The sequence below is a fragment of the Anabas testudineus genome, chromosome 6, assembly GCF_900324465.2.
Source record: "Anabas testudineus chromosome 6, fAnaTes1.2, whole genome shotgun sequence".
NCBI lineage: Eukaryota > Metazoa > Chordata > Actinopteri > Anabantiformes > Anabantidae > Anabas > Anabas testudineus.
In genome coordinates this window covers 21,898,471-22,042,649 of record NC_046615.1, presented here as the reverse complement: position 1 = coordinate 22,042,649, position 144,179 = coordinate 21,898,471, and the positions used below count along the sequence as shown (strand labels likewise).

The following is a 144,179-nucleotide window of genomic DNA, read 5'->3' as shown; positions in this document are numbered from 1 at the left end:
TTGCAGCTCATGTCTTCTCTCCTTAAAACTGGCCAATGGCTGCACTGATCACACGTATTGATGCTGACGTGTTGGTGGGATGAATCCCAAACCTGCAGCCATTGAGGTTCTGTTTGTGCGTCTGTCAAAAACCAGTTGGCCAGGACCAGCTGGGGAATGTGCAGTGTTGTAATATGTGATCACAGAGTTATTTATAGAGGGGGGATATCCAAAAGGCATGCTCACTCTCACACACACACACACAGACACACACACACCGAGGGTTTATTCAATGGGGTTAACAGGTTTTTAGAGGTCTTGTTAGACAGGATCCGTGTTCCTCTCGTTGCAGTAATTCTGATTTACATCTTCATTTAGTCACGTGGCACAGAAAACTTACAAGGTACAAGGCAAAGGCAGTAAGCGTAAGGAGGTCTGGGCGAAGGACCCCTACAGGAGATAGGTAGGTCACAGCTGGGAGCTGGGGTTCGAACCGCCGTCTCCCACTCAGAGGGCAGCGATCTGACCCGACACTATCCAGCCTTTCTGGAACAGGTGCTGTTCTTAGTCTGAACGTTAAGGTGCATGTGTGTTCATCATAGGTTCTGTGTCAGGATGTATCGGCACGGGTCAGAAACACATGAAGAGCAAAGAGGAGCTGAATATTATTGATGGTCGATTAGATTTTACGATGGTCGGTACGTTGTGATGAATGCATGTTGTTCTCCTCCTGTCCAGCTGTGTGGAGGTGCTGCTCACTGCAGGAGCTGCTGTGGACGTGGCAGCGTCCGGCGGACAGACCTCCCTCTTCCTGGCATGTGAGGCAGGAAGGTCGGATTGCGTCCGAGTCCTGCTGAGTGCCGGAGCCGATCGCTCGTGCACCGCCACGGTAAGTCTGGCTGACGTCTGCATGTGTTAAGAAGCTCTTCTGACTTCTTGAAGTTGAGGATCTGCTCATTCTGTTGTTTGTAAAATTCAGTTGTTCACACTTCATCAAGCTTCACCAAATTTTATTTATTACTTTTAATCTCACTTTATTTCTAGAGTCTGAGCAGGATGTAAAAACAAACGGCTCCGACCCAGGAGTTCCCCACAGCGGTGGCATTTTCACACGTTGTGACTCGTCAACACTCGTCAGCGTTTCACACTTTTCCTGCTTCACATAAAAAAAAGTCTCGTGGGTTTAGTTGTGTGATTTGTACGAGCTCGTTGATGTATGGGCTTCCTGGGTCTCCATGGTAACCATAGGAGCCTGTTAGTTGCCACGGCAACATGTGACGAGCCCCTATATTTAGTTACCTGCTTTGTTCCACATTTAGCCCGGCGTTCCTGCTGAGCCAGAGCTGCACAAGTCTCTATAGCACAGAGGTATTTTTAGACGCCTGAAAATGTTGCCCAGTGTGTTGGGTCAAACGTAACCAGCGTGGTTCAAAAGTAGGTTACCGACCGACGGGCTGAACGTGCAGTGGAGTCAGATGACTTTTATCCTGGAGCTTATTTGTATTTAATTTGAATATTAACATAAAGTGTTGAGCAGCTGAATTCATTTTCAATAAGAACCAACAGAAAACACAATGACTGTGGTGACGGAGACATAGAATTAGTAAGTGAAATGTGTTGAAATGTAAATGAATGTTTTCTTTGTGAAAGTCAGTAAATGAAAACACTGAAACTTACAGCAGATATATCAGGTTTGCTTAAGTGAATGTAGCAGAAAACTGAGAGGATGCTTAATAAGTTGATCGATCCACGACTTATTTTAGTATTTTTTAAACAAAAAGTCCAAAAACTTTAGTTTCAGCTTCTTAAGTTTGAGAAACATCTTTGTTTTGTAAAACGACCTGTGACTGTTTCACTGTGACTCTGGGATATTTTTACTATTTTCACATTTTCAGAAATAATAAGGTTAAATATAATAATATAATGAATTCCCCCTTTATGTCTGTGCAGGACGGCTGTACAGCTCTCCACGCTGCGGTGCGTTCAGGACACGTCGACACCCTGCGTCTCCTCCTCTGCCACCAGTCTCAGGCTGACCCCACTGTGACCTCTGCCCTCCCCGGGACCCTGGCACTGCCTGCTGCTCTGCTGAACCAGGCCAACAGTGATGGCTGGACAGCAGCGCACGTAGCTGCTGCTCTGGGCCTCAAGGTGAGAATGACGTGTCCAAAGTTTATTTTAAATTATCCATAGCCACTTATGAGGCTGTAGCCATTCTTCACTGGCAGTGGTTTTACACACCGTGTAGCTCTGCAGAGAGTTTCAGCCTCATTTAGCATATCATTCAGCATCATGGCGTATGTAGAATAGGTAGGCTGAATATTGGACCTGCCTTCACCGCGATGGTTCTACGTTAAGTTGACCTTCTGCTGTCACTGCTGATCTATAGCTGTCCAGCTCTGCCCTCAGTCTCCACACTGCAGGCTAATGGGACCTCGCTGGCTGGAAACGTCCCACACAGCTTAAATAAATGCAGGAGACGCACGTTCCTCTAGACTGAGCGCCTGACTTGAATATGAATGAAGATCACTAATTGAAACATGCTTTGATGACACATAAGAAAAAAATACTCATGGACGTTTTGTGTCATGAACATAATGTGGATTATTATTATTATTCAGAAAGGAAAGCAACCTGTGTTGTCTTATCGACATGGTTTGTAATCGTGATCTTTATCTGTGTGTGTGTGTGTGTGTGTGTGTGTGTGTGTAGGAGTGTCTGGAGGTGCTGTGCAGCCACAGTGAACAGGACATAGAGAGGAGGGATAAGTGTAATCGCACTATTCATGACGTGGCAACAGACGACTGCAAAGATCTACTTGAAAACCTCAGTAAGTGTGTGTGTGTGTGTGTGTGTGTGGTGTGTGTGTGTGGGTGTGTGGGTGTGTGTGTGGGTGTTTATGCCTTATTCATGTTACTATTTAATAACTATATATACTTATACCCCTGATCTATACTAATATAAATCGGAGAACACTGTTTGACGGGGGGGGGGGGTTTGGAATATGTGTCACTCACCTGTTTTATTTAAATTCTTATTATTTTCTTTATAGAATTCATATTTTTAATTATTTATCTGCTTTATTTTTTTTTTAAATATATATTTATATATATATTTATATATACATATTATATTTAAATATATTTTGATTAAATATTTAGTAGAAACATGTAAAACTTGAAATGTTGAATGTAAAATGAAGATTCTGGCATCAGAAGAAGTTTTTCTGGATCTTTTCATATTAAATTATTTCCCTCCGTTTCATCATGCTGACCTTTTCCTTCTCTCTCTTCGTCAGACTCGTACCGGGTCCTGGTCCGTCTCCACTGTTCAGGTGGGGGAGGACTGGGGGCCATGTGTCCTGTGGAGGCACTGGAGGACGAGACGAAGGCGGGCGGCACCGGCGGCCAGTTAGTGCTGGGCAGAGTCTCAGTCGACCGCTCGATGCGCTGGGCTCAGCTGGGCTCCACGCTCACCCACGCCTTCACCTCCCACCTCCAGACCCTCTGTGGAGATTTTCAGACAGCCAGGGAGGAGGTGCAGCGCCCCCCCCCTAGGCCTGGGTCCCGACAGCATCGCCTCCTTTCTTATCGGTGAGTATTTATTTATTTATAGTACAAACACAACGTATCCGAGGTTAAAACTAAAGTATTCTGTGATTGGTCACAGTGGGTGGTGGGGGGGTCAGGGTGCTAACGAACCCCCACAACATCACAGAGACCGACTTTTGGACTGTGACAGATGGTCCCTCTCCTCTCGGTGTTGTCCAACATCTTCAGTAAGGATTTCTAATTTCCGTTTCTGGACCTGGGTCGTGTTCACTGACCGTGGGATTTCTGAAGCTTCCTCCAAACTCTTTTCAGTTTTACAGTTTCACTGGAACTAATTTCTGATACTACTGTAACGTAACGCTGCTTCCTGCTTCCTGTATGTTCGGCTCAGCTGAGCTTCACGCACATTATTTAACTGATAAATAATTAATCTGGTGGAACATGTGTTTCTGGTGATCACGTATCCTCAGTGTGTGTTTGCTCCTCTTCAGCCAGAGGCCGGTTTAGGTTTCGAATTACATGTGAAAGACACATTTGTATTTGTGTCCGAGTCCCAGACTGAATCAATGTCGTCACCCTCACGTGCCAAGGACTGCTCGTCCCTCCCTGTGTCTCTTTGTCCCCCTGCGTCTGTCCTGTTTGTTGTGATGTCTCCCTCGTATCGTCACGGTCTTCTTCATGTAACAGAGAAGGAACTGGTGTGTTCGTGCGTTTTGGGGGATCGTGATGAAAGAAAGCAGAAGCCGTGGAGGGGATGCATAATGGATGAGATGAAGGGGGAGAGAGGGGGTTGGGGGGGGTACCAATATAGAAGAAATGTTTTCTTTGTCAAACGGAGTCAAACTGCAGACAGACTTTGTGTCTGCTTCTGATTTTTGTTGTTGTTGGGAATGAACATGTGATCACTAACTATAACTTAACCCATAATTAATTAATTAATTAAATAAATGAATAATTATAAATAATAATAAATAATTAAATATAGCAACAAAGAAAAGAAAAGATTAGTCGATAACATGTCATCAGAAAATGAATCGGCATCTATCCTGATAATCAGTTAAGTAAATTTTAAAAGCAGAAATCTAATCCATAAATAATAATTGTCAGATGAATCAATAATCCGAAGAATAAATTAGAGAATTTGTTTTTGCTCAAACAAAACCAGTCGTTAGAAGCTGCCATGTTAGAAATGTAGAAATGTTTGATTAATGAATGAAGTGGACAAATCGTCACCATAATGATAATGAATTATTTGCTGCCCTCGTTTCTCAGGTACACAGTTTGTTTACTACATTACTGCAGCGTCACCGTCAGATGATCTACGTTTACTTTTTACCAAAGAGCAAAATTAGGTTGTAAAAAGAAAAGTTCAGTGTAAAGTAAACATTTGTTAAAGTTAGATTAGTGAGAACAACCTCAACTTTTTTCTTTTATTCTCTTGGTGATTAAACAAAGAGTTTCCAGTACTTTAGTGTTGAATAAAGAGCTGCCGCCCTTCAATCTGCAGGTTTCAGTTAATTCTCACGGAGCCTCCAGCTCAACCATCAGCTCCTCTGCACAAAGTCTTCTCCAGTACATCCCAAAGAGTCTCAGTGGGGTTCAGGTCTGGACTCTGTGGGGTCCAAACCATGCGTTAGAATATGTCTGTGACATCAGGGAAGAAAAGGTCCATTGATTCATGTCAATAATTTGACTCTTCTGAGTGGCCGTGTATGTGTTCTGTGTATTTCTATATATTCTCATTACGCCTTAATTCGATCCTGTAAGAGAAGTAGCCACACTACAGATTTGGAAACATAAACACATTCATGTAATAGATGGACAAACATAACGTCACTTCTCTTCTGTTCTTTATGCAACACTGTGCAGGATACGGTGCATAAATTAAACTTGTGGTTCATATAGTTTATGCACACCTTATGTTTTATGCATAAACTGTATGTATTCTATTTTGCTTTAATAAACAAAGAGCATCCGTTGGTATTTCATAGTATTTTCTACTGTATCTGCCTCTTTGTCACATTTGAACTCAGCTACACTTAGTGCTAGTATGTGAACAATTTGTGTGATGGAGTTTTACAATTCCAATTCATGTCAGTCTCTGCTTTTCTCTTCCAGGAGATACAGAGTGGTTGCCAGGTCAGGAGCTGCCTTTATCCCCCTGGGACCTGGTCAGGAAGCCTCTCAGTCAGTGCATCACAATCCGCCTGAAAGGTACAGAACTGGCAGTCAGAGAGTGTGTGTGTGTGTGTGTGTGTGTTCACTCAGCAGCACTGAGCCAACACCAGAATCAGAGCCACCATCACTGATAACAAATGCCATTCAGAGCATAAAAGGGTCGCACAAATCTGTTTGGATGCATTTGCAGTGTGGGCAGTGATGTGGCAGGATCCGCCTACTGAGCCACACGGCAGGGAAAACTGTATAATAAATAATCAGCAGCTGATCAGTCAGTGGTCAAATGACGCTGAGTCTCCAGTTTGTTAGTGTAAAAACAAAATAAAGTTTTATTCACAAAGAATAATGATCAATAAAATAATCAATCAACGTTTTTGATGATAATAAACCACTGGAGGTTTGTGGTGCTGTAACGTTGAATAGATATAAAATATAGCAGCAGCATCTCAATGAAGTTCATCTTTGTTTTACTCTGTTGGACGTAGAAACAGTGTCAGCGATTATAGACGAGACGCAGCGGTAGACGGTCGTGTCTACGGTTGGTGGAATGATCTTTCTCTGCCTCTGTTCAATAAACTGCTTCATCTACTGTATTTCTCAGGAAGTCGGGGTAAAAATAAATAAATAAAAACAAGTGCCTGATAGTCTGGTAAAATGAAAATCAGGGTGAGCAGCAGCCAAGCTGCCTCCTCTTCACCCGATCAATCCATTTTCTCTCCTGCGTCTTTCTCCGTCTCCGCCTTCGTCTCGGTCTTACTCATTTTCTTACTCATGGTCTCTGTGACCTTTTTCCTTCAGGGGACGTCTCTCACTCACAGTATTCACAGACTTTAGAAAGAAATGGAAATCATCACTGTTCTAAAAGCTGTCAGACATTAATCAATCATTTATGTCTTAGAGAAATATGATTGAGACTCAGTTGTAACATTACATCTGTAATTCTGAATCCATCCAGTTTAACTGGAGTAGAATAAGCTGTTGTTGTTGTTGTGAGGCATTCAAGGACAGTCCAGAGTGAAGGTCATGTTGCAAAAGGCCCAGTCCCAAAAAAAAACTAACAAAAAAAGAACAAGGTGTGAACCTGAATGTGGCTGAAAGATCGAGGTTCGACTTGTTAGAAACTCAATATAATAATTAGTGAAAACAGGTTTACGCAGTTGTTGCTGCTAGAAATTTATAGACCTGTAAAATTAAACAATGCCATTAAGTCTAATTACAAATGTCCACGTGAGGGCAGAGAGTGGCTCTAGTGAGGGTGGAGTAGGTGGAAAATGGCTGCTAGTCTGGAGAGTTGATGTGCATGAAGGCTGTGAAACAGAACACTGGCTCATCATGGACGACGATGATCATTATCGTTAATGTTGGTGTGTGATGTTACATAGAAAACAATGAATGTCTTGATGCGTGTGAGACGGTGTCTGTGTGTTGATCATTAAACTGTGACAGTTAGAAAACAAGGAATTATATTTCCAGAAACCACTTTCAGTATCAAGAGCGAAGCTTTAAGATCGTTAATTAACCACAGTAACGATGAATTGTGTCTTATTAAACTAAAATATCCAGTTCTCACTTATCCTCTATACCGTATGAAGCACCTGAGGGCAAACAGCTGTTTAAAGATGACGTCGCTGAAGTTCAATTTCTGCTCCGTCTAATTCTAAGGGCACCTTGAGGTTCTTCTGTGTGGCTGCATGCGCCTTATGGTTGCTGACACCCAGCGTGTAAATCGGAGCGGATTTCAGGATTAATTTGTGTGAACTGTGTGTGTGTGTGGTGTTTTTTGACAGGCCTGTCTGAGTCATGTCTCGATGAGTTGGCTCTGGAATCCCTCTTCTCCCTGCCGCTGCTGCACAACTATGTCCGCCTTGTAAGTGCACGTTCACATATACACACAAAGGAGAGTGAGGGATCGTAAGACGTTGAAAAACACAGATAGAAGCTGGAAGACTGCAGATAAAGACTTGTGGAGGAGGAGGAGAGAGTGATGTAGTGATGGACACAGGATCAGAGTGCTCTGTTTTTAACAGCTACACTGCCCCCTGCTGGCTGTGCTAAAGGGCAACATGATGAGTGTTGTATATGCTCAGTAGATAAAAGCAGCGTCACGGACAGATAGAATTAGATATTTGCTATGATCCTCACTTTGAATATAAGCATCTTCCAAATAACTAAATGTAAATGTCAATGTTTTTAATCTACACTGACTTGTAATAACAGATCCATCCAGAGTCTGATCCATTGCAGAAAGCTGGAGTATTTTATTCTAGATGATAAGACCCAGAGTCAAAATGGCAAAATACAGTTTTCTTTTGATCATTATAATAAATAATATTTGTAGTTTTAAAGATGCATCAAGCACAAAAAACGAAATCACCACTGAAGTGTTGGTAGATGTAAGGTTCTTTTTATTGAAGCCTCCAAATTATCCCTCCCTTATGCATCTGCTCATGTTTTTTCCTCAGATTAGATTTACACTCATGTCCACAATGGTTTCCACAGAGTGCAGCTTTAGAGAAGCCAGCGTTACATGCAGCTAAAAGAAATGTCAAAGGTTAAAGTCAGGACGGCTCCAGAATGGCTCTATGTTAGTGGAGCTTCACAGCATCACATTTTATTTATCCACTTTTGTCTTTCTGTGTCCAGGTGGAACAGTATGGCAACCTCATCTTTCACGGGCTGGAGGGCAGCTGTCAGGAGTACATCGCCAATCTGGTTGCCTGCTGCATCAAGGTGAGTCACTGATCTAGAACGAGACAAACAGTAGAACCGTCACAGAGCAAGAAAAAGACATTTTGGGAAACCTGGGCTAGTTCCTTTTTTGAAACGAAGCTAGATTTGGCTCTGTTGCTCCACATGATGCAAAGAAACTGCAAATTGATGCAAACTGCAACACGCTGCTGTGCATCATATCAGAGCAACATGATGAAACTGGTCAGCAGTAAATAGAAATGTCAGGGGCTTGACTGGAACAGGGATAACTCATCCAGTACTGATGAACCTGTAACGACCTGCACGTTAAAATCAGAATCACCGTTAAAAGAAATGAAGGAAAATGTCTTCAGCTGCTGCATCTCAGCTGTTCTCTTTGATAGCAGAGCTGAGCCTGGAAAAGCCCTTTGTGCTCATTCAAATTCTCGTCTTGCTCCATTTCTCTCAGCACATAGTAGTAGTAGATTTCCTTTGTTTCCATGACAACCTGCTTCCTTCTTACCTCTCTCCTGTCTCTTCCCTCATCTCCCTCCCCTTCTCCCTCGTCTCTGCCAGTCCAAGCAAGAGGCGGGGGGGCTTTGCTGTGACGTCGTGAGGGTGGAGGTGGAGGAGAGTCTGACCAAAGAGCAGCTGCTGGAGACTTTCATCACCTGTGGTGAGAACATGCACAGAGACACATACTCTCACATACAGAGATTAAAAACGGTATAAATGACTCACTCAGGTTACAGCAAAACAGCAAAATGATCAATAGTTCAATGAGCAAGAATTGATCATTAAAGCAAAATAACCACTAATTCACTGGTTCTTGGATCTGCTCTGGAGCCAGATGTTGCTTCTCTTGTTCTGTGTAAAACTGCAGAACTCTTTTCCTCCTCCTGTCTTTGCGGCTGCATGTCTTGGCCCAATACTGCCTCCTGTTGAAACCAGCTATCTCACATCAACAGCAGACCTGGTTTTCTAGATTTACTGTGTGATGCCTGTTCTCATGTGTACATGAGTTAAACTAAATGGAGATTCGCTTATTGAGAAACGGCTGCACGGTGCTGTGACAGGCTCCAAATGCCATCGGACACTTTTAAACTCCAAGGACTTGCACAAAAGGGTCGGTGAGATTTATGGGACATGGAGCACATAGTTGTCTGAACCGACACGAATATTAAATCAAGGTTTAAATTGTGAGACTTAAATCCAGATTCCTCAGCATTCTTGGGTCCATCCATGTTTCTCATCTGTTGTTTGGAGTCTGTCCATTCAGGCCAACTTGTTAAACCACTTTCTTGTTGCCTTGGTGATTTTTAGGGGGAGACAAAAACCGTTATTAAGAGAGTTCTCATGTAACTGAATCACTTTTACTTTTAGTGGGGTTATAATTAAAAATTCTTTCCCTCCTCTTCCGCTTTTAGGTTTCCTGGTTCCAGCTGTGGGTTTAAGGGTCGGGGTATCACCTGGTCCCACTGGTCACTGTGTGGTGGTGCTGCTGGAAGGACTGGAGAAGGCGTCATCCCTGACAGGCCTGCTGGGAGACCTCTGCCACAGTCTGGACAACAGGGCTGCTTCACCGCTGCTCTTGAACACCGGTGCGACTACAGCCAGGGTCCAAAGAAACTGGAGCTGTAATGAAATATAGAGATTAAGGCCACTGGGTGTTTAAATGTTATGTGATTGTTGTTTTATTCTGTAGAACTATTAGTAAAACTGCGGCAGTTTCTTTGTAGTTTCAGTCATTAATTTTCAGCCTTTAACAATTTCAGGCACCGTATGTAGAAACTTTCCCACTGTACCTGAAAATAGTCGCTACAGTATTAAAATGGTTAAGGATTTTTTTTTTTAACTTTAGAGCAGTGTTAATATATTTCAGTATTTATTTGTGTCTGTGGTTTGGCATGTGGACGTGTTTAATTTATACCTGGTTTAAGTGTTGACAGTAAACCAAGCAGTAAATATGCTTTGCACTGTCTGCCTGTCCTCCCATACCAGATTACCACCAAATGTTAATAATCATGGAAATGTAATCAGCGTCCTTTCCTTTCATTTAGGTCCCCACCATTTCTGCGACGGCAGCTTCTTGATTGCTACATTGTCGAAGCCACGGCTTCAGGGATCGGAGCTTCGCCTCCAGCAGCATTTCCGCTGGGTGACTCTTCGATGGGACCAGGAGCCGTTGCACGGCCTTCTGGGAAGGCACCTTCGCAGGAAACTGCTTCACAAGGTCAGTGGGGAAGTTTAGATGCAGCTGCCAAATGGAAAGAATTCAGAGTCAGTGTTGGTGGATGCTGTGGTCAGTGCTGCTGCAGTAAATTAACTTTCTTTGTGGCTACTTACTTAACATGGAGTGATGACCTTGCTAGAAGCTTCATCTTATCTCAGTAGTTATTGTTTTAATAACCGGAATAGTAATTAAATAAATAAATTCTCAGAATGCATAATTTATAATATGCATAATTTCTCCTCCTTCTTCTTGTTGTCTCCTCTTCAGATGGGAACTGGAGTCTGGACACCTGATGGCGTCATGGAGCAGTCGGTGCTGTGGGTGACGCAGGTTTGGCAGCAGCTCAATGCTTGTCTGTCCCGTCTCGGGACCCATGAAGCTTTGTTGGGCCCGCAGCTCTTCCTGTCGTGCCCAGTGGTCCACAACAACACACAGGCAGTCGTCAGGTGAGAGTGTGTGTGGGTTCCCATAATCCTAAAGTGTCAAAAACATCTGTAAGCTAATATCTCTCCTTTACTGGCAGCGCTGTTGTGTGAGTCTGACTTCATAAGAGGTGCACCTACCACAATATTTTTACTGAAGTAATATTGGAAAAAAAACATACAAACTTACTGAATATTGCCATTCAGATAAAAAAACTTACTACTTTGTCAAACCAACCCACAGTAACAAAAGCCACATTCATATTGTTGTGTATGTTGTGTAGTGTAATCACCATTTACTGAGTCTGAAAATCCAATTCCAAGTTGGAGATTTGGAATCACAAATTCAAATTAGAAACATTGCAACTTGCTGCATGTGGGGCTGTGTGCTGATTGGCCACACTGACCCCTGTTCACCAAAACATTAAAATCACCAGGTGTTATTAATGCAATCAATCAATCATTTTAGACTGCGTTTGTACCTATTACAAATGCTACTGCTACTGCTATTATAAAGAGCATCTTGGTGCAAATATCCTGAATCCTGTGTTGCTGCTGCCTACAACAGCAGAAACACACATTGGTGTGTCTTGAATTTCTGTAAAAGGATCAATACAAAATAGAAAGTCCAACCAGGGCCAACTACATTCAAACACTCACAGGTCAGAGTCAGGAGTGTTTTTCCTGACATTATATGAATGCAGTAAAACACCACCTCAGTGAACACGATGATTTAAGAGATATTTACTCCGAGTCTAACTGCGATGCTGGTGTGTCTGTTTTCAGGTGGCTGGCTCGGCTCTGGAACGCTGTAGTCGTCCCCCGTGTGGAAGAAGCCATCATCTCCCGGGTAACAGCCAAGCGCTCGTCAGCTTCCACCACTGCCTCCTCTTCGCCATCATTGCAGCGACAGTCTCCTAGCAACTGTGGGCTGAGTCCCGGGCAGCAGGCTGTGGTGAAAGCCGCACTCAGCATCCTGGTCAACAAGGCTGTTCTCGTAGGCTGCCCTCTGAGTAGACACGGTGTGTGGGCGTCACAGATGACGATGATAATCTAGAGATATAGACATTTGTACACATTTTCTTCATCTTCTTTCTCAGAAATGGAAAGGTACCTACTGGAGTTTCGTGGTGGGACCTTCCCTCTGTCGGCCATCGGCTCCTATAAAGGAAGTGGTGGTGGAGGAGGCAGGAAGGGGCGGGACAGCAGCAAGTTGAGACGATCCAACACCAGCCCCCGGAAGAAGGGAAGCCCTGCTTGGAGCTGTGGCGGTTCCTTCAGAGAGGGTACGATAGATGCTGACAGCAGGGATACAAGCTGCATGATCCTCATCAAACTGGAGAGGCAGAAATCTCTCTGCATTAAAAACATGATTTTCACAGTTAGATTTCATCAAAATTGAGTGTGAATTTTTTAGTTTAGGGAACCTCTTCTAAGTTATAAATGTGTTCACGTGTGTTTGTAATCGCAGGTTCACTGTCAAGCACTGATGTCAGCTTCCTCTCCAATGGCAAAGTCCAGAGGTTTGTGCTCTGTCTAGTGATTATGACTATTATTATTATCATTATCAGCAGTAGCAGTGATCCTGCTTTGAAGATTTTAAGCAGCCAGCAGAGAGCAGAATTGTCTCAGTTATAAAATTTGTGCCCGTTTCAGTCAAATAAACAAAACCCAGGCGGCAACAGTGAGCATACTGTAATGATAAACACTACTGTAAATGTAATTTCACCGTGTGTGTCTCTTCAGGGAACCTGTAGGTCTGTCCATCTTCTCTGATGACGAGACAGATTTGATCAGGGAGCTGCAGACCATGTGTTCCAGCAGATCAGAACCAGACATCAGCAAGGTACTGACACTCCAACAACACCATTAGATCTAGACTCTAATAGTGTTATAAAGCAATCTTTAATATGCAATAAACATGACAAAAACAAAACAATTTTGTCATATTTACAGATATTAATTTGCCTTATAGTGAGATCTCTCCCTTAGAAATTGGTAGAGACCAAAAATAAAGCTGAAATATGGATTTTTTTTGGACTTTAAAGCTGCAGTTATCATCCAATAAAGTCATCATGGACTAACCCAGCACTTTTCTATTTATTCTACGTGATAATATCAGTGCAAACAAATAGATTTATTTTAAATCTGGTCAAACTAACATAAGCAGTACAGCAGAGGTGACGTGTACACACTGTAACTAATGCTAAGATGGACCCACTGTGTGCGTCTGTCATCCTGCAAAATACAAAATAAACATCCTCAGAAGCCACTCAGATCTTAATTACACTGCTGTTCCCAAACACTCCACTTTTAGATCATATGTTTTGACTCATTCCTGGCTGTTTAATTTGTCACTGTCATCCTCCAAATATAGAGACCTTATGTGTGTCTGGGGCTTTTCACTAGCTTGGGAATGGTATTTAGCTTCAACTAGCTCCTGTTTTGTGACGTGAGGTCTACACCTGAATATGACCTTTGACTCCGGAGTCTTTAGAGTCTAATCTAAACCAAGAAACTAGTGCAGTTTAGTTAAACAGCTTCCCGAGTGTGAATCTTAAAGATAAGCTATCATTGGTCAGTATGATTATTTAATTACTGCGACATTTGGTTGAGATTTTGTTTGATGAAAGATATTTTTGATGAAGCTTCAAAGAAATATTTCAGTAAGTGAGCCAGATTGGTTTTTAAATTATTGGTATGACAATGGCCCCTTAAATAGTAATTCCCTAATCTTAGACCTTCACATGCATGGCTCTCATGCTGATAACACCTCATCCCACCCTACAATTTAGCTGGTAGTAATGACAGTCCTCGCCTGTTCTCCTGTACACTAACAGAATACTCAGAATGCAGCCAAACGTTGATTAAGGTGTATGTTGTTACTCACCTTCAGTCCAGGTTTTATCTGCTTCTTAACATTTGCTCTTGTTTATCTCCCACAGATCTCTCAGGCCAAGGACGACTTGATCCCGTTCTCCAGCTGTCCTGGTGAGGCATCTCCTCGTCATGAGGCCCAGCAGGAAACCACCGTCCAGCAGCAACCGCAGACGGTGAGGTGGACCAAAAAAAAACAGAACGATAGCTTAGTGTCAAAATTAATTAAAATGAAGGAACAAATGACAGAACACAGCTGACACAATACAGAACACCTGGGCATACTGAAGGAATGTGCCACTCAAAATACACATTGCTGGCAGTATATATATATACACGATGCTATGTGATCTGTTAACTACAGAATCAGTTACCTGTAACCTGTAGGTTACGTGTTTGTGGCGGAAAAAGTCAAACAGCAGCTCAGATCAGCCGTCGCTAACTAACTTAATATTCACTAGTTAAACTGATGATGGAATAAATGTGTTGTTGTCGGTTTGTGTGTTGGTGGGGAAACAATCATCAGTACAACACCTGTATGTAGCCAAAGATTGTCTACATGAGGTAAGAGGTGTCACTCTTTAACACCTCTGAACAATCAGAGGAGCGGGCCCCGCATTTCAAATTCTGGAATCCTAAATTTGACAAGTGTAATAAATGCTCAAACTGTGACAGACACACAACACTGCATCTACCTTTTTCTTTTACTTTCTTGTTCTCTCCAAGGGGTGACCTGACCAAACCACAACCTGGTGACTCAAACTGTAAAATGTGTTGTTTTGTACATCTTTTAATCATGTGTCTCCTGCGTGTTTGTTACCTCACATATAATTAAAGCAGTGAATTTGTCCAGTATTAGCAGTTTGAGGACTGTAGTGTTGTACACTGTGTCATTAGTGCAGGTTAACTCCGACTCTACGCCTTACTTGACATATAATAGTTCTCATTGTTTTCATGTCAGTGACAGAACTGTTCAGTCTAACAAATGAGTCATTTGCATTTTGATTAGTTAGCATTTCTTAATCTAAGGACTGAAGTAAACTTGTCACTTAATGCTTGTAAAGTAACTTTTAAAGTCAGAAATAGTGATTTGATATCTATTGATAGGATTTCTATTTCCCCATATCGTCTGGCCCTACACACATTTCTCATTCACATTTATTTTGTGTTGATGACTTAACTAAATATGACTTTCACTGTAGATTTAAGATACTTTTTTATAGTCTAGGCGGACGTAATAATTATAATAATAACTACAAAGTCAAACAAAAACTAAAAGGCCCGTAGAAGTCAAAATAAGTCAGTCTAAGGAATATTTCTCTGTCCTGTCCGTCGGCTCGTACGTCTTGAGTCCAAGTCCATGTTTTTGAAATAATATTTACTTGGAGTGAAGGATGAGCTGATTAGGTTTTGGCAGCAGGTTGGTGTAGTTGACTTTCTTTTAAGGCCTCCCTGTGATATCATGTAACTGTCATGAATGGACGGACATGAGGTGACAATGTTCTTAATCTCTGAAAATCGGCTGGTTAGTGTAGTGGTAACATCACCGCCTCCCATGTGGGAGACTGGGGTTTGAATCCCAGCTGTGGCCTAACACCAGTAGGGGTCCTTAGGCAAGACCTCCTCACGCTCACCCTGCCTACCTTTGTACCTTGTAATGACTTGTAAGTCGCTTTGGATAAAAGCGTCTGCTAAATGACTAAATGTAAATGTAAATGTAAAATCTAATCAGTACATGCTTGAGTCCAGCTGGACATCTGTGCCAAATTGGAAGAGAATCCCTCAAAATATGATGTTCAACTGTGTATTATGACAGAAAAAAAAAAGAACTCACCAAACTCTCCATTTCTTGCTGCAGATTGTCGTCCATCAGTCCAGCCGCAGCTCCAGCCAAGCAGCCTTCCAGATAAGCGATCGGCGTTCGGGCCCTCGCGCTAAATCACAGCTCCCCATCCCGAGCAGCAGGGGGCAGCAGACACGCGCCTCTCTCGTTGCCACCAGCAGCAACCATAACAACAACAACAACAACATCTGCAGCAGCAGCAGCAGCCCAATCCAACCCCAGACGCCCCCCAGCCGCAGCAGAACCGCCAGCAGCAGAAAAAAGCAGCCTCCAACCAACAGCAGCAACAACAACTACTACCGCAACATTGACAACCAATCACACGGGGACATCTGGATCCTCCACAGAGACCTGCATGAAAGTAACAAGTAGACATCTTCCTCCCCTCTCCTCCCCATAATTCCGCTGTGAACCTCCCTCCATGATGTAAAGACTAGGTACCTGACGACCTTTGACTTTTAGTATTTGTACTTGTTATCTGTACTTGTTACACTGTACTACAGTTGTGTACTTGGGGACCATAGTTTTATTCTATTACAGTATTTGACGTATTTTGGGGGGTTAAAAAAAATAAAAAGAGGGTTTGGTATGACATGAGAAAAACAACAGAAGGTAATGCAGCAGGTTACTTCACTGTTGCCTTATTCCAGTGTCTCTTCCTGCATATTATGGGACAGTCTTCGGTACGCAACTGAAACTAGAGCGGACAAAGTATTTGACTGGTGGAAACTGCCTCAACACAGTCCTGGCTCAGTATTTTTTGTGTACTTGAAGTGAAATACTGTACTTCTCCTACTGGTATAAGGCCACTAAAGAGTAACCGAAGGTACTTAAACAGGTTTTATCTTTTAGTGAAAAGTGTTTTGGATCAAAGAACGAGACGAACAGGTTTTTATTTTTCTTTTGTCGTTTTTTGCTATTAAGTATTTTGAGATATTCAAGTGTTATCTTTGAATAGTTGCAAGGTAGGTTTAAATACTGTTAAAATTAATCAGGGTTTTACCAAATATATTTGTAAATAAGAATTAGGATGTTTAAATGCTTTATAGATTGGTGTATGTGGTATGATGCTTGTACAGTGATGAAACCTTGAGGCAAAACTGCTGAAAAAAACAACAAAAAAGAAACTTGTACATAGTGTTTGTAAAATGAGTTTGGTTCTGAACCCTTCACTTGTTTAAAAGTGAATGGGATGTGGCAATAAGTAATAGAACTGTATAAACACAGGATGTCCTCTGTCAACTGTAAGCCATAATAAATATTTTAAATGCCAATCATTGAGTCATGTTCAGTTTACCCCCGACTGAGCCCTACGGTGTTCCCCACTTTCTTTTTGCTTTCTATCACTGTGTTCTTTGTACGTTTTTATTTTAAGCAGACATTGTTTATATATTATATATAAATATATATAAATAAATATATCTATACATATGTACAGGAGAGATTTTAGTTGACCTATGATTTGGATCTGTACAATAGCTGTTTGAGGTTTAAAGAATTGTCTTTGAAGCACAAACATTAAAAATCACACTGCTAAAAAAACTCCATTGGCCTTTTGTTTTTGTTTTTTTCTATTGTAAAACACTAAATTACGACGTAAAATGCTTTTAATTTCTAAAACTATTTCTGGTTAGTAAAAATGTATATGTTAATTTCTACTACATTGACATCAAACACTAAACTTTGAGGTACTTCAAGTACTTCAGAGTATAGTACCATTTACAGCCATGAATTTACCACCTCTACACATACTGGTTATAACGAGCGCCACCTTTACCAGCGACAACATTAGTGACGTTTCACATTCATAAATCAATTTTAATCCAATATCATATTCATTCATGTGAAAGACATTCTGAATAAAGAGTTTTATACTTTTGTATAATTTCAAATGTTTACATAAATGATTTGACGTCACCAAGCTTTGCTTCTAAAACTGATAGCGTCTCGAGTTTTATTTGTGGTTTTAGACAATAAATGGCCCAAAGTATGTAAACACCCCTGTTTACACTGGTTTAGGTCTGTTCCTTTTTTCTTTTTAGTTTGGGTTAAGCTACAATTAAAGGAAATGAAACACACACCGCAGTTCGAGAAAACTTTACAATGAGATGGTGTTTGTGAAAGTTGACTGGCCTGCACTGAGCCCTGACCTCAATCCATGCGATGATCTTGAATGACAGCTCTGAGCCAGACCTCATTTGTGGCTCGAGGCTGAATGGGAGAAATCCCTGCAGGCCGAATCCAAAACCTGATGGAAAGCCTGAAACCAGAAGAGTGAAGAATGTTTTAACAGCAGATGACTACCTCAAATGTCTGTAACGTCCATGTGTCTACATACTTTTGGACAGTGCCAGACGACATGAACATAAAAATAAACACAAAACGAAACAGAATTTTCTCAAAATCTTTAGTTGGACTGTAAATAAAGCAAAGTTAACAAATACAATTATACACTTTTTGGACATCTGTGTCCTTTTCCTATGAGTAATAAACAACTGATTTCATTTACACTGTAAAAAACTGTTACCACAGTTAACATATCAAGGCATTTCTCCATGGTACCTTAATTTTTACTGCTTTACAAAACTATTATTCAGTACAAAAGGAGTAACACATTTTAGGAGCGAAAATAGTTTCCAGTTTCAGAGGCAAATGCAATTCAACTTACTGAAAATTATTTAAAAAGGTTTTGCCTTGCGTTTGTACAGCAGTGGCTTGAAAAATAAAAAAATCATCCAAACACATTTTTCTATTTGAAATTAATTAATGTTCCTATAATTCATCAGGTAATAGATGCTGAACTATCACAGTAAAAAGCAGATTTGTTGTCAAAATAATTCTAAATCTACACTTAATTTCATGGAAGAACTGAATAATTTAGTTTGAATTATTCAGCATTGAATCATTTGACTATTTCCTTGCTGTAAAAGCTGAAGTGTACCTTAGGGAGTTCTCTAAAGTGCATACAGATTGAAAAATACAGGTATCCGAGTCATCACGCGGCAGTTTCAGCCAGCAGCTTCACTCTTCCTATTGGGTGGGAGGGTGTTGACAGTGATAACGTTTCTGCAAGGCCAGACTGATTAACCAAAGATAAAAACTGTGTTGTATAAAATTCTGAAAATGTGTGTGCCTGCGTTAGGACAGAGTTTTAGTGTCTTATGACTAAAAATCACAGGTCATTTGAGGAATAAATAAATACTCGTTCCCAATTGGACCATCTGTAGAAAAACACTGCCTCAAACATCATCAGTGTCCATGCTTGTGTGTGTTTGAGTGTTTGGCCGATTAAAGGCGAGTGTCGTGGACTTCATCCTCGGCTTCCTCCGGCAGGGATGAGATCTTGGCGGTCTGCGTCGTCGTCCTCTTGCTGGAGTTGAGGCGGTGAAGTGATGGGAAGAGACGGAGCCTGTCTGCAGGGCTCATGGCCTGTTTCAGGTGACTCGTCTCATTCAACAGTTTCTGGATGGAGTCGTAGCTTTTCATGGAGCTGCCTTCAATCATCTGGAAAAGGCCACAGACAGAACAAGTTGGTTTCACATTTATATGCATTTATATCAATATATGTTTCTAATGTAAAAAAGTAGGTGAGGAAATTTGACAAATGGATAAAGGCAATTTATTTTGAAAATATACTGCTGTGCAGATCTGTATCAACTTTGAGGCATGCACATACAGCCCTGAAGTATCGGAGAAAAAAATTGTTAATTCTTCCATTTTCAAGCTGTCAATTTCCTGTAAATATGATTATTTATTATTGTTGTTTATGGATAATGCTTCTGTAACTATGCCCACCTTAGACTCAGGATACAGCTGCTGCAGCATCCTACAGGTTTCCAAATATATTACAAATACTAAAAGCTGCCATTATTTGTACCTGCTACTGTACATTTGGAATTAGCACAAGTTGAAATTGTCCAATTTACAGGAAATAGACTAAAATAAACCTTTAAATAATCACTTCGATGGACAATTTGGGAATATAATCCATGTGAGGGCTGTGATGTGATTGGTAACTTTCACTACAGCACAAGCCTTTAGTCGCCCTATGTCCTCTACCCCAATATTTGGACTTTTATGTCAAATATTGGCTGCAGTCGTTCAGCAAAATCCCATATGAACCCAAAACTCACCAGGAACGACTGACACTCCAGCAGTGACTCCACTCTGTGTTCTGACAGGATGACGGTGCAGCCAGAGAATGCTTGCTTCAACGTCTTCCTCAGGACCTGCAATGTTCTGCTCACACATGCACACAACACAATCATCGTCATCAAAGCGAAATCTTTGTGAAATGCTAACACATTAGCTTAGTGTTCTCCCATGAAGGACATGAAAACAAAAAAATATAAAAGAGCAGAGAGTAATGCCCTCTGGTTAAACTAGATTGCTTATTATATGCTTAATTTAGCACCACGATTCCCTTGCACATATGGTAACACGCACACACATAAATACAGTAGGTCAAAGTTACTGTAAGCACTCTAGATTGTCACCATATGCAGTGACAGGAACATTACACGTTAGATTTGGGTGGTCAATGCTGCGCTGTGACCTCACTTTACCAGCATAAACACACAAATCCTTAATTACTTTCAGGTATCAAGGGTTTAACGCAGTTTCTACTGTGCCTACACGCCCACAAGAGCACTCAAAAGAATGCAGACAGATGCACTGATTGTTGCAAAGCTTTTAAAGCAGTGAGTCTTCAACCATAAAACTAAAACTATGAGCTGAACTACTGCTCTAAGAAGCAGCTGAGGAGACCTGCAGAGTCTGGTACACTGTTCATGTAATCAGTTAATAAAAAAACACCAATTACAACAACTTTAAACATAAACACCCAAACTAAAGAGCATTTTGGTGTCAATACTGACATGGGGTCGAGGTATGCGGAAGGCTCGTCCAGTAGCAGGATTCGGGCCTTGCTGAGTATGGAGCGGGCGAGACACAGCAGCTGTTTGTGTCCATTGCTCAACACGTTGCCTCCATCCTCCAGCTGGAAGTCCAGCTTGTCTGGAAACTGCTCAATGACAGATTTTAGACCCACCTGAGGAATAAACCAGATATTTTACTTCACCAAAATGCCACTGTGACGAATTTCAAAAGTAATTTACCATCTCTAATAAAATATAACTATAGGCCAAGTCAGAAATTACAGTCTCACCTCCTCAGCTACCCTCCACAGCTCTTCATCGCTGTAACGTCCATGTGGGTCCAGATTCATCCGGAAAGTTCCAGTTAAAATAAAGACTCTCTGTTCAAAACAGAAGACATTACAATAAGTCCCTATAGTTTAATTAGAATAGAGGTTTGAAAATAGAATCTAGATTGTTAATCCTAAAAGAAACAGAATTGCTTTTTGTCTAAGAATGTGCATTTTAAAATTGTTGTTGAGATTCAACCTTATTGCAGGGACAGAGACTCTGTAGTGTGTTGCTGAAAAGCAGCTCAGTACCTGTGGCACCACTCCAAAAGCCTTTCTCCAGGTGTGCAGAGAGACAGAGCTCCAGGAGACGCCATCAATGGAAATTTCTCCATCGGTGGAGGCGAGACGCAGCAGAGCTGAGAGCAGGGTGCTCTTCCCTGAACCAGTTCGACCCAGCAGACCCACCTACACACACACACACACACACACACAGCAAATCAAGACAGAAATGTTTTACTTTGTGTTGTCAACCTGTTCTACTGAGCTCATTTTGAATATCATCACCCAATTCATCATTTTTAGTCCTAGTAAGTATCTAGTGTTCTTGTACTGTATGTACATGTTTATCTATATTGTGTGAAGTACATATGAATACAAGCTGAGGACACTCTTGACACTGTGAAATAAACTGCTGCCTCGAGGTGTTCAGGAATCTAAAAAGCTCTCTGTCCTTTCTTCTTCACCCGCTGTGGAACAATTAGCCCATTTACCCAGAGGCCACAGAGCAGCTAATGTGACAAGGCTAAAGTGCTGACACTTACTCGGCTCTGTTGTCCTCCACGATTCATTATGATGAGCTCATACCGAATACAATTACTGCCAGGAGCACAGAGAGTCAGCAGAAAGAAAAACTGAGCAATATTCGACTACTGAGAGATATTTGGTCATTATGGACCAAGTTGTTCTACCCTAATTACTGTAATAGCTATAAGGAATCCAAAAGCCAGACAGAAGGAGAACACTGGAGACAGGAGTGTATGTATGTATGAGTCTGAAATATTTATATAACAAGTATTAAAAAGAAGAAATTGTCATTTAGCTATTTTACCAATGTCATTTGTAATTTTCTGGTTGTTTAATCTGTCCTGTTGAGCTGCCTCATTTCTTTGAAACACTCACACAAAGCTCCAAATAACTACAGAGATGATGTCAGTTTGTCACCATAACTCTTTTCACATAGTTATTTTAACCATTGTTAATATACAATATGAAATATAGCCGCTTTAAACAAATGACTGATGTGACGCAGCCTTATTGTTACTGGGATGCGACCTAGCTATAAACTTTCTATGACGCTTTAATGGCTGTGTGCTAATCGGTGTATTGAGATTTTAAAATCTAGTAAAACAAAGTTAATAAAGCAGACATGCATCACAGTCAGTCAGTAAATTCCAGTCACACACCCAAACTTTCCCCATCACTCAGGACTTACACTCTGCCCACCCTCCACGGAGAAGGAGATGTCACTGAGGACAGCACGTCCAGCCTCTGTGTATTTAACAGTGAGGCCCTGCACGTCCATCTGGCCGTGATTGGGCCAACAGTCGTGTGCATGAGGGTTGTCGATAACAAGGTCAGGGCCTCTCTTTCCACAAGATTTCCCAGGCAACGGCTCTTCTGATGGCAGGTCAATGAATTTAAACACTCGATCCACCGAACGCATCTAAGAGAGATGGAGGAAGACAGAGACATGTGGTAGCTCGTGAAACATTAACATACTTACAGTTGATGATTCAAATGACATTTAGATCCCATAAATAACTGTTTAGACTGAACAAACACAGTTCTTTTAAAAATATGTAAGTTTGTTCTTTTACATTTAACGTCTGTTATTGAAATTCCAGCAACACCTGCAGTTTGAAGAACAATACATTTAGGTTTGGGGTCTTTATCAGGGACCATGATGAGACCCTGATAAATGTCCAACAGAGATTAAAAAAAAAAAAAAAGAGAGTTTCAAAACAAACTGAACACATTTTCTTACTCAAAAGCAAGATCAAACAAAACGTACTTGAGACTGAGATGGCTATTTTAGTAGCGATGTTAAAAGCTTTACAGAGGGAGTCACTGCAATGACTTTTTCCACTCTCATCAGAATCAGTCACAACGCTGTGAAGAACAGCTCCTAGACACACACCATCACTGCTGTGTGAATGAGTACTGAACAAAACGTCCTGCACTGAGATAAGCTCTGGCAGCTCCACTAAGCAAAACTGGGTACAAACCGGTGCCTCACACAGTCTTCACACACAACGACTGCTGAGGCATCCGCAGTTCACCTTGTGCTTCCCTCTAAAATACCCGATGACTGTTCGCGAGGAGTGGTAAAGCAACATCCACTGCTCTTACACAGAACAACAAGAATCGCCCACACCCTCGTAATCTGTGTTTTCCTACTCTGCTGTTCTGGTACAAAGTAATGAAACACAGTGGTCAGCAGTGCCATTACTCAAAACCATCATAGTGCTGCTCCATCACCTCACCCTATAATAAACCCACAATTAGGGTGGCAGGAGTAGGGGGGGGGGGGGACTCTCTCATGGAAAACGACTTTATAAAATGTTAAATTCAATAAAACTAATCAGGTAAACAGCATTCAGTGGAATTAAACACAGCAACAAGAGCAAGATGCTGTCACTAGTTGGGGCATCGAACAAAATACAAAGTTCAGACTTTTAAATAGTTCTTTTAGAAAATGACACAAAACCAAGAGGTAGCTGGGGTCGATGAGGTGAGGTGTAAAAAGGTGGGCTTTTAAAGCCTCGATGTGCAAGATTTGGTACTTCTGTTATTTGGCTCCCCCTGCAGTTGTTGAGTATAATTCACTTTTACATTACTACTACCACGTAAATACCTGTATTGCTTTGACTCCTTCTCACGGACATGTGCATTCGTTTACAAGTTTGAACTGTTACTCCCAGAACAACAACATTCATACAGTATTTACTGTTTTTGTATAAAATTCTGTACTTTTATCTTAGACTTAACTAAAGTTGTTTGAGCTGCTCATGCTAGCTAACATTACTGCCTTAGATCTAAATGTTTTGTAGCACATGGATCGTGTACAGAACATAATGCTGAACGTAGAACTAAGTGATTGTTTAGTGATTTAACTCAACAATCCAAGATACTCAAGAGGACAATACAGGAATAAGAATAAGAAAGAGAGTCTGATGGGTAAGACTGTAGTGAAGCGTGTAAGTGAAGTGATGTGGGAAAATTGAGAATGTTAGACTCTGCATAAACAGAGACATTTTATCTGGAGGCAGACGCAGGTGTTAGACAAAACCATGCATGTTCACCAAAGCCTCCTCTAAGGCGTGTGTTTGTAACGCTTGACGCACTTTTGACTGGCCATTGGTCGTGTGGTATTTTAATGAAAGTTGGCTCTTATGACCGTAATCCAAACGATGACAGCGCTGTGGTGTGTCTGTGTGGCCCACGTACCAGTCCATCTACTGTGATGCTGGTGATGACAGCCCACTGGAAAGTCCCCAGGATGAGCATGGCCAGAGCGACGATGATGCCGACCTCCCCTGGTTTGTCCTCTGTAGAGCACACACAAACGCACACGGGCATCAGATCTGTCCAATCCAAACTGCTCTCTCTTTTGTCAGAGCAGCACTGCTACTGCCTCTACTGGAACCGAATGAGCTGTGAAATGACCTTTAATCTGCTTTCAACATAAACACACTATGACGTATCAGCATCTGTTTGTGTGTGTGTGCGTGCCCCCCATTCATATTTTTAAATAAACACATGCTTCCTTTTGTAAATGACATTTTATATGGTGGCATTCCAACAGTTCTGATCTGTTTTCACAGACAAACTGTTCTGTTATGATTCTGATATCTGACTCTACACACTGTAACACACAGATAAGACTAAGGCTCCTTCACTTGATAGGCTCAGAGGAAATAATGAGGTGTTTATTAACGAACTTAATGGAATTTGAAGATGTTCCTTCGTCACACTTTCAACTGTGCAATCCTCCTTCATAACCAACAAGACACATGATAAAGCACTACCATTATTCTCATTATTCTCATATTCTGCAGTATATCTTTATTATGTGTTTTAATAGAAGTGCCTTAATAGGCAAAAACGTTTTTTATAGGTGCAATGGGAGAGGGGTTAACAATGGGAGTTTGTTAAGCTCTACACAAAAATCATTAGTTTCCTCTTTTAATTCTACTTGACAAAATTTTTTTAACTAATTTTAACAAAATTAGTATCAAAGTTACACGGTTTAACGTACAAAGCTGTGAAGTACTGTAGATGTAAGCTAACGTGCTTTGAGGACAAAACAAAATTCATTCAAACCACTGTGTGTGCTTTAGATTCAGATCCAAACATCTTAAACCTAGGAAAAAAAAATCAAAGTATCTGATTGACAAGAAACAGACACTGATCCACTAAAGGTTAAGAAAGAACCTCCTTCAAAGCATATTATATTAACTAAAAACAGACTGCTGTTTTCTACCTGAGAATTCTGAAATCTATCCTACATCCATGCACATAACCTTCTAGTGATCTATCCATAATCATCCCATCACTCACGGTTGGTTCCCACAGCAATGAAGGCAGCGGCAGTGAAGAACAGAACAAAGATCATGTCGCAGCGGAAGAGGAACCAACGCAGTGTCGCCAGGTAGTGGAACCAAGTGGCCGTGTGAGTGTTGAGCGCCTTGTGGAAGAGCATCTCAAAGTAAGTCTGACGCCCAAAAGCCCGAATTGTCCATAAGCCCTTCAGCGAGATGATGAGATGGGAGAAAATGGGGCTACGAGCTGCAAAACAGAAGAGGGGACACATTAAAAATAATACATGGACTTTAAAAGGCTGTTGCTACACAAATAGTGGTTTGGTTGGTTTGAATAGAAGCATAAAAGAGCAAGTGTGCAAAGGTTGTTATGAATTTAGACAAAATAAACTTTTTTGGTTTAAAGGGGGAGAAAAGACCTGAGGCTCCATAAACTGCCAGGGGGGGAAACTATTATAAAAATCACATAATGCAAACAGTAAGTGAAGGAGATGATGGGATGAGTCATCTGAAGTGATCTAAAACCCTGTGTAAACCAAATGTTGGTACATTCGCTGCTGTTCTTGAACAAACAAACTATAGTTTACAGACACTTCTACAGAGATGAGTCAATAAATAAACAAATTTCAATAAAAATAAAAAAAAAAAAAGAAAGAGGAAGAAAACCTAAATTTGTTGCTTTGTATTGTAAAATTGCATTCAGACTAGTCAACCGCAGAGTGCTCATAGTGAAACTACCCAAAGGATATAATGTAAATCCATTCAGGACAACAAAACTGAAATTGCTATATTTAATTTCTTACCTCTTTTGAATTAAGCACAGTTTTCATGTTTAAATGACATGCTCTCTGTTCAACCACACTTACAGATACTTTATTTTCAAAGTATGTCTTTATACAGTAATCCTGACAGTGACTAACACACATAATTTCCACTGTATTTTGTCTGACATGCTGCTTGTTAGACCAGAGGGAGTGACAGCAGGATGGGGTGAGCGGGAAATCCCAGCTCGGCTCGTCTCTCTGAACCCGGCCTGCTCTTAGCGGCTCCGGAAAGACCTTGCTGTCATCACCGAAACACACATTCAGTAACAGAGAGCAGGGCGGGGGGAAGTCAAAAAAACAAAACAAAACAAAACACAGAGTGGCATCTTCGTCAGCAGCACAGTGACCTGGTTTCACTCTACAAACCTACTCTGAACTCTGGGCAGAGAAATTTTCTAGAGGGTAACAAGTGTGACTTGAAATATTCTAATTTCATGTGGTGTGTACTGTAACTATTATATTATACCCCATGTCTGCAATCTATTAGGTAGAACAAGCTAAAACTAATGCTGGGTAATACTATTGTCTTTCATTAAAGGTATTAATTCAACTCACTGCCCATTTTGGAGGACAGAGCTTGTGCTGCAGTTGGCCTGTACTGTATCACGTATACAGAAAGGTGTTCAGTATTTAGCTAAGTCTAACAAAGTCTAATGTGTAAATGTTCTAACACATATCTTATTATTATTTAATTATGTGTAAAGAAATAAAAAAAACTATCTGCTAATTGAAGGTAACTGTTTAAATCACCCTGCCCCCACTTCCTGTAAATGCTCCTGCCCATCTGAGGCAGCCCATCCATCCTCTCCTTCAACCTTTCCTCTGTCATGTTTTTGTTCTTCAGCCTGACCTGTGCCCTCAGGCCATCCACCAGCTCTGCCTGACGACAGGCCGTTGTAAAGTTATGATGACTGTGGCGTCTGCCAGCCCTCCAAGTCTTGCTTCCTCTGTTTGGTTTATTGGTTTTCCTGAAATGTTTTCACTTTTATTCTTCCTGAATGTTTGACATTTCATCATTGACCTTTTACACATCCATTCCCTTCTTACTGTTCTCAACCCCGGATTCTCATTGAGTCAGAGTCAAGAGTAAATCATAAACACAGACTGACTTTTTATTAATTAAGTAATATTTTAACTGCTACATTCAATTAAATCTAATTAATGCTACTACATTTCATTTGTTTTTGTATGTTGCAAATATATTTTCATTTTGTGTGAGAAGGTCAGTTTTTCCACTCAACATTACACTTCCCTCGTTGTCATATTTTCTTGATTCTAGTCTAACCAAAAAAAACAAAAATCTGTGTCACGGTTGCTTTAATAAACACTCACACAGTGTCTTGATTTCCTAGAATCACAGAGCAAGTAACTGCAACCTCTAAGCACTCAGTTTAATGCCATACAAATTGAAACCATACGCTTGCATGTCACCATTCTTACCTTCAGCCTCTAGTAGTTTGAGTTGCTGCCCAGTTCGCAGAAAATACTTCCTGAGGATAACAAAGATGACACCCAACGGGATAGCAGCAATGAAGATGTATGGTCGCATGATTGACACAGTAAAGATGGCACCCGTGACAATTAATGTAAGCTGGTGTAAAAAAGAAAGACGTGTCAGACATCAGTTAAACAGCAGATATAAGAGTATGCAGCCTTATAATCTTTTTTGCATCCTCGTATTCATTGTGTTGGCTAAATACCTGAATGAGATCAAACAGCACCAGAGGAAGCATGTCATCTATGGTTGCCATGTCCTTAGTGAATCTGTTCATGATCCTGCCTGGAAGAGGACAAGTAAAAGTGTAGTGAACTACATTAGTGTGGCCTTTAATAATAATTCTCTAGGTGAACAGAAGCAAACCAAACAGAAAACCTTTAAAAACATTGGAAAAGAATCCTGAGAAAATGACCTGTCTTCATGGTGTTGAGCACAGCCATGGGGGCTCGCAGCACGGCACTAAGCATCTGTTCATGCAGCCTTTTGGACACAGTGAGTAATGTGTGCACTAATGGGAGACCCCTTAGGAATCCTAAGGCCAGCACGCTCTCCGATGTGGCCACGTAGATGTAAATGATGTAGTAAGCACTGGTCGGCGAGACAATGATTGACAGGTGGATGGGGGAAGATACATTGGGTTGCGGCTCACTGATGTTGGGTGATGAACGATTGGCGCCGTCACTCAAGATTTTACTAGTAGAAAAAGCAGAGAACACAGTGAAGAATAGGTACACAACACACTGTGGACAGGTGAGCTGTAATTCTGTTCATTAAAGCTCATTTATGTTTAAAACCAATTGTATGTGTATTTTTGTAAATGTACTGCCAGACAGGCAGGGTTTCAACACAGCCTGGGATACTGACCACAAACATGACACTTACTAAGTAATAAGAAAAACTCCAATGACTGAACCAGCAACCTGTTGATGCAGGGAACACCACATTAATTAAAACCACAACAACAATAACAAAAGAAAACAAAAACGCCTTATATGTGGTAATAATTTTACCTCAATGACAAAAACAAAAACAATGAAAACCAGGACATAGACTAGGCTCCTATTGGTAGTGATGTAGCGTAGGTAGGTGCTCCATGAGGTAGTTTCAAAGACGTTCTCACGTTCATCAGCGAAGCATTGCTGCAAATACACAAAATTGCTCTTTTACCATACAGACAAACATCAATTACTTGTCTATAAATAAATATCACTAAGTCAGTACAAATTCTACTTAGAGTTAGTAGATATTTACAGAATCTTGAAAATGAAGCTAAACATACAGTACTGTAAACCATGTATATAAATTTGTATTAAATAATACAATATACTAATATACACAAGTCCTACCGCCATGTCTTCTTCTTCCACATCTTCACTAATGTCATAAATGCTGTCTTTGGACAAGCGGCGGGCATAAATGTCTAGCTCAGACGCCAGGTCACACTGTGGCGTGATGGACAGCTTTCGTCTGAAGGATGACTGCATCTGCTCTCTGCGCTCTTGACCCTGAGAATTGGTGATAAACGCCAGAACAGACTGGCGTCGCTGCCCATTGAGATGCTGCAACCCATGGTGGTACAGGTTAGTCCTGGGGAGCACCTCCTCTACTTGATCATCCTCAGGTACTACAGAGAATTTCCTCTCAGAAAGTTCAAGAACCCCATTCTCTGTTGTCAGTGCCTGGGGAGTATTTGAAGTCTGTTGGGAGTTCCCAATGAAGGAAAACTTGCGGGCAGCTGCAAGGGGACTGAGGATGAGCGATTGTTTGCGTTTTTCTGGATAACCATCACCTAGAGGTTGACCTTGAGATCCAGGAAGTATTAGTGGAGGCGGGGGCTGCCGGAACGACTGGCGAATTTGCTCCGAGCCTCGGAAACTGGTGGTTTCATCGATGGAGACCCTGCGAAGAGTTTCTGTGAGAATGGAGCTGCGTCGCTCTGCATTAATATTATCATAAGCTTCAAGGCCGAGGAGGAGAGAGCTGAAGTCTGGACGCTGGGCCTGCAGCTCTGAAAAGGTGCCATAGAAGTAGCAGTCTCCATTATGCAGCAGAAGGATTTTGTCAGCTCGTTTGAGATGCTCCAACTTGCTGGTCACCACAATACGCGTCTTGGAGGCCATAAGCTTACAGACACATCTGCACATAATAAGATTGTACAAAAAAACAAGATGTCAACTTACAATGGCTTGAGAACATATTAAGACCTTCACCTTGTGAACACATAAACTTAAGCTTTAACTCTCAGACCGCAGCCTCATTTTGCACTCACTGTTCTAGGCATCACCCGACCTTGGCTCAATTTTTCATTGTGGTCATTATGGTTTGTTGAGGTAGTGAGCTTTTTAAAAATTGTATCCACACTACCATCTTAATACTTTCTGAAACCACTGAGTCAGTTTTTAATAAACAATATTTCTTACACTGTCAGACAAAACAATGGTCGTTTATATAAACATAAGAATAAAAGGGCATACTGGGGTGTTAGATTAACCAGTATTTGAAATTAACAAGCTGCTGTTTACTATTTTTACACATCACATTACAAAACTATGTTCAAGCTTTGCCTCCATAATGAAAATGTTCATTCAGCAATGAGTGTGCCAGATTCTCCCCTTTGAAACATTAGTAAGGTCAAAATATCAAAGGATAATTCCCCCTTTCCTAAAAACAATCTGAGGTTTCTCTTTCATGAAACAACCATGATTTACAAAACTACTAGAGTAGATCTCAGACAAGAAATAACCTTGAACTAATGCTCTTTACTTTAAACTTCACAACCCCCATCTCATCTACGTAAAAGACTCTTTGTTGGGATACACACTTTTCAAAGATCTCTTTCTCTGTCACAATGTCCAGGTGGGTGAAAGGTGCATCAAGGAGGTACAGGTCAGCATCTTTATACACAGCCCTGAGGGGGAAAAAGACACACAGTGATTAAAAAAAAAAAAAAACAACACAGAGAAACATGACATGTACTCATAAAACTATAAAAACTCTGGAGGTGGTGGGAAATGCAACTCCAGCAATTCAAGGCTATATTTACAGTAATGGCAGGAGCCAAAAGTGGTTGCAAATTGATGTCAGGACACTAAACCAATAAATAATGCATGAGAATACGGGAGTGTCTGTCTGCTGTAATCGAGACAGAGATTGAATGGAGTAATAAATTAGACTTTGAGTAGTCATCATTAAATAGTGCGGCCATAGAACACAGGCAGACAAGCGCAGATAAGAATAAAGGCTAACTTATCAGCTTCTGGAGGAGGTTATGATTATGTACAATTCTTTACAACACTGGGAACGAATATTGTCTTTCAAAACATCATCAACATTATCAAATCTTTGATTCCAGTGAATGTTCGATGCTTTTATTGGCCATCATCACTACTATCACACATTCAAAGTGATATAGATAGAATTGATAATGTTCAATAGTTTATGGCCCTGAAAATTATGTTGTTTGTACAAGCGAACACACAGTTGTTATTATTTATCACAACATTATACTGTATGGTTATGTGTATGTATGACACTGTGGAGCAACTGATGTTTTGGTGCAAAGTACCATTTCTCACTAAGACAGATTCTGACCTAGGTATGACAGGAAGTACAGTACCTGGCCAGGCCGAGGCGAGCCCTTTGGCCGCCGCTGAGCGTCACCCCTCCCTCAATGAGGAGCGTTTTGTCTTTCTCAGGCAGCAGGGCAAAGTCCTGGCGAGGGAAACAACACACATACAACAGGTGACCATACATATAACAGCAAGAAGAACTGTGTGATAGCAGAGAGCGTGTTTTACTAATGTGTTATAGTGTAACTGGTGGGAGGTACAGACTATATCATACCAGGAAACAACCAAAAGTCACAGGAAAGACAAGGAAGGAATTTTACAACCAATAAATAACACACATGAATATGGGAGGTCCTGTCTGAGATTTAATAGAGTAATACATTGAAATATGACTTGGCCGTAGGAGGCACTTGTCATTAATGAGCAAGACCAACAAACACAATACACAGATAAGAATGCTGCCAATAGTTATCAGATTTTGGAATAAATGACAGTGGCTGCCTATCTAGGTGGGGTCCCTCAAACAATGTGATCTACACAGATTAAACCTGTGCTGATTAGAAGAGGTCCTGAGGCTCTAAAGCTCTAAAGATTTGATTAGGCCATATTTATTATCCTTAACCATGACAATGCAGAGTCGAGCCCAGGATGCATTTAAACGATTATCTGGAGTTTTTTTTACAGCTGTTTCTCTTACTGAAATCTGGCTGCAGCATATTTAATTATTAAATCATTACTATTACAGAAAAAAAATTCTGGCACAGATGGAGAACTAGATTAGTCTGTAAGACCTCAGTCTTACTTAGACGACTTCTTCCATTTACATCATGCCGAGTAACTTTCAATACCTAACATGTAACTTAGACCTTTATCTCTTGATAGAGGAGAACCATGTGACCACCTGTCAGGAATTAAAGTACATCATTGTACTGAAACAGCACTGGTGGTGGTCACCAACAATCTTCTCTATACTCTGTTATACCCGTTATATCTTAGTGATGCATTCAACACTATAGGTCACATCATCTTTGACAGAATCCAATTTGTCCATGTGAATGGGTTTTCCACACATACAAAAGTTAGATACAGTGTTTGTTTCTGTGCTTGTCTTCGATGGCTAAAGAGTGAAGTGTGTTCATTTGTGGTCTACTACAAAATGTTGGTGCCATGCTGTCAGCAGAATGTCATTGTATCCAGAAAGTTAAAGAATAAATACATAAAAACATAGAATTTCTGTAAGAGCAGTTGCAAAATGACAAAATGACAGCTACAAAAACAATAAGACAAACGCTAAAAAGATGTGTTGATGTTGAGCATCTCTAATGTGTATGCAACATAATGTTTAAATTAAAATAAAACAATATATAGAGTAGAAACAAACCAAACACACACACAGTGAATCACAGTTGAGAAAAGCACATGAAGGATGCCACAAACAGAGGCACAGTGCATCCACAACAATAAGGATGAAAGGACAAGGATTGGTAAAGCCTCCTACCTTTTTAATGGTAGCCTCCACTGTCCCGACAGGGGTGCATAGGAAATCAACAGGTTAACAGCTTGTTAAATAAGGCAGCACAGTAAAAAGACATGTTGTGCTCCTCACTGTGAACAAAAAGCACCTGCTGAGCCGGTGGCTACAGGCAACAGCAGAAAGACCACCCAGAGCAGTCTGGGGCTTCAATAGTGAGGAATTACAGCCACAAACTCACTAGAAACCTCGTTTCTCACTGGGGAAATCTGCTCTAGTTTTTGTCCTGGTTGTCCCTAAAGAGCTTGTGCCTCCTATTACTCTTACAGCTAATATTGTAGAATGCGTCTTTCAATAAGAAAGATTTACAGTACTTTTAAAAAATTGTGCCAATTAAAGAGAGAAAAATAAAAGCAGAAAAAAACTTTAAGCAAAACGTTGCTTAAAGGCGAATTGCTTTTTACATTATGTTATTTTTTGCAGATGGTTACAGAAACCAGAGGAATTGTCTTTTTAGTTTGCTTGTTTCTATGCTCACAATAGAAGCACACACCACACTGGAACACTGCTTGTCATTTCCATACAGTAGTGTATACAGTAGAAATGACGGCGTGACTCCTTCGCTTTTGTTTTGTCACTTTCTCTGACACCTCAAGTCAGCGTTTGATGATTCTCCTTACAACACAAAATAGAGGCTGGTTCTTACATGCAAACGTCAACACTGTGTGGCAGCTCTGTTTGCTGTGGCAACACTTTTTTCTTGACAAAAACTTCTGGGGTACTGTCAGGGAAGGCGGTGGCATGTCATAAATAAATATGGTGTCACCCTCTGCATGAGCTGCTGCATTGATTTCATTGTAAACAACAGAATAGGGCATATTTTAAAAAAGGGCATTACTTTTGTCAGCATAAATCTCATCTCTCATCTTAGACACAGCTGATAATATACAATAAGTTAATATAGAGCACCAGGCCTAACAAAACTAATGTGTCACTGGGAACCAACAAGCTCATATTCCCTCCCAGTGACAACATTTCCATGGCAACAGAGGAGACAATATTGAGCTGAGGGGCTGTCACTCAACACTGGGGCTTATGAGAGTGCAAGCGTGTGTGGAGGTATCTGTGCAAGACAGAGAAAATGTGCGAGCATGTGTGTCTTTGTGTGTGCGAGGGACCTAATGGAGAATAAATGTGGACTGACGAAACCTGAACCTTTTTGATGTTTTGCAGAGGCCCAGAAACTGAGCCGAGAGCATCAGTCCAATGGAAGTTAAAAGGCATGACTCCGAATATGGCAAAATGCACTTTTTATAAGTTGTGCTTACGTACTGCAACACCCATTAAATATTAAAAAAAAGGAGGAAAAAAACTAAAATGATAAAAGTGATGTACCTCTTCCAGCTGGCAGGCCTTGATGACAGAGGTGTAGCGATACTCGTCGTAGGTCAGACCAAACAGGATGTTGTCGCGGATTGTTCCCGGCATTATCCAGGCAGTTTGTGGCGAGAAGGAAATGCGGCCGCTGTGTCTGATTTTACCCTCTGATGGCACCAACTCACCCATGATCATCATGAGCAGGGAACTCTGAAGGAAACAGGGAATATTGTCGTCACACTTAAATACTATTTCACTGTTAATAGGTGTTACCCTCATACAGAACAACCTGCTGCAGTGGATGAAATCACTAACACTTGTGATTGTTTTGAAATAATATCTATAACCTACCTTCCCTGAGCCAGTGGATCCAGCCACTGCCAGCATCTTGCCCTTCTCCAGGTACAAGCTGATATTTTTCAGGACAGGTGTGACGTAGAGGTTGGTGAAGAAGAGGCCAGAGTCACCATTCAGGTGTCCATTTGCTTTGTTCTCTTGCTTAATCTTCTCAAAGAGCTCACCAATTCCCTTCAGAAAAGTTAAAGCATAAATGTCAATCTATCATAAATAAATTTTTGTTTTAATTGGAAACTGACTGATTGCCCCTATCTAAATACAAATGGTCCCATACCATGTGAAATATACCCTGTGGCTATGTGTGCATGGCATGTACTTGATTTGTGTTTAGTTTACACAACTGATGTTTCAGGGCTGAATAGGTCCATCAGTCATGCTGTGTTTTCAGACAGTGACACCAGATCATTCTGCGGTGGGAAACAAGACTACCAGAACCTTCAGAATGGCTTTATTTCACCTCATGTGTGTGTCTCTGTAAAGATCAATGGGTGACATCTCTCAGTTAGAAAAGGGGAACTCTGCTTGACTCACAGGCTTAATCATTGACCTTAGTGGTGTTTTATGGGTCACCGTTCCTCTAATACTGTGGCTTGCTGTGGTTAGTCTGTGCGATTCTCATTCTAATGAGCTGACGTACATGCTGTCAGCAGTAAAGAATGGCAACACCCCTCCTATTCATCTGCGAATGGGAAGAGGAGAATCTGGGAATTAGGTGATGAACACTTCAAAGAGAGAGTCAATGTTCCCAGCAAAGTTTGGTGACGACAACTGGATAATTAATTATGCAAAGTGACAAAAACACACAGTTGGGTGTTCATTTTCTCACGGTATTTGGTGGTCACTGAATCACACCTGTTAGGGTAAGTTTACAGCCACAGCCTATAGATAAGATTATTCTCTTCACTCCCAGTGGTGGTGAGGAATTAACTATTAGACCTATAATGATTTTAGGGGTTGTTGGAGTTTTTCCTTCAACATACCATTGCCCTCATACAGCACAACACACACACGCAGTAAATTGATCATAAGGTGAATACAGCAGAAGGTCTGTTCTGAGTATGTTTACTTTTAGCTGCACAGTGCTACATAAGATAGTTTAGCCTTTCTGTTGTTGTTCTTTCCCTCAGGAAACCTGAGTTGTATACATGTCATTTCTAATCATGTGACTTGTTCTACTGATGTGCAACTGATTTCCGTGGTGTACTTTGTGTCACGCTGTGCCTTCTGCACGCTCTATACAGGGCCTATACAATGTCAGACCTGATACTCCCGACACAGTCCGGATGCATATGTTAAAACGGTTTAGGAAACTAGAATAAACCAGTATAAAAAAACAACAGCAGGGAACTGGAGACAAACTATGACCTCTTTTGCTTTTGGTACCTCAGAGCTGCAGACACAGGAACATTACACTCATACAGTTGCTACAATGCTGCTACTTGTACTGCACTGTATAATTTTAAACATAACTAATGCTCAATCCCTACACCCACACAAAAGGAACTGTACATGCACACTGCACCTCAGGTGAACAAGAAAATCTGTAGCACACACACATTTGCACCATTTTCTCCCCCTCTTCTTTCTCTCCCTGAATATTGCCAGTAGCTGTTATTGTTACTTTGTCTGTATCTTGTTTACGGTTGAAAAATTTCTGTTCTGTCCTTGAGAGTTGCCAACGACCGGAAGCTAATTCCTTGCATGTTGGACACTTGACCTACAAAGATGATTTTTCTTTTCTGTCCATAAACCCATAACCCTTATCATTGGTATCATTACTTGGAACACTCTCCTGCAAGACTAAAGGCATTAATGAGGGTTAATCAATGTTGATAATCAGTTTCAGTGATTGTGTTTACATTAAATTAAGTAAAGATAATCAGAGAAACCAGTTTTTTTGGGTAATTAAAGAACAAGTTTACATGAAATAAATAATGTGGTGACTGTAAAATGCTTTTAAATAATCTATAAAAGCCTGAAGGTTGAGCAGGAAGACTTAAAAAGCAACTTTGACTTTTTCAATGATTATATTATTTAATTTAATGACTAAAGCACAGACATAAATTGTATCATCCTGTGTTAATGTACCACTTAAATACCGAATTCACTCCAATTGAAGTAAAAAAATCCCACAACAAAAGTTTAAACATTAAATGTAGGAAAATATGCATTTTAATTTTTAGTTTAAGTAATATTAATTTGAGCATACTAAAAATACATGTATCCCTATATATAAAACCAAAATACTCTGAAGTTTGACTACAATCTGATAAATATACATAATATAAATGTAATGGGACACCAATTTAACAAAATATACAAATACAAACAAGCACAAACCTCATCCCATGATGCAGACACATTTACAAGTTCCACTTCAGTGGTGGTCTGGTTGTACTCTAGCACCGTGTACTCCTCCTTCATCAAGAATTCCTAAAGAAAGCAAAATAAATACATTTAGATTTAAAATCTAATACATAATATTTGTGTTGTCCAGTAGTTAATTCATATGCCCACAACTCTTTCTGGACTCACCTCAATCTTTTTGACCAGTGCCAGCGTGTCATACCACATCTGTATGGATCCTGGAAGCTGGCGAGTTACAGTCATTCGCAGCACCATACAGTAGGAGGCTGTGGTGAAGATAGGACGCAGGTTGATTGGCTTAACGAGCGCGTACGGTACAATAGCAGAGGCGATAACCAGGATGGCGGAGAAGAAGTATGTTGCACTGTAGAAGTAACGCAGAGAACCAATCTTTCTTGTCAGCGTCATCTCATCCCTAAGGAGGGAGAAGAATAGAGTAAAATTTTTCCAATTATTTTTACATTAAATTGGCAAATACACCAACCAAAATAATTTATAATCAACAGCATGTCAGTTTTTCATGCAGGTAATATCAGGTATATGTTAAGTCTTGGTGCCTCCATCTTAGATTTATCAGTTTACATATTTCTGCACTGAGACATCAAAAATCTTTGATTTGATTGATTAGAATAATCCTAACCCTAACCAAGTTTTAACATCCCTCTCAGTTTTGGCAACAGGCTGGTTCCAGTTTGCATTAGTCTTCTGAGTGCCCACCTAGTGGTTAGTGTAGCATGTAAAAAGATATTGGAAATATATGTGATTTAAAAGAAGTCTATAGTCCAATCTATAGTTTAGAGTTTACAGTTTGTGAAGTGCAAAGTGGTGTCTTACTGCCTGATGTTCTTGATAATGGTCTCCATCACCTCCTCCCAGCCGTACGCCTTCACAGAGTGAATGTTCTCCACAATTTCAGAGGTAAGAGCCAGACGGCGGCTGATCAGCCCTGCTCGTTTCACCCTGTTTAGAGAAGATGATTTTACCAGCTTATCACAGACTAACTGCATCATCATACATTCAAAGATTTCTGCATGTGCACACAGAAAGATGAATAGGCAGATGCACAGGTATGCATGTTATATTTGTGTATATTGCATGTATATGAACAACATACTCATCAAATAAACATGTGGATCATGTGACTATTATAGTATTGGTACAAAGTGTATTTATATTAGCACTGTTACTTATTGTCAATCAGACAAAACACATTAATACATATACTAAATTGTTTATTGTATCTTTGCAAAGCAGACAAGACACAGAGAGCAAGATACTGGGGCCTATAAGATTATGTGTGGTTATTATAAATGTGTATATATACACGTGTGTTACGTGGTTGTGGTGCTTCCCTACCGGTGGGACCCCATCTTCTGTGACAGCCAGGCCTGTATGATACCCAGCAAAGTGAGAGCTGCCAGTGCACACAAGCTGTTCACTTCGATCAGCTCCCAGATCAGACCCACACACAGTATACACTGCAGGGGGGTGATCCATATAAAATGGGCCAGACCCAGGCTCTGAAATGCACACATGGTACATGAAGATTAAGTTTATCTATCTATCTATCGCCTTATTATACAATAAGACATCCCTTCTACATTATAGGACATGATAAGCAAGAAAGATATCACACAAACAAACTTTCAGTATTGAAAAATGTACTTTTCATCTAGTCAGCACTTTATTTTAATGATTGTTATTTGTACTGTAAGTGAGAAATAGTTTAGTTTTCACTTCAGTAAACCCCCTTTCATCCTCTCACCTGCATCCTTCCTCCTTTCATGGAACATGTACACGCACCCAAACACACACCAGACTAGATATCCCCTTCAGTGAGAGTAGTACAAGCCACATCCAAGCCAGGTGATAATTGTGTCAAAGCAGGTGGCAGAGTGTTTCAACATTCAACACCTCGGTGAAACACTCACTTCAGCAAACACACACTCTCTAAGTGTTGTGTAATAAAATGTATTCACTAAAGTGCGTGAGGGTGTGAATGCTCATGCTGCTTAAAAAAAAAAAAAAAACTATGAGTGGAAAACTACTGTATTGTGCCTCCAGAAGTCTTCATCTGTTCAATTTATTTCTGGCTTCTTATTACAATTGCACTTTTTGCACTTGATAAATTCTTTCTTCCTCGCGTTTGTTGCAACTTGACAATTTTCGTGACAAGTCGATTAGTGTCAAGTTGTGCACTTTTGTTTTGGTATGCACGTATGTATAAATTAAACAGTACTGAACTGTTTTCACTTAACTTGGTTGAATTTGCACACAAATTCAACCGTGTTTATTTGTAGTTTTGTTGTGGACTGCTGTCTATAGGGCAGATTAGGGATATTAAAGCTACCTCATTTTGTAAATTAATCTCTGCACTGTTTTTCCTATCTTGTAGCTGTCAGCATAGTTGCCAATGTATCACAAGTACTTAATACTATCTGAATTTGGAGCATCTCTAGCGCCATAAATTACTCTGAGCAGTGGTTTTTAGAAAAGACGTACCTAATGCAATATTCAGTGGGTTCAAAAAGTATACAGGTGGACTCCAATCAAGTTTTAAAGATATCAAGGAAAACTGAAGCAGGGTGTTCATTTGCTGTTCAACTTGACGTGGAACAGCAAATGTTCTGAATATCTTTAGTGTTTTTACAAAAAAAGAAGTCATGCATAATAAATAAATAAATAAATAAATAAATAAATAAAGCAGAAAGAAAACGCTAATTGAGTACATGCAAGTTAATATCTTTGGGTTTTTCCTCACCTCATCCAACTTGTTGAGGTGTGCCGACATAAGACTGACCAACTGACCGGTGCTGATCTTATCCAAGACTCGGCTGGATAACTTCAGGGTCTGAAAAGTTTAAAAGGTCAGGGGTCAGCTGCACCACAATTCGAGAAAGTGAATTGGATGGGAGGAAGCCAGTGACACATGGGAACCTTTGGCACTACACAGACCGATTTGTTAGCTGTGAGGAGCTCTCTGGGAATGTTCAGTCATGCATGCTATACAAGGTGGAAGCATTTAGCTAATGAGTTGGATTATTACAAAGCATAGGTTGCTCCAATGCTCACAAATACCAGTTTTACAACTCAATAAGCTTTATTGTCTTGTGCAGTACTGACAACGAGTTACAGCAGCTGTTTTAAAGTGGGGATTGCTTAATTCATGTTTTATCAAGAAAAACTCACTGGCGTCACAAGTCAAGTCTAATGAAACTGTAAAATATAGATATCGTCTACCACATCTACATGAAACCTAAAGTCAAGTTTATGTTGAAAATTAAAATTATAATAAAATTACACTTGTTCACTTACTTGTGTCTTCTCAAAGTCAATATTCCAGAAATTAAAAAGATATTTCTGCATGATGGCAGAGACATATCTTTGTTGAATATAGTTGCAGAACTCCTAATTGTCCTAATTGTAAACATAAACATGATCTGCAAACTCCAAACTGACAAAATCCAGTTACGCTTCCATCACTTGATTAAAGTACCTCCAGTTGTCATCTGATGCATCCAGTGAAATTCAATACACAAAACGTACATAATACAAAAGAAACAACTACAGTAGTACAGACATGCTGTCCTCCTCTTACCTTCTTATATATAAGACTAAAGATGGCAATGCGGATCTGCATGCCCAGGTGATGCAAACCAAAGATGGCAGGCTGCAGCAGGAGGAAGCGGGCAATGAAGAGCAGGCAGAGGCCCAGGGCCAGGAAGTACCCTTGACTCCGTTCTGCGGCATAAACTGGGTCAAAAGAGGCAATGATCCGACCCAGAAGCTGAGGCTGCACAGCCTTAGATGCCTCCTGCACCAAGAGACATATTTCATTTATTATTACATTAATAACTATTTTTCTTTTCCCGTTCTTTTAGGCTCAGGTTTGTGTGGTGTCCAGGTAAGAGTTTCAAATCACTTTTGCAGATTATCATATTTAGAATTTCTGATTTAAATCCAAACTTTTTGGTGTCAAAACTAGATTTAATTTTCTAATAGAAATCAGTAGCTCCAAAGCCAAATTGTTAGTCATTTCGAAAATGTAATTAACATTTTGATCCTGTTCCTGTTAAAATGTACATTGCAATATACACCAGCTAAACAAGGTGCTGAGTATAAAACTGACCACAGTGTGACTCAGATTGTGCTAAATTTTTACCTTCAAACAACCAACCTTTTGCCAAGCTTGTTTCCCCCCCCCCCACAGCCTCTTTAACATAACAGGCACCATTGGTGCCATGGCAATCACAACAAACTGTACTACTGCAGTTTACACCATGGGTGCTTTTCTCACATTCACATTGGCCCAGGACAGCGACACCACTGTGCTACATGCTTGTGATGTTTGTAGGCCATAACGATGTGGCACTATATGATGCCACTGTTAACAGGAACTATACATGTAGTCAAGAGAAGAACAAGGGATTTTAATATATGCAACTAATGCTAAATGATATTATACAGTACACTACCTACTAACTTTCTAAGTTATGTTATGCTGTCTGCCCCCCTCAGGAGACAGACCAACAGACTCACCCCAAGGTAAAGAAGGACACCAAAAAAGGCAAAGGGACCGAAGAAGCATCGGGCCAGGGCTCTCATGAGCTTGGGCTTCTTCTTGGCTGATGCCACCTCTCTGTCCCATTCTCTGCAGGGAGGACAGAACAGGAGTTACAAAAGATTTAAACAGCAGTGCAGCCATGGTGGGAGAATAATGCACCCCCTAGCAAAATTGCCGGTAAAGTTTGGCTTTGGCTGCTCCGTTTGGCCACAGAGCAACTGACCTGTTTCTCACATCTTTGGCTGGTGATTTAATCCAAAATCAGAATTTTGAGTTCAGAGTTATTAATTCCTAAGTATGTGAAGAAATTATCCCCACACAACCTGCATACGACGACGCCACACCTAGTTTAAATCAAGCCATGTTTCTCCCCATGTGGGAATATGTCTGACTGGTAATCTCCTGTGCACTACACGTGTGAAAGCACAACTCTGCGCAATGTTGGAAATCACTTGTGCAATCACTTATACTGCACTGAGATTGTTCTATGGGGTGTGTATTTTAATGTCTACCTGCAGTAACCTGTGTTTTATTATTCTAAACATCTAACACCTTACACTCAAATTAAACAGGCACCTGTTGTAAGATGGTGCAACTTAGTGATGTTGCATAAGAGTGTATTCAATTTAGTTTTATGCTGTAATTACATTCAGTATATCATTTCTATCGTACAATAAAGAACTCGTGCTTAGTGAAATGCTACACTACATTTATTGTGCTATAATACAACTGAGGTATTGAGGTACTAGAATTCTTATCATGCGGACTAAACAGTGCATTCAGTGCATTTCTAAAAGGGCAGAATGATGGAACAGTACAGAACTGGAACAGTAGTGGTTTAGGGGTTGGAAATTACAAACACAACTGCCTAATTATGAAGGGTTTCTGACCCATTACACCTACAACCCTAGAGAGTTAGTGGTATTTAAAAACTAGCACATTACTATTGTGGTTTGTTATCAGTCCTCACTCGTGTGTGGTTATCTTGAATGAGTTACAGCAACTGGACTTCCTTATTGTTAAGTCTTGTTACTACTCTGTATACTGTACTAATACCAACCTATCAAAATCTACATTGACTTTCCATGGAGAACTTCAAATGCTTGTTGAAAGTGTAAAATTCTATTTTAAAATCCATTTTCAAAACAGCTTGGACACATAATTCCTGCCTCCTCGATAAGGGCGATGGGGACTGTAACTGGATCAGAATCATCATTGTTATTATTTATATATTATTTGTTATTGCTTATGTCGTCACCAACTATTGACCCATTTGATTCGTCTTTAAATTTTCTTTGTTCTTACCGAGTTTCTTGTATGTACTTTGAATTTCTTGTTATTTTGTAATAGTGTTGGTCTTTATCTGGTTGCAGTTTGTTCATTTCCCTTTGAAAAGAGAGCAGCTGCAATGGGCAAAACAATTTCCCTCTGGGATTAATAAAGTTTTTTTTAACCTAGCATCTTCAATAACAAAATCCTTAACAAGCCAGTGAAGCTCACTGACAAAGTGAACTAAGCAGGTGATGACGGGCCTTATGGTAGGCAGCATGTTTTTATAGAAGGTAAATATCACATTCCCAGAAGCCCTCACTGTTTGCCTGATTCGAATAAAGACAGCAAAGAAAGCGCTGCTCATTCATCACCCGGTGTGCACTGGGTCCTTTCTAAAGGTCGCCTTTTTAACACCCATGTACATTAACTGGCTTGTTGGCACCATTCAGTGTGATGCAGGCCCCTGGTTTGGGCAACACAAGGCCAATGTGGGACACTGCTGTGGTTGTTAGGTTTAAAAAAAAAAAAAAAAAGAGAGGATCTACATAAGTATTTAATCATTGGCAGGACATCTATTTGCTGTCCTTATGCAAGTTGTGCCATTTGTGTAGTGCTATGAAAGAAGTAGAGATAAATAGAAGGGAGAGTTGAAGCGAAAAGAGAGGAGTACAGGGCGTTTCTATTAATCAGACCCCAGTAATGAAACTATAGTTTTTGTAGTCATATGGATATGAACATGTAGCAGAAACGTTACCAAGCACTCTGCAGTCTTTATTGTTCATATATACCGTTTTTATACAGTATCTTAACCAACCTTTTACAGTCCTTCTCTCAATCTAAAATTTGAGTGCACAAAAGGAAATTTTCCTGAAAAGTGGAGACAAAGAAAGTAAGGAATATTAGAATTAATGTGACTAAACAGAGACAGGAAAGCAAATAACAGAGAAGGAGATAAAGACACAGCAACAGAAAGCAAATATGGGAAGTAAAACCAGGTGAGAAGGGGAAACAACGAGCAAGAAAGACAAACCGAGAGTTAAGACTGAAAGTACGAAGTGAAGAGTTCAACTGGTCCATCACCTGTTGTCTAGTAGTTTGTTTGACACACACAGGTTTGATTTCTGTTTAGCCATCTTTAAATGCCAACCCGTATTTTAACTTGTCTGAGAAAAGGGTGGCAAAAGGTACGTAGATGCACGTAAAGGGCGTCTGTGAACAACATCAAGGCTGCAGAGTGCTTGGTAATATTTTGGCTACATGTTCATTTGCCACTAAAGATTGACTGGCAGCAATATGAATGGCAGACGTGCAGCCACATTGCATTTTATTCTAATGTATGTAGTTACTAAACATTAGTGCCAAATGGCAGCTCTTTATAAAAACCCTGTCCTGATATAAACTTAAAAATAAATAAATAAAAACAATCTTGCACAAACCTTTCGAGTCTCTCACACAGGTTGTCTGCCAGATCAAAAGAAGGAGCCTTGTACACATCTGTCAGATCCAACTTCTTTCTGAAGCCCTTCCTCAGCAGTGGTGTTGTCCACCTGCACAAAAACACACAGACAGGTTGCTGCGTATCAGCTGACTACAGTCAGGATAAGTGAAGAAAAAGGTGCTTAAATATATGCTCCAACATTTACTACTGAAATTGAAAAATACACAGTGACTATAGCAGCATCTCAAACTGAAGCTACATTTCTGCTGTGGTGTAGGTTAGAATATGAACTGCATTTTTATCTCTGTGGTTAGAGGACAGGATTGTCACGTAAGCCATGGTCAGTGTTTGAAACCTTTAATATAAAGTGTTGTTAGTTGTGATACAAACTAATCCCTGAGGTTTCACAGTCAGACTAATGACAGAGAAGAGGAATAAAGTCAGGTGTGTGCTTGTCCCTGTGACTAAACGCTTTAAGAAAGATTGTCCCAGCCTAGTGACCGGAGGAGGATATTCAAATATAAACATATAATGAAAGTCAGGCACTGAATAGCTGTGATAGTGTAGTTAATATAACGGATTGCAGCCAGGTTTCACAGATATGAAGAACTAATTTCTAGGAGCGTCTTCCCCAACCTGACAGCACTTTCTGGAACATGCCTCGATCTGAGCGCACACTTTAAAACTGTTAATTCCACATTTTAATTAATGAATAAATATCTAATAATTATCTAGAGGACAGGCTCAGTTTCATTAACATATAGTTTAACTCAACGCTTTGAAAACAGTCCAGCGCAGTTTCAAAGCACTTATTTGCGGGTTTAACGCTTGTTGTTGTTCCCTCACGGTAATTTGTTCATATTCAGGTTTTTAAAGTCGCTATTTCTGACTCGTCTCCCTCTCAACTTGTTCTGTTTATCAATGAAACCTCCAAACACGCTCAGACCGACCGACAACCTGAGCAGACGGACTTCCTGACATTATGAACTGAAGCCATATGAACACATCTCACCAGAAGAAGAACCTGGACACACAGTTTGCATCTTCCACCGGTGACTTCTGCATCCTCAGCGCGCCGCCGCTTTGCTGTCTGTGCACCTGAGTCGTCTCCGTGCGCGTCGCTCACATTTGCGTCCCCCCCCGTGCGTGGCTCCGGTCCCTCAGACACAGAGGGTGCTCGCCTGTTTTATCCTCCACTTTGCGCCCCCGGTAAATATGATGTCACCGTTTAGATATCTTCCTCCCCAAAACCTCGACTGATATCTCGGTCCTGTACGCGTCTCCCTCGTCTTCTCTGGCCCCAGTCTCTCTCTCTCTCCCTCCCCAGTGAGAGGACAGTCCATCCTTTATGGGTTTGCCAAAACCTGGCGAGACGCACGTCATTTCCACACTGAAGAGCACAGGTTGCAAACTGTGGCACTTCATCCAAATGAGTCCACTGCAGCTGATTAACGCATTTACATACAGTCCCTAGAAATACAATGAACAACAACAGTCCAGAGATCAATCAGTCAGAGGTTATTTATCTTTATAATTACATCTGTCTTTGTTTTCAATTCAATACTGAACATGCACATAAAGCACGTTGAAATTACCCTGAGGCTACAGTAGTGTGATTGATTTACATAAAAGTACTGCATCTATTTTCCTCTTCGATGTCACTATTGCTGCAAAACCATAAATATTCCAAACTTTTTAAATAACTACCAAAATTTGACAAATCAACATTTTTTAACTGCTGCTACTGGTGGATTGAGCCTTGGCTCTTGATTCTTTTCACTCCCCTCCACCGACTTCCTATCATTCACAAAAGAGTAGAAACAGTTACGGGACATCTAAATGAACTTGAAACTTTTTAATCAGTTTCAGATTATGCTCAGTTTCAGGAGAGGGAGGATCAAACCCCCCACAGACATTCCATAAGGGAACAAAGATAAAATGTGAAGATCAACACACAAACTATGTCTAGAAACTGCTCAGTGTTTTGCATTTAATTAAAAGTGACAGGTGGGTTTTATGTCAGCCCACACTGGATCAAATGCTGCACAGGAAATGACACCAGGGTGCTGTGTGTTATTGAACTAGCACCAATGCATCTGCATTAACACTTTGTCAAAACAAAACATGTGGCAAATGAGTCAGAATATAACATTTGGACCTACAACGTGTTGTTAAAACTGATTTAAAAAGGAGCTGATAAGTAAAATTGAAGCTTTGTCTTGAGGAGGAAGTGTTTGTTCATGTTATTGAAGTGCAAAATGTGCTTCAATAAAACTTAACAGCGCCTATAAAAAATCTGAACATACAGTATATCTAGTGGAATTATAGAATCAAAGAAGACCATTAAACCTTGCCCTAGTGGTGAATGGGACATGTTCTTGCTGTCTGCCAAAATCTACCAACACCTGGATAAGTGAGGGAGCGATTTTATTTAGCAGACATTTGTGTCTTTCTTCTGCTTTTTTAAGACCTGGTGATCATCAGCATGATGAAAGTGAACCTCAAGTCATCACCACTGTAGGACAGAAAAGTTATGAGCATTACACAGAGGAAGAGTGACCTCCAGTGGACTTTTACTGTTGTTTGCAGCACACGTTTATTTCCAGACCATCTCAGAAGAAGACACAGTACAAACAGAGTGATGGCTTATATCGAATTACCTTTCCTCAGTGATCTAGACCACTTATTCTGTCATACTATGGATTTTTGTTTGCATACAAGTATAAAACACTCAGGGAAGGAACTTAGGGCATATAAATATACACATACAGTATATACATATTTATATATCTTTCATACTCACAGTTTGTTATTTCGGATAATTAGAGGCCTGTTCAGTTTACAGGTGGGAGGAGGTAGGCTGGAAAGACATAATCTGCTGAATTAACAAGAAAGGCATTTAGTCCGAAACACCTGTCGGGGTGCAGGTGCTCTTTCATTGTTACAGTAATGCTGATTAATGTGGAATATCCCAGAAATACACGATTAACATGAAAAAGAAAAAGCCTTAAAACACACACCTTTAATATTTTCAGTCAGCAAAAATGAGCCAACCAAACAGCAGTGGCTTTAAAAACCTGCACCAGAAACTCACCGGTCATGCAAAAATAAAAGTTTACAATGGAAACTAGGATGTCAGCCTCTTCTTTTTCCAGAGAAGCCTTTGGACAAACAAGAAGAAATAATTAACTATACACCAAACACAAAAGTAAATGCTAATGCTAGCTAACTAGTTAGCAAGAGACAGCAGTATTACAGCTAGCTAATATAAATATAAACACTGTATGTTGTGAGAAGTGGACATTAACATTCAGAGCTAAGTTGTGAAATGTTTAAAAGCTAAAATTAACACGTTTTACCTTAACACATGTAATCAGGGCCGTGAAGACGTGATTTCTGAGGCTTTTTCATAAAACAACACAACAAAATCACACTTACCACCATGGTGCAAAGTTCATGTTGGTTAAACACCGTCCTCCCTCAGTGTTGTGTTTTTCTTTCTTCTGTATTAAGTCTGTTGCAGCGGCTCATTACAACACCTCGTCCACAGGTTACAGTCAGCTCAGGTGTGTGTCCGTAACGCCCCCCGCACCTGTGGCGGCTTGTTCTTCTGTAACGTTAGCTTAACTTAGCTAGCCACCGGACAGAATAATGAGCAGCTCCATGGATTATGCCTTCCCAGCTGGAGATGAAAGCGACACCAGTAATGACGAGTGGGATGTCGGATGTTGTCCTGATAAAACGTCTCCCCGCATTAAGGTTAGAATTAAAGACTTAAACCGCTCCAAGCTGAGGACACCTTAGCTAATGTCAACGCCGCGCAGCTAACGCTAGCAAAGCGCTAAGCTAGTTTGATTTTCTTAATTTTACGTTAGCAAGCAACATCTCTAGCTATTAATTTCTTTTTCGGCCGAATTGTAGTCTCTAAAGTGGCTTAAATAGTTTAACTCCGTATAAGTTGCTCACCCAACGTAGATTATAGTGGAAACTATGTGAATAAACGGTGCTGCTGTGCTATTCCTTCCTGTTTGGAGCGCAAAGTTTACCAGTGCAAGCTAACAACGTAGATTTAAGTGCAATAAAACATCTGTGACAAGTTTTTTTTTTTTTCCCATAAATGCTCCAAGTAGCTCTGTCGAGTGCAGTAATAATATATGTAATCAGATAATGTCTTACTTTTTCGGCTGGCTTCAATTTATGGAGATTAGCTAACTTTAGCTAACAATAACATAGCCCAAGTTCAATGAAAGCTTGCTAACATTAGCTTAACGATAATAACTTCCCAACAGCTGCTCTATTGCAGTTTCTACAACATAATCACAATAATTGTATATATCACAACAAAGTGTGCTTATCCTCCAAACGCTATCCTTAAAAAATGTTTCAGTTTTTATAGTTAAGGTTTTTATATACTATTATTCACTATTTGCTAGATTTAATTGGCACCTTTTCACATTGCTGGAGATTCATGAGTTAAAAGTAAATTTATAGTTTGTTTTCTCCACATATGACAACTTAAAAAAGTCTGGCTTTATTGCCTAGCCCTTGTGGAAGAAGTTAATATATCTGAATTAAAAAGTATTGTTCTGTATTTTTACAGGATCTGGATGCTGTAGTATCACATACAGAAGATGATGTGTCTTTGTTAAAAAGAGCCATCAGTAAAGGAGACATTGGGACTGTGGAACAACTGCTGGACAAAGGCAAGTACTGTTGTCTGTATGATACAGCTTCACACTCAGCTGTAAATAAATAAATAAAGAATTATTGTGAATCATGTTTCCATTTTTTTTGATGCTGTAACTTTGACAGTACTTGTAAAGATGCATGTACAGTATATGTGTCGTCGTTGATTGTTTTATAATCACACAGACCTGTATTTGCAGAAATCAATAGAAAATTGAGCTAAAACTAAATTAATCTAGGTCCTGATTTTGTGCGTGCGTGTACCCGCTTGAGGGCATAAGGCCAAATTACTTTGGTCTTTTTTGGTTGAGACAGGTATGGATGTGGAGACCAGGCTTAGTTTTGAATGGACTCCCCTGATGTGTGCTGTCAGTGTGGCTAATTACGACTTGGCCGTACTGCTTCTGGACAGAGGAGCCAGTGCCAACTTCAGCAAAGGTCAGAACAGTGTGAATCAATTTGTTTAGGGGTAAAGTTACAAAAACAAAAATTAGGCATACAAATGTATTCTATCCTGTATCGGTTGGTTGATATTTTGATCCACACATCCACTGACCTCTCTGTGATCCCTCACCTATCTCCTTTCAGGTGGATTGCCTAATCAGATTGTGTGATTAGGCAACACCATTACAATGCTGCCTTCTAGGCTTGGATATTTAACAGCCATCCCTAATCCTCCTGACTGTCCCTGTTGCGTTGGTGTCGAGCTATGCTTCCCTCTGGCACCTTTTTTCAATTTCCTAACCAGCGACAGCCACAGACCAGTGAACCAATCAGGCCTTTGCACCAGTATGCTTCATCTGACATTACTTAATGGCAATGACGCCAAAGAGGAGCTCTTGCAGAAACACACCACTAATCCTTTGAGTTGTTTTTAGTTCATTCACATTGCACCCCCATCCCAAAGCGAAAAAAATTAAAGGCATCTGTCTGCATCGAGGTCAGTCTAGGTAAAATAACTATTGGGAAGAATTCTACTGTGTTAAGAAATCAGCATTTAAATGCAGTACATGTAAAATTACAAATCCTCATGCAGTATTGCATGCATGCTATTTGCCATCACTGCTGCAGTTACAATACATTTATTCTGAGACAACTGAATTGTTAAGTTTCTTAGCTGTCCACTATGAACCCTCCTGTGGCCTCAGGAAGTCCCCACACCCCATTTTGGAGCCACAGCTCTAGTCATGCTTTTGATATCTGATGTTAATTAATTCTCAATCCAGAATGTCAAATTAAACTGTGTATGTGACTGATTTCAAGAGGCCTCGCCATCTGATGCTTGAGGCAGGTGAAGGAAACAATTAAACAGGGGGATGACGTGTGGTCACGTCCTGGTGGCGTTTATCCAAGCAGTGAGGCCGACCGGAGGAATGCATGAGTGATTGATAACGGTCACCATGCCGCCGTCATACCCTCACACCAATTCTCAGGCCTCAGATTTATTTACTCCGGACCTCTGTAGACGCAAACCAGTCAGTCTGGTTTATACCCACACACACATAATGTAAACACACACACACTTGCACACAGATATAGAGCCAAACATGCACAGCCACAAAGACACAGGAACCCACATACAGACGTAGAGGTATGCATGCACACACACAAATACACACTGTGATACACACACGTTGGGGACTCGGTCATTGGTGGAACAAAACAGGAATTGAATGCATTGCCATGGGTCTCAGACCAGTCTTATCAGGATGAGATAAGGAGACAGCTCCTCTGAAGTCATGTAGGCCTATAAAAGCTGCCACACTTCCTGATGCCAGATAAATGGCTATCCATCTCCATCACCCTGTTCTCATCTCAGATTTTTTCCTTATTACAGCATGATGTATGACTTCATTGTAATGGTCCTCGTCTTTCTTCTAACGTTTTGCTAAATAGTGTAATTACGATTACTAATGAGGATTTTATACCTTTTAATTTGTTCCAGTGAGGTAACTAGAGTGATGAACTACATCATACCTAAAAACAATGAAATTGGACTTTGAATAACACATACACTTTTTCAGTGTTTTAAGCTACAGGGACATACACCACCTACTTTACTTTTTTCTAATTTCTTTACATTAATCTCTAATAATTATAAATAATGTGCAGATGTCTACTAATTAATACATACATTACCAAAAATGTAAGTAAATCACAAACCACATTAAAAGCAGCTTAAAAGTGTGGAAGCTTTGAGGTAGCAGAGTAGTCGCCAAGATTTAACATAAACATTCAAGAGGAGAATGCCAGCTGCTGGCAGTGAAATAAAACTCTTAAATGTCAATATGTTGAAGTGCCTTTGTATTTTTATGATCCTAGACATAGTACCCATCTGATTAGGTAGTAGAAACATTAAAAGCTGCTTCCCATGTCTGCCACTTGGCTACTGTAAGCTTGCATCAGAAAAACACACACAATCACTGTTTGTCACACAAACAGACTAACAGGCCTCTGTCACTTTGTGATTTATTCTACACTGATGTTGCCACTAACCATGAGTATTTAGACTCGTTTTTTAAGCAATTGCATTAGATCTGTAGCGTCAAACACAGTGATTTGGTTTGTCCTGTATGTTGTGTCCATGTTTTAGCCATTTAGACTGCAGCGAGACCTGCTCCCTTTAGTTCCCTCGCCCTCTGTATCTCTTATTCACAGTGTATGTATATTATTTACATATTCATCACATTAGAATGCAGTAACAGTATTTTACTCCACTTGACCTAATTTACAGTTTATCAATTTAAATATGAGAGTGTAGTAGTAGTACTATACTGCAATAACAGAATCATACTCTTACCTTTGACTACATAGTACTGTATTTGAGTTAATCCATACTTAAATTCTATGTTTGTTTATATCTCTAGCTTATTGTCGTGATATGTTCACTGAAATCCTCTGCTGCTGTAATGATGCAAATTTCCCTGCTGTGGGAAATTCAGAGTAGAGTAGTTATATATATTGTTATATTTCAAACAAGAACTCAATGGAAGATATGCTAGAGTAAATGCTAAAGTAACAGCTAGACTGGCAGCACTGCTTTCTAGTGCATTTGCAAATTGTTTGTTTGTTTATATGCAAGTAGGCACATAAATAATATAAGCGCATTTCTAACTACAATTAGCACTAGCCATGCTAGCAGCAGCGTAAGCAGCCTTCATTTGTCATCACCGCTTAACGTGAATGTTGATCTTTGACATAATCCTTCATTCATATTTCAAGTTGGCATAAATGAGAAATGCATTAGCTTAAAACAATAACCAGTAGGTTAAATTTGAAAACCTGATTAATCTACTAAAAATAATCATTAGGTTTTTAAGTTTTTTGGAGCCATTTGCAAAACAGACCCACACTATTTGCCATTACTGGTTCTGTATTTATTTATTTTTTTAAATAATGAATGCTAAATTCAATATTATATAAATTAAATTGAATCTTGTGAGGATTCATTTGCACATAAATGCTTTATCGCACACAGATCACTGGACGGTGCTCATGGCCAGCTGCACTGCGTCTGCCAGTGAAGACAAAATTGCACACTGCGTGGAGCTTCTGTTGTCCAGAAATGCTGATCCCAACATGGTGGACAGGTGAGTGGGTGTACAGATGTGTTTCAGGTCAAAATGTTTATGGGATTTTCAGCACAATACGCACCATCTTACCCCTATTGCTGTATACCAAATAATAACACTCCAGACTTGACTTGAACAGGGGAGGAAGAAAGAAGGGGTGGATCAGATTTCCTTTGATGGTTCTTGTTATGTTTAGCTGCCATGTGGTAGCATTATGCACCACAGTACTCCATACAGTGTGTGTGTATGTTTGTGTGTTTTGTTTGGAATGTCCTGTTATGGCATGTGCATGTACAGACGGGTATTAGACAGACAGACAAACAAACATACCAAGTGTAAGGGGTGGCCAGGCAAATTTCAGATGCTTTTTTTACACGCTTTGATGGAAACCAGTAAGCATGGTTATGGTTAATTATGGGTGGAAATGTCCCAGGCATATATGCAACAATGATTGAAACGGGACTTGTAATTCCATTTTATTGTATTCAGACCTGTTGCACATTCAAATATCACAATCTAAATTTCGACATATACAGTACTTTGACATGCTCATTACCAAATCCATGCTTAACCCTTAACAATCCAGTGTTTGTTCTGCAGTATGTGTATTATTTATTGATCTGACAAATACACATTGTACTATGTTCTTTAACAGTGATCTAAAAATCCATCTGCTTTCTGAAACTAGTTTTGGCAATATGGTCCATTTATTCCTTTAAATATTTTCTGTTTGCCAAGTTAAATAAAACTAAGCACAAACACTGGCTAACATGATAACCATCAAGTTGTCAAGACAAGCTGACAACAAAATGTTGCACATTTCTGTGGATTGAAATTTGTAAAAATCTAATGTTTTCCTTTTAAGTGAAAGAATGATTCAAAAACACTGCCCGAATTAGCCCTTCACGCATTTAAATTCACTAGACTGCCAACCTAACATCAAGGGTTTCCTTTTTAATGTGAAGATTATTTCTATAAATATACACTCAGTGGTGAGGAGCTTTGAAAATTCCATCTAATGGAAAAGAATGAACAGAGATTATACTTGTTGCATTCTTACTGTTTCCATCTGTGGATTTTTGCCGTGTCAAAGTGAGGATGCAGCCCCCAGTGGCTTTCTTGTTTAGCTTTCCCTAAATCTCCTGCCACTCTGTCAGTGGAAGCATGCCTTTACATGCACGATACACATTGCTTGAAAACCCCATGATGACACACATGGACATGCTGTAGTGTCAGGAAATTGATTGGTTCCTTCCCAGACAAAATATTTGAAGCAAGGAAACAAGACACAGAAGGATGCAGATGAGGGGAGGTGGTTAGGGGGAGGGGCCAACAGCCCCCAACATCCAGAGCAAATGAAGAATATGAGGTTCATGTGGGTGCAGTGGATAAACCACCACCTCCTCCTCATCGCCTCTTACGTCTGAATATCAAACCAGTGATTTACACCAGCTGCTCGTCCCTTTGTCTTAATGTAAACAAGCATTCTCTGTTATCCTTCAAAGTCCTGCAGGAACGCGATGTGGGGTCCGTTGCCTGCGTATGTCCCATTTTTAACTTCGTTGTGCTGATCTTTGTTGATATTCAGCCACATTTGTGTGGCTTTTTGATTTTATATTTTGCTTCTCAGTTTCAAACTTGCTTCCTGACATGACTTAGATCAGCCAGGCAGCTTATGGGATGCCTTAAGTGCTGTTGAGATTTGAGAGGCGTGTGTGCAGTTTGAGCCTTGAATCTGTGCAGGGCAAAAAAAAAAAAAACCAGCACTATCAAGAAATTCTGAATCAAAACATAGTGCCCAGTTTCAGAAACCTCCGTGTTAGTTGCAGATCTGTTTCTTATTTCTAAACTTTTGTTACTTTTGTCAGTTTTAGTTATTCTGGTTTTATTAAATTGTGGCTTCTCCTGTTTTCATGGATGGGTACCAACTATGTCGTCCTTGTTTTTATGCTTAGGGCCACTTTGTGGAAGCCAGTTTGAGATATTGTGTGTTTGCCTGGATACAGAGAGTCCCGTGTTTTTAGAAGTCATTCCTCTTGCTGTTCTGACACCAGGAACGATGTTTACATTCAACTGTCTGCATATCGATCAGTTGTTGTTTGGAAACCAGCCAGAACTCACAGTCTGAAGGACGGGCATACACAAAAAACACTGAAACAGTATGAGAGTGACCTTGGTATCAATCCCACAGTAAAACCACCCTTGGGAAAATACAGTGACACAAGCATAAAAATAGAAATGGATGACTACCTTTCCCGTTCTCCTGGGTAAAAGAGGAACTGACTGAGGAATATGAACAAGAGTATTTGAGTTCAAGTAGAACATTAACTTTTAATTTTCCTTCATAATTTACTAAAGGAAGATGTAACTGTGCATATTGATTAGATTGTCCGTAAAACACTAATGTTAAACAGATATTCCACACAAATTCACACCTGTCAAACAAACACCACCTTTGTGTAGGAGCACTTTCCATTCAAGATAACTTATTGGTACAAAAGTCAGGAAAACAAAAAAATGTTCTACAGATAATGGCATAGTCTTTTCCTTTTTGTGAATTGCTTTTGAATTAGATAAGAAAAAAAAAAATATATATACTATGATCCTAGCATCGTTGTTGTAGTAGTTTTTCGTAGACCAACAGTCCTGTACTACTACTTTGTCCACTACTGCTGTTATTGTGTGTATGTGTATAAAAATAAAACACCATTGGGCGTGTGTCTCAATAATTCATTGGAACGTTATTATATCCATTTACAATAAATATTGACGTAAACAGACCTTTTACTACAACACATATAACATAGATTTATCAGCCATTCAGTGTTCTGTGTATTAAAAGACCTGTCAATCAATTTAAGAGAGCTAACGCATTCCCATACCCTTGGACTCACCCCTTGTTTACGTGTGAATTATGAATTATGTCCTTTAATTAGCTCCTATATTTCTAACTCTGTCTCTCTTTTACACACACACTGTCAGACACACATACAGTAAGGGAATCCATCAATCAAACAGCTCTTTAAAGCTATAAAGTAAAATATAAACCAAAATATCCTCACAACAATTGTGTTGAAGTGAAATTGGCACACACAGAGCATTAAGTAAAGAGATTCATTGCTCTTGGACTTTCCCATCCCTTTTGGATTGATTCTCACCTCCTGTGTTTGAGTCAGATGTGATAAGCAGGACCATAACAGAGGTGGTTTAAATACATTTTATCAAATAGAAGATACACATGAAGGCAACAGTTATCTTTTTAGAACATGGTAGCTAGCTAGATTTGTTGTTTGTTTTTTTTTTTTATAAGGTCTTGAACTTAAATTGTCTTGCACTAGATAAATAAAATTAAGTTAAATGCTCTGCAACCACTAAAGGAAATTATTGCATATATCTTTAGTATTTTTATTATTTTTCTACACTTGCAGAATATGCAAAGTATCTGAAACCAACATAGTCAGATACAGACTGAGACTGCAGGGCTGTGTGCACCTGCACACACAGGGATCTTGCCCAGAAGTTTTAAAGATGGTAGAGCATCAGACTCCAAATGGAAAAAAAACTTCCAAAATGAGTCAGAAATGGAGGAGAAATCCAATTAGACATCTGCATATATAGATGTTTTTCTAGTAGCAAAGTTTTGTCATTGCATGTAAACGTGTTTTCTCAATAACATGGTTACTTAAGTGCATTTAAACACAGTCACTGAATAAAATAAGGTAGCTGTGCATTATCACATACCTTGCTGGTCTCGGTATGTCTTTTATTTGATATCTTCGGCATTTATTATGCATGTCAATGGCAAACCAGAGTCAGTGGAGAAAATGTAAATCAAACACCAAACATTGAAGAATCAGTGTTTTAACAGTTGTTGGAAGATACTAAATAAATCAACTGCAAGAAGCTGGATTATTCTGCAGGACTGGATTGTAAAACTTCACTAATGGTTTTTGATACTTCTCTGGGTTACCATTGTAGTCAGCTGTTTTATATATGTCCATGCTGACTACAGCTTTCTGACTTCACTGAAGAATAAAGCCTCTAATCTTTCAGAACTGCATTTTGAAGGTTACAAGTTTGGAGAAAAGATTTTTGGTGACTTTTTCAGTAGAAACCTTCATTATACTCAAAATGTGATTTTATTAGAACAGAATAAACACTTGGACTCTTTGTACTGTGGTCAGCCACAGTTGAAACAGCAAGTGTCCTGCATCACTGCATCAGTAGTGTTCTCAGGTTGTGTTGAATGATTATATGGTGTTTTCTGCCCTCCGGTGGTTTCTTTGTCCTTTTCTGTCAACATCCTGCTAACCAGTTTCCCCATGCTTCATTTTTCCTCACACCTTTTACTCCCTTTCAATCTCATGTAATTTTAGCTCTTTCCTTCTCTTATTATTTCTTCTCTCTCTCGAGCTGATTACCCTCCTTAGTGCCGTTCTAAACTCTTTTATGAACTGTTTGATAAAAATGTTATTAGTATTTTAACCTTTTTGTCTCTTATCCTTTTTAGATGTCAAGTGACCTGTTTGATGCTGGCAGCCAGGGATGGCTACAGCAAGGTTATCAACCTGCTGGTATCCCATGGTGCAGAAATTAACTACCAGGATCACAATGGATACACAGTGTGTTACAGTAGTGTTTTTTGTCATAGCAGAGTTAGGATCTACTGATCATGCTGTAATGATCTGAAGGATTAAAAGTATCATTTATTATATACATTTCATTGTTGGATATGTGACTTGGATTTGACTGTTAGTATCTAATGCAAATGTTTTTGCCAGGCCTTGTGTATAGCAGTACAGTATGGCAGAGAGGAGGCGGTGCTAAAGCTTCTCCAACTGGGAGCAGACAAAACCGTAACGACTCACAGTGGCAAGAGCCCTGCCAACCTGGCCACAATTTTTAAACACACACAGGTGCCTAAGCTAAGGTTTGATGTATGTTGTAGGGATGTGGATTAAGGCAATATTATATTGTGTATGATTCAATTGTATCTGCAGTCTCTTGTTAGTATTGTGCTACAGTACACATTCTGTCATTTGCAGTTCTATGGCTTTTATATAACGTACCAGTGTGCAGTAGCAGTGTGACATACTTTATTTTCCCTATTTAGCAACGTAGCAGGTGGCATAATAAAAATAATTCAGAATTGGTAATATAGAACTGGTTGCATCCTTTATACTTCACTTATAAATGTCTGCCAAATGACTAAAGGAAAATGTAGGGTTTTATGGAACAAGGGGCATTAGTTCTTCTGTTGGATAAAGTTGGTCTGAAGCCAGGTCTTAATTTAAATCTGCCAAAATATTTAGTGTCTTCATATTATTGTCTGTCCACAGATAGCCAGGATCCTGGCATCTTCTTCCAACATTTCTACAGTGCAGCCATTCGGTTGTATGGAGGACACCCTGTCTAAGTTCTTCAAGACTAATGCTGAACCTCCATCTTCCAAAGAAAGGTACGATTACCTGCAACCTGCAGGGCTTAAACAGGTTTGGCAGAGTGCATTTTATAGGCATTACAGTTATGCTTAACAAGGTTATCCAGGTTTTTGGAACGTCAGAGTAATGTTTCTGCAAGAATCAGTGCTGAATGACCAGGCTTGTTAGAGCCGTAAAGTTGACTTGTCTTTTGTGTTTGATCCCAATTGGGATAAGGGGCAAAATATAGTGAACACAAATCAGTTGTTCTGAATTTGTGAAAATCAGGAGTTTAGTATTTTTACTTTCCTGGAAAAGAAACCAAGTTGTGAATTAGCACAAATAGCACCTTTACTCAGGCTCCATTGCAGAGTATTGATAAAGAAATTCAAGAAACCTTTGTTATTTCTATGTTTTTCATGCTCGAGCTCAATACCCTGCTATATTAATGTGCTTACATACTGTGCATAGGGTTGTCATCTTTTGATTAGTCAGATTTAATGGAATGCAGTATTTCATGGCTCACTGCAGTCTGTGAGCTTGTCGCCCTCTGTTGGGTTTTCTGTGAACTGTTGCCTGTGCAGCAGGTGTTGCTGAGCCTTGTTGAACCAGACATAAACAAAAATAAACCTCTTGCGTGAGTGTTTAGTCCGTCCTGACTGGGCAGTTATCATTAGGCAAAAACATTGTATTTAATTATGTCTGGCAGCAAGAACTACAGCTTGTAAGCCTGTAAACATTATTGCTATCTTTCTATCATGTCCGCTTCAAACCTAAGAATTCACATATTTTGCACATCATGAGAAGAGAGAATAATTTGTAAAGGTTGTTTTACAGGTAAACCAAAGCTGCATGTACCCTGCACTGTCTGAACTGATTGACACTTGTGTTGCACTAAATTCCCAAAGAGGAAAGATGCCTTTCCTTGTGTCCACCCCCTCTACAGGGAGATCAGAGGTTCAGGAACACTGGAATTAGAAAGGATGAGGTTTATTGCTTAAGGATATTTGAGCAGGGTAGATTTGTGCATTAGTGAAGTCAAACACAACCGAGAACGAGCTCCCTTTTCATTATGCTGTTGGTGAGCTGTGAAACTGAACAACATTTTCTCATGCACTATTGTTCCTGCTCAGACATTTCTGGTCAATTCCTGACCCAACTGCAGTCCTGGTGATAGAAGAAAGTATCTAGGTGGACACTTTATTTTCATGGAAGTTTTTCTCTGCAAAACAGAAGAAAAGTTTAATGTTGTGTGAACTGTTGGCTGCACCTGCTGAATGACATCTCTCATTATACACCCTCCATAAATATAGCCAGAACATTTGGAATAACATGACAACAACGACTACATCCAGATAAATATAAATATCCATAATAATTCTGCGGGGGGCAAATTTCCGGATGGATAGGTCTGGCTCTCACTAGAGGTAATACTGTGGAATAAGTCAGACGTTTTGAGTCTGTAAAAGTCAAGGTGAACTCTCTACCCTCCTCAGTGTACCCAAGCTCGATGACCTTGGGCTCCTCCTACATGGTCTTGATCTTGGCTACCTCACTGACATCATGACTGTAAGTACCGATTGCATTTGTCTAATGTGTTTTCTCCTGCCTCACTGATTATGACCATGATAATGAGAGATCTGTATAGACACAGGTCTGTACAGTATAAAATCTACAGTGTGCGTGAGATACAGTGATCCCAAATGTGTTGAGCACAGCTGCATTGACAGAATGACGTTCACATGCTTGGCAACAGGTCATGAGATGACATGTTTACATATTTTGCTTAGTGTTTGATAATAAATCTAATGTGCTTGGCCTGAATTAAAATAAGGGTAAAGAGCTTAATTCCTATGTTATATGTGAGTACTTGTGAGTACTTTTCACAGATGCAGGTAGGTTGTCACTATATGGTAAAGCCTTATGCAGGTACATCTGTTTCAGGTGTTGGGGTCAGGAAAGGAGCAGCTGTAGAAGTTTTGATTTGCTAAATGCTGAATGATGATTTCTCTTTCTTGCTCTGTTGTTTACATACATGTGTAAATGTGAAGGAAAATGACATCACTTGGAGCTACCTATTGACCATGGAGAAGGAGGACCTGGAGAAGGTAAAGATTAACTGTAACACCTGTGTGTCTGCCAGCTTTCAAGGTGATTCAAAAAGAGATGAGGGTAGGATCTGATATCACTGCCACAGAATTAAATGTAAAATTCCAGCCCACGTCAAAAATTTCCTGGTGAATTATAGGCAACTTATTTTTTTGTGTAATTCCATTAGATTGGTATCACAGATGCGATGGACCAGCAAAAGGTACTGGATGCTGTGCAGCTAATGCACCTGGACAAAGTGGACTTGGACACAATCAGCCAACTGGGAACTGCAGACTGTGGGTAGGTAGTACTAAGACCTTTAGAAATGTCTCTGGGGAAACTGGTAGTTACTGTAGTTTTAAGGCAGTATTAAGATATTGGGATGACTAAAAATCTGGTTAGAGGTTGTAGGCAGTATTCTCTGTACTTTTACACTGCCTGTCCAAAAAAAAAAAAAAATCAATGCGCTCTAATATTTTGTTGGTCCACCTGTAGCTGTGATTACAGCACACATTCACTGTGGCATCGTTTCAAGCTTCGGCAATGTCACAACATTTATTCTCGTCCAGACTTGTGTTAATTTTTTGCCAAGATCTTGTATTGATGATAGGAGATCCCAAAGATTCTCAAGGGGGTTAAGGTCTGGCCAAGTGCCCACTCCATGTGTGAAAGTGATGAGTCATGCTCCCTAAACCAGTCTTTCACAATTTGAGCCAGATAAATCCTGGTATTATCATCTTGGAATATGTCCGTGACATCAGGGAAGAAAAAGTCCACTGATGGAATAACCTGGTCATTCAGTATATTCAGGTGGTCAGCTGACCTAATTCTTTGGACACATAACGTTGCTGAACCTGGACCTGCAGCAACCCCAGATCATAGCACTGCCCCCACAGACTTGTACAGTAGACACTAGACATGATGGGTGCATCACTTCACCCTCCTCTCTTCTTACCCTGATGCTCCATCACTCTGGAACATGGTAAATCGGGACTCATCAGACCACATGACCTTCTTCCATTGGACAGTTATTAACCCAGTTTTTCAGTAGTTTCATCAACCTCCTCAGATGTTTTCTTTGATTCATGCCAATAATTTGACCCTTCTGAAGCATATTAACATCTTTTCCCCGACCACAGGATGTGTCTTCAGACGTGGTTGTTTAAGAAATAAGAAGCTACTCACTGCATCAGTTAGAGTTAAATAACGTGTTGCCAGCTGAAAAATAATCATCCATAATTATTCAGTGGGAGGCTCTTACCTATTTGCTTAGTTAAATCCAGGTGGTAATTTATTTTTTTTTTTAGGATGATCAGTGTATATACACAGCAAACTCTAAACATAACAAAAATCACTGTAGATTGTGGTGTAAGTAACAGAAGCCTTGTCTAAAGGTGCTGGAGATGGTCTTACAGTATTTGAAAATGTACTTGTTACAGTCTGCTAGGAATGATAAGCTGTCAGTTGGGGAAACAAAAAAAGGGGATTCCATAAACACTCTGCACAAAGCCAGAAACAAAGTGGAAGGTAGTAGCAAAAATTTAAACACTTGTCAGCCACACACCTTAAACCCTCCCCCACATCCAGCCCTCCTTCATCTGACTGTAATGCTTTGTCTGTCCTCCTCCACTGGAAGTCGTCCATCAGCCCTATAAGCATCTCACTGTCCAATCTCCGTATCCCCCTCCTCCCATCACCGTAGCTAAGCCCTGAGCCAGGCCCTAATGGTTTAAGTGGAGCTGTAATGATTTGTAACGTGAGACACGATGGGAGGGTGCAATGAGCAGAGTAGAGTCGGCAACAGAGGCCAAACAGAGTCATTGCACTGCACCCCATCACTTCATGAATCCTCTGCAGAGCTGGACTTACTACTTTTCTCTGCCCTTGTCTGCTGGATGAGAGACAGTCCATTAGAAGGTGGGCATGGTGATGGAGCAGGGTGGAAAGTGTGATCTGGGCATTCACTATGAAATAATTAAAAGTAGTGTTTTCTGACTTGTCAGAAACCTGTGAAGAGGTTCGATTCGTGGTATAAATGCCTCATTACAGTAATTCAGTCTGTATGTAGAAGAAAAAATCCATTGATGGAATAACCTGGTCATTCAGTATATTCAGGTAGTCAGCTGACCTCATTCTTTGGACTCATGTTGCTGAACCTAGACCAGACCAACTGCAGCAACCCCAGATCATAGCACTGCCCCCACAGGCTTGTATCATAGACACTGACATGATGGGTGCATCACTTCACCCTCCTCTCTTCTTACCCTGATGCTCCCATCACTCTGGAACAGGGTCAATCTGGACTCATCAGACCACATGACCTTCTTCCATTGGACAGTTTTTAACCCACTTTTAGTAGTTTCATCAATCTCCTTAGATGTTTTCCTTTGATTCATACCAATATTTTGACCCTTCTGAAACATCTTTTCCACGACCACAGGATGTGTCTTCACACATGGTTCACAACTGTCTGCCTGACATGGACTACACATATCCTGAATCAGACTGACAGGTCAGATGTGGCAGAGAATTCTGAGGATGTTTTGCTCATTCATTTAGTGAACAATTTAGTGAACAATCTGCACAGAATGTAGTTATTTTGGACTGACTGGACCTTGACTTGGAGCATGTCGTATGTTACCTTCTGGCCTCAATGTGAAGCAGTAAGTCTACACATCCAAGGTTATCAAGTGGTTTCATGCTCTTCCACTAATCAACAATTGGTGACAGTAATGCACCAATATTACTGTTTAATACAATTCTACATTTGATCATTGTTAGGTTCACCAAAAAATCTTGTTAGCTGAAGTTCTACTACTACATGGGGGATGGCACTTGGTCCATTAGACTTTCCCTTCATCAATTTTACAAGTGGCACACATGCATCTTCTATTAGCATTCCCACAAAACAGAACATCCATTCTATCTTCAGTCCCTTCAATGATCTTCCCACCAGGGGCCCATCATCACTCTCTGCTGCCTAGATAAACTAACAGCAGGGAGAAGGGAGGTGAGGGTGCACCACTGGCTGACTGACAGTGTTTACGTGCCCCTCTGACAGAGTGTGAGGAGGGCTGCGACGGCTGGCTGCCCAGTACCCTCACCAAGGGAAATGTACCATTAAGATAAGAGCTATCAATATCCCAGAGCACCAGGGAATGGGAAGAGGGCGATGGAGAGGTTGATGAATATAAATAACTAATCATTTGAGGTGGATGTTTTCAGGGAGGGATGACAGCATGGGTTATCATAGGGAGGAGGTGGGGAGAAGGCTTGGCCACCTGCTCAGTTTTCTGCAGAGTTTGTGAGGTGGAGAATGTTAACACAAAATTTGGTCCAAACTATTAATCTGTCTGCCTTGTCATTGCTGATTGCTAGGCATCTACAGCAGGGCTTACTTTGTTTTTATGTAGACATATCTTTTTGGCACAGATTTTAAGATGGTAAACTGACTGATCTTAGCTTTAAAGCCAGTAAAGCCTGTGAATTCTGATATGAGCAATGCATCACACAAGTGTTCCCCACATCCCTTATTCTGTTAAGGAAATTACAGTGTATTATGTACAGTGAAATTATTAGTTTGAAAGACTGAATTGTAGTTGCATAAGAATAAAGTGCTGCAGTGAATGGTTAATCTAGAAAATTGTAGTTGTGCACAGTCTGTGTATGAGCACAGAGTTTCACAGTTACAGGTAAACTGTTGTCTACTATGGCAAAGCCTTGTGCAGGTACATCTGTTTCAGGTGGTAGGTTCAGGAAGAAGCAGCTGTACAAGTTTTGATTCAGTAAAAGCTGAGTGACATCTTGCTCCTATTTGTCTAGTATGTTTTATCCAGACCCTTATCCAGAAGTTCCTCTTGTTTTGTAGAAGTGAGGAGCTGTATAACTTCCTGATAAGTCTGAGGCAGCAGTGCTGCTACCTGACAGAGACGATTCAGGATGTCATCAGCCGTTTTCCCCGCCAAACCTCTCAGGTACATGCCATCTGATTGACCTGACCTGTGTCTTCTTCTTGCAAAGTTCCACAGTCAGATTTGAACATAAGATGCTGCCGTTATGTGGCATGTGCTCTAACTATTTAAGTAAGCTACCAAGGTGCTTCATCCAGCTAGATTTACAAAATAGATCTTAACCCGTCTCTCCATGTAGCTCGTCTTCTCACTGGACCCAAACAAGGAGACTCAGACTGTCTGCAACCAGCTGGTGGTCCAAACTAATGACCTGCAGAAAGAAGTCACCTGCCTCCGCAAACTGCTATGCAAGGTACAGCTATTGTCTCCTACTTTTTAACTTACTGTAATACTGTAAAAAACATCCAGAACAGAACCATTAAGTAGACCCACAACGTGCCCCCTTACTTAATCAACAGTTGCAAATGCATTGTTTGAATTTCACAGAGGCCATATTATGCATAATCTCCTATTCTCATTTTTGTTCTGGGCCTTTGCTGAGTTGAATATTTTATAATACTATAATACCTTATGCACTACCTCTGTTCATATTAGATCTCTCCATTCCAATTGTCATAGTTTTATTTGTTTATCATTTGAAATGTGAACTTTTGAAATCCAGTCACACATGTTCAAGATGGAGTTGAGGGGAATTACGGGGAGGAAGAAGAACAACCTCATGAAAAAAGATGAGCAACATAACCATCCTCTTTGCTCCCTGGCGTAAATTGCGATATAACATGACTATTGCTTCCCCCTTTACAGTACAGTGCTACTGAAGTAGACACAGTAAGGTGTTAAAAGGAAAGCTTTCTAACTCTGGACAGGCTGTGAAAAGTCATCACTTCAACACTAAGAGGATGACCGTTTCTGTGTGGACAAAACAAATTGCATCTGCTGCTGTCTTACGTTTTCTTCTTTGGGAAAAGAAAAGGAAGTTAATTAGTTTTTTACAACTGAATTAAACACATCTGTGCAGCATACCGACGCCTCTCCAAACACAAACTGCCTGAGTTTGTCCCTAGTAGAGGAAATACTTCCTAGCGTACCGGAGACAATTAGCGCAACGATGTAGTTCTGAGGAGTTTGTATCCAAAGTTGAAGTGTGTATATGGATTTCAGAGTATCTGTATATCAGAGTTTCCAAAATAAAGGAAGTCGCAGGAAAGCGAGCAGAGGTGCAACATTTAGTTGTTGAGAGACTTTACGTTTACTTTCCGTTTTGAAAATCTGGCCTTGCTTAGGTGTCTTCATTTGGATACACAACAGTTATTAATCTGAGTTTTTATACTTGGTAATAACTGCAATAGTTAAAATAGTAAATATAACTGAAACTTGCATATGAATAATAGTAAAAGTAAAACTAACACAAGTAATATTAAAATAAATGTACTGTCATTGATTTTTGCATGTGTCATCCTTCTGTTCATGCTTTATGGAGCTAAATCTGAAGTCCTGTCAGTTTTTCTCTTACTACTAACAGTTGAAAGCAACATGAAAAGTACATATTGCATGTGTTAGATGTCGGTGTATGTGAATTCTGGCGAGCTCCAACAGGTATGTGCGGGAGTGCTTGCATGTGTGCACCTGACTTTGTGTGTGTGTTTGCATTTGTATTCCAAGAGGAGAGAGTCGTTCCTGACAAGGCAGAATCCTCGCAGCCCATAAGTCAGCACCGCTGTGACATCGACCTGTCAGCACGCAGACGATGAGGCGGAGGGATGAGGGGGCTGATGGTGGGGGTAGAGGGAAGCGAGGACACGGTGTAGGTTGGCAGGGTGAAGGAGTTTAAGACGGGAGAAAGAGGATGGCTAGAGGTGGGGGTATGGGGAGGTAGTTAAGCAGCTGATAGGTGTGTTTAGAGAGTAGGTAGATATTTGTGTGTGTGTGTGTGTGTGTGTGTTGATATCGTTAGTTGGGGCGAGTGTGGGTTCCTAGACTGTGTCAGACAGGAATCCGACAGCCAACAGGGCCCATTTGGACCCACTGGCTCCTAGCCCAGGAAGAAGGGCCGTATATACACACAAATTCTAACCTTATCTATGGAAACCTGGCTCTGGAAACACACATACACACCATCGGTACATATGCTGGGGCTCACTACACAAACGGTGACACACTTTGGTGAACTGCTTTCAACACAAATCTATTCTTACTTGCAATAACCTGAAAAAAAAAAAACATTAAACATCTCAAGTAGATGCATTAATATAAATTGTGATGATCACTGCCATCTAGTGTTGGCTTTGATAAATGTGTTCCCTACTGTCCACTACACTACCTAAAATGTTGGATAATCTTGGAGGTGTTTTCTGGAGATTTCTTGTCAACCTGCATTGTTTACTATCATGTTTACTAAGCAGCACTTCTAATCTTCTGCTCCTGACTCATATCTTGGTCTAGACCACAGTTGGGTTGTTGGTAGTCTTTACTGACCTGTCTAGTGTGCTAACACGCTGGTTTCCCTCATGCAGGACCGCTGAGGTTTTAGTTCTGCTACTGCAACATTGCATACCCACAGTATACCCTGATCTCAAACAGATGAGCCATCAGACCTGATATGATTTTTATTGAATTGGAAAAATGTGATTTACAACGCTGGTGCTCGGAGTTACTGCAGCATTTGCCAGTACTGAGTGGTTAAGACTATGACTGGTGGTGGGTGGGTAGTTTTTAATCCAAAACAGAGCACATGCTGGAAAATGCAGCACTTGATGAAATGATGACTAGTTGCATCACAGATACAGCTCAACGCTACATTAACTGTATAGATATTAATGTTAGTTAGCTTGTTAGGAGACTAGGGAGGGTACCAGCTGTAGGGTTATGGTGCTGAGGCAAACCTAAACAAACTTAAATCAATTCCTTATCGACTTCAGAGTCGTTCGGTTTCAATTGTGATGTTTCGTGGGTAATGTTATGGTAAGAATTCCACAGGACCCAGGATCCATAGCTGATATTTCCATGGATAAGAGACACAAAGCAGAGTGAACAAGTTCGCCTGAGCAGTTGAGACCAAAACACAACAATATTATAAAGGTTAAGAGGAAAAACACTTCCTGTTCACAGATCTGTGTGTTTTGATGTTGCACCAATGCTGCACTGATCTTTATGTGGGAATAACACCTTCCCAGCACATGCTAGAAGCATTTCTTTCTTAACGATGTCAGAATTGAGGAAGTTGGAGTAGCCTGGGTTCACTGCAAGACTTCCCAAGTCGAGTTCCCCCGTCGTATTCACCAGAAGAAAGCTGAAGCTGAGCTCTTTGCATGTTCCAGTTTCCTCACATGACAGGGATTCAGGGCGACACTGTGTCAACCTCTGACTTGAGGTCTGGGAACAGCATTATTCCTCCATGACTTCACCGTGACCAAGACCTGACTTTCCACTTTGGCTGGTGAATCCTTGAGGATTTGGCTCAGGAGGTTTTGGTGACTCAGGTTTGTGAGTCACGCTGCACTGGTACAATGAGACCTGATGTGCCCCCACCCTCAAAATGAGGTGGTGTCTGTTTGTTTCCCAACGGTAACTGAGCCAATATTTCCCTTCCAGTCGAGCTTTAATTGGCCTCAAACTGTCCGACCAATAAACGGTCACAATCCAGACTGGATTAGGTTTAAATGACCTGCGAACCTTCCGCTTCCTGCACGAGGTCACGTTGCTCAAACCACAGGTTTTTGTGTGTTTTCATGTTCAGATATGTGTGTGTGTGTGTGTGTGTGTTTCCTGTGTAAATCTTTCTTCATCTCCCACCTCAGATGGACGAAGCTGGAGTTTGCTGTCAGCTTCCTCAACCTGACTCCCACACCAGCTGGAGGGTCCGGTGCCTAAAGACAGTTGCACTGAGCACACTTGGAGCCACCTTCCTGTTACTCCTCTACAAAGCTGCCAGTGGAAAGGTTTACCTGCAGATGAACAGGGATGGATATTTAGTTTGAAAAGAGGCGATACGTTGGCCTGTGAGAGGACTTTTCAGTTGTTTTACGACTTGTTTTGTGTTCAAACCTGTCATTGAGTTTTTGTTAATACTTTGAGTTATTTAATTTTTGTATGCGTTTAATTAAAGTTTCGCTTCAGGAGCACGTTCTCGTGAAGTCAGATTAAAATTTAAATGTGTTTATAGAGCTGAACTTTATAAATCAGTTTCCAATCCTACAAGTCACAGACTCGCTGAACTGTGTCAGCATTTTGTATTCTCAGAAATCCCCATGTTTCCATGAGACATAAATAAAATCAGACACAGTCTGTCAGTGAACTTTCGATACGGAGATGTTGGTAAATAGGTGAATTTTAACAGAACTTGGAGAGAGGCGAAATGTTTCTCAGAGAAAGAAGAGGAACTTGAACAGAGGTTCTAAAGTATTATTTATGTGTTATCAGCTTAGTTGTGACTTACTGTACTTAGTGCATGATTCACATACTTGATTCCAGGGCAGTTAGTTCCTCCCTTCAGGGTTTGACCTGACTTTAGATCGGTGATGTTCGGTTATCATTAAAAATAAAAAGATTAGTTAAGGCACTGAACAAATTGCGCCTATATAACTGGATTTAAATTACACACACTGCTATAGTTGTGTTCATTGGTCTGAGAAGAGCCGCACAGAGTTTAAATCTCCTTGTTGTTTTATGGTTTTTCTTCCACGGGGATCACGGGAAAAATCCAATTTGCCCATTAATCTCATCTGGTCAGGGCCTGCTTTGGACCTCCAGATACACCCGGGCCAGATCAAAGTTGGAGGAAATACCTTGTGACAGTGGTACAGATTCCCCAGGAGACTTCAAAAAGCCTGTGATAGATAATCCAATTGAAATGGACACATCACCTTTAGGTGCTGCTTTGGGAGAGTCTGGGTCGTTTTTCTTTTTCCCGTCATCCCCGAGTTGTTTAACTGAGTGATGGTTTGTAGAGTTGGGTAGAACAAGGAGTTTGCATTAAGTAAATCCATGTTAGTGGAGGTTTAGGGCTAAATAATTACCCAATTAAATAAGTCTAATGAACCACTGTGGGGCCCCGACCTGAAAATAGACGTGTTCTAATATTCATGGGAGCAACTATGGAAACTAAAAAATCCCGTTTCATCATTTTGTGCTCCAACATGTCCCCTAAGTTTTGAATCGAAGCGGGTTTTGGGATGTTTCTGGTGCCTGACATTGGCTGACGATGCGGGAGGAGTCCTCCCACAGCCGGTCCCCTCCGTGCAGAGCCCATCAGCCTGGACGCGTCTCAGAGCTGCGAGGCTTCAGTCTGGACGCGTTCCAAGTCTGTGTGGTGTCAAACCAGCCTGAACAGATACTCTGAGACATCTCATTTCTTCACCTCATTCCTGAGACGGGACTCTGCCCACCCCTTGTGTAAAGCAATTTAAACCTGATAGCACATCATCTGCTTATCTCCACTGAAAAACGCGCTCCACTTTTTCCTCATAAGCACTTTGCCTCCGCGCGGAACTCGAGCCAGTCATGACTTTTACGCGCAGGCAACCGTCTGTCCTGTGGTGATATACTTTTAATCCAAGCTTGATTTGGATATTCAACGAGTCTAATTTCTCTAATGCCTTTTATTTTTCTCTCATCCGTGGAAATGTTCCATCCAGATCCATAAAGGACCCGAGCTTGGTTAATATGAACTTGGTGCCAAGTGGAATATGTTTTTATTTGTCTGTAACAGTCTGCTGGCTGACGGTCGAGGTCGATGCTTCCTGGTGGTAAGTACATTTTACTTGAACATTTTATTTACATATGTGGTGAATGCAATTAGAAACTCACATGCACTTAATTAAACGTTAACGCACAAAACGCGCTCCAAGACTTCAGCGGTGAAATGATTCAAAGTGTTTTTCCTCCCTCAGTTTCCTCTAAACTGCTTCAGAACGGGTTTACAACGACTTTTTCCTTTTGGTTAATTACACATTGTCCAGAGATTGAGTCACAGCCCCCCCACCCACCCCCCCAGCTTCCATGCGTGTATTTTTGCAGCTTGTTGAAGACTGAATATTTGGATGGATACGTTTCCAGAATAAAGTCATATGATCTGATTTAATTTATCTTGTATTTGCTGTCCTTCTCTTGACTCTTCTAATGAATATTTTTAAAGGTTCTGTTTCTAAATTCCAAACTCCCTGTTGCCTGTGATACTGAGATGCTATTTGGACAGATTCCTCTTCTTGTTAATCGTTTATCCCTGAAAACTACAAATGCTCGTCTTTCCTCGTCTTGTTCTGCAGGTACATGAGAGGGAGGACTTTTTACTTTGTAATTAGAATTTTCTCGTGTTTTAAGTTTATTTTTATATTTAATTGATTTAAGAAACCTGCACACTTCTTAGCTGCTGCAACAGGACGCTTTATGACACTATAGTTTTTCCTGATGCTGTAAATTTAGATTCAAAGTTTCATGTATCATCGTCTGTTGAACCATCTTTTCTTATCCTGACACATTAACATTCACTGTTTATTCTGAAATGCACATTTTTCCATTTTCCACATCCTTAAATGTTTCCAGGTGTTAAGCCTCCTGTCTCTGTTCCTCCATTCTGCAGGTACATGGGCACCTTGGGATCCCAGGTGATGTGTGACAACATCCCTGGTCTGGTGAACAAGCAGCGCCAGCTGTGCCGCCAGAACCCCAAAGTGATGCAGGCCATCGGGGCAGGGATGAAGGACTGGATCTCAGAGTGCCAGCACCAGTTCCGCAACCACCGCTGGAATTGCAACATAACAGCCAGGGACCACAACCTGTTCGGACGCCTGCTGCTACGCAGTGAGCTGATTTTTATTTAGATTAAATAAGTAAATGGCATCAGGATATAAATGAGACTTGATGCAGGTGTAGGACAAAGTATTAGTAAAGTGATGAGTTCAGGGGCAGTCGGGTGCCTTAAAACCCATGAGAAGTGAAATGTAAAAATAGAAATTAGTGACAATAGAGACTTAGTGACTAGTTGTCTGCCACAGGTTGTGTTTCTAGGTCATTTTGTGCTGATGGCACCTTTGGAAATGAATCTTGCACGACCGTGTGTGTTAACACTACACTGATCTGTGCGCCTCAACCTAATACTGATAAATCTAAACCGATGCCTGGTTGCAATTAAATTGTTGTGTAGGTTTACTGTGACACAGAGTTTCTGGGAAACCGGCAGATATATTTTTCTTTAAGAGGTTAGATCACATTTCAAACCTCATCTCACTTTACAATTGTCCATTTATCACGTTGGTGCAGCCAGCTGGTTCCTCTAACGTGCTGTTCACTACTTTTTGACGTCAGGTGAACGGATTGAATTTGTTGAAAATATCTGTCGGTATAAGAGGAACCTGAGTTTGGCAGCTATTGGAAATATTTTAAATATAAAAATAATAATTTACAGATTGCTCGATAACAAAATAATCAGTTGCAGGTTTCTTAATTAAAAGCATTCACATCTTAAGATAAGATAAGATAAAGCTTTATTGTCATTGTACAGTCACACTTGGTACAACAGTACAACGAAATTGCAAACTTTATCAGTTTGATGCAGTTTTATCATTTCGACTGTGCCTATTTCAGCTGCTGTCTTCAGTTTGATAATTACTCTTCTCTCAGTTTTCCAAATGAAAGCGAACTCATCGCCTTGAAGATCCTCATCAGGTCGTTAGCGTTGTTTATCCTCTCAGGTGATTTACAGGAGAAAGACGCTTGATTTATTGATGGGTTTTAGCAGCTCAGAGAAGAGCCGTCCGTGATTTATGGGGGTGTAGAGGAAAATATATGTTATGAAGAATGTGACAAATGAATCCTCTCAGGCAGTAAAGCGCGATTAGTGGCATTAGGGATCAAAATGAGTGATGAGTAGCAACAAGCGGAGTGTCGCTGACGGTAACAGATGTGAAGTTTTTGCAGAAGTGTCGCGTCCAATGAGTCATGTCACCGTGCGTCTCAGCAGCTAAAATAAGTTTCCTGTGAAGAAACTTGTTGCAACAAGTCTGATTGAGATTTACCGACACACACACACACACACACACACACACACACGTGTCTAAACCTTTAGATATTAGTTTTTCTCCCTTGAGAATCATCAGGACACAGCAGCCCGATGTTCCTCTCCCATGCCCTGAGATTTAACCTGTGAGGTGGATCCTTTGACTTAGTCCGTTTCATGTCGGAGCCTCTAATCAGCCGTGCGGTATTTGGACCTCCCAGCCGGGCCCCAGCCGTGTCACACACACATTATCACGGAGCACCGTGGCCCCTTCAGAAGCTCCTTATTGTTTTATCTGAACAGGCTAATTTAAAACTCTCCACGTTCTCCTCATTAACCCTGTTAGACGCACATGTGCCACTTCACTCAGCGTTTGACTCTGTGGCATTATTTTATTTTCTGTTACCACTAAAAACCAGTTCGTAGTGTTTAGTTCTTACAGTGTTGTCACTGTGTGCGATGCCTTCACATGACAGGCCTCATCGTTTTGTCCCAGCTTTTTCTCTGCCTTTGATCAGTTACATGTGGAGGGAGATAAGGGCTCTATCAGGGTATTGCTGGTAACTGTTAGCTCTTTATCCATCTTGAAGGTACATGAAGCGTTGAAATAAAAGAACTGTGAACAAACACGGCTTGTGCAGGTAGCAGCAGCGGAGGCCAAGTATGAAGAGATTTCAGTTTGTGACGTCTGTAGCTAAACATCTGATTTCTAATTATTCATCTGCTTAAAGGAGGTTTAATTTGAGCTGTGTAGAAGTAATATTAACAGACAGAAGATTACAGAGAAAATGTGTTTTTAACTTCATGTTAAATCGTTGGGTTAACGACTAGATTCTTCCATCTACTTACTGGATTCCTGTCTTTAGTTTCTTGCTCGTCTCCCTACAGGCAGCCGTGAGGTGGCCTTCGTCTACGCCATCTCTTCAGCTGGCGTGGTTCACACTCTGGCACGAGCCTGCAGCCAAGGCGAGCTGGACTCCTGCTCGTGCGATCCAACCAAGAAGGGCTCATCGCAGGACGCCAAGGGCTCCTTTGACTGGGGCGGCTGCAGTGACCATGTGGCGCACGCCATGCGCTTCAGCCAGTCCTTCGTGGACGCCAAGGAGAGGAAGGAGAGCGACGCCCGGGCACTCATGAACCTGCACAACAACCAAGCCGGCAGGAAGGTGAGTAGGAAGTCACCTGTAGTCTGATTGAGAGAATGACTCGATATAAAGTAATAATGTGGATGTTGTATTTTTCTGCTTCCTGTTTTTCTGTCCAGGCAGTGAAGCGCTTCATGACTCTGGAGTGCAAATGTCACGGTGTCAGCGGGTCGTGCAGTGTCCGTACCTGCTGGTCGGCCATGGCTGACTTCCGACGCACTGGGGATCACCTCCGCAAGAGGTACAATGGCGCCGTGCAGGTTGTCATTAACCAGCACGGCGCTGGCTTCACCGTTTCGTTCCCACACTTCAAACGACCCACCAAGAATGACCTGGTGTACTTTGAAGATTCACCAGACTACTGCATACGGGACCACACGTCAGGTAAACATCATAGTTTAGCTTGAAACAGTTCATTAAACAGTTCGTGTACATGTGAATGTGACTCACTGGATGATAAAGGCTGCTGTTTGCCGGGTTAAGTCCTGAGATTTGAAGCGTGAGTCTCGTTGCTGTGGTTTCGTTCCACCTGAGTTCAGATAGCGTTATTCTCACCTGGCTAAATGAACCGAACCGAAGAAGGAAACGCTTCAGAACTCAGCTGAACCACTTCAGGGTGTGAACCTAGTTTTCATGAGGGCTTTCAAATACTGGAACCCAGATGTTTCACCTTCATCACGTTAAATGTTCTCAAACCTTCACAATATCTGATTTTTTCTTTTTCACTTGAGCCCCTGACAGTGTGTGTTCCTGTTGCCTGCATGTTTTTAGAGTTGAAGAAGTGAACTAATCAGATTTCTCTAAACCGCCATGACGGCATTGGATTCAACCCATACTGACAGACTGTGATTTTTCAGCTGACTGAATAAAACATGTCGTTTTTATTATACCAGTATAAAGTCAAAACTGCTGATCAGCCAGTGGGACTAACGTGTTACTTTACATCATATATCTGTGACTAGAGAGTTCTGTGAGGACTGATGTGAGATATAGAAATGAATATCTGGAGTGAGTGAGTGAAATCTGTTCGTATACAGACGTGGCTGAAGGTTTTCGTATCCTTACTCCTCATTGAGACGATGCTCCGTCTTCCTGTTTTAAGTTTTAGCATTAAACTCTGTCGTCCTGCATAAATCAAGTTATTCAAACCTTCATGTATTTGGTTTGAAGCTGTGGGAAAAAATGATGTAACCTCCTAGAACAGATTGAAAACTGTCCTGGGGATCAACACAGAAAGCAGGTTAGTGATATTATAAGTGGACTGTCTTCAGTTTTATTATGTTCATCACACTGAGCAGAGTGTCGTTTGGACAGATGAAATTAGACGAAGTCGCATCAGCTCCTCATGGTGTCCCAGTCTACATCTATGGAAGAGCTGACGACTCGCAGGTTTCTGTGCATGTTTTTCAATGAAAAGGACGTTTAACACCTTCAGCCACGACTTTATATAGAACACAGACAGTGAGTGTGAGAAGGAAACTGTGTGTGTGTGTGTGTGTGTGTTTCAGAGGAGGTGGATGCCTGTCAGGCAGCAGATGATCCGTGGCGATCAGATGTCGACCAGTTTAAGAGCCATTACACACTTGTGTAGGCTGAAACCTTAGAGCAGCACAGATCACCATAAATCACCAGTGGAAACACACACACACACACACACACACACACACACACACACGCCTAAGGGCACGATTAGCCAACAAAAAAAAGGGGCATATTTCAGAGGATCACACAACAAAATCCACTTCTGCAGCACTTTGGAGCATCGTAACGTGTTTTATGTTAAAGATTTGTTGTTTCTCGACTGAACCAAAACTAAAAACTCCAGAAGCTTCTTAGTATGTGTTTGGTTTGTTTGATGTAGATGGACATAAGTGAGATGAAGACAGAGGAAGACGGGGAGTTACTGATGTGCATGAGAGATGTAGAACTGTCGTCGTGCCTGTTAGGTTATGATGTCATATATATAACTTTAGCTCACTTGGGGTGAGCAGAGCTGTGACATAAAGAGGCTTTATAACATGTAGCTGCACTTTAATCTTCTGTCCCAGAATAAAATATAAACCCTAAATTAAGCATAATATGGTTAGTGAGTGTCCCAGAACGACCCTCTGACCCTGAGTCCTTAAACCCACTGTATGTTTGCACGTAGGTCGACAGGATGAACGTCACGCTGAAGGTTGATGATGTTTTAAATTGAGTCTGGGAGCTGTCCGTCATGTATTCTCTGCTCAGAGAGGTTTATAACCTTGTTAATCCTGCGCAGATATTTTCACAGAAGCATCTGTTTCATTGAGATCGTGAGACTGTTTCATGTTTGGAGATAAAAGCTACGACAGTTTATTCTCGTGTTTAAGTCTTGATCTTTTTCTAAGCAGTGGAGCTTCATTTTGACTAATAATAATAATAATAATAATAAAGTAGATCTACTAGAAACAGTGATTAATTTTTTGGGTGTTTGGCAAAAATTCTATTTTTCAGTGTAATTTGGTCGGAAAAAACAAAGTTTGATGATATTTAACAATTTTTGATATTTTATAAGCTAAACTACAAATATAATGTAGTGAAGAAAACTGTAATTAGCTCCCAGTGGGAACATGAGCTCCTGGAGCCCTTTAGTGCTACTGAAATCCTAGTATAGACTTCATGTGCTGTGTGTATGTAAGCATGGTGAGGTAACACTCACACAAACACATGCAGTGTTGACTATGGGCCTCTCACGTCCAGACTTCTCTCTCTGTAGACGCTCAGTCATTTTTCTAACGTGTACTCATCATGAAAACTCCCTTAAAGACATGAAAACTCCCCCTCAGTCATTCTGGGAGCACGGACTGAATCCATTCTCTCAGACAGAGGGACACACACCCACAGAGATGCTGAGACGGCCCCTCTGAGCCTCTGTAAAGTGTGAAATCAATTTCCCTCGGCCCCGGCAAGGCTCAGGTGCTAAACTCATCTCTCGGCGCCCCCTCATCTTAATTCAATAAGCAGACACGGGGAGCGAGGGCTGTGAGGAAGACTCTGGCCGTGATGTCACCCCTAGCAGTGCAGCATACCGCGGATGACGGGCGGGCACGCTGCCAGAGAGGGACGGAGCTTCGGGTCGTGCCCAGACACATCACCTGAGTGGGGAGCAGAGCAGAAACAGTGTACACCCGGAGCGAAGCAGAATGTAAACATGAGCAAATTCCAGAACAATGTTAGAGATGGCTCTTGAAGCCAGTTCCTAATTTTTTTTCCAACCTTTATTTCCACACTCACCTGTACTTGTTCAGTAACAGTCACACCTGAACTGTGCAGCCGTGGACCTCTGCTGCCTGAACGTCTGCAGGTTTAATCAGGTTCATCCTCTAAAGGAGAAGAGGCTGCAGCTAAATGCAGCTTCTGCTAATTAAATGTCTCAGTACGTTTTTGATTAAATGTTTAAATATCTTCAAACGTCCGAGAGTTTCCAAAATCACGTTAGTGCGTTTATCTCTGCAACTTATTTTACTCTAATAAACGTGATTCATTATTATCTGTAGAGTAGTTACTCAGTTAGTCGGGTGTTGTAGTTGAGCTCGGTATTTACAAACCAGTTTAGCCTCATTTAATTACAGTATACACTAAAATAATATTACACAGAATAAGTGAGTGTTTAGAAGGTTTTAGATTTAAATATTCAAAGCTTCATATTCAAATAGACACGTTGACTTTAGCTGTGAAAATGCAGCGTGCTCTGCTCTTCTTTTAGTCTGAACTTTAATTCTTGACCTCTAAAAATAAATATTCATATAAATATATATACACTCCTCACTTCATTCTTGAGGTTAAATTTGAAAATGATAAAATTACAATTTGTACCCATCAGTCTGCACTCGGATACTAAAATAGAAAATCTCTAAAAGGACAATCAAAGATGAACTATCTCGACATTATCACCCAAACTGTCTTCTCACAGCCTTTAGATAAAAAAACATGAGGCTCTGAGGTGATAATAATCTATAACTTAGAGATACAGAGCGACTGTGATGCTGCTTTTATGAAACCAGATCAAATTATTGTTACAAAAAAAAAAACAACACACACCTCTGATGATGTCCTGAAGTTTTTACAGGCTGATTCGTTGACTAATGGACTCGTTTAATGTAAAAATACCAAAGATATTTAAGTTTTGTTAGAATTAACACAAAACCTGTTTGGACATAATTCAAATATTATTTCAACAAAGCATAAAAATAACCACAATTCTGAACATTACAGGCTTCCATAGTTTTACTGTGAACTTCAGGTAAAGAGGGTGAGTTTGTACAGTATCAGTGAAGTCTGTATAATGAGATAGTAGAGTGTGTGTGTGTGTACGATGGGTGTCTCCTGTAAAATGAACAGCTGATGAAGAGTGCGACCGCAGCCCGACGGCTTCTGTCGTCAATCTCTCATCTCTCTCGCCGTCTTAACGTTCATCGTCTTACCCAACTCTCTTCTGTCTCATCTTCAGTTTGCTGCCAACATTATTCTGGCTCCAATTAGCTCCTGATAACCAAATAAAACTCTTGTGATTGGCTAAACTGTGGCTCCTAATCTGATAATCTCCCAGGTCACATTCCACTCGGGAGCAGCCGCTTTTAAGAGGAACGTTTCAGTGGAATGTTCCTTTAAAACATCTTAAATCCTGAGCAGTTTTCCAGGGTTGTTCTAATCGTCAGTGTGTGTGAAATCACATCAAGTCACTAATGCATGAAAACAATTCAAAGATGATACAAAGGAGGAAACCTCACAGATCTTCTCTCTCTTCAGGGTCGATGGGGACTGAAGGACGCGTCTGTAACCGGACGTCCCGTGGCGTGGACGGCTGCGAGGTGATGTGCTGCGGTCGGGGTTACGACACGTCGCGGCTCAACCAAACCACCAAGTGTGAGTGCAAGTTTCACTGGTGCTGCGCCGTGCACTGCCGCGACTGCCACCAGCAGGTGGACGTGCACACCTGTAAGAAGCAGACGTGACCGCGTCGACCAGCTACTGCTTCTCTGCTGGGACGTCCGACTCCAAACCTGGTGCTAAGCTCTCGTTTCTGAACCCGTCAGTCAAACAGTGGCTAGATGACACAGATAACAAGTATCCAACTGTTCTGCTGCTGGTTCCAAACAAAATGTAAAAACAAAACGTGCTGGAGATGATTAGAGCATTAACTTAATTTAAAGAAGTCAGCACAAACACATAGTGGTAGATATTTCCTCTTTGTAATCTTAAGATCAGAACCGACGTCAGAAATGATCTAATGTGGTGCATGAAGTGTTGTCAAATGTGTCAGTGTGCAAAAAGATTTGACCTTGATCTCTGTGCAAACTGAGAACTTCAGGCAAACAGGACTTCAGCTCTGCATACAAGCCGCATGTTTCACATGCTGATCCAAAGATTTGTTGTAGCAGCACGTTAAATTTCTTCATTAACACGTCTATAGCAGAGAGGACAGAAAGCTCGTTCTCAACTTCACTGTATCGTTCAACTTAAACTCTTAAAACTCACATAATTAGTTTTTGTCATGTCTTCAAATTGCAAAGCTGCAATTTTAAAAGCTACAGACTCTAAATAGACAGAGAGGCATCAACACTTGAAACCTGCAGAGGAACAAAGACAGTTTAACAAATAATATGCAAAGCAGGACGAGTGTTCACAGGACTATCACTACTCCAGTTTAAAGAGACACTAATGCTCTAAGCCCTGATAAAGATGGTTTTAACATTTGCATTTAGTGATTTCTCAAACGCTTTTATCCAAAACAACTTACAAGTGAGCTAAGGTGGATTAAAACATTAAACATAGAAGCTCCAACACAGACAGAACCCTTTCTCAACACAATCACAGTAACCTCACGCTCATCTGTAAACTCAGTGTAACTTCCCAGACTCCAAACCAGCTTTAATCGCTCTGGAACAGTTATAAAATCGACTCATATAAAGTCAAATAATATCTAATTAAATACCAGCTTTGACCATTAGAACCTGCTTCAGTGTAAATATACGTGCCGCATGTAAAAGATAACAGGATAACACATGTACGACTGCAGTGCTGGGGTGTATCCGTCAGTTAGTTAAACTACAGACAGCTGGTTTCTAACTCGCGTCACACAGTTCAACCTGACGGAGTTTTGTGTCTTCATGTAAATATGTGGTTGTGTAAATTAAAATCAGATGTATAGTGTATGGAAACATTAACTCACTTCCCTCCCTCCTGCTGTGTCAACACATCAATCAGACAAACAGAGCAGAGCAGGATCATCCAGGAGTTTTCAGCTATTTATCTACAAATCATCTTCCAGAGGCATCAAATGAATCATGAAAGCAGGTGAAACTCTTCTTCCACTGCAGCGTCTGTGCCTACACAACTTACCCGTTCACGTTTGAACAACTCCGGCTCCAGTTGAAGGTCGGCTCTGTTCAGACTCTCGCCCGTTTCTGTGGTTACCAATGTGTGAATCAAAATGGCGGGAAGAAGCCGGCTTGCAGCAATACACAAAAAGTCCTTTATTGTAATTTTTTGTCTTTTCACTTTTTTAATGATGGCAATCGATCACCTCTTTTTGTACAACAAAACAGCTGGAAATGATTGAAAACCCAAAAGAAAATGCAAACAAATAAAGTCTAAACCAACTCTGGATTCCTTCGTGTTCTTTTCGTCTCCGTTGTCCTTGTCTGTTCCGTTTGGTTTGAACTCGTTAATCTTGGCACAAAGGCGTGTCAGTCCAGTCCAATGCAGCGTTCTGGGTTTGAGGTCAGCTCCTGATTCGGATTCTGGTCCTGGATGTGTTTCTGGTCCAGTTCAGTCGGGGTCAGATGCGAGTGAGTTGGTGCCAGAGGCTGGACGGCAGGATGCTCTCCACCTTCTCCATGATGAAGTTCAGAGGAGCGAACAGCGTGCTGAGGAACTGCAGGGAGACAAAGTGAAAGAGGGTTTTAGATGAAGCGACACCTGAGCAGGTGAAAATGCTGCTGTGAGGGACTGAACACCGGATCCACCCAGACTGTGTTTACAGGCACTAAGACACCAGCTCCTCTCAGCTGATCTGTCATGAATACAGTGATTCCTGACTACTGGTAAATGTTAGGACACTAAGGATGAAATCTTCAACAACAGATCAGATGATGAGAACAGTGAATTGTTTAAAAGCCCAGAAGAAAGTGAAGTGCAGTGTTTGGACCCTGAGTTTTCTCTTCTTCCTCCATCTACACTGTTGTTTTCAGACACTGAGCATCACATCAGAAGGATCTTTAGTCCTGGAGGAAAGTGTCCTGCAGCTTATTCTTCAATGCTCCAATAGATTTGGGTTCAAATTTGAACTAAAAACAAACAGAGCTGCACCGTCTTTCTATAACATCTATCTTTGCACCTCTCCTGTACGTAAAGACGCAGTGAAGAGGTGGAGGAGGTGGAGGAGTGGGTGATTTAGGAGGTGATAAGGGCGACATGGAGGTTCCCACTTTCTCAGACGGCAGATAAAGAGATGCTGTTCTCTCCACCTGCATGTGTCTGAGAAGCTGCGACAGCGCTGACGTGTGCCTCACACATCGGGTCACGTATCTGCGTCTCCAGCTTCAAAGAGAACATCAAAGTAAAGGTGTGTGTTTGAACGGGGTGGGCGGCGGGGAGGGGTCTGAGGGACGCGCTCCTGTCATATAAAAGATCAGCGCTGATACCGGCCTTAAGTGGAGCAGGACATCAGAGAAGATGTAACCACCTCGTGGTTTCAGGACTATATAAAAAAGGCTGCAGCAGTGCAAACTGAAGTAGCTGCTAATAGATGTATGGACGACTACACCCCGAAAAGAAATAGTTTCTCATTCAGTTTCTTAAAACTCGGCAGCATTTGAAGGCAGCAGGACGCATGTGTTGATCAATCTACAGTCACACGCTGTAGATCCCTCAGCGTGTGTGTCGTGTGTACTCACAGCTTTAGCAAACACTCCCATGAGTTCAGGAAACTGGTGTGTGAGCAGAGCCAGCATGGCGGTGAAGGAGCAGAGGCCGGCCGTGAAGAGGATGAAGAAGGGCAGCTCCTTCTTCGGGTAGACTGACACCTCGTGAAACACTGCTTCCACGTGAGAGACACACAAACATGTTGTTAGTTTTCCAGCCCAACGTTTACAACACACACAGAACGATGCAGGTTACTTTAAAACCATTTCTATATAATTCTTGTGAGTTTGTTTTGAACTGTTTAAACACTCTGCTCTGCTGAAAATGAAGATCTGTAGGCAGCAGTTTCAAGTCTGCACCTCTATACAGTGGAAGATCTCAGGTCCATCATGTAGACACATGAACCACAGTAGATCAGAGGAACTGGTTCAGTCATAGATATTATTATTATTATTATTATTAAAGTTTGGGTTTTTAACAGGCTGTAATCCACAGTGTGTGTACATGTACCCCTACATCCAGCGCTGCACTGTGTGCTGCTGCTGCTGGCTGGAGGCCAGATTAATCAACTGAAGGTTTGTCCGTGAGGACAGACGAGCTGCTGAGCAGACAGAAGGACGACACGCAGTCCACATCAGCCAACAACCATCCTCACACACACTCCTGCTGTTTTAAGGACACTCACTGACATAATACAATCTATGACACCCTAACCTAACCTGCCCATAACAAGTCAACGTCTGGTCCCAGCACGAACACATAAAGTACATAAAGTCAATACTCAAGCAAACTCGCTCAAAGAAACACTAGAAGTACCACTTCAAGTAGTACTTCTAGTACCACTTCAAGATCTAAGTACACGCCCTAAACTTTCACTTACAGTACAATAAATGTGCAAATCTCTAGTCCACATTTGATCAAGTGTATCTATCTAACGAGTACTTTATAAAAATACACTGTGTGTGTGTGTGTGTCGGGGCGTCACTTACTGGGTAGCAGCTCTCTGTCGGCTGTCTCTGTGCAGATTGGGTAGGGATAGAAGAGGTGACCCTTCTCCAAAGGATATGGGATCATTCTGAATGCTACACACACAAACACTTGTTTTAATAAGCGGCTTCAGACAGATTATTACACAGCGTTTGTCCAACAGGCACAAAAGACTCAGTCTACAACATTTCAGCCAGGAGTGAGTGTGTGTTTGTGTGTGTTTGTGTGTATTCGTGTGTACTCGTGTGTACTCACTGCCCTCCCAGGTGCAGTGCAGCAGGTTGAGCGCCCCCTCCACCCTTTTCCAGTGCTGCAGGTGGAAGAAGGCGTAGGCGATGGCCTCACTGTCGCCTCTCTTCAGGATGTGTTCTGGAGGGAGAATCAGACTCTTCATCTCCAGCAGATACTGAGGAGGAGGAGAAGAGAACAAGGACAGATGAGGAAGACGAGCAGGTGTAATGATATGAATTGACCAGATAGCATTGTGAATGAACTAATAATCAGTGTTCATATATTCTTCAGTCAGAAAATGCACATGTATTATTTTCATGAGTGTTGAATCTGCTGCTGTTACTAAACAAATAAAGGTTTATTATTGTACGTCTGCTTTGTAAACTCACTATCCACATCTCAAACAAGTTATTTAGTTTGACTTTTTTAAACTTAGAAGCAGCAAATCATTGCAACTGAATATAAATAATATAAAATAAAATGGACTGATGAACTAATTAATCAGTTACCAAAATAATATATTAATATTTTATTACAATATAATAATTAACTATTTATTTCAACTACATATGTAGTAAAGTGAAGTTTTACAAGCCATTAAAGAGAATTTAGTCATTTGTTACTTCCGTTTTCTTTTAAAACACTTGAACACAACACTCGCTGGCTGAGACAGTGTGATGATGTGAGGACAGTTTAAACTCCTGAGTCTCACTTTGGGGACATGAGGGTTGAACTCCACCGCTCTGTGAATGGCTTCTACTGCGTTCATCTCCGCTGTGCTCAGCCCTCTCCTCGATGCTGCCTCTGGAGAGAACCTGCACACACACATCAGTCATCTGTCTTGGGATTTTAAGTCACTAAGTGATCAAAGTGATTTTGAAAAGCGACTCCTGTGGTTCAGAATAAAGACGCTGTAATCTAAACTCAGTAACTGGCTGCTCCGGCTCAGATCATCACATACAGACGTCGCTGGAAGCAGAAACCTTACACCTCACTGAAAAGAAGCTCAGCTCTTCCTGAGAAGTGCTGAAATTAAAAAGCTTTTTTACTTATTTCTTTGTGGAGAATCCCTGTGATAACTGGTCAGTGGGCCTTGTTGTGTGTATGTGACTACTTGACTACACAAGTTTACAGGTGGAAGAGCTCAGTATCAGCTTGTTTGTCTATTTGAATTGTATTTGTGTTTATTTTTGATGATGGACAGCGTGTGGGATCCTTTGCTTTCCAAAACACTTAATCACTAAGACTTTGTGGTGCACAGGAATAAAAAGGAAGATGCATAATGTTTAAACTGTGCAGCACCAGTCTGATGGTTTACAGTAAGTGTGACAGTCAGCCACCGATCAACCCCCGAGGCAGCCGTGTTCTAGAGAGCCAAATTACTGCTAACCCGAACCACTGAAGCCGAAGAAAAGCGATACTCACTTGTCCGATACCGCCCTGGCTTTGAGCAAGGCGGCTGTGTAGCATATTGTTGCAGATTTGGGTAAGCTAATATCTGTGGAGGAGACACAGAGAGGGGAGGGGGTGTTTAGTGAAGGTATCAAAAGTTTTAGTCTGTGTTTAAGAATCCTGTGGTCGCTTGAAGGGCTTGAGGAACAGAATAATGAGCGTGGTTTTCACCCAGTAGCTTTGGAGAAACTCATTGTTCAGTTCTTTAACAGTGAAGTGGGATCTGTACAATTCACACATGGAAACTTAACAACACTGCACAAGCTGGCAATGTTCTCTAAAGCGAAGCAATGGAGGAATAAAGAGGCGCTGAAGTTGTGTGTGTAGAAGTGTGTGTGTGTGTGTGTGTGTAGCAGTGTGTGTGTGTGTGTGTGTGTGTGTGTCTCTCACCGTCATACTTGGCCAGAACAGCCTGGACGTCGGCATAATTCTGGAGCTCTAGTAATGACTCCAGCAGGTTCTCATGGATGTTGAACATACTGAGGAGAGGGAACTCCTTCATTAACTGGAAAACACACAACTGTTGTTACATGTAAAACCGGGCAGGGGGCGACATTTGCACAGTCAGCACACAAGAGCTTTGGGTCATCACTATGCAGTTACAGTATGATGTCAAGTTAGAGCCTCGTAATGTGATTGAATGCTGACTTTGTGTGATATTCTGACACTGAAGCCTTTTTAAGTTGTCAGGAATCAAACAGCAACCTGTCTCCTTTTGTTTTATGTCTGTGTGCGTGTGTGTGTTCTGCTGGCAGGGTGTGTACTTACATCTCTCATCATTTTAACTGCTTCTCGTGTCCGGCCAAGTTTTCTGGAGCACATGGCCAGTCTCCTCTTTATATACACCAACACATTAGTGTCTCTTCCTGATGGAGACACAAACATAATACAACAATCACATGCTTATAATGAAACAGAGAGAATAATGAACACAGTAGTGTGAGAATGTGTGTGAAGCTGCAGATTAGATATTTAAAAAGCAAGTAAATCAAATCTCCTGCTACCTGACATTTGAAACATAATTCTCTCTTGCTCGAGGCGTTATTCTAATTCAATTATTCTAATAATTAGCAGCACCGACACTAAACGCATTATACTCACTGTGCTGGGCTTCATACTGTGTACCGTGATGTTGGAGCTGTTGGCTGCGGCGATAGCAGCTCTCTCCAGCTTTTAGTGCCTGTTTAAACAAACGTTCGGCCTCCATAATGGTGGTGGCCTCCTCTTCTGCCAGGAGGATGTACGCCGTCGCACAGCTGCAGAAGACACATTAAGAGGGGACGAGAAAGAAGGAAAGTTAGAGACAAACGAAGGAGAAAGGTTGAAATAAAAACAGAAATAATGCTTCTTCCTTTGTCCTTGAGGATTCATTCATCGTTTCATACCTTGTTTGTCTACACAGCGTGGCATCTCAGCAACTGCTTTTACGCCTCATGTATTTGTAAGCAGCATCTGACAGAGCACTGATCAAAGACGTTCTCCTCTGAGTCAGCCTGCTGTCACAACCTTGATATGAGCTGGAAGCAACGTAAGTAGCTACCACAACTCCTCTGCACCGCCTTTGTAGTCACAGACGCTCCTAAAAATAAACCTACGCTGCCATGAAAACAAGCAAAGTTGTCATGTCTTCCCCTATGAATGATGCAGGTACCCAGAGGGCCAATCTGTGATGAGCTGCGCCATCTGTCCCACACAACAATCTTTCAATTTGTACCACACTGAGCTTTGATGTCTTGAAGTCTTATTATTTCAGATTTTAGAATCAAAGTTTGTCAGTTCGGTTTTGTATAAACTTTTTAATTTCAAATAAAAAACGATTTTTAAAAGTTATTAAAAAAGTTAACTTTTAGGAAAAACTACAAACCCAGACTTTTTAAAATGCTATTTTAAAATGCTCGTTGTCTTGAGACTCTCATTGGGACAGACATTTACCATTGTGCTACAGAACTTTTCTTTTTAATTATACTTTTTAATTTGGTTTGAGTTGCTTGTATCTGTGGTCACCGTGGTCTGATTCTACTCTTCATGATGCACCAGACATTTCCAGTAGGAGATACATCTGGACTGCATGTGCAGCATGAAGTCTGGCATTATGTTGAAATATCCTGGAGAAAACACGTTGCCTAGAGGACCGCGTACGCCTCAGTGTTGATCATCTTCTCAAACACATAAAAGTGACTCATGCCACCTTTCACTGCTAACAATGCATCTGTGTATGTGTGTGTTTCCACCGTCTTTCTGTCTATTTGACGTGAGCACAGGTTCAGAGAAGAGAAGAAGAGAGGCAGCATTACTCCAAGTCCATGAAGCTGTATTCATCACATTAGGTTGACAGTTTCTCATGCAAGGTTTCTCAGAGGTTGAAGGTCACGCACTGAAACGAGGGTTTCCCCTTTGGCCTTTTCATACTGAGATTTCCCCAGAGTCTCTTTTTGCTATAGTGTGTACTGTAGTTGGTGAAAGAGCTAAATTCTGTGAAGAAATACTATTTTTCTTTTTACACAGGTGGAAAGCCATGACCCATGAGCTTCTTTTATCAAGAAACCCTATTTTGAAATATCAATACTTCTAAACTTTAATGTAATATGTTACACACTTAAAAGACTCAGTTTTACTGAATATATGATTAATTAACATGATATAAAGAGGTATTAAAACTCCCCCAGCTGCTTGTGTAACAGGAGAAAGTTGGATGGAGGACGTCAGAAACAAAATTAGTAATAAAAAAGAAAATGAACTCACTCTTCCAGCTCCAGAGCTTCATGTGCTGCAGAGATGCGAGCCTGTGGATTCCTCTCTCGCCATGCTTTCTGCATGACTGCCGCAACAGAAACACACGCAAACATATGGTCACACTGCAGCATATGCACATGAATCAAGGCAGATGGATGGTATATAGGTGTATTCTTACTAGCGTCAGCAGGCCGAAGGTGGTCTGAGTCGCAGGTGAAGAACGTCTGGTGGTCTTGTGCTGACAAGTTCATGTCATAGTATGTGAGCGGCTCTCGACCAGTTACCCACGTATACCTGGACACCAGGAGAGAGTAAAATCAAACACATCACCTTTATACTACAGAGCAGATAACACATAAGCAACAAGACATAAAATAGAACCGTAACGGAACTGGAAACATGGAATTAAAAAGGGAAAATGAAACGTGCTGCAACATGAATAAAATGTTAGATATTGATCAGATAACAGTAAGAAAGTCGTGGGCTGTGCCGACTTAGTGGAAACTGTATCTCTTAACTGTACCACAGTTAAGAGATTTAGCTCAGCATGTGGGTTTGACAGGTACAGAGAAAGATGGGATAATTACAACATGAGAAATGGAAAAGTGGAGGCTGGCTCAATAGGAGGAACGAGAGGCAGAGACATCAGAAAGAGAATAAAGGAAAGAAATGACAGAATAGAGAAAGATGAGAACTAATCACAAGAGAGGGAAAGAATCTAAACTCTGAGGAAAAACAAATGTGGGAAGGATAAAGACAAAAAGGTTGATGAAAAGAAAAGACAACATGGTCCTGAGAAAATTAATGAAACAAGGAAAAGTGAAGTGTGGAAAAACATACTGTAATTCTAGAGATGACACAGAGGACACACAGAGGAAACAGGAAAGAAGAGAAACAGTCCATGAAACAGAAGAAGACAAACAACATGAGAAAAACTGAGATGAGAGAGAAGAAATCAGAGAGGAGGAGGAAGACAAAGGAGGCGAGAGCTTCAGTATTCCTGGAGGCAAACAGAAGTCCCAGACCAGGCGGAGCTTTTCAGGCAGAGGTAGCTTAACTGCTGTCACTCACCGATTATATTCGGCTCCACGAAATAAATTCAGCGGATTTCTCCACACTTTACATTCTGCAGGATGGAGACAGAGAGAGAACAACACTGGTGATGAGTGTCAAGGTCAAAGTCGACACCGAGCCTCCTCGACGCACTTCAAAAGACCCTACAGCACCCTGACTGGCACATCGACCTCTTTGAGAACATGGCTGTCGGGGAAAAGGCCCTGAAACTCCTCTGTGACCAAACGTGAGTCTACATAAAAGACGTCAGAGAGGAGTCACGAGTGTGTATTCTGGCTCACAGCACTGAACAGATGAATGTAGGAGACAGGATTCAACAACATGGGTTTTCATAATGATGATACTAAAAATATCTTCGGTCTTTAACGAGCAGATATGTTCTTTTGGGAAACGATTTTATCGCTTTGCAAAAGCAGTGGTACAACTTCTCATGTGGCTCTGGAGGAGCTGAGGTGACCCTGGATGATCTAATCAGCTTTGTTTTGGGGAAAATTCATGACAAAAAGACTTTATTTATTAGGGAGGAAGGATTTCAGAAAGAACATGTCACAGATTAGTGGCACTGTCCTTTAAGTTCCCAAAAGTCAAATATATTAAAGTAAATTGTTTAAACTGTCAACTGATAAATGAGCTAATAGATTCATTACAGACACGAGATTTAGACACTGAACTCTAACACAAAGAGGAATTTCACATAAACAGATCAGTTCCACACACAAATTAAACTGATGGCGTACTTCATTCAATTACACAGCTATGATTAATCAGCTAAGTTCAACTGAGACTTTCTCTGACGTCTGCTGCTTCAAAGAAAATAAGCTATAACCTGCGTCTTCAACTTCAATGAAAGGATTTACGCACAGTCAATTATTAGCCAGAAAACGGAGGATTAGTAAAGCTGAAATGACTCGACACCCTTTCTTCTCCCAATCATGGCCTGTTGATTTGAAGCAGCACACATAATCCTACTTAATTCAAAGTTGTTTGGTTGAAAACAAAAGCTGGCTGCATCGTGCCTCCACAGAGTTCAACAGCCAGACCCTCTGGAGATTAAACTGATTACTACATTAAAATGCTCCTGTGAAATGCAGCAGTCACTTCATGTACGCCATCTTATGGATGCATATGTCAAATAAATGTTTTCCTGTGTCATCTGCAATGCAACCAAAGTATTTTCAAATAAATGCATTTCCACGGGGGAGCAAGTACAAACTGAACAGATTAGCTATGATCAAAGAGTCACTAAAGTGCTGCTACGCTGAGCTCACTCCAAGTTACTGTGGAGGATACTGCAGGACAAGTCGGAATTTCTTAGATCTCCTGTACTGTAGCTCAACAAGTCGACTGTCAGAGTTCAGGGTACAAGAAAAAATGGGTTGAAAGAAGCAAATATCTTAGTAAAACATGTTTGTTTGTTTTTTATTATTAAGAAACTGACGGGCTGTTTATAAAAGCAAACCAACTTTTTGTATTGAAATATACTGAATATCTTAACAGTTAAAATGCAAAGATGCTGCTAAAACAACCCAAAATATATTTCACAGACGTAAGACTTGTAAGGGTAACTTGTGTTCATTAATGAATCTAAAGCAGCAAAGCTAAATCCCGGAGCGGCTCTGTGGCAGCGGCAAAAACCACTGGTGATACACACTGAAATACAACTAATCTGAAAAGGATAATTTGAAACAAACCTAATAATCCACAAATCTCTGACAACAGTCCAGTAAGAGTCACCAATTCTACTAGAAAACCAAGTGAGTGTGACTCTGCTTTGACATTTTACAACAATTTGGCCGTTTAGCTCCTCTTTTTGAAGTTAACACAGCAGAACCAAACTCGAGTGCTCTGTGTCACTGCAACAGTGACCTGCAAAGATATAAAGATGGAGTGGAAATGCTGGAAGGAGAAGGGCCGCTGTGTAGCAGTGAAGTAAAAAGATGATGATGATGATGATGACGACGACCATCATGACACCCGTGACGAGTATAACGTGTTTTTTTTTTGTGTGTTCTTGTTGTTGTGGTGGTTTTGTTGTAAGGTGAAATAAAATCAGCTTTCATGGTTTTTAGTAGTAAAAAACTCCCTCGACAATCTCCTGATCTCATACTGGCTCAGCATTATGACTGTGTGTGTGTATTCATCCAAAAGTTTTGATTAAAAGTGATAGTAGTGATACTAATATGAAACGTTAAAGCGCCTTTTGGATGGAATATATTTGTCTGGGGGAGAAGAGTTGAATTTAATATTACCAGTCTATGACTTTAATCCAGTATGGAGTCTGTGTGTGGGTATTTTGAATGATTACAACACATCTACTTGGTTTACTGTGAACTCTTCCAAAACCTTATATTCAAACACATGTTTTTTGATTGTAGGTGCTGCTATTGTCATTTGAGGCCTTTTGAGTTTTGAAGCAAATTATTTCTATGATTTCACGGTTAATTTATTTTTGGATGCTTACGTGTAATGGATATCTAAGATAATTACATCCATGGTAATTAAACAACATATGGATGGAGTTGTTTCCCTGCTTTGATGATATAGAGGTGGGGAATAAATTCCCTGTAGACCCTGGTAACTCAACTCTTTGTTCCTTCCAGAAGGTTTAAAAAAGTGATTAGCCAAAATAGTACTCCTACTTGTTCACCTTTCATTGGCACACCAGCCTCCTGAGTACAGCTCTCCTGAGGGCCGTTCATTTTTTCTGTTGTCACACTGCTTCTCAAACACATCTATTTATTGTTTTAGCATGTTTCTGTTAATCACATCTGTTAATGATACTGCTGTTAAAATCAGGTGCAGTCCTTACAGCACCATGTGACCTGAAGTGACCAACTGGGCCAAGTTGACCCCAAGAGTCAGAGGTCTACTCTATATCATTTAGATCTGCATAATTTAATTAATGGCACATTTGTTAGCACAATAATCAACTCCCATGAGATCTCCTTCCCTCAGCTTGTGTCCCTTTGAGGGACCATGTGTCAAAATCTATTTTAGAAAATTCACTGTTGATTCAAACTGAAGTAATCTGTAAGGTTGTATTAAATAAATTGCTTCTGTTTGTTAAGTAATTAAAACACAGAAAATCCTGGACGAGGTAGTATTATTCTATCTGAGAAGAACTGTAAGGCTGCTCCCAAACGATTACATCAGCACTACATGATATGATAACGTCTGTAATAACCAACTAAGTTGTTTGGTGTAAAAGCTGAAAATAAATTACTATTCCCTGGAACCCAACATATTCAGAATGCTTTCTCCTGATGACCAGCAAAGTGTTTTTAAATAAACTAAAACAAACAAGAAGCTATCAAATATTGATAAGATGGCAGCATAAAAATAACTTAACCTAATTAATTATGCCCATTGTATCAGCTCTTACCAGACACGCTTTGCCGATTGGAGTCAGCCTCTCCATTACTGGTGTTGGAGTTGCTGGGGGAGCTGCTGTCCACTCCACCCAGCAGGGGGCGCAGGTGGCTTACAGACACCTGCTCTATGAAAGACGTCCCATATTTCCTGAAATACCACCACTCAAAGATCTGAAAAAGAAAAAGACGGAGGGGACCCGTTATTGTAGACTGTTCATTTGACTCAGTCAGTGACAGGTTATGTAAAAACCTCCTATTTAAAAAATATTTCATGTTTTTCCTTTTGCACATACCTTCTCAAATAAGCATTTATACTCAGTCCCTACAAAAGTAGTTAATTTAACAACTTAAAGACCTGGTCAACCTCTATGTTCTAGCAGCTAACCTTATTTTTAAGGTAAAAAGAGATCATGCAAACACAATTTGTGGCTAAGAGCTAACAAAACTACAATATCAGCTGAGAAAAAAAAAAAAAAGCTTCAGTCATACCTAGAGACTATTCCAAATGTGTATGACTTTAATCAGAGTGACCTGGACCACTCCAGTGATTAACACTGTCTGCATCAGTGAGTCTCACTCTTGTGCCACAAAGGCCCATGAGTGTGCTTCTCCAGAATTGTATCAATTACCACCTTGAGCTAGAAAGATCTAATCAGTGATTAAACCTGCTGTTTGGTTGCACTGAAAATCTGCAGACCTTTGGGTCATGATGGCACCAGTATGAGAGCCACTCAGGAGGCAGAGTGGCTCATCTATTAATCTGCATGTTAGGTGCAGAGCATGACACTGAACTCCAGGCTGCTCCAGCAAGTCAGCACCTTGAACGGCTCCACTGCCATGTTGTTGGCTGAATAAGAGGCTTTGACTATGCTGTGTACGGTGTGCAGTCCAGAGCAAACATACCAATACTGAAACATACTACAAGGGCCAATAATGATCATGTTATCCAGGACTCCTCACTGGAAACTACCTGACTTGGAGATAAACAAGTCTTCCAATTATGCAGAAATGGCCGATGAATCCAGTTGGCTGGTTTCTAAATCATTTCACAGAGCATGTGCAAAGCTCAACACCATTTCTAAGCAGCCTACGCAAATTGGCCAATAGCCCACAGGGAAGAGGGAGAGAGTTAATTAAGAGGAGCTATTTTAAAATACCGACCAACCACTGTTGCACAGTTAGCTGTCTCTGAGAGGAACTTGAAAGAGAGATAAAATACCTGCATAAATAGGAAAAGCTATGCTCCCTGCTTTGATGGTTTTTGTCACATCATTATCCCATTTCTAGCTGAAAACTGACATAGCAAAGCTAAACACTCTTTACAAAGCTGTAGATGGAGGGATAATTGCAGCACAGCCACATCTCAGAATCATTACACAAAACATTTAGCCCTTTTTGATGTCTCTAGAGCAGAGAGAAAAGTGCCTTGCTCCGGTGCAGCTCAGCATGGAGGTCAACAACTTGAAACTAGTCACCGGTTAGGTGATACAATCAAACAAGTGGAGTGTTTAATGTGCAGAGATGAAGAGCTCTTTATCCACATCCCACACAAAAACTTTTATGCTTTGAAAAGCACTAAAAACATTGAAACTGTGTGTAATGGTGTGATAAGCCAGGGGGATGTACAGTGACACTGCCAGAGGCTACAGCTCATCTGATGAAGAAACAAATGAGTATGGATTTCCTCTCTGTTCAGCTCCTTGTGGCCTCTGAATCTGTAATTATAGTCCTTACAAATTACATCCTGGGCTCACAGAGTCACCTACGAAGCCAGCTCTGACAAATAGCTGTGTCTTTTTAATATTATGAATGAGAATGTCAAGTAGTAGTGCACAAACAACCACGTTTACAAGCAAATCAACATGCAATAAAATAGGGTGGTTTTCAGCCAACGGTCACACTTGATGCATTTTTCTACAGTGCATTAGAGAACACAACACAAATTACATTAAATATAGTTTCAAGGTAATCAGATGTAGACTGAAAGTATAATATCTTACCAATATAAGTCCTGATATAAGGGAGGAAGTGCCCGTCAGAGCCACGTAAAACTTGGGTGTCAGGGTGTTGAGAAACATGCTTACTGGAAAGGAGACACAAAAAGAACAAAGACAGAGTTTAGAGCTCACTTTCAGATACTTAACCAAATCTCTCCTCCACACCAACGGAGAGCACTTTAGACCAGATATTTGTAGAATGAAATGTTGGATGTTCACGTAAAACTGGGACGTGTCTACAGAGAAGACTATGAGAAAAACATCAAAAGACCACAATAAAAAAAAGAAAAAGAAAACACGTCATCCACAAGCAGTGTTTAGCATTTCCCAGAGAGACCTGGCGCTACGCGTAAAATTACACAACACCAGGGGACCAGAGCAGGCTTTAACTACAGAGGGAGAATTTGCCGGGTGTAGAAAACCCAGGAGGACATTAGGCTTAACTGGCAGCCTTCACTGAAGTACAACATTTAGCCATGCAAATACACTTTAAGCACAGTAAAACAATGAAGATCGTGCAAAAAAGGCTGCAAAAAGAATGATAAAGGAAATTTCAGAGGATCTATGATCAACAGTTGTTGATTTACAAAAAGCTGGAAAGGGTTACAAAGTAATTTCAAAGACTTTAGAAATTCACCAGTCCACAGCTGCCAAACAATCTATAAATGGAGACACTTTGGGACTGTGGCTACTCTACCAAGACGGGGGCGGCCAGTCAAAATGACCCCAAGACCTCAACAAACACTAACTGAAAAAGCAACCCCAAGTGACAGCCAAAGATTTGAAGGCATCATTGGAACTGGCTAACATCTGTGTCTATGTTGAACTATTTGGAAAGAACAAACAGAACTACATCTGGTGTAAAAAGGCCACAGCATATCATCATGAAAACATCATCCCAAGTGTAAGGTATGGTGGAGGAAACATCATGATTTGGGCCTGCTTTGCTGCATCAGGGCCTGGCCAGCTTGTAGTGATTGAGGGGAAGATGAATTCCCAAATGTGTCAAAAAAATCTTCAGACTAATCACTAATCTGAGAATGTCTGTACGTCAGCTGTTGGGCGATGCAACAGGACAATGAACGAAAACAGCAGATCCTCCTTTTGGAGTGGCCAAGTCAGAGCCCAGACATCAACCCAATAGAGATGTTATGGAACGACTTGAAGAGAGCCACACGACACATCCGAAGAATATGATAGAGCTAAAGCAGTTCTGCAAAAAGAATGCGTTAAAATTCCGAACGATGTGCAGGTCTGATCCACAGCTACAAGAAGCCCCTGGTTGAGCTGACGAGAGATCAGAAATTTTTTTTGTGCTATTATTTTAGGCACATCATATTTGTTTATCATCAATTTGTTCATAGTCTTAGATGAAAATCAGATCATATTTTATCACAAATTAATGCAGAAAAACATGAAATTCCAAAAGGTTCACATACTTTTTCTTGCCACTGTAAGTAGTGATTTAAGCTTAACAAGACAAAAATCTTACATCCCAAATGACAGTTCCCTCTGCCCTTCACTCCCTCGACAGCAATGTCAGGTTTCTACACAATTTATTTCCTCGTGTCAGTTATATCAGATCCTATCAAGTGGAAAATTACAACTCAGAGTTAATGTTCCATATCAATCAGGCATTACAGTGGCTGGTGTTCCCCCTTAAACACCAGCCACCACCACAATTATAACCCATTTTGGCAATAGCAGTAGAGTATTTCTATTCTTCTCATATTTACGGCTAATACAACAGATCATATGGAGATTCCTGTACTGCTGTTGCAAGTTAGTTTCAGACCCCGAGTGTTTGAAGAAATGGCAGAATGAAACAACAAAACAATGTCAGGAAGTCCTCCTTCACTATTTGATTTCAATTCGGGTTTTCAAATTTTTACAAATACATCTTTAAGAATTAAAGCTTTTTTGATCTGTGGCCCTTCTGTTCATCTACCAACTGTTTCGGTTCATAAATATACAATATAACAATGCAAATGTTTTTTGGATTTAAATTTCTAATGCTTTAACACCAGTCGTGTTAAGATGGCTGCAGGTAAAGAGCCTTCATCGATTACCTGATAAGCTACAGAAATCTGAGCTTAGAGGAGAAAAGCTAGCTCAAGTGATTAAGATCATATGACATGGACAGCATCTAAATAATTATCTGTTCAGGGAAATTAACTGCTCCTTAAACAAATCCTACAATATAGCGCTGCTTAGAAGTCCAGAGGCTCCATATGTGTGAGTAAAGTTTTTCTGTATGAACTCTGGGTCCTGAGATTCGTTGAGATTTTAAGATAAGTGTGTGGGTATAAAACCTGTCTGACTCTGTATGTTTGACCAGTCAGTCATTGTGAAACCACCAAATCCTCAAATGTCAGCAGTAAAGGTGGTTGAGTACATTCTTGTTTTTGTCAGAACTACAAAAATATAACTTGCACCATCATCTGACTTCCTCCTCCTACATTTGGCTCTGCAAGCTCTAGACTGCTGCATTTGGGTGGGGGTGCTGGGTTGTCATGTTAATTTCTTAGCAATCACACTGAAGATAAGGCGAGGGTGGGACAAAGACCCCACTCAGATGAACCCCAGTCTCATACGCATAGAGACCAACACACACACACACACACGTGCATAAACTAAGTGCAGCTGGACGTCTATTCATTGGTGTGAAGTGGAGGCTCTCGTCTTCGCAGAAAAGGAATTGGCCTGTGGTCAAACAGGCCGAACAGCTGCTCTTAACATGCACTGATGAGAGGATGCTGCTGTCTGGCTCACAATGGTCTGGACTATCTTCATCAAACCAGTAAATTAAGCTATAATTGACATACAGTCTATTCACATCTAATAATATTAGAGGACGTCACAGAACTTTCTTTTTAGTCATTTATTTAAAATATGTCACGGACAGACAAAACAAGTCATTCAAAAATCTCAACTCACTCTCCGGGAACATGTGACGGACATTTATTACCAGTTGGAGACATTTTACAGACTTAGTCAGTAAATAAAGGTTAGCATTGTTTCTAACTCTGGAATCAGAACAAGAAGTTGTTTAGACAGGTTACAGCGTTAAACCAGAATGTTTGTACAGGACGTATAAAGCTGTAAAAGCTCAATGGACACAATTGTATGAGAGTTCCTATAACCTGGCATGCACAATATAACCAGCGTGATTCTGCTGTTCTGGTTCAAACGGTGACTGTTTCCAGTTTGTGTCAATGACTACGTACTGCATGTTCACCCACTGAAATTCTCTTTACATAAGATTACTACAGGAAGGAAACAATTACTTCAATTACCAAAAAAGCAGAAAGGAAAAATAGTCAAATCACATTTGCATTTCTAATTGCTGCAGCTAGCAACTATTTTCTATATTATGGCCTCTTCCATTCCTGCAAGATTATATTGGTAAATAAGAAGCCTACTGGGAGGGTAATATAATGAATTGAAGGGACGAATTCTAAAAGACAGACTAAATGTCACTAGAGACAACAGGAGATGTGACCTTTACTGAAGAGGGGACAGTCTGCAGACTGCTGGCCTGACTGGAATGATAAAAGACACACACTGAGTTACACGTGAACATGCAGACATTCAAACATACAATCGCGTGCATGAATGCACGGGCACACACGTCTATGTCTTTCCAAAGAGAACAAGAGGGAAGTATATCTCATTATGTATAACAGATATACAGCCTATGGTATTTGAAATTGACACATCAATATTTATCTTTAATAGAGGCCAAACTATTGTTGGAACAAAAGTACTGAATTTAGACTATAAACAGCTGAACAACCCTGTACTGTGATATCAGAAATCACACACAGACGTTTTGTTAGCTTTGTACTCCAGCACACTAAATTTGAAACAATAAATCTAAGTGTTGACTTTCAGATTTAATTTGATATACATGTTTACATCCACATCAGACAAACCTAGTAGAAACTGTGATCACTTGTGTACACAGTTGACTTCCTTCACCTTCCTGTTGAAGCCCTGACAGGCCTGTATTGAAGTGACTTTCAGGATTTTTGTTATCACTCTAAATCAAAACTTTATGTTTAGATTCAATGTCCTGTTGCATTAATCTGAATTTGTGACATTTAAAATCCAAAGTCTGCACTAATCAACCATATAGGATGTGAACTGACTTCAACAGTGGCTGTTGAGCTGCAATAGAGAAGAAACAGCTAAACACAATGACTGAAAACACAAACACACACACACAAAGTAATTGCTTTTCTCTCAGAAAGTGGTATATTGTTTTCAGTACATAGGAAATGAATCCAAAACCTAGCTAGTTTCACAACAGAAAGTTGTCATGTCAGCATCCTCACAGAGCAGCGCTGCATCAATGTCAAACATTATCATAAGACAAAGCAGGCTGTCTGTATCCTAACCTGTTAGTTGCTCCGTTTTGGGCTGCTCATGCCTGCAATGGTTGTTGGCAGGCACAATTAGGGAGCACCACATAGCATGGCTCATGTGGCTTGCCTTGACTGATGGGGCTGCTAGCAGACCCGGTCTGGGTCCAACTACCTCTGCTGACCTTTGAGCGAGACAGAACGCAGCCAGCATCTGTCACAGCAGCAGGAGCTGATAGGCTGGTCTCTCTGTGTGTAAGGACCCTGGTGTTTCTGCCTATGTTACTGCGTATTCTTCTGTACATGAGTACCTGTGTTTGAGTTCGAAGGTATTCATGGATAAGTGGATGTGCGATATGGATATGCAGCACATGCACCACAATGATCTCTAAATTCATACAACTAAGATCCTGAATATAAGAAGGTGTCAACCACAGACATACCAACATATTAATATAGAAAATGCTTCACAGCACAACGTGAGTCGTTCTATAAATACATGCACTCTGACAGACTGAATACATGTTTTCTAAATGACAAGATGCATACTCAGTAGTTAATGACAGATTTAGATCTCATGTCTAGTTTTTAATTTCCTTCTTCTTCTTGCAGAGCATTCAAGTATAGAAACACCAAGATAATATTAGCTGAATGAAGAGTTGGCAGTTAAACAGTGTGACAAAAAAAGTGTTTAGGTTTCACTGCTTTTGATGTTGGTTTGTATTTAAGTCTCTACAACACAGAGAATACAGTCATTATTCTGAATCTGTAGAAATCCTCTGAAATTAAAAGAGTAGTATCTTTAGTATCTTCGCTGGCTGTAAAGTAAGCAAGTCTTCTATTTATTTTATTGATAAGTAAATTGGTTCAGTTTTGTGTCACTGCTCACCAATATTTGCTCTCTTCAGTTTGTATAATTTGTGTTTGTCTTCCCAGCCATGATGCACTCCAAATTAATGCAATGGATAATTTGCTTTGCTTAATGCTTTAGCATTATTGTCACTGTGTGTCAATAAAGCTACTAGGAAAAACAACACAAAGGACAGAAGGGAAGGGAAATTAATTTCTTAATTTTCTCTGCTTTACTTGCAGGCTGATGGAACAGGCAGTTGCGCACAAAAACCAAGATGTGCGAGGGGCTGACACAATCTGTCAAACAACCTTTTATTTTTAATTATTTCCATACCCACAGAGTACACAAAGCAAAACAAACAGACGGAACATCAACAAAAAATAAATAAAAAGATTGAATGCCGTTCCTTCTCCCCATCCTGGGCTTAATTTGGCTCTGCTCAACAAGCCACTTTGTAAACACAGATATGAGCTACTAGAGCTAGTGTGTCCCTTGCATAAACACAGATAGGCTGTACAACTAAGACATAAAGAGGCAACCAACACACACACCAAGCCAGCAGGCCTTCGCCCACGCGCTGTGCAAAGTGTCCACTTCATGAATATCAATACAAAATGTACAGGGCCACCTGCTGTACACAATACAAAGGCCATTTGCAGAGGAAAAGATCAGAAACACGGCTACCGTACAGTTCCCAGCTACACACAGCAGCACACCAAATGAAGCAACACCACATTACTTACCCTCCATTCCAATTAAACATCCACTGGAGCCACCAACACACTAACAAGGCTTAAATAAAAATAGCTTTGGTTAAAGATGCAGTGAAAGTGAGATTCTCTTCTCTCTTCCACCAGAAAACACCGTCTCCCCACATCCATACAGCAATCTAAGCAGCAGCTAGCCGTCTTTCACAGACCACATGTATTAGTGGGGGCCCCTGGCACAGTTTGTTTTCCACGATTGGTTGCCGTGTGTGAGTGACAGCAGGCCGACACAATTGTATGCCAGCTCTGTCCTGCTCTCCCTCTAGTAACCCAACAGAAGAAGTATGGGGTTGGGGTTGAGGGGGGTGTCTGTAGATACCAGTCCAGCCAATCAATAACATGGATTTTAATGAAGGTGGATGGGGGCAGGGTGCTCCTTAGCTTCCTCCAGCAGAGGTAACCATGACAACCCCTAAATGACCTTACAGGAGAATGGCGGCTGCTTGGTGCAGATTTACACATAGCCAAGACTCAGTCTTCCAGCTCTGTGATTATTGTGATGGAAATATTTTTATTTATCCCGACCGTCCGTTTCTAACCAGCCGACCTTTTAAAAGTCAAGCAATGAGACACATTTCCTCCTAGCAGTATCAATCCAGCCTTCCAGATGGCCACTGACGAGCTCCAGTGGAGTAACTGGGGGTTAAGTGCCTTGCTCTAGAGCCCCTCAGCAGGAGTTGCAAGGACACGGTGAAACATTATCATTTGCTTATCGGCTGAATAGGGTAGTGGTAAGGTCATGGTAAACCCTCCATGTGGGCGAAGGGGTTTCCAGTTGTGGTCCTCAGACAAAACCTCCTTACACATACCCATCCTTTGCCTTGTACCTTGTATCTCACTTGTAAGTCGGTTGCCCAATGACTAAATATAAATGCTTACACTGGACACAGAAGTTCCCACTTGATCCGTTGATCAGATCAAGGCGCCTTCTTTCTTTCTTTGGCTTACTGAGATACTGTAGAGGGAGGATGGAAAAGAGCCCAGTGAAATTAAATGGCTGACAAGGTTAGCTGCAGTTCTATGTTACCGTTTGAACATGATGATGACAAATGTGGTGATTTACTCTAAGAGATCCCACTGAACCGATTCAATTATCACTGCACTTCCTTGACTATCCACCAAGAAGAATTATCGTGCGAGCAGTTTTCACCAACACTCCTCCTCTACCAACAATAGTACTAACCAGGGTTGAGAGCTCAAGTCTGACAAAGAGGATAAATATTTCTGCAACATAATGAGGTAAGGCTTCTTAAAGAAATCTAAAATGCTAAATAATAGTAAAACAGATCATTAACTGTGTTGTCAAACGCAAGATAATCCAAGCATGTTTAAATCCAGGTGTTTACCACTTACAGCTACAAGAAATTATACAGGCAGCTGCTGCATTAACAGCTGAACGCTGGTGCTTACACATCACTAACATGATGACAGACTGAAAAATAAGTGCAAACGCTGTCAAATTACTGTCTCCGCAATCTATTCCTCTTTTATAGCAGACCTATAATTTAAATACAATCACAGAAGAGAGAAATGAGACGCCTTCTTTGTTCTGTCAGAGAGGTTTTCCAGTACCAAGCTATCCTTTCCATTGTGGCAGCCCCCTAAATTCACTCTTAAACACTGTCCAAGAACAGAGTTCTGTATCAGCCAAATAATACACCATATTCTGTCCATACATGCAGTCCTGAACGTTAATCATATTTAGCCTCATTTTGCAAGCTACCCTGTCAGGAGCCAAGCACAAGTAATGACTACAGCTGAGGGAGTACACCGAGAACAGTGATGTTTTTATTTCCCGCCTCACCATTTCACAGCCAACTAATCTAGCTAACTATGACACAAGTCTGCAGCCTGTTCTATGTCCTGCAGTTAGCTGCACTGAGATATTTTATCAATGTTACTGACAGGCCTCTTACTTACTCCATTTTTAGGGGTATCATTATCCAGACAAGCAGGAAATTTAAAGCTACTAGGGATGCACGTCAACTTGAATGTCATCTTAATAATATCAGAATTACTCCAAGCTTTCTGTTGGTTATATTATTTTGACATATTAATATTTTCAATTGTTATAAATTCTTAAATTTCAACATTAAAAAGACAAACGACTGCACAGGAAATGGATGAAAATATGTATAATAATTGTTGAAGATACACACGATGGCATTCAGTGGACAGTTTCACAAAAAGCGCCTCACAAGTAAACGCTGTTTGCCTTTTGTGGTCTTGCTAGGAATCAACCCCAGTGAAAATCCAGAAAAGGCAGTCATTCTTATGTTCAGCTACATTAAAAATACTTTTAAACAAACGTAATAGTACCCACAGTGAGTGGGGAGGCATGTTGATATTGAAGTCAGGAGGAACAGAATGATCTCACCTCCCTTGATACTGGCCAAGCCTATGATCATTGAAACTCAAGTGTCTCCACACTGTTACTGTTGGCACCGGCTGTGGACCGCTGAGGTTATGGATGGCACCGGCTAATGGCCTGGGAGCTGGTCCGGTCTGCTAAACAGTTTCACAACCAGCTTTAAGTCCACATATGGAGATTTTGAAAGCCAGTAAATTGACTTTATTAATGTTTCCAGATTTTTCTGTTAGGTAGTTGAGTTTCTGTCTGAGCACCATGGGTTTAGCATTCTTACAAGAGTAAACAGCAAATGATCAAGGCAACAGGAACGCTTATCAAACAAGTGAAGTCAAGGAAAAAATAGACCTGAAAGGGCTGCAGAGTTTGCTGCTCCAATGTTTCTACAGCGTCAAACACTGATGATTAAAGAAAAAGCCTTTTGGCAGAAATAATCCACTGATAAGGCAGTAGATAAACATTGTTGTTAATTGCCTTTTTGACTGCCAGCTCCACAGATGCATAACAGCGTGAGTCATGGAGCTCTTCTCACAGCAAAGGACAAACATGCTCTTCAGTCAAGTTCCCAAACAAGCTGGTTAACTCAAGTCCTACTAACTCAAGTTTGTTTTAATCCACGTGGAACCATACACTTGTTATATTTAATCTTAATTATTTGTGTAATCTCTGAATCTTAGTATGTTTACAGCAGTCACATCTTAGGTCTTTCACAGATATTGAAAAGCTGAATTAATTTCATGATAAAAAAAAAAAAAGGTAAAACTGCACAAGCAGTTTGGCAATAATATGCTGATAATGTCAAGAGTTTGAGAGGTTTCCATCACAATAATAACCCTAATTCCAGTGTTTCACAATCAGAATAAGGTTTCTCTTATATTTAATATTCATTATGCATCAACAGCGTGCACAAGCTTTAGGATGAAATGCTCCAAATGGCTGAAGATTTTAGGGTCAGAGGTCATGATCCATGAGAATATATTAGCGCCTCTTTCACTGGATACGAGATAAAATCTTTAAAGAGGACCTTTATAAAAAAAATAAGCCTCCTTTTCGGCTCATTTAACTTCTAGTCACTATATGAGCTCAGGAGACAAAAATAGCAGAAGTCAGCAGTTACCACAGAAACCCGATCACTCCGGCGTTATGCCGTTCTTACGAGGGTTACCACAGCAACAGAGACAGCTGGTTGCCATCAGAGGGCTGTTTGGGTATGATCAAATGGCCATTTTCAGTAAGCACCTTATTCTGCTTTTAGGCACCAACAGTGCAACAACCAAATACAACGTACAACCTGCAGCTTCCTGAGCAAGAGAATTCAGAGCCCATTAGTGGCTTATCTTACTGCTCTGTAAGATAATGTGATCTTGTCAGACAAGAGGCAAAATATATCCAGCTTAAAAAAACATAACATAATGGCCATAGATGAAATAGCACTTATACAAGGTCGAACTGATATGACTTAGGTATGGACTCTAGCAAGCTTCCCACAATCAAAATATGGCTCCATTTGCCAATTGCCTTTCCCTGAGCTCATCCTTTTTAGCAGGCATACTGCTGGCAATCTAACATTAATCCTACACAGAAATAGCTTCTTTTTCAGTGAGTGTAGTCTTCAGATTTCAGGCAATTTCGATACATGAAGACAGCATCCTTTTATCCAATACACTATAAAAATCCACAGTGGTTTGAAATTGTATTAACAGTAGATATTATTGGGGATTTTGGCCCTGAAGTGTACATTTACTCACACCAGATGATCAGGAAATAACGGTATCACACACATAATGATGTAACTGATATAATCCTGCTGACGTCAGGAAGTGTAAGCACACAAAGTCACACAAACCAATGTTGCAGTGGCTAGGACACGTGAGTAATTAGTATGTTTCAGAGACCTTTCAAAACTTAGTTAAAGACTAAATCTTGATTTTCCAGCAGCCAGGATCTGGACAGCTTAGACAATCTGACCAGCATTTAAGACTGACTTTAATTGTGCCCAAAGTTCTCTACTTGTCCTGCCACACATCTGTACGACCCTGTGGGGAGCATTTGGTTTAGAATGCAGCCGAAGTGCACGCTTCATCCTCCTGTCTGCTCTACTGTGGCCTCCCTGCTCTGTGTGTGTGTGTGTGTGTGCACTGCAAACAGACACACAGACCTGAAATTGGATGCACGTATTGTTTACGATGCAGATCGCTGACATTAGATCTGGAAATATGAGTAATTTAGTGATGCTAAACCTAGTCCACCAATGCAAAAACAAATTAGAGTTGTAACATGTCCAAGTCTGAATCTTATACAAATCTTAACCACATCATCTCATAATCCAAGTGATTTATTTTGCAGATAAACCTAGTAAATTCTACCCTATAGCAAAATAACCATGGGCCGTTTTTTTAAACGCCTCTTAAAAAGGAACAGTGATACAGAATCACCAAACTCAAGCTTGTACTAGTGAAATGTGAAAATGCAAAGTTCCCTCTTTGTTCTTTGATCCTGTAGAACAAAGAGGACTGCACTATGGCGTCCTCCTTGAAAGCAACCCGCAAAGGCTCATTCTAAGTTAAAGAAAAAGATTCTCTCCGATTCTCATTTCCAATACTAAATGAATACTATATTCCATTTCTTCTAATAGATCCCTCTAAATCTTTCAGACTTCACCTTTAATGTCACTCAGATCCTCACACTTGACCATTTTTCCTGCTTCCAACACATCACATGTCAAGAATTGACTCTTCAGGTGCTGCCTAATCTATCCCAACCCTTGACAGGTGCCATTGTAACAAGAGAATCACTGTCATTCACTTCACCTGTCAGTTGTTTTAATGTTGTGGCTGATCTAAGTATACTTAGTAGTATGATTAATGTCCAACATTCATCAACCAACTGTTCTAAGAGATAGCGCTGCGATTTTTGAACTGTGGTAACAAAATCAACAAAGGAACAAACTACTTCACAACATTTTTGTCCCAACATTGCTATGCTGTCATCGTATTTATACATAAATCTGAGTTTCTTTAAGACAATTTGATATCATACAATCAATAGCCCTGAAGCTGCAGTGCTGATTGAATGGGCTGAGGTGCATTTAATTTAACTGGTTTGAATCCATCCTGAAGTTTTTGTAATAAGTTATTCACTTCCCGTCTCCCTCACTTTCTGTCACTGTTCATTTTGTACTAATGATAAAGTTTAAATGACTTTAAAAGAAAAAATCAATACCCCTTCAGGCAGAAATAAAGTGTTATACCACCTAGGAAACTGCAAGTACTGACCTCCATTTTGATTAAGTGTGAACTTATTGTAGAGCCACTGAATCATCAATTTCTTGCTCATAAAGCTCTATAAGCAAGACGGGATTCGGACATTTGCAGCCAGAAATAAGGCCCATCTGTGTGTATGTATCTTTGTAATTGCATTTACCCTGAAGAGTGTGAGGCGTGTGATGACGTTTCTGCTCATACTGGGGGTCAGTAGGTTGTGTTTTTAAGTGATGTTGGCTAACCCTAACCCTAATTGAAGGAAAGGACTGCTCTTTAAAATCTAACAGTTAATAAAACATACAAAGACATAGCTTAAAAAGTTAGAATGGAAAATAAGAGCTTGACTTAAGGTCATTTAATGTCACTAAAATCCAAAAGGTACAGTTTGTGCTATTCTGTCATAACTGAACGTCTGCCACAGTTTTTTACAGAAAAAAGCCACTTAATCTTTAACATCTGTTCTATTGTTTTAAGTAACTATACATACATGGCAAACACAGAAGGGGGATGACAGAAGCTACAGCATGCTACGAAAGTACTGTAGCTGAAGTATAGATTAAAATAGTATATTGTCAGATATTTTAAATAAGTTGTTATAATAAGAGTTAAAAAATGTCTTTCTCTGTACTGGAGAGGATACATATGTAAGTGATTGTCCTGGCTACTGATTACCTCCACCATCTGCTATTATGAGAAAAGGGGAAAAGAGTCCACAAAGCAATTCAGCACCAAACCCGAAGTGACCCTCATCAAATGCAGCACAGAAGTTGACAGATCCATTTTATTTTTTCATTCACAGTTTGTCAATATACTGTTCGAGCTTCAGCTATTTCTAATTTTAACTCTGAACCTAAAACTTTCTAAATGTGTCTGAATTCATTTCCTGTTACAGTGGTTGCTGATGCCATGTTGGAAATAAAGTGGACCCAAGCTGTTTCCTAGCAAAGCAATTCCAATGAAATAGCCCATAAAAGGGCTCCGACTTACGTATGAGTGTTTCAACAAATGCTGAGCACTTACGCACTCTTTTAAATCAGAGGCTCTGAAATGTTAGTCATTGGCTAACACTCACTAATCTTCTCTGCAGTCCATGTAGTGTATGCACTGTGACCTTGGTCCAGAACATTACATTTCGTTTCTATTAAATACTGCTGAAATGATTTTCTAACACACCTGTGCCAATCTGCACACATGACAAAATGGCAATGGGACAGCAGCAAAGTGGGATATAAGCTACAATCTGCCAAATAATCAGAAAAGGTCACACGCTACATCAGTGTGTCCCAGCTAAGGTGTCTATTAACATCATATCCTGTACACACCTGAGAAAATATTTATAGATGTGAAAATAAAGCAAATTATCAGTATTATGAGTATTATGTGTATTCCAGATCTCTCTGAGTACCTTAGGAACAGAATTCATATATGTGTATGTCTTTATCTTTTTACTTTTATCTTCTTTGGTATTCAATATCTTACTCTGATCAGTAGAATACAAACGTAGACATCTGAGCAAACTTAAAGTAAATAAAAATGAGAGGGCTCACGCGGACACATTTAGCTATTATTTGATCACTAAATGAAAAGCTCTTATAACGTAACATGCTCCTTACAATTATAAATATCATTAGAAGTAAACTGTTTAATTAAATACATTTGGTGATCTCTAAATATCTTTAAAAAACTAAAAACATACCCAATAAGTTGACAGGTGCTGTCAAACTGACTCTGTTAAACTGAAGCATTAAATGCGACCCTCAAATGACCTCAAATTTTGGCAAGATTACAGAATCTAAAACCTCAGCCCGGCTTTGGCAAAATGTAATCTATACCAGGCTCCACTTCCAGAAAACTCCACGTTGCCGTCCACTTGGCTGCACAACACAAATTACTCTCAACTCCTCAGTGGAAAAGTGGTGCATGACAGCTCTCCATCACTGTAACAGACAAGATGCTAACACACCACAGTCAGAGCTCCAGCTGGTGTGCGTGCTAGCTATGATCTGACGTCAAAAAAATAAGTTACTTTTCACTCTCACTGTGAGGCCTTGACAGAATCAATTAGATCAGCTAAGACTTCCTTGAAGCGTCACAGTATTGATCAAAGTGAAAGGTTTTCTTGGGAGGGTGTGGTGGGTGACTAGAAAGGGGTACAGACTATAGACATCAGCTCGCCTAAAGATGAACATTGCAACTGTTCTGAGAGAGGTTAGGAAGTGCACGCTGCCCAAAAACACACGTGCACACATATATCAGCGCGCCTATGTTAGCTTCAGCAGCAGCAGTCGCTGGAAACACACGCTTACACCTTACAGCACTCTGAGCCCAAAAAAGAAGGCAGGGTAGGATGATGCTTCTGGAAACCATGCAACTCTGGCTAAAGCATCCATCTTCTGCCATGCTCACTCACAAACACACACACATGCACAGAAACACACTTAAATAGCACTCAGCATTTCACTAAAGAGGAGTGAAAATACATACAGAGAGGAGATGATGCACACAGCACACACACACACACACACACACACACACACACACACACACACACACACACACACACACACACACACACACACACACACACACACACACACACACACACACACACACACACACACACACACACAGGCTGACAGTGAGAGAATGCAAGGCAGGTAGTAAGCTCAGCGTGAACAGCTAGCTTATAGTGCCGACCCTTCGTGCTAAAATGGTAGATCCCAGATTTCTCCCCATGCAATCTGCCACCAGCAACCATGGAGGCAAAACAGGAAGAAGAAAAGAGAGCAGAGGAGGGATGTAGGAACAGAGGAAACCTAGCCATTTCCTTTTCCTCCCCTCCAGCAGCTAAAACACATACATAGACACAAAAAGACAACATAAACATAAACAAACGCAGAGGAGACAAGAGGATGGTGGTACTTACATGAGGACTCTGTGCCGAACATGGCTGGGCCGGGAGCTGTGATGGAGAGAGAGGAGGAGAAGGAGGAAGAGAGGAGTGAGAAAGGGGAGGGTAAAAGAGAGAGAGAGAGAGAGAGGGGAGGTTGATGAGCAGGCAGCTACACAGCGGGGGTCATCAAAGCAACACAATGCAGCCAGCCGGCCGTCGCTGCCTCCCAGACAGCTAGATGCCCCAGCTCGGCTAACTGTCGCTGCCTTAGCTCATGCGCTCAGTTGCTCTGACCGCAAAAAGGAAAAAAAAAAAAAAAAAAAAAAGGGGTCTTATGGATGAATAAATCAATAAATACATAAATAAAAAATAAAGGTAAGCAGAAATCCTTCACGGGCAAATTGTAGTGAAATCCAGACATGAGCGATGGGGTTGTGGCTAGCTATCGCATCTCTCCTCTTTCTGCAGTCTATATCCTCCTTCTCATCCTCTCCTCCCCGTCACTCTCTTGCTTCTCATTCTACTTTAGGATTTACTGAGGAGAGAAAGAGGAAAGAGGGGGGGGGGAGAGAGAGAGAGAGAGAGAGAGAGAGGATTTCCAAGGGAGAGGAGAAGAGAAGAGAGGGGGGAGTGAAAAACTGAAAGTCTGCTGAGGAGCCGCTGCTGCTGCTGCGGCTGCTGTAAGACAATAGCTATGCAAACAGAGAGTGACGTCAGAATGGAGGGGGAGACAGAGAGCTGTAAAAAGACTGACTACTGCTGCTAGACAGAAGGAGAGGGAAAAGAGATTGAGGGAGGGAGGGAGGAAAGAACCAAGCAGCATGAGTGGAGAATGGGGGGGATGGAGAAAGACGTGCAATACAGAAGAAAAGAAGGGACAGAAAGTAGGAGAAGAAAGGAAAAATGAAGAAAGCCAAGAAATGAGAGGAGCATCTGAGGCACAGTAAGGAAAGGAGGTGGGAGAAAGGAAAGGAAAAAGAGAGGAGGCAGATAAAGAGATACAGAGTGGGGAGAGGGAGGCAGCTGGGGCTGAGGGGGCACAGGAGAAAAAGTGTGGGAAGCAGGCCAATCAAAATGGTTTGTCTACTACGGAGCTACAGAAAAAAACACTAGAGATACAGGAAGGAGCTGTGAAGAAGGCAAGGGGCTGCAGTCTGTCAGTTCAACAAATTAAAACGGGTATGAAGCAGAGCGTTTGAGACTGCTGTGTGTTTACCTGCTGTTAATACAACACACACGCACAGCTCGCCATCAGGGCGCCAGAAAACAAATGTTCCACGCTAATCACAACATTTAGTACTTGCTTTGCAATATTTCCCCCCCCCAAGGATGTTTTAGATTAAAAAGCAATTACAAAATATCATGATATTAATTAATTAAATGACTAAACCTTTAAATGTTTTTATGCCTCACGCACAAACAAAATATTTGTATTTTAGATATATTTTTATGCAACTAGTGCACATACAAAGACTAGTTCTTCAACATGTATTTTCCTTTACCTGCATGCTCTGGTAGCTGCTATTTCCAAAGAGAAAAATGTGACTTCTTTGCGTTATTTAATTGGACCCACAGATAAATGCAGAGCAGATAAACAGAGGAGTAACTAGGACAACAAATACAGAACACCATTTATGTTTATGGAAACTAAAGCATAAGTAAAAATACACAAAGGAATTCAACGCCTGTGGATATAAGAAATGCAATTTAACATTTAACAAGGGTTTAACTGCAAGTGGAACTGATAGTTATTTCAACTCAACAATACTGGTGCTGCCAGTCACATGTTTCTATAAAACTTCATCACTAAAGTTAAACACATACACACCAATTTAATGGGAAACTGCAAAACCTGTATTTAATAGCAAGGAAAGTCTCCTCACTGCTATATTCAGGTCAAAAAATCCTCATCAGAACCCTAAAAGATAGAAAAAGAAAAAAAAAAACGATGCCCAGATTCCCCGCTGTTCTTGCAGTGAATCTGCTGCAAGTGATAAGACCCATTATTGATGAATACTGTAAAACCTTAATGAAGACTGGAGCATCTCTTTAGTGCACACATGAACCAGTAACTATGCAGCAGTGGTGCACACTGGGTTTAAACGGGTACAGTTGTGAGTCTGCCCAACAGCCTGCTAACCTAAATAGATGACAGGTCAGCCGGACGTCCTTGCGCACCCCATTGTCAATGGGGTGAAGCTAGCATGTGGATTAGCTCAGCTACTGAATAGAGGAGCATGTACTGACGGAGGTCTGTGTTCTTTTGTGTCTCAAACCCACTCAAAACCTCCTCCTGCTCCTCTAACCATGTCTTTGTCTCTCAAGCATAAACCCCCTTTTCTACTCCTGCGACACTGCAAAACATCTTTGCTGTAGTGCTGAGCCAAATTCGTATTTTTAATGTCATATTAGGTTTAGATAATATTTCCACTTGGAGCTATCCAAATCCATTTCTCTTCTATTGACTATTGTGTATCGGTATTGTTAATAGAAAAAGATGCATCAACAAGGTTCTGTGTGTCACAGTCGTGGGTCAAGCAGCATTGACCTAAAAGTGACCAATGTCTGAATGACCTACACTGTGCTGTCACTGAACACAGCACCCCAGAGCTGCTGCTAACAGACAGCTCATGCTACACCATACACTACGTTACTGTATTAATACCATTGACCCCCCAAATTTGTGGGGGTTACGTTCCTAAAGTACCTGAGAATTGTAAAAAACACAAATTTTGGAGTTCTTTACAGTGCATCACCACTCCCTACTAAAGACATCTCCCGGGGTAATTTTAATTACACAAGGGGGCTCTATCTCAACTGGGAGAGGAGGAGGCTGTGAGCGGGAATCTGTGTGAAACACTCACATATGTAATCACATACAGTGACTAGCTTTTCACTATTTCTGCCTTTGATCAGCGCCGGTATGAGCTGAAAGGAGATCGAGAGCTGAGGAGAGGTGCTGTGGTTATGCTCTGTTAATCACGGGCTGAGCAAGGCAGGAGTAATTTCCCCCAGTCGATTGCAAAAATCCAACACCCACCTGGTTTCTTATTAGTAACAACTGGAGAAATGCACGAAATATGCAATAATGCTCAATGTACGTGCTGCTGCTATGCTACCTGTCAATGCAGTTTCTGCCAAAAAAAAATCTTGTGCTTAACTGAGGGAACATATGTACCAACCTGTGCTCCAATTACTTGATTTAATTCACTGTTCTGATTTAAACTAATTTAGTAACTCAACTAATTGGACATCTGGCAGTACAGAGTGTGCTTCCCCATTAGGAGGTTTGGATCAGCAAGGCCATCATACGTCATGACATTTCCTTCATTACAGAGGAACAAAAACATCAAGCAACACTGTATGTTTATTTGATGTCTTGTATAATGTGATTCTGAGAACTTTCATGAACTGGTAGAGCATGAAAATCGCCAGCAATGATCACGGGACGAAAAATAGGAAAGTTAAACATCAACTTCAGCCTTTCTTCTTCTTCAGTCACAGTTTGATCCTACATTACACCAGTGGTTACACACCATGGCACGAGGCCCTGCTCTCTCTGCCACACAGATAATTAGGATGCAAACCTATTACCATAACAGCAGTGAAGCCCAGGTGAATGGGGGCGCTAATTGAGTCAGACACTGAGTAATGGAACAATGCCGTCATTCGGTGAATGCTGTACCTAAAAACATGCTCCCATCACCTTTCTTCAATGCAACTGTATTCACGAGCCCTTTATTCCTGAACAATGCACACCTCGCCCTGCCCCCGCTTCCATCACGTACCACCCCGAAAAAGCATCTCCTCCTGGTTGCTAGGCAACTATAAATAAGCGTGAGAAGAGTGCGGCCATCCTACAAGGAGACGAAAAACGAGCAGAAGGATGAAAGAGGTGGAGGGAGTCGGAGAGTGACGGTCCATTACAGAAGCCCAAGACAACAAGGCATGATGTTATGAGTGGAAGTGCAAAGAAGCTAAATGTTCTATAGTTCAATTTGTTGAGTGCCATCAGCTACATGTCACTGTTACACTGAAGCACGAAAGCCCTTCTGTACTTTGGTTATTCTAGTATCAAATACCTCCTGAAATACACCAGCTTCTATTAAGATACCACCAGCTCAAGACATTATAGGAACATGTTGGCTGGCTTCCCATCAATGTTTCTGCTGGAGCTGGCAAACTGCTCAGCCAAATGCATTTTTTCTGGTGGTCAGACTTAGCATGTTACTGGTCCCATTTCCTGACCTGATGAGAATGAATTTACAGCACTCAAAGCCAGCTGGTGTGAAAAAAGGATTCTGCCTACAGCATATGCCATGGCCACAACAGTGGGGATTGGCAGTCTTTTGATAACCAGACAATCACCACCTCTTTTTGCCTTTCAGGGGAACCAGACTCCACCACAAAGGAAGGTCAACAAGGCTTTGATTACCTCCACTGGGTCACAATCTGAAGGCAGGAGCATCATTCAGCTAACTGGGTCAGGAGTGCTGTGACTGTCACTGCTGACACCAGCTGGCTGAAAAGAGGAACTGTGCTTCTTCAGCCTCTCAGAGCTGCTATTACCAAACCAGTGGTGCATGCACAACCAATAAAAGCAAATGAAATGCTGAGACATTTTTATTCTAACTATTAAAACCAAATCCCCAGACTGGATCAAACCTTTATAAAAATGACCTTTAAACAGCAACAGAATTGCAGTGGTGTATGTTCCCTGCACCATCAATAAATTGCTTCAATGACACCAACCCAGTGAAGTGATGCACAGAGGAAAAAGACATAATAAGAGACTGGATAAGCAGGCTGTCACTTCTCTTTCAGCAGTTCCTTTGAAAGGTAAAACTAATCTGAATGGGTCCAGACAAGCTAAGCTCAGTCAGGGCAGGAAGCATGAATTCATTTAAAAAATAAATCTCCCTTCAGGATATATTTGCTAAGCACATATTCCCTCCTTCCAGCACACAGCTAAGGTGAAATTACATTCACATCTTAACTGAATGTTCTGACAGATAATCTCTCCAATTTGTCTGCTTGTTTAGTTTAGGGTACAGACGTCACATCATGTTTTCCACCAGTTATAATGGCAACAGGGTGGTTTCTAACTTCCAGCACAGACAGAGCTTTTGTTCGTCTATCATATCTCCAAAGTCCAATAGCCACAGCCTTCAATGACACACCAAATTTAATTAACGCAACCGTGACTGCTTTTGTGCCCATTCAAATCTGGGAGTGTCAGGTGCAACCAGTGGACTTCCTGCTGCCACTAACCAGTTCCACTTGCAAACCTAGGGTTTTGATGCTTTGCTCACGCTCCACATTTGACTCAGTGAGTCATCAGACAAATTAAAGAAGTCAAAAGGACTTTTCCCATCCTCCTGCAGGAATACTTCATGATACTACTTACAATACTATTTACTGAACCTTCTGTCTAAAAAACATTTTCAACTATTTATGTATTTAATTTGGGAAGCTGCTGAACAGCTGGTGTGCCATAGAAGGCACAAATGAGTGCTTCAGGCAGGCTCGTTTATACAGGTACATAGTCATTAATGTTAACATATTGTTTGCATACATTCAAATATGTTCATACAGTCAAATCTGGAGTTTAAGTGCATTTAAAAACAGGCTACTGTACGTGTCATTCATCAAACTGTCTCTGTATGCAAATTAGAAAGCCAGGTGAGGAGCAGAGGGCGGGGAAATAACCACCTGCTTCATGTTAGTCGCTGAGACTGTGGCTGTTTTAAAGAACGCAGCCCTGTCTGATTAACCTTTGTTTTTGGTATGTAGTCATCCCCTTGTACTGATGTTTAGTTTCCACGTAGTTATTGCAACAAGCACCTGACCCTGGTGTTCTATTGTGGTGAAACTACATGCTTCACACTCTTTACATGCTTTCCTCATTTTGCAAACCTTCAAATGGGTATTCTTTATGAAGTTCAGAATTGCTGATCTCCAGCTCCTTCGCCAAAAGTCCTATATTACCTTGCAAATTCTGAAATTAACATTCACTGACATTTCTGATGATATACGGTGTGAAATCTAAGAAGCACTGAAGACAGAGAGGCTAGTCTTTCACTCTACTACACAAAATCTACTGCATGCAAACATTGTGACTCACCTGTTTACTGCATGGTTGCCATATTGGATGAATTGATGTATTTAACAGGGCATGCAAATCAAATTAGCTGCTCTGTTCCATTTAACTAAAACCACAACACATTCAGGCCTTAACGGCAGAACAGATGAGAACCCTTTTCTCTTACTATGCTACAGCACGTTCTACACAGTGCACATCTCAAACTTTACCTCAAATGCCTGTCATAACTTCCATAGATTTAGTGGGGAAAATCCATGTTGGAAACTGGCTGCACTGTACTAGACTAGCAGCTTCTTTGACATTTTGTGCAGTCAGGGTGCCTACACAGCAGTCGTGACCTTTTCCTCACTTGGCCTGAGCTGTCAATGGCATGGTGAGTCAGATATTAAGACAGCCAGCTGTGAGGGCTTTGGTGTGTTTGCCTTGAATTACCACTTTTGGTGCTTCAAGGTGCCAAAGCCTAAAGGGTAATCCAGGATTTTGGATGTGGATGATCTCAGTAGGTACAGCTAAGTTAAAGCAACCAGTAAGTGGACAAAAAACAGACTTTGAATGTTGACTATTTTCCAGACAGGGCAGTCAGTCATGTCAAAGGTAGGGCAAACACTGAGATCATCTTACCAAAGCAGAGCACAGGTTCTAAATTAAGGTTCTTCACCAGTCTGATCTGGATTTGTGGTAGATTGTGTCACATCATTCATCTAATTCAGGGTGTTTCATTTCACTGTGATAGATGGACTTGTTTATTTTCTTACGGCACCATACTTTCCATACTTTTGGATACTTTCCCAGACTTATTTACTGGTTACTTATTTACTGGTTTATTCCTAACTCCCAAAGCTGAGGAATGACCTTGTTCTCACTACTCCAACCTAGGCTGACAATGTTAGGCTCTTTAATGTCTTCAAAGAGATTTTATTTCCATTTCTGACTCGTGAATTAATTATCTGGGGATATTACGCCTGGAGAAAATGCCCAGAATGCTTCTCAAAACATACAAGTTATCAGCCTGCCAGCATTTGTCACAAAAGCAATAAAAACATATAATATACAACCGCTTGCTTGCAATGCCAGCATTACTCTACACCAACACTACATTATACACAAGCTGGATGCAGATGATGAAAGATGTATTTTACCAGTTTTTAGTAATCTACAGTACTACACCTTTCTGACTTATCCAGTTGAGATATAATTTACGTTACTCCGACAATTAACTTGCCTAAAACAACATAACAGAACATCAAAATTAGCAGAAGTAGTTTTGCATATTTGAGACGTGGGTTTTCAGTATCAGTTTCTGAGAATCAGAGTTGCTTTTCCTTTCTAGTGTCACAACTTATCACCGACACACACACACACATTAAAACCTTTATGACGGGTTTCTGAGCTGAACTAATTAAGCCACTAGCAGCTGTCTGAACGAACCACAGAGCACTGCAGCCACAAGATATGATGCATTTTGAGTAAAGAACATGGCTTCGCATTCTCATTCTTTATAGCTTATAGTCTGATAGATCCACAGCTAAGCAAAGATGTGCTATAAAAATCGATTGTGGCCTTATCTGTTTTAATATTTACAGAAGAAATTACTGTTTCCTGTCATTCAGCAGGTCATACATGGACACAAGGTCACAATTCCACCAGCTAACAGTAGCCTACTGAAACCCCAACGGATCGAGGCAGATGGCCGCCCACCCCAAGCCTGGTTCTGCTGGAGTTTTTCCTCTCCACTGTCAACTTGTGCTGCTCAAGAAGGATTTGTTTGGTTTTATATATAATTCTATATAGCTATATGTTAGGTCTTAAATCTAACATTGTTAAGTGTCTTGAGATCACTTTTTGTGATGTGGTTTTTTATTAATAACCTGAATTGAACTAGATATTCTATCAACACAAAGAATGCTTACTACAGCTTTGTTTAACATAACTGCAAAAGTCCTGTTTTATTATTGGATGTATTTCTCCGGCTCTTATCAATGCAACTGACATAGTTTTCCCCACCTGACAGTGGATACTGTTATCTGAGGGATGCTGAAATTATTTCTTAGAAATGTAAGAAACCACTAACTACATTAAAGTTAGAGGAGTAAAACTGAGAGAAAGTGACTGATGTAATAAACGTTGGGCAGTTTTAAGGGGGAGTCCTGCAGTTAGAGGATCAGCATTTTCATGCTAAAAGGGGAACTAAAAAGAAACATCAGTGATCTACTGATGTTAATAAGAAGAGGAAGTGAAACCTTGTTATCAATGTCATGTTACTCTCAGTTTAGAACGTGGAAAATAAGGTCAGTCAGGGTACAGAGTAGCTTTTTGCATCAATCCAAAGTTTCCTATATTAATATTTGCAGCTAAGATGCAGCTGTATATTATGACTCAATTCTGATAAAGGGAAACCATGCTCGAACTATATAAAAACACCTTCCTTCAATGAAGTGGCAGTGTAAAACAATACCTCTAGTAATGCAGCTTTATCCTACTGAAAACGCACGGTTTAGAAGTCTAACATCTGATATATTGACAGCAAATATTTCCCTGTTGTTGTTGTTGAGCATAATGTAAGAAATTGGAGTTTTATCTCACCAGGTAAAGACACCTTGTTTATTTTTTGTGCTACACTGAGAACAAGATTAGCCAGTGTTTTGTTTAAAAGATACTAAATAATAAATAAACTGATATAATACATCTGAGGTTTCCCCAAACTGGTTTAAACCTTTGACAGATGGTTGTTTCGAATTACCAAACCAACTGGAGGTTCACTGTCTAGACACTTCATTCAACACATGGACTGGAAGAGCTCACAATCAAATTCAAGTTTAAAGACGCATTTAAAAAGGTATATTTAATGAAGACATTCACATATATCTGCATCAAAACCTCGACAGTCTGATAACATCGTATCATGTTTTTCCTGTATAGAGTTTTGTCGATTCCCATGAGACGGATGGTTATATTCTCAAATCTCAATAACTGAGCAAAATTGATAAGGGTTATAATTTCTAATACAATTTAAGGAGTGGAAACGATCAAAGTAATGTGTACTTTTCTAGACTACTATAAGGTCAGAGGTTTGTCAGACAGATATCCAGAAGGTACATACTGCAAATTAACACCTTTTATATGCAAGTGGTGACAATAACAGAGTCAGCAGCACAATGTCACAGAAAACCTTCCACCTTAACTTCAAGTGGTCATGTTCACAGTTCAGTTCAACACACACACACACACACACACACACACACACACACTACTATTAAGGCTCTTCAACCAGCCTTTTTGTGCCGGCAGACTTTCTGAGCACATTCTTCCATGTGTTGCTCAGCACAGTCCCAGGAGACTCCTCACTGCTGCTGTGTGAGCAGAGACACATGAAGCCGAGTGGAGCACCGAGCCGGGCTCAGCGCCCTGCACCGGTCAACAGTTGGGTCCACAAGGCTAACAAGCAGCGGCGACCTCCGGGGTCCAAGTTAGGCTTACATTTCTTTTAAAAGTGAGTAGCACTGAGTTTACTTACTACTGATTGCTCACTTAGGGGGTTTCCCCCTAACAGAGAAGACTTGGCACACATTGTATGAATTATAACGCTTTGACATTGTAAACTCCGCAGATTAGATATAACGCACTGACTCATTCTAAAGACAATTAAAAACCACACAACGCTCCGCTCTCTTGACTTGACGTATGGTGCTTGGCATGGAAAACTACTAAAATGGGAGTTCGGAACATCTTGTTGAGGTTCTAATGTGCATCTAACATCAGACTCTCACGGCTCCAAGCATGAGGAGTTCTGGTTCCACTTGGCTAAGGGTTAGCCGCTCACCCTGCTAGCTAGGTAACGGCTAACATGAGCTCGCTAACGTCTGCAAAACATGGAAAGTTTACAAAAGTGGACACTCCGTGAATGGCAGCGTGTGGAGACCTGTCAAAGCGACGTGTGTGCGAGCTTACCTCAAATTGTGTACATGTGAACGCCGGTTAAATCCTTACTTGTAGCTGGCATTTCTCCACCAGCAGGTTTACATGTGTCAAGTCTCCAACTGCGGACTGAGTGTAGACGTGTCTGCAGACGGGACTGGCTAACGTTAGCCGGCTAACAGTTACCAATTAGCCACCGGCTCGCTAACTGAGTCCGCCTAAGGATGTCGCTGTCACTTATTTAACGGTAACCTAATCTAAAGCAAAGTCGAAATAAAGACACTTTAAAATCATAATAGTCTGTCATAGTTTATAAAATAATAAATATACACACTGCAGGATTGAGGCTGTGGCACAGTGAGACGGACGTTAGCTAGTCATGTCAAATTAAAGCTGTGGTTGTGGTTTGTAACTGAGTACAGTTACAAGTAGTGTTAATTTTAAGGTATTTAAACTCATAGACTGTAAATAAATCAAATATTTTAAACTATAATAATAATAGTTATGATGTATTATGAATGTGCACTAAGTGGTTAAATTACCCATTTTAATTCCCATATTTCTACCTTTATCATATGTGAAGCAGATTATAGATTATTTATATATGAACATCAGTTTGAATTTTTATTTGATTATTGAGTTTATAATCTTGTGGTTGTTATTCTTTCACAAACCATAAAACAGTTTTTTATGCAGGTTGCAGATATTCTCTGTGTAAATATCAAGTCATTTTCATGTCATTCAGTTCGGGAAACACTGTTGGAAGATTTTATAAAACTGCAGCTTGATATTTTGCAGAAAATGATATTTAAGTTTAATTTAATCACAAAAATTAATACAGGAGTTTACTGCTTTTTAAAAGCAGGAACTTCCTCTACTTATTGGCATCATGACACAAAATTAATAGTTACACTTATGATTATTATGATTATGTATTACACCTTACACTATATTTTTTCAATTCTTTCACTATAAAAAATGTTTGAGTTAGAAAATATGAGTGAGTCAGTGAATAGAAAATTTGTCATTTAATGCAACATAATTGTGACTGAATTACAATTAATCTCATGGAAATAAATCACCAAACTGACAGACAGGATGTTTCATACATGTATATATTACAATGTGCCTTGTTATATAATACAGTCAGGTTCTGTTTTTTTAATAAAAATAAGCACTGGAGGAGGAAGTGATACATTTTGATTTTATTGTAAATTGGACATTATGCACATTACTTAGCGGTTGATGACTTTGTTAATTCAGCTTGTTAGGTGGTCACAGAACTCCCCTGAGCTGTGGGAGTGTTCAGACGATGTCAAGTCAAAAAGGCAATTTAGCCAGGAGCATTGCGAGCTTGAGATCTCACATACAGGACAAACGGTGAGGAAGTACCAGAATGAGGGAACAAGAACACTGGGTGGCTGACAGTGGTGACCTGTTTGTGCCAAATATACCAGTCAATAATCACAAAGATTGTGTTGTTGTTGACCGTATGGGACATTAACCGTGAAGTGAAGGGAGTCTTTCTTTTCAGCCATGATATCTGAGCTCTTAAGTAAATGCAGATAAAAGTCTCCCAAAATGATTCATTTCACCATCATTGTAATTTCAAACCATTTTTCAGCAGATCAAATAAAGGCTTGGTCTCACGGACACAATAAATATTGCACACGTGATACTGTATTTTCTTTTAAGGGTTTTTTTTTTGCATACGAGTGTCTGCCCTCTTTCCTATGTCTTGTAACATTTTGTCAACATATATTTTGCCAAAATCAATTATCTTTATCGTCATTGATGCAATATACAGGGGAGTTAACAGTATCTGTATAAAAACAAAATAACATCAATAAAAGTAGAACTTCAATGTGACATATGGCTGTGAGACCAAACCTTTCTTTGTCCCCATTTGTCTAATTTTTGTACAAAGACGATACAACTATCCAGTCATGCAACATTGTTTGGGAGGGGGTGAGGGTGGGGGTAGTTGTCTGTTGTTGTCGTCTTCTCTGTTGTTTTAAGCATTCTGCATCTCCTTGCCAATCTTGTAGCTCAGAATCTTGTTCCAATCGATCTTGGTGCGTGTCACAGGAAGCTGGCGGCGTAAGGCTTTGAAGGTAGTGTCCGACATGGTCTGGTAATTCTCATTGATGGCCGTCTGGAAGAAATAACGAAGAATAAAGTTAGAGGGAAATGGAAGGAAAAAGGGGTATAGGTTTTTTAAAAATAAATATTTTAAGGTTTTTGAAATAAGAAATGTAAATTTTTTTTATCTGTTACAAACTGAATGTGCAGCATGATTAAAAAGCTCTTTGCTAACAGTTTTAGGGAAGTCAAGTCATTTTCTTTTAATAAAAAAGGAAGAGTTCTTTCTGAAAAACAGCATCCACACTCATCAGCATGACTCAGCTTTTTATGTATCATCGGAGTATAAAAAACACAGGTTTGCAAAAATGAAACTGAAAGATTTCATTATTCTAACAAGAGTGAAACTTTAGCACTTTCTGATATTTCATTTTAGCCAACTACATATCTCAATCTAAAAAACAAATCATCAGTAGATACAAGTTTCAGATAGGGTTAGGTGTGAGAACTCTACACACACTGGCTAAAAGGCTCAAATGCCCATCTAACCACAACCAACGTCCCTTCAGATGATGTACCTGATAGTCGTTCTCTGCAGCCTCCATGATCTTTACAAACTCCTTTGCGGTTGAAGCCTCATTCTAAAAGGTGACAGGAAGACACAGAAGTCACTTTAAGAGCAGACGTGAAGCAAAAGTGTCATAAGCAAAAGACTGGGTCAAGGTGCACACAAACTAACACCTCCGCACTGGAAATAACCAGAAAAACGTCCCTGGGGATTTGTCAGCAGGTTAAGAGGGCACTGTCAGAAGATAAAAACAGAACTGGGGTGGACTGGATTATAGAGCTACAATCAACAGAAATACATAAATAAAATATAAGTTATGTAAGCTAATATAAGCTCTGCACACAGCACATGAAATCTCCTGGTCTGTCTCTGTGCACATAAATAACATCTTGTAGGAATTATACTCACAGAAATTGACATGGACTCCTGGACCTCTTTGTGGCTCACCAGCTGAACGTTCCCATCCTCATAGTAATGAACCTGGAAAGATGAAAAATAGGCTCAGCTCATTTGGCACTAAAAATATTCTGAATCTCCACATTAGGAGCGATATAAGCTGGGTCAGGGGATCATGGTGGCTTTCTAGTCTGACATACTCTCACATACAGCACAACAAACCTGTCTGTCTCTTCACAGGGAAACATAGACCCAAACTAAATACCTGTATTTTCATGATTCCTGCCACTTGAGTGGTGGAGGGGGAAATGGTAAATTTCCATTCTGACCTCCAGCGTCCATTCCTGTGCAAAGAGACAGAGGAAAATAAGGCTTAAAACCACTCATTTAATCTTTTAATACCATGCCTTTAAAAGTCACAACAGTGATGGGAGTTGCCATGGTTAACTCTCACTGCTTTACAGGAGGGCGCGATCACATACGACCAAACGTTAGCGTGTTCAGGATGCAATAGCAGTAGTAAATAAGCCAATTCAAGATTTATTGGCACAAGAAGTACTGAAGAGATTCTAGAAGCTCAGGGTACCCCAACAACTCACCAAGATGCTTTATATTATTTTTCCCTTTCTCCTAAAACTTACATTTTATTAATTCTAGGAAGGAATTGAGTTCTAGTCACATAAGAAGTAGGCCGACCACTCATTCAGCAATTTGAAAGCAATGAGCTGTAATGTAATCACATAATTGCTGAATCCATGTACGATAAAGACTATTCCAGCTGTTTATTCTTGTTTGTGTAGACCCTGAATCAAAAGATAAATAGGTTAAATATACAGAGCATATGTCAATTTCAGTTTCACGATCTTACCCAATGTTCCTCATTTCTGATAATGGTGGCAGTCGCACACAGAAGCTGATTGGATCATTACACCCAATAACCATAAGCCTAGTAAGCAAAGAGGATTGCTGCTGTCCTTATCCAATTAGATTAAGTGATCAGAAACAGCTCAGAAACACTTATGAGGCCCAACAGCCTAATGCTCCAGAGTTAAGTGCCAATTAAAGTAATGCCTTTGAAGCGTCTTGTACATTTAAGGCTTATTAAGATATGGTTTGATTTATGAACCATGGCTGGGAATTGTAACAGCCCTGCTGGTGTTTTGTTTTTAAGTAAAATGACAATCTAGCATGACATGTTTATCCAATTCTAAAACTGGAAAGGCTGCAATCAAACATACCAGAAGTTTTTTGGTTGAAACTGATGGCACTCGATGCACACGATGATGGTTTGATGTCCATCAATGGTTTTCCCGTAAATCTAAAGGAAGAAGCAACAACACTGTCAGAGCTTATTCTACTTTACTGTGCAGGAAGGTCAGTGGTTTGTGGTTAACAGCTAAAAAAGTAATCTAATGCTGATCTGTAACTTAGACACCACAATATATATGGTGTGTTCATAGGCAATTAGGCAAAACACACACAACAAACTCACAGTACAACTCTTCTCTCAACTGCACTGTGTTCACTTTACATTAATAAATAAGTAGCATAACAGAAGCTGTATAAAGAAGACTACACCCATTTTTAAACATCACATTACTTCCTGTACTGTACTGAGTGGGGTCAAATCATTACTTGCTCTTAAACAAATTAACATCATAAAGCCTGGTGTGTTGAAATGAAAGGAGTTACTTTTACTTTGGTGAGCTACAAAAGACTTGGGTTAAGTCGCACAAACTGTTTAGAGCAGCGGTGACTTTATAACAATATAACATAAAAATATAAAAGAATAAGACACAACGGTTGAAGTAAAACTACATCTTGCATGTAAAAGTATTGACCAAATACAAAAGTTTCACTTTATGGGGTCATTCCCTTCGGTATGACCACATGCTTGGGGGAAGATTGGGACGTACGGTGCAGACGCCACTGGGATAGTGCTCCTTGACATAAGCCCTGACGGCTGAGTCCACAGCACTCCTCCATCCCTCCAGGGAACTATCAACGTCATGGTGACGCGGGTCGCTGGCCTCCTTCCTCAGATGGTCAAACTTGAAGGAGATCTTGTTCTTGGGGTCCAGGACCCGGCCGTTCCCAAGATCACCATGCTCTGTAATTAAGACCTGGACAGGAGAAAAATAGGAAGGGAGAGGGGAAACATGGGAAACATGGGTGAGAGATGGTAATGACAAGTGAATAAGAAAAGCCAGAAAGATAAAATTAAGACACAAAGACAGAAATTGGCAATAAGACCAAATATAGAAAGACCCAGGGTATGGAAAGGAGACAGGTGGTAAAAGGCGGGAACAGAAAAACAGGAGAGTTTGAACAATTTAGAGTTTGAGAGGAATGGAGATTAAAATGATGCAACAAATGAAAAAACAAACAACAATAACAACAAATCAGAAAAGAAAATAGGACAAAAGAAGACAGGAAAACAGACATTAGTCTGAACTTTCCATCTCCTGTCTTCCACTTCAACACTTAGCTCAGCCTGCTGGGTATCAGACAGGGGATTTCAACCCGCAATGTGGGAACAGAGGGACATGATGACATCTTTACATAAGACGCTGCAATCATTACTAAGGCCAACACACAGTCACATTCGTTTGCCACCATGTTCAACCTTCACAGAAACTCAGAGGCAGCCAGCACATTAAAATAAAGATGTGTTGTGATGTTGTTTTCGGAAGAAGGAAGGAAGAAACAGCGATCGACCACTGGGACTTGTTTGATCCTTTGATTAAACGTCCTTGTCCACTTTTAATGCCAAAATATTAAAAACTACTTTCCTACCTTAATTGTCCATTCATCACACTGCTTATCTTGTTTTTGTTACTGGCTTTTCTTTACACTATGTTCTTTTAGAACTAATAAAGTGTGGACTGTTACTTTAAGTTTCTTGTACTATAATATTACTGAAGAAATATTAGGACTAAAACTGAGATTTTCATACCTGGAATGTAATCTGTGACTGTTAAACATATGGATGTAGTTTACAAACTGTGCCTATGTTTAACTTTTAATGTTCATGCTAAATAACACATTAGTGCTGCAGCTGTTCAAAACCTTAACAAAAAATAACACAAATGTGTCCCTGCTGAAAAGTAATAGGTACGTGCAGCAATAACACTCATGTGACATGAACTCAATCAACAGTGTGTTTGAGACATGTTTAGGGTGGAGAGTGTGAGGAGTCAGTTTCTGACCCACAACGTCATACAACTTACCTGATCTTCATAGCCCTCGATTTTCACCGGGGTAAACTGGTCCAAGTTGTACTGTGCAAATGCACTGTGAAAGACAGAACAACGTTACTTTAAACACTTCAAACTTCAAATTCATTACTTTGTCTAAACACTGGCCCTGATTGTTGAACCACTAACCATGATGACTCAGTACTTTCTAGTTAAAATAGGAAAATAGGGAAGGGAAGACTTACTGCGCTGCACCTTCCCTGAGAAGATTGTCATTGTTGAGCAGCAATCGCACATCTGAGGTTATGAGGAGACAAAGAAGACAGGTATAGCAGATTAGCTCCATGACACACACACGGGCACAAAAGACTGCTGCCTGCAGTCAGTCTTTGCAGCAGACATGGTAAATTAACTCAGTGGAATAGCCTATAAAAATCACACAGAGATGAAAGGGGACAAAGTGGGAACGGGGGACTGTGTTTTAGTGTGTTGGTGTGTGTGCATGGAGCTGTCTGGCTGTGATAAGAGGCAGACAGTCAGCCCCCCAGCATTCCTCTGAGGTAACGACATTTATTGAGGCAGGACAAGAATTTAACCATGCCAAAACACATAAACATACTCTCAACGGGTACTACTTTGACAGTGTGGCATGGACGCTTGTGCTACAGGGTGCAATACAATTTGGCCAAAACATCATATCCTCATTTCACTTTGTGGCTATACTGGTACAATATATAACACATGAACAGACACAGTTTCAGTTTCAGATTCTGGTTACCAACTGGAAATGCAAAAAGAATGCTCTGTCTCACCACAATAAACCTTTATCTCAAGTTCTTTGATAAAGCCACTGAAAACAATCTGGCACCACCCGTTGGCAGTATCAAACATGACACCATTGTAACAAAGCAATCCATCTGCAAAATTGCATTCTGATGTAAAATTCCATTACCTCTCCATAAATTTCTCTTATGTCAGCTATTTCCTGGCCAAGACATTTTAATTCTTCCTCGCTAATTTAATTTCAGCATTAAAACCACAAGCTAGGAGTAGGATCACCCTGAATCAGCTTCACCCTACATGTTGTGTTCTAGAAACTGCAGCAATCAGCGGACTGTTATATGTGTTTCCATACGCCTACAGTAACTAAAATAAACCCATGGTTCAACTACCAAGGGTCAGTGAACTGGAACAAACAAATCATAAAACAATGCTTGCCAATTCACCCAACACTTTGTGCATGTAGTCAGGTACTTTATTAATTTCAAATCTGCTCACTTAGACAAACCCCTGATGAAGAGCAGCCATTATCAACATTATTAGTTACGCTTGTGTATGAGGTGTAAACTGTCTATTCCTTTAATTAACTTTGCTTATTTTGTCGACGTGGATTATCTCTGAAAAATGCAATACAGTGTTGTGAGTTGCAGCAGGTTAATTAAGTTCTAAGAAGTTGTTGTGTACATGACATATTGTTCCTCTAGGAGGCGGCAATGGAAAAGTCTCAAGTATGAAACTGTAAACACATCTGAAGGTAGGCGAACTCTAAATTATTAATTAATTAATCATAACAAATTATTAACAAGAGTACACCAAATATTATGTGCCTAAAATAATAACGTAAATGAAAATCTGATCTCTCATGTCTTTATTGAAAACAACCATTAAAATAAGTATGCTTATACCTGACTTCAATTAGTTTAGGAGGTCAATATTGCACAGGTTCACATACTTTTTCAAATAGCATTATGAGGTCTTTATGGTTGTTCTCAAAAAAGACATCAGAATTCTTTTGTGTTATTATGTTATTGATGAAACTACTAAAACTGGGTTAAGAACTGTCCAATGGAAGAAGGTCATGTGGTCTGATGAGTCCAGATTTACCCTGTTCCAGAGTGATGGGAGCATCAGGGTAAGAAGAGAGGCGGGTGAAGGGATGCACCCATCATGTCTAGTGTCTACTGAACAAGCCTGTGGGGGCAGTGCTATGATCTGGGGTTGCTGCAGATGGTCAGGTCAAGGTTCAGCAACATTATGTGACCAAAGAATGAGGTCAGCTGACTACCTGAATATACTGAATGACCAGTTTATTCTATCAATGGATTTCTTCTTCTCTGATGTCTCGGGCATATTCCAAGATGACAATGTCAGGATTCATTGAGCTCAAATTGTGAAAGAGTGGTTCAGGGAGCATGACACATCACTTTTACACATGGATTGACCACCACAGAGTTTAATCTGTGCCGGCAGTTGATGTTGGACAGAGATATTTCTTTTTACTTTGTTTCTTAGCTTTGTTTAGCATTATCGTTGCTACGACTGTAGCTGTCACTTCTCAAAGGAATTAGCTGGCTGAGTGTCTATCAAAGGTGGTGAATGGTTTAAAAAAGGGTAAGAGTAGTTGTGTAATCAGATACAGACAAGCAAGTACTAACATCAAACTTAACCTGACAGTGAATTAACAGGTTTTAAAATGCACATTTTAAAAGAGAAAAAGAAACTCACCATTGAAAACTTCATTGAACTCTCCTGGTGGGGCATGAATAACGAAGTTAGCTGCTATGCGTACCTGCAAACAAAGACACAATGTACAGGTTAAGATTTGTAATCTGCAGCTCCACATTTAATGCTGTCTGTGATGGATTTTTTAAATTTAAACATTAGTACAGTGGATAAACATTCATCCCCAAAATAGACCTTACAAAAGGTCCATTCTGTGTAATGTGTACTTTAATAACATTTGAATCTACAGTGCCCAGTAAACTCCATATCTACTATTTATACACTGGGGTATTGATACCCCAGTGCTCAAGTACACCATATATGCACTGTGGCCAACAGAGGGTGTAATGCTACCGTGTCAGTGGTTTGAAGGGTGGAGTGACGCGGCTTCAGCGTCTCTCTCAGTCTAAGCGCTCACTTTTCCCCTTCCTCACTTCTCATCTGCTGCTGCCCCACAACACTTCCTGTTTCCAGGTCACATGTCAAACACAGCGAAACGACTGCCCCTCCCTCCCCCGCATGGTTTACAACCATATAAGGACATAAAAATGTGCTGAGTACTTTAGTACGTATTCGTTCTCTTGCCCTCCCGCTAATAACACACCCCACTGCTGGTGGAGTACAGTGGCACAGCCAGGACCCCCCTGGTCTCACAAGCTGGTGCATCACTGAAGCTGTTCATATATGTATTTATGTGTGTGAGAGTATTTGTGTAAGTGTGTGTCTGCCCCCTGGGCCCTTATTAGTGTGTGTATATACAAGTGCTCCGGCACCGGTGCACAGATGCAGATTGATTCTTGCTAATGAGTGATGCTGAGAGAAAAGACGGCACTCGGGGAGAAACGTGTGTGTGTGTGTGTGATGTTAAGATCAAAGTTTATCTGCATTAGTCTAATCTGCTGTCATGAGACCATCATGACCCACTTTTTCTGAACCATCTAAAATTCATAACACAATAGATGTGTGCATGTATGTGAGTGCACATACATGCGCTTTAAACAGCTGGTGAAAATTTGTGTTTGGGACTTGAAATCCCTGTGGGAACAGTAATTTGCATTGGGTCTCCCTCATTACACTGGATGTGAGTGTAAACAGACTTTCCATAACAGAGAGCAGCTCCCTAACACTCCAGGGTGCTATTCTTGGACTGATGAACAGGTTCTGATGACTCAAGTTGTAAGAAAATATAAATTAAAAATAATTTCTTAAACTTAATTGTTTTAAAAATACATTTATAAACACAGCAAACAATACAATCTGAACTGTGGTCATCTCAGGTTTATATCTCATGCCATCTCCAGCTCTGAGACCACTGTTCAAGCTAAACTGGAAGGAACATATTCTAACTGGGCACAAGTGACTAAATTATTAGTCACACGTGGCTTTTTGATTTTGACACAGGTGCATTTATAATGGTGAGTACATGAGATCAACTGAGTAAACCTCAACTAAGTCAAACGCCTGACACCAGCCTGAACTCTCTCTATGCCCAGATCTGGTTTCAATAACGTCTATTAATAGAGTTTAAGTTGAGCAGGACCACTGTCATTCCTGAAGCGTGTACAGTCACAAACTGGATAATAATATTACACTGTTTTTCTGTGTTTTTTCTCGTGTCCTCACTGCTGTTTTAGAGTAATATAATACTGTAATGACCTCCATAAATACAATATCTAAACCTATCCTCCTGTGCAGGTTTAAGGGGGGCTGGGGCTTTACCCGATATGCCTTTGGCAAGAAGCAAGGTACAACCTGAACAGGTAGCCAGTATTCAGGCCACACATGGAAAGACGGTCACACCTACAGTTTATATGGTTTACAATTCAAACACACCTTAAATCTGAATGATTGAAATAAACTGTAATAATTCAGATTCAAATTTCACATGACCTTTGTTTCTCACAGAGAGTGTGACAGTGTGGATTAAATGAAAAATGTTCAGGACTTTTAAACATTCAAAACATTGGCTTAAACAATTCTGAGGACAAATATTTTACTCCTCCTGTGAACAACTCAGTGGATTAACTGTGTAGCGCCTACAGCTACCGGGAGAAAGAATGCAAAGCAATGGGCAGGGATGGTTTTACAATCACATCTGACAGCACAACCACACTAACTGTTTAAGGTGTACTGAAAGGAGAGAGAGAGGGCGAAGTGGCTTTAAATGAATCACTGACAGGAGGAGGAAGACAGGGATACTCCATTACCAGATTATGAGTAAGGTATTGACTGTTAAAAGCTAGTAAAACACAGAGTAATACTTCCTCTTCCCCCCAAGAACCTGAAACAAGTTCTACTAATGTACTGAGACAAGAGTCTACATCCTGCTTTCACAATACAGGAATACACTACAATACAGCAGGCATTTTCCAAACATTTGTTGGAGGTTGAATGGGAGCTTTCATGTTTTCATGTTTGCAACTATGCTTGATATAAATATTCTTGTGAATATAAGGTACTGGTGAATATAAAGATGGTACTGCATGTGGTGAAACTAGAGACTTACTGTTCTGATAAGAGGAAGTAGTCTGTTTCATGCACTATTGTTCCACCTTTCTACCATCAAGGTATTTAACTAGATGTAAGTGTGTAAGTAAGTTTCTGAAAACCTCAACCAAAAACTAACTTTACAGAATATAACAAATTTAACCCTCTGTAATGGAGGTAATTGGTGTTTTATGGTGGGACACTTTGAAGCTGTGTGACTTGTTTTAGCCTTGAATGCTGTCATGTTACATGAAGAGCGAAGAGAGTTATTATTATTATTATTATTATTATAATAATTATATAATAATATTATTTACAAAAGACAGGAAAACTTATGGCGACTAGCTGAAACCTAGACTGGACAAGTCACACTTACAGTCCGTTTCTAAAAACCTGTGGAACAAATGACTTCATCAGTCTACCAAATCTGACATTTGTACAAAAGAAATCATGGACAGAAACCAGCAGCACTGAAAAGAAAGTGAGATCATAGACGAGTTGAGACCACAGCTTACACCCTACTGCTAAGTTGTCTCTTCCAGTTGTGACATCAATCGCAAACAAGACGTTGAAAGAAGAACTGACAGCAACTGGATCTAAAAAACTGAAGATTATAATCTTTACATATCACAGATTTTCAAACAACTGTCAAAACAAACTGACCCAGTCTGGTCCGATTAGTCATCACGGCCAATCACATTCATAATAAGTTCAACAGTTTTATGTGTATCACCTCCTTTAACAACAGTCACTAGGGAAAGTTCCCAGAAAGAAGTGCTATTGTGATACACACCAATAATGCTGATGATGTTTTATATTAACTAAATAATCAATCACCAATCAAATTATCAAACCATCAATTATACATTTACATAAAGGCAAACCTAGAAATAATTAATGAACCAAATATTTTGGAGGGTGCAACATCTACAATTTGTTATCGAGTGATTTGTCACTGTACAAACACGCATGATTGTCCACACGGTCTTGTACAGTTGGAGAAAACAGAAGGACTGACTGCAGTTTAGCCATTTCACAGGAACAGAGAGGCAGCAAATGTGGCTGAATTTCTGCTACGTGTATTTGTGTGTGTGTTGTTTAAATATGTCCCAGTAACAGTCATTGTCAATCATGCTTTTGGACAGAGACTTTCTTTTGTTAGAAATACGTTTCTTCTGGCTGAGGAGGAGTTGGCATACAGACTTAAGCTAACGTAGGAGCTGAAATAATAATACAAGAGCAAACAGACACACACACACACACACACAAAGACTGTGGGACATAGACACCCCCCCTGTAGTGTGGGATCCTTGTGTCTTTGTCCTGTCTTGGCCTAGACACCAGCTGCTCTCTTTTCTTTCGACTTGCTCACTGTATATTCTTCCTCATATTACCCAACAACCCCTCCTTTACCCACAACAGACACTCCCACTGTACTAACCCCATCCTACCCCCTCTAAGGGAGCACCCTTTCTTAAATCCAAACAACACCCACTGACACTGAAACCACACTTACACCAATCCAAATCCATGAAAATAGTGACAACAGCATAGAAATAAATGTGTGTGTGTGTTATGAGGAAATTTTATGGCCTGTGGGCATTTTAAGCTGCATCATCTCCCTGAGTTTGATCGTCTTCCCTGGCACGCCCCAACTTCAATTATAGACAAAAAAGGAAAAGCAGAATTGCCATCTTGAAACATTGCACCCGAGACAAGCCAAGAGCAAAACCAGTCTGGTAGTACTGGTGGAATATTGGGGGTTGGGTAATGGGTGCAATAATTTATGAATAATACGTTCACAGCAGATAGAGCATGTCTGTCAGGCAGCTGTAGGCTAGCTAGGAACCTTTCTGCACTAATCAAAAGAGAGAAGAGGTGGTGGCTGGTTGACTCAAGATTAAATTGAAGAAATAAGGGCAACGTCTGATGTTGGAGATAAAAAAGACCCACAGAAGCATAAGCTTGCTGCTTCACAGAAGAGCTATTCCCTACCAGTTAGGATCATATTTTTGAGTACATGTTATAGAGAGTAATGACTTTCTGGGACATTATGTTCTTTTTAAACTGTTGTGTTTTTATTGCTCACTCAGGTTGTTGCTTTACCATCTTAGCAGAAGGATCACACCACAAATTTCAGCCCCTTAACTACGAGTCAAACAGACTTAAAAGCATAAATGTCCTTACTAACATTCATTTTAAGAGCTCAGACCACCTGTTTCAGTCTGTAAGAGTTTGCTTTCATTTATCAGTCCTGGTTGGAAAAATCAAACACAAATAACAGAAAAAATAAATGTGTCAGTGTGTACTGCTGTGTGCCAAGTCCTTTAATTAGTCAATTAATGTCGGAGATATTGACAGATACCCATTAAAGGTTGTTGTTTTTCCCTTCACAAATGATGATTTATACAGTAACTGATGAAGCATTTATGATGAAGCAGTTTCTGGACAGTCTTACTCTGCTGCATAAATACAGAAACTGACTGTGCCAAGCCAGTAAAAGTAGTCTTTTTACTTCCAGCAGCAATTTTTAGATGATAATATTACTTCATTGCAACATCCAGTGTGGAGGACACGACAGTGTCCTTACAAATCAACATAAATCATTTAATAGGAAACACCTGACGTTAGTCAGGTTGAAGCTCTATTTCTAAATGTTGGCTACTGATCTGGTTTTCTAATAAACAATAAAAAAGCTTCTAACAAAACCTAACAACAAGTATCAGTTATAAAAGCATTTTCTGGAGATGAAGATGAGCAACCTGCTTACAACTGATCTAACCCTTAACACAGGTTAGTGGTTGGGTCTCTCAAGGTGTGGTACTCTACCTGATGGAAAAACTAAAATGCATCGTTCCTTCCTCATCTCCAGATATCTGACAATGCTGCAGGCACGTACAGGCAGCACTTCTGTCTTTGCATTTTTCAGTTAAAGGGGAATTCCATTAGTTCCATCATTCACCTCTGCCATTCCTTTTGTCTAACAAAACTCAGATACAGAGACAGGGCCGTCAGACGTTTCCACTGGCTTTACAATGAAAGACTGTTTAATTAATTCAGATTACTTTATCCTAAATTTCCTAAAGTCTATTTTACACAGACAGAAAAACAGGTAACAGACATCCTAAATATTTTTCATTTTGCTTCTCTTTTCCTGTAATGTAACCTCTCATGCAAAGCACTTTGTGTTATAGTTCTGCATCAAATGCATTATATAAAAAGGTATATGTTTCTGCCATCTTTGGAAAGACGATATCAGGTGCAGCCTAGGGTTGTGTGTTGGCAAGGCCTTGGCAATACAATACACAGTGCAGAAGTTACAATTCAATATACTGAGATGTATTTCAACACTGTAATCACTGTGAAATATTAATATTAATATATATTTTAAAACTGTCCGAGTATAAAGCACAAACTACCACCATATATTTATAGAATCAGAAATTAAAACATCCAGCAGTTGGCAAATCCAACAATCAACTTCTGTCTGCAACAAATCTTTGCATGATGGAAAGTATTAATTAAAAATCAATTATGTTTTTGAAAAATCTATACAGAATGACAAAACAGAATACCACAGTACTCAAGTGTATTTTCTCACACCCCTGAAGCAGTATAGATACTTGGACAGGCATTATCCATCTATGCATTTCTTTCTTCTTAACAGCACTACACTCTACGTTGTTGGTGGAGTGGCTTAATATGCTAACTTGGTCATTTTTTTATACAGTGAATTCAAGAACCAGCACTATTCTTACATTTATTCAGGACACATGCATCCCAGTACACCTGCTCTACACATTTAAATAAGAGTCTGGAACATGAAGACATGCAGCACAAACATCTCCCTGCCTGGGGAGCAACAAGTGAGACAGGTTTGATGGCAACGAAGCAATTATTTACGTCAACAAATCTTCAAACAAACAAGTACATAAATAGGGATGCATTTGTGCTCTTAAATGTACATTTTAGCTCCCTTTCTTTGGAAATGGTTACAAACCTGAACTAAAGGGTTAAACTATGGAATATGATGCCTAAGGAGCAGCTGTTACATTTGTTTAGCTTGCCCATTTATCTCTGCTTACCAACAGAGGCATGTGGCCTAATCTATCACCATGTTCAGTATTTCTGGACAACATTAAGCAGTTTCTTCCCAACAAACTAGACATATAACCAAACAGGAAAATCCATTGATTGTTGATACCACTATAGTGGCAACTTATGGATAAAGTTGAAAGGGAGAAATGACTTAATCTTACTGTCGCTACCATGTGTATGTGTTCTCGCCAAACCACTTCTTGGTAACAGGAAAGTCTGCCTCCGTCTGAAACAGGAACTATTACACAGACATTCAGACACCTTTTTTTTTTTTCTTACCATATCGTAATAACAGGGCTAAAGGCTACAAGATCATTATTTTAGGTCTTTTCTCACAGTAACAATCAATCAAGTTGACAGGTAGAATTCTAGAAGTACTTAGTTTTTGGTTCTGGTACCTGTCCACACATTTAAGTACAGACGAAAGAACTGACTGCAAACACACTGAGTAATGACGGTTTCCTGTCATACTCGTGCAGTTTCTCTGCTGTATTTAAGAAGCAGTCAAGGCAGTGCCTTAATAACTTAAGACTGTAAGCATTACTCTGTATCTGTGGCAGAAAGAAGACTGTTTCTGAGACAGAAATTCCTCAATCCCCTGGACAGTTTTGGGAGCTTTTATACCGAGACAAACTCTTTATTGTATTAAATAAAGATACTATTGAAAAAGACATAAACTGGGTTAACTGCTGTAAGGCCACCAACCAAAACAGTGTTTCCCAGCTATTTATTCCAATATAGATTAAACGGTAAACACAGTAATGTCAGATCATAGAAAATTTAGATTCCCACACAAGCAAGTTTGCAGATATGTCTTTTAGTGTGGGAAACTATCATCAGCTGTGAGGTGGGAGTACTTCAGCTTCTGGCAGAAATCTCCCTTTGTTTGCTTGTTGTTGAAATAATAATAATAATAATAATAATAATAATAATAATAATAATAATGATAAAAGAGTCATTCAAATAAACTGGTAAATTTTGATAGCCATTACCTGACATCGCCCTGCCATCACTGATAAAAGTGATAGGAGGTAATAGCTTTGCAGTTATTCTCAAAGCAGCACAAAACAGGCTGAGGGGTCGGAGCAGATGGCTGATTGCTCCCAACAAATGCACCGGAGAGGCAAATTTTAAAGTACAAAATGCAACTGCAGTGTTTGCATGGAGATGCTAAGCTTTAATCAGTGCAAAATACAAACATTTGGTTGCACATAAATCAAACTAAGAGAATATAATGCTTCTTTCAAAATTGGCTGTAACTGCTTCTGTGCCAGTCTGCCTAGCAGGTTGTCAGCAATCATTCACTCAGGTCTAAAATATCTCTCTGATCACACTGTGAAATTGACTTGATAATCGTGGAAACCACTGCGGTTAAAAGATAAAAATAACTCCATTTGTCTTCGCTGAATGAATATGTCAAGTTGCTAACAGTTTTACCACAGATTCATGTGGTAGGCACATACTTGTACAGCTGAAGATGGTATATTACAAAATCAGAAGGTGTCCATAGTCACCCAAGCCCGGTAATAAACTACTTAGCTAACAGCTATGAGCTATGGGTCAAAGAACTGCATGAACTCTAAAAAACGTATGACTCAAGCTGGTGTGAAACTGAACAAACTAAAACAAGGCCTTGTTCGAACTCTGATTTATGTATTACATAACCCTCAGCGAGGAAACCGGAGGAGTCACAGTCATGCTCATAATGGTTTACTGTGATTTTAACAAGCTTGGTGGGAATTTGACCACAAGGTCGGGAAAGACAACACAGGGAATGAGGTACACATATCTCCGGCATGTAAACTCATTATAAATAATAGTGAGGTTACGATTGTAGCTCGTTTTTATTATCTAATCATTTACTAGTCATTTTTGAATTTAATTGGTTTTAAGAAAGTCGCATGCAGTACTGTGACCATCAGTGACAAAACCCAAGTATTAAACACACAAACACAGGAACATCTTTACATGTGTTACTAATAACATCTACAATAACACAGTTACCTATGTGTCAACTAATAAATATTTCAGCAGCACGTCACAAGCAGCAGTTATCAAGTGTGAAAAGTTTTGTTTCCCATTTACCTCACTACAAAAAGCTAATTTAGGGATAGCTGAAATATGTGCAGAATCTAAATGTGGCAAACTTAATCTGAAAGCTGAAAATAAAGTGCAAGTAGGATGCGTGCAGATGCATGCAGTGTGTGTGGCTCTGTGTGTGCTCTTTTAAGGAAATGAGAAAATGAAGAGCGCTCAAGCTGCAGGGTGTCATCAGTCCCAGCCGCTGCTCACAGGACGAGCCGGACTGCTGCATTTGCATAACAGTTTTTCGTATTCCTACAGTGTTTAAATGAAAAAATATTGTACGTGCGGACTTTTGCATGTGAAAAGTGCACAAGAAAAACCTTTTATGCTAGAAATATGTCATTAGATGAAGGGTCTACTACAACTCATAGTTCCCACATATTTTCACTGACTGTGAAACGCTACTTATTTGAGCTACAATGCTAGCAAGCTAGCATGAAGAATGCATTCAGTTGGTGTCATACAGCGAATAAAAATTCTGCTCTGCAAAATATAATCTGACAAGTCACCACTTTCATTATTTTTGAGGGTAGCGGCAGAAAATCGGTGTCAAGCTGTGAAAAAGGGCGTGTTAGTAAGTCTCGGTTTCTGTTAGCAGGCTGCGGCTATGCTAGCTAAACTAACCAGCTAGCGATCTTTGGTGTGTGAAAACTTCCATAACACGAGCAGTCAGCGGTACCGGGGTGTCCACAGAACAAAAAGGGTGCAGGAGCTAAGCTTTAGTGGATTTATAATATGTACATGGTTCCTATTTTGAGTCAGGACCGTACAAGGAGCCTCCGTTTAAGCTTCGCAAATGAGCGGAAGTTGAGCTAAAAATAATAAGAGCCGAAGCAGCAGCGACTGTGCTGAGGCCTGGGTTTGTCCTAATCTAACAACGCCAGCCGACGACTGGGAGCACGCAGACACGGACACGAATGCAACCCAAAATTGGAGCACTAACGTCCCGGGCTGGGGTTTTAAGGTGTTATTAAATCGGAATCGTACCTTTTCCTCGTCGGATAGCTGCTCCTCATGATCCGCCATCTTTTCTTCCGGCACCACCAGCTTGTCAGAGGCCAGTGACGTCACGGCCTGGGTGGATTCCCAGCTCGCCTCAGTTTTCAGCTGAGATCGAAGCTGAGCTGCAGTTTGTGCAGAGATGGAAGAGTCACTGCTCACATCCTCCAAACCCAGAGTCACTGCTCACATCCTCCAAACCCAGAGTCACTGCTCACATCCTCCAAACCCAGAGTCACTGCTCACATCCTCCAAACCCAGAGTCACTGCTCACATCCTCCAAACCCAGAGTCACTGCTCACATGCTCCAAACCCAGAGTCACTGCTCACATCCTCCAAACCCAGAGTCACTGCTCGCATCCTCCAAACCCAGAGTCACTGCTCACATGCTCCAAACCCAGAGTCACTGCTCACATCCTCCAAACCCAGAGTCACTGCTCACATCCTCCAAACCCAGAGTCACTGCTCACATGCTCCAAACCCAGAGTCACTGCTCGCATCCTCCAAACCCAGAGTCACTGCTCACATGCTCCAAACCCAGAGTCACTGCTCGCATCCTCCAAACCCAGAGTCACTGCTCGCATCCTCCAAACCCAGAGTCACTGCTCACATGCTCCAAACCCAGAGTCACTGCTCGCATCCTCCAAACCCAGAGTCACTGCTCACATCCTCCAAACCCAGAGTCACTGCTCACATGCTCCAAACCCAGGGCCCCAGAAGCTCCATATGACTTCTGTCTAAACCCACGATTCCAGTAATCACTTGTTATCTTGTTATCAAATGCACCACACCATCAACAATGTGCCTGTTCTTCACTGTGAGGCTCCGGTCTTTACTTTTATTCTGCTTTAAGACTTATATCCAATTCATTTGTCTCTGTACCAATAAACAAATACACAAAATGCTCAATTCAAATGATTCCATATGCTGTAAAGATGGACCCAATCATTATTTTCTAATTATTTCCTTTAATACCAGGTTGATTTTTTTATTGCGTATAATTTCAGAAAATAGCTTAAAGTGTTTAAATATTCCCCAAAGTCTGCATTAATATATACACATAGCTTCTAAATGTTGAGTTTACCAACTTAAAAGAAGCTGATACTGCTGTATTTTTGGCATTTGTGCATAAAAAAAAATTACTTAAAAGAAAGATGAAATGTTTTATTGGTGAAACAAAACACAAAAAGTTATTTTACAGACAGTAACAAGATTAATTAGAAGAATTAATTTAATAAATAAAAAAGGAGGAAAAGGAGAACATAATGAAGTTGGGGTTTGAGGCATTCATTAAATAAACTGTAAAATGTTACAGTTTATTTAATGAATGCCTCAATGATTGATAAATGATAACGTTATCAATTGCCAACTAATTTTCTCTCAACCAACTAACTGATCTACTAATAATTTCAGCTAGTGAACCTGAGGAAGTTAAACAACAGGAAGGTGACGTGCATAGGTAGGTGCAACTGCTTGTGCATCATTTATATTGAATACATAGTAGATTGCTGTTTTAGCACATCTGCCCTGTGGTCCTGGGTATTTTACTGTAGCTTGTTATGTCTTCATATTCTGTATCCTGTCCGTCCTTCTCATGCTGCCGTAGTTTCAGACATCATGTCAGCTACATTTAACAGGTTTCTTTGCTAAGTGAGCTCACATGTCTTGCTTAAGGATACCTAGCTTTAGATACAGAGAGCAGCTTTTGAAGCAAAGCATTTCTCATTCATCTGTGAAAAACCACATTGTGTGTCCCACAGGTTTGACCACTAGGTGGCGCGCTAAGACTGTTTTCTGCAGACACATGTTCCTGTGAGAGGAATAAGATCAGTTTCAGTGTCTGACTCATTCCTGTCAAAAAAGATAACATGGAACTTATTACTTAGAGAGAGAGAACGGGGAAACATCGTCCTGTTAAATATTATCACAGATGGTGGGATGACTGTTAACTTTAGGAGGTTGTTGTTTGAGCACGGGCGGGAAGGAAGTCTGGCTGATTAGATTCTATTTGTCACAGAGGTCTCGCTCATTGCTAATTCCTAATCCATGTAAGGTGACACTTACATGTGCAAAGATGCACAATATCACTTGTGTTTGGCCTTTTTCATAACATCGTATTAACTTACATTCACTCCTTAGAGGCCGTCCCATCCTAAAATATGAATGTGCAGATAACAAAACTCTAGCTCTGGTTTGTAATGAAATACAATTAAAGCAGCTTAAAGTTCAAATGTTAAAGTACAATTGTATGTTGGTGGGAGGGAGACTTCTATCATCCACCTCTATCTGTAATTCTGCTAAAATGCCTGCAGCTAAATCAAAACAGCCTTTTTCCTGGTATCCCTGTTTCTCTAACAACGATGTTATTCACAGCTACATTTGTGAGGTAACTCGTAAAGCCACAAAATGAGCACCTCAAACCAAAGTGCTACCTGACGGCTAAGTTCTTCCACAATGATTCGCCTGCCCCCCCCCGCCCCCCAAGACCGTGATTTAGCCGCCTTTGAAAAGACTCTGTATTCATGTGATGCCAACAGTATAGCTGTGTTTGTTTTGGTGGGGTCTCTTCAGTGCTCATGTTTCCACTGTATTATATGACTATTACAGGGCAGGAGAAACGATGGTAATCTATGTCTTACATCAAGCTCTGTCCATTCTTTATCTTCTCTTTCATTCAGTGAACGAACAATGGAGCACTCTAATATATCATTACTGTCATTACTGCATCTATTATTATATGTCTACAGGCGTGTGATTTTACTTTGTCACATTTCCAATCTTTTCAGCGCTGTTTCTTTTTATTTGTTGAATCAAACTGTTTTGCACTCTTGGTTTCATTTTATTTCAGACTAAATCCTATTAAAACAACCTTTACTGGCTTTTTCTAACTCTTTTGTGTTGCTCAAATGCTTAAATTATGATTGATGAGGCCTAAAATTGTCACTGAGTCTTTATCTCCCTCCTTAGTGAGGCCCCACCATCAGCACAAGTGGCTAAATAATTGTGCAGTTTCAGATTTGGGATGATGAGGCATGCTAGAGGCTCAACCAGGGAATTTTAAAAGCCCCTATAATCTGCTCAGAACTTGGATGGCCTGCAGTGCTGCCATTGTGTCAACACTGGAGCTACTCATCACCTCTGGGGTCCAAAGGGAGCATTGAAAACGCGTGAAAAGGGGGCCGCTCAGTGACTCACCCCTAGCCACTAGTTAGTCACCTCGGATACTCATTACACTGTTCTCACTTGGACAACAATCACCCAGAAGTCTCACAAGACACTAAAATGATGAGGTATTGAAGATGCAGACTGATATAAAAGTAGCACAACTTTTGTGTGCAGGTATCATTTTGGTTATGCCATGCTGAGTGATTGTTTTCCTCTCTGTTCTCCAGCCATCTGAGTATCAGTGTGAGAAATGTCTTCTTGGCAGTGCATCAAAGTCTAAGGAGGCATTGCCATGGGGATGATTGATACTGTATGTTCACACTTCCTGACAGTATCTGGTGTAATCTGCTTTGTGCCAGTTCAATAGCCACTGTGTTGAAATGCAGGCAGCAGCAATGCAGACGGATGATGGTTCTGTCTGTCGAGCTGAAGCAGAGATTTTTAACCAGTAGAAACCTCTGGTTAAAGAAAAGGTGTTTTTATTTGTAATAGCAAGATGATATTTGTGAGCTGTTTTCTCAGTCGTGCTAGAAGTGTAGTTTTAAAGGAATGGCAATGTCAGTTTGCCAGTGGGACAGTCTGATGTATCAAAGCAACTACTGGATGAATTATCAAGAGGGTTTTGGCATTTATGTCCCTCAGAGGGTGAATCTTACTTGCTTTGGCGATCCTTACTTTTCCTGTAGGCCCACCTGCAGAGTTTTCACCTTCTGTATGCTGAGGAACATTGCAACAACTAGGCAACTTAATGGACTGGGACAAGGGTTTGTACAAACATTAATGGTCTCCAGAGTTTAAAATTTGACTTTTGTGATCCCCTACTGTGAGGTCAAGTGCAAAAGGTATGCTTTTAAATAACAGCTCAATGATATCTTATCAACTATTGGATTGCTTGCAATGAAATGTGGCTGTAGACTCTTACATAAACTGAACAAACCTTTCAGTTCAGTCTTGCATAAGAACTGAACTAATAATATAATAGAACTACAAATCACTGTCCACTTGCTCACTTGTTGCTAAATGTATTGCAGTCTTAGAGTGAATGTAAATACCCACTGATCTGAAACAGACCCTCATCGTTCCTTTGGTTCATTGACTTTCTTTTAGTATTTGCAGATTTCTTTGTTTGTGTTTTTGTGGGTTCGATTTTGAAGATGCTGTTGTCGCCCGTGTGGATTAAAAAATGACCTGAACTTGTGCTGAATATTTTGAGACGTGCTGGTTTACAAGAAACAACCCCCACCCCAGCCCCTTTTGAGACTTTGGTGCCCCTCTAAGCCACAGATATGAGCTTTCAACGTCAGTCTGGCCGTGATCGCACTCCCCTGGAATTCCTCAGTACACCAGCACTCCCAGTCCTGATTATTGGTCCTTTCACAGCGATTACATTTTTGTGAGAGTGATTGTACAGTTATTCTGTTGAAGAGACTCAAAACCAAAAGCCCTTTGAATACATGTCCACTGATCTATGGGACTGTATAGAAAGACATGCTGACTTTAGAGGAGACTGGATGGAATGAACATCTTCAGCCAACAACCCTGTAGGTCTAAGTTTAAGATGTACTCAACATAAAGTACCCAGACCACATGCTGAATTATGTATTCAGGCGTCACTTATTCATGCACGTTGCAGGATGAAAAATATGAGAAGGAGCCTGTATTTGAGCTGTTGAAGACAGGTCTTGATAAATAGTGACTAAGGAAAGAAGGAATGTCTGCCAAAGTGAGAGGTTCATCAGCTGGAAACACTGATTGTGATGATTTATGGTGAAGGGAAAAAACAGAAATCATTATTATGTTATGCTTTAACTGAATGGCGGCCACAAGTCTTTGATTGTAGGACTTACTGTATTTCAGACTGATCTTTCTTGTTTTAGAAATGTTGACGTAAAAGTAACATCGATGAAATAAATCTCCATCTGAATTAACACAAAATACACACACCACATCACATGGGAAAAACTCCTCTGCTTCTTCTTTATTTCTCATACTCAGAAAATACAACAAGGAAATTGTTGTAAAAACAGTTCTTCGAGAAGAAAAGTGACATTTTTTCCAGTGTTCATCATGTTTTCTGAACGCCTTATGAAAACAGAATAATTTAACATGTGAACCTGGATTTTGACCCATATTTGGGGACAAATGCTCTTCAACCACCAGCATCCATGTTCTCAGTGTGAGCATCTGAGGACATGAATGTGCTGCTTGAATTCAACCTTTATTTAGACTAGCAGCCTCTTTTTCAGCAGAGAACTGGACAAGAGTCAGTTCTTCATTTAACATAAAAAAGCTGCAGCTGTCGCTGCCTTTTCGTACCACAGCTGGTACAAAGATAGCATCAGCAAGTGTTCCCAGTAACTTAAAGATCACCACTTGGTAAATTCTAAGTGTATGTAGGTATTATGAAAAGATTCAGGTGTTTCCATCATGAATAGGTTTTTCAAAATAAACCACTATAACTAAATATCTGGAGAGTTTGAACCCTTAAAGGGAAGTAATAATTTTATTTCTTTAAAAGCTGAATTTAATGAACTCTCAGCACTTCATTCATTCAGCTCATAAAAAACCTTTCCTTTCCTTTCCTACAAAATGTTTTACAGTGTACAAGAAAAGAAAAACCCCAAATTCACTGACCTCGAACTTCGAGGTCAGTTCTCTGTGACCTCCTCACCTCTCGATAACTTTTGCCTCTTTTGGAAACTGTACCATGCTGTTTTACTCACTTATGAAGTTGAGTTCTACAAAGTTGGCAGCTCTTTTATGACTCAGTGTTGCAGCTGGATGTGTAACAATACTACTTCAAAGTGAAAGTATTTCTCTTTCATGTGTCATATTATTTTGTCCGTGTGTGGACAGAGACTTTTCCACAGGAGCAGAACCGATGCCGACCAACAGAGGGTGCCAAGAATCCAAAAACACTCTCTGCAGTTAAAGTTTCATTCTGATTAAACAGTGGCTGAAACAGCTTTTATCTGATCAGTGTTGTTTCTGGACACAGCAAAGGTATCTGTGGTATGTATGTGTGCATGTGGGTTGTGGGGCAGGTGGGCGTTCTTTACCACCTGGTGCCATCTACCTCCCTGGTTTCTCTTGAGCCAAATCCTCATTAAGCGTTTAAGGAGTGTGAGTTGACTCAGCAGGTCAGAACGGCACCGACCGACTTAGTTTCACGTATCTTTGTATCATATCGTTGTATCCTTCAAGTGTCAAACACTCGTCATCCTCTGAAAGGCAGCTGTTAAGTCAGCACGTCTTATATTGTAATTAACAAATCACTAATACTAATAATGTGCTCCACCAACTTTACTGAAGGAGCTCAGTTTACTTGTCATGGTGGGAGCTGCTTGTATAATATCTTTTGTTATATTGTGTCATCAGTGTTATTTCAGTTGAACTCAGGGGGACGGCTGATTAAAGAGGTTTCTCACAAGTTTCCCATCTTTACTTTTTAACAAACACAACTACGTCTGTCAGATAAGAGCAGTGAAATTTAAAGTTTTACATTTCCCTCTAAATTATATCATTGTTTTGTCAAATCACCAAGATGAAAATATGAATATTTATTTACACATTTACTAAATTCCAGCTCATCACAGTCTCCAGTGATGAAATGAGAAACCTGTAACAGTCACCTTCGAAGTTAGTGTTTGATACTTAAAAGCTGATCTTTAGGTGGACTTTGATTCAGTACGTGCATGTGTTCTACGTGTCGTGTGTGTGTTCGGTTCCTGTGACATTCATACTGATGCTGCTGACTCACCTGATGACTCCTGCACAAAAACCTGTATCCCGCTTAACTTTTTACTGTGATACTATCAACAGCTGTCCAGTCCACTCTTTGAACACACGTGTGGCCTTGTTTTTACTACATTTCACTTACAAGAGGAGACAGGCAAACACACACAGACACAAATATCCAAACTGACACAGGTAGACAAAAGACAGCCTGCTGCGGCTGACTTTAGAGGATTAGGAGCGGCGAGTCAGCGTTGCATTATACTTTAAAACAGCAGAATTGTTTCTTTAAGTACAAAAACAATGACTAAAGTAATTTTACATTTGTGTGCACTCTTCATGCATAAGTGTTACATGTATAAAACAGGCTTCAGTGTGTCTAAATATCACCTTAAACTCATAATCAGAGGAGACCAGCAACACCGGGGGCGGCTGAGTGAGGGATTGAGAGTGAGGGTGATGATGAAAGACAAGACAAGCCCAATGTGGCAGGAATAAGATGGATGCGTAGAGTGAGATGCAAAGAGAGACATGCCTCATGTTTGTGTTAGCTGGGGCTTAACATGGATCTCACTGGAATAATCTAAGCCTTAGAAGAAAGCTAATGCAGCAGAGTGGTTAAGATATTTACATCTAGTCCATGTTCTCCTGATATCCTGGAAAATTCCACCACAGCTGTATTCCCTCCTCTCTGTGTGTGTCTCTCTCGACCTGCAGGTTTGAAGGCACGCTTTAATCTTCTGAAGTCATTTGACTGTTTGTTGAATTGAATCAAACCCGTTATCAACCGTTCATTTCTACATATTTTCGGTTTAGTTAAGTGGAGTTTAAAAGTCATCGAGGGTCATGACATTTTGCATTTGTTCCCGTCCAAGTTGACACAACAACTGCTGCGATTCCCACATTCTGCTCTTATGTAAAACTGTGTACACGTTGTGATTTGTCTTAAGTGTTTCCCTTGAACTTTGATTTTCTAAGCGATGAGTCATGTAATGAAAGATATTGTGAGAGCATTGACATTTGCGTTCCTAAATATTAACTGCCGGCAAAGATAAATGCATTGAATTCACATGTACATTATATCACAGGACAACGAGCATAAACGTGAAAGTACGTTCTCTACAGAATGACTCCAGAGAGATAACATCCACCTTTTGGTGGCCCAGTCAGAGACCAGACCTCAACCCAATCAAGAGAGACGTTAACATCTGAATATGTCTGTTCTGCTTGCTTTATTATCACTCTGTATGTTTAGATATGTTCAATAAAGACATGAACCATGAACTTAGAGATACTGTGTTGATATTTGTGACTTGGATGAAGTTCAGATTACATTTCATGACCTGAAGGAAACCAGGAAACTGCAAACGGTGCCATTATGTTGTTTCCCCTTTAAATTAGCATTTCATAATAAGACAATTTACTTTTGTGCTGTAAAGTAACTATGTGACAGTTTGAATTCTTTTACCATAAGTGTCTTAAAAGTCATGTGCCAGCATGCTACATGTTGCATCATGACAGAAGCCAA

At 40.5% G+C, this 144,179-nt stretch overlaps 6 protein-coding genes and 2 long non-coding RNA genes across 11 annotated transcripts in view; 3 read left to right on the top strand and 5 right to left on the bottom strand.

Moving 5' to 3' along the window:
* cttnbp2 (cortactin binding protein 2) overlaps positions 1-18,062 on the top strand; it is a 60,417-nt gene extending 42,355 nt beyond the window's left edge. Inside the window, 18 exon segments of the mRNA XM_026364652.1 lie at positions 718-868; positions 1,930-2,130; positions 2,692-2,809; positions 3,278-3,525; positions 3,527-3,572; positions 5,649-5,744; positions 7,496-7,575; positions 8,352-8,438; positions 8,973-9,072; positions 9,824-9,997; positions 10,457-10,629; positions 10,897-11,075; positions 11,838-12,073; positions 12,152-12,337; positions 12,523-12,574; positions 12,798-12,897; positions 13,997-14,104; positions 15,787-18,062. Of these exon segments, the coding sequence (XP_026220437.1) occupies positions 718-868; positions 1,930-2,130; positions 2,692-2,809; positions 3,278-3,525; positions 3,527-3,572; positions 5,649-5,744; positions 7,496-7,575; positions 8,352-8,438; positions 8,973-9,072; positions 9,824-9,997; positions 10,457-10,629; positions 10,897-11,075; positions 11,838-12,073; positions 12,152-12,337; positions 12,523-12,574; positions 12,798-12,897; positions 13,997-14,104; positions 15,787-16,143 (2,692 nt within the window). The 3' untranslated portion in view covers positions 16,144-18,062.
* Positions 8,091-9,026, bottom strand: LOC113165262. The gene is made up of 2 exons (XR_003299104.1): positions 8,920-9,026; positions 8,091-8,451 (listed from the first exon to the last, which is right to left on the bottom strand). It is a non-coding gene; the product is annotated as an uncharacterized LOC113165262 (long non-coding RNA).
* On the bottom strand, positions 9,944-10,901 carry LOC113165263. The gene is made up of 3 exons (XR_003299105.1): positions 10,743-10,901; positions 10,465-10,653; positions 9,944-10,031 (listed from the first exon to the last, which is right to left on the bottom strand). It is a non-coding gene; the product is annotated as an uncharacterized LOC113165263 (long non-coding RNA).
* A 100-nt stretch (positions 18,063-18,162) lies between the features above and the next one.
* Positions 18,163-45,593, bottom strand: cftr (CF transmembrane conductance regulator). The gene is made up of 27 exons (XM_026364653.1): positions 45,271-45,593; positions 44,257-44,367; positions 41,524-41,635; positions 40,583-40,798; positions 39,746-39,835; positions 38,341-38,504; positions 37,819-37,944; positions 37,153-37,399; positions 36,958-37,050; positions 34,612-34,788; positions 34,279-34,470; positions 31,460-31,554; positions 30,665-30,751; positions 29,190-29,979; positions 28,854-28,982; positions 28,726-28,763; positions 28,256-28,536; positions 28,046-28,125; positions 27,786-27,936; positions 25,541-25,768; positions 24,428-24,528; positions 22,413-22,643; positions 21,230-21,385; positions 20,939-21,028; positions 20,649-20,821; positions 19,905-20,010; positions 18,163-19,275 (listed from the first exon to the last, which is right to left on the bottom strand). Exons 1-27 carry the CDS (start codon positions 45,321-45,323, stop codon positions 19,060-19,062), a joined length of 4,533 nt encoding a protein of 1,510 aa, XP_026220438.1. The 5' UTR covers positions 45,324-45,593; the 3' UTR covers positions 18,163-19,059.
* Positions 45,594-47,813: 2,220 nt separating this feature from the next.
* asz1 (ankyrin repeat, SAM and basic leucine zipper domain containing 1) lies at positions 47,814-68,230 on the top strand. 2 transcript variants are annotated; one of them, XM_026364857.1, is made up of 13 exons: positions 47,814-48,017; positions 48,859-48,961; positions 49,260-49,382; positions 52,423-52,534; positions 57,027-57,138; positions 57,298-57,432; positions 57,856-57,974; positions 59,433-59,505; positions 59,988-60,044; positions 60,215-60,327; positions 63,899-64,001; positions 64,177-64,290; positions 67,736-68,230. In XM_026364857.1, exons 1-13 carry the CDS (start codon positions 47,910-47,912, stop codon positions 67,913-67,915), a joined length of 1,452 nt encoding a protein of 483 aa, XP_026220642.1. In that variant the 5' UTR covers positions 47,814-47,909; the 3' UTR covers positions 67,916-68,230. The 2 variants fall into 2 exon arrangements, with proteins under 2 accessions (XP_026220642.1, XP_026220641.1); XM_026364856.1 differs by having other exon boundaries at positions 63,896-64,001.
* A 955-nt stretch (positions 68,231-69,185) lies between these two features.
* On the top strand, positions 69,186-79,702 carry wnt2 (wingless-type MMTV integration site family member 2). The gene is made up of 5 exons (XM_026365709.1): positions 69,186-69,682; positions 70,516-70,736; positions 72,820-73,097; positions 73,196-73,460; positions 77,850-79,702. Exons 1-5 carry the CDS (start codon positions 69,600-69,602, stop codon positions 78,053-78,055), a joined length of 1,053 nt encoding a protein of 350 aa, XP_026221494.1. The 5' UTR covers positions 69,186-69,599; the 3' UTR covers positions 78,056-79,702.
* LOC113165905 (suppressor of tumorigenicity 7 protein homolog) lies at positions 79,553-117,557 on the bottom strand. Of its 3 annotated transcripts, none has more exons than XM_026365706.1 (16): positions 117,371-117,556; positions 107,353-107,388; positions 92,815-92,897; positions 90,826-90,985; positions 87,441-87,495; positions 86,548-86,663; positions 86,379-86,454; positions 84,738-84,892; positions 84,405-84,502; positions 84,027-84,141; positions 83,610-83,682; positions 82,897-82,999; positions 82,209-82,359; positions 81,956-82,048; positions 80,999-81,141; positions 79,553-79,977 (listed from the first exon to the last, which is right to left on the bottom strand). In XM_026365706.1, the coding sequence occupies exons 2-16, from the start codon at positions 107,372-107,374 to the stop codon at positions 79,882-79,884; spliced, it is 1,539 nt and encodes a 512-aa protein (XP_026221491.1). In that variant the 5' UTR covers positions 107,375-107,388; positions 117,371-117,556; the 3' UTR covers positions 79,553-79,881. The 3 variants fall into 3 exon arrangements, with proteins under 3 accessions (XP_026221491.1, XP_026221492.1, XP_026221493.1); XM_026365707.1 differs by having other exon boundaries at positions 80,999-81,138; XM_026365708.1 differs by lacking the exon at positions 107,353-107,388 and having other exon boundaries at positions 117,371-117,557.
* Positions 117,558-118,348: 791 nt separating this feature from the next.
* LOC113166183 (F-actin-capping protein subunit alpha-2) lies at positions 118,349-135,840 on the bottom strand. The gene is made up of 10 exons (XM_026366166.1): positions 135,740-135,840; positions 126,086-126,149; positions 123,826-123,877; positions 123,614-123,677; positions 122,300-122,506; positions 121,622-121,701; positions 120,649-120,727; positions 120,396-120,467; positions 119,998-120,060; positions 118,349-119,492 (listed from the first exon to the last, which is right to left on the bottom strand). The coding sequence occupies exons 1-10, from the start codon at positions 135,776-135,778 to the stop codon at positions 119,352-119,354; spliced, it is 861 nt and encodes a 286-aa protein (XP_026221951.1). The 5' UTR covers positions 135,779-135,840; the 3' UTR covers positions 118,349-119,351.
* Positions 135,841-144,179: the final 8,339 nt, after the last annotated feature.

What these genes read in the sequence shown, in the direction of transcription:
- asz1 (XM_026364856.1), top strand. Translation starts at nt 47,910, where the DNA reads ATGAGCAGCTCCATGGATTATGCCTTCCCAGCTGGAGATGAAAGCGAC. An exon ending in GGAACAACTGCTGGACAAAG is followed by an intron (nt 48,962 to 49,259) that starts GCAAGTACTGTT and finishes TGGTTGAGACAG; the next exon opens with GTATGGATGTGGAGACCAGG. An exon ending in CAGTGCCAACTTCAGCAAAG is followed by an intron (nt 49,383 to 52,422) that starts GTCAGAACAGTG and finishes TATCGCACACAG; the next exon opens with ATCACTGGACGGTGCTCATG.
- cftr (XM_026364653.1), bottom strand. Translation starts at nt 45,323, where the DNA reads ATGCAGAAGTCACCGGTGGAAGATGCAAACTGTGTGTCCAGGTTCTTC. An exon ending in TGTCTGCATCATGGGATGAG is followed by an intron (nt 34,789 to 36,957) that starts GTTTGTGCTTGT and finishes ACTTTTCTGAAG; the next exon opens with GGAATTGGTGAGCTCTTTGA. An exon ending in AGGCCTGCCAGCTGGAAGAG is followed by an intron (nt 31,555 to 34,278) that starts GTACATCACTTT and finishes TTCCCTCGCCAG; the next exon opens with GACTTTGCCCTGCTGCCTGA.
- wnt2 (XM_026365709.1), top strand. Translation starts at nt 69,600, where the DNA reads ATGAACTTGGTGCCAAGTGGAATATGTTTTTATTTGTCTGTAACAGTC. An exon ending in CGGACGCCTGCTGCTACGCA is followed by an intron (nt 70,737 to 72,819) that starts GTGAGCTGATTT and finishes GTCTCCCTACAG; the next exon opens with GCAGCCGTGAGGTGGCCTTC. An exon ending in ACAACCAAGCCGGCAGGAAG is followed by an intron (nt 73,098 to 73,195) that starts GTGAGTAGGAAG and finishes TTTTCTGTCCAG; the next exon opens with GCAGTGAAGCGCTTCATGAC.
- LOC113166183 (XM_026366166.1), bottom strand. Translation starts at nt 135,778, where the DNA reads ATGGCGGATCATGAGGAGCAGCTATCCGACGAGGAAAAG. An exon ending in GTTCAATGAAGTTTTCAATG is followed by an intron (nt 123,878 to 126,085) that starts GTGAGTTTCTTT and finishes TCATAACCTCAG; the next exon opens with ATGTGCGATTGCTGCTCAAC. An exon ending in AGGAGTCCATGTCAATTTCT is followed by an intron (nt 120,061 to 120,395) that starts GTGAGTATAATT and finishes GTCACCTTTTAG; the next exon opens with AATGAGGCTTCAACCGCAAA.
- LOC113165905 (XM_026365706.1), bottom strand. Translation starts at nt 107,374, where the DNA reads ATGTTCGGCACAGAGTCCTCAT. An exon ending in CAGTTAAAATGATGAGAGAT is followed by an intron (nt 84,142 to 84,404) that starts GTAAGTACACAC and finishes TGTGTTTTCCAG; the next exon opens with TTAATGAAGGAGTTCCCTCT. An exon ending in TGTTCTGGCCAAGTATGACG is followed by an intron (nt 83,683 to 84,026) that starts GTGAGAGACACA and finishes TCTCCTCCACAG; the next exon opens with ATATTAGCTTACCCAAATCT.